The sequence below is a fragment of the Trachurus japonicus genome, chromosome 18, assembly GCF_045865225.1.
Source record: "Trachurus japonicus isolate A0001 chromosome 18, Traja_1.0".
Classification (NCBI taxonomy): Eukaryota; Metazoa; Chordata; class Actinopteri; order Carangiformes; family Carangidae; genus Trachurus; species Trachurus japonicus.
The window spans coordinates 18,181,169-18,320,694 of record NC_140924.1 but is presented as its reverse complement, the minus strand read 5'-3'; the positions used below and the strand labels follow the sequence as shown (position 1 = coordinate 18,320,694).

The 139,526-nt window shown below is 42.1% G+C and overlaps 10 protein-coding genes, 1 long non-coding RNA gene, 1 other non-coding gene and 1 pseudogene across 19 annotated transcripts in view; 7 read left to right on the top strand and 6 right to left on the bottom strand.

The window, feature by feature from the left end:
* LOC146969094 (uncharacterized) overlaps positions 1-23,858 on the top strand; it is a 25,563-nt gene extending 1,705 nt beyond the window's left edge. For 2 of the 4 annotated variants that reach the window (XR_015034218.1, XR_015034217.1), the window contains exons 2-3: positions 659-765; positions 23,720-23,858. This is a non-coding gene — a long non-coding RNA (uncharacterized LOC146969094). Of the gene's footprint in view, positions 1-646; positions 766-23,719 lie in introns of all 4 variants that reach the window. The other 2 variants (XR_015034219.1, XR_015034216.1) reach the window with 1 other exon arrangement.
* A 1,449-nt stretch (positions 23,859-25,307) lies between these two features.
* Positions 25,308-33,716, bottom strand: LOC146969093 (uncharacterized). Of its 2 annotated transcripts, none has more exons than XM_085759182.1 (3): positions 33,464-33,716; positions 32,247-33,116; positions 25,308-30,880 (listed from the first exon to the last, which is right to left on the bottom strand). In XM_085759182.1, exons 1-3 carry the CDS (start codon positions 33,519-33,521, stop codon positions 25,431-25,433), a joined length of 6,378 nt encoding a protein of 2,125 aa, XP_085615308.1. In that variant the 5' UTR covers positions 33,522-33,716; the 3' UTR covers positions 25,308-25,430. The 2 variants fall into 2 exon arrangements, with proteins under 2 accessions (XP_085615308.1, XP_085615307.1); XM_085759181.1 differs by having other exon boundaries at positions 32,247-33,068; positions 33,464-33,703.
* A 5,900-nt stretch (positions 33,717-39,616) lies between these two features.
* f13a1b (coagulation factor XIII, A1 polypeptide b) lies at positions 39,617-52,416 on the top strand. Its single transcript, XM_085759183.1, has 15 exons — positions 39,617-39,724; positions 42,845-43,074; positions 44,201-44,389; positions 44,484-44,732; positions 46,571-46,689; positions 47,407-47,514; positions 47,600-47,774; positions 47,884-48,022; positions 48,660-48,763; positions 49,027-49,115; positions 49,227-49,380; positions 50,293-50,568; positions 50,672-50,832; positions 51,010-51,146; positions 51,828-52,416. Exons 2-15 carry the CDS (start codon positions 42,888-42,890, stop codon positions 51,967-51,969), a joined length of 2,229 nt encoding a protein of 742 aa, XP_085615309.1. The 5' UTR covers positions 39,617-39,724; positions 42,845-42,887; the 3' UTR covers positions 51,970-52,416.
* Positions 52,417-53,391: 975 nt separating this feature from the next.
* Positions 53,392-62,128, bottom strand: LOC146969091 (protein mono-ADP-ribosyltransferase PARP14-like). Its single transcript, XM_085759180.1, has 14 exons — positions 61,891-62,128; positions 61,677-61,801; positions 59,989-61,488; positions 59,663-59,899; positions 59,290-59,514; positions 59,140-59,194; positions 58,275-58,421; positions 57,045-57,107; positions 56,784-56,960; positions 56,504-56,686; positions 55,794-56,420; positions 55,336-55,472; positions 54,434-54,611; positions 53,392-53,709 (listed from the first exon to the last, which is right to left on the bottom strand). The coding sequence occupies exons 1-14, from the start codon at positions 62,060-62,062 to the stop codon at positions 53,423-53,425; spliced, it is 4,113 nt and encodes a 1,370-aa protein (XP_085615306.1). The 5' UTR covers positions 62,063-62,128; the 3' UTR covers positions 53,392-53,422.
* Positions 62,129-64,296: 2,168 nt separating this feature from the next.
* Positions 64,297-71,311, bottom strand: LOC146969090 (protein mono-ADP-ribosyltransferase PARP14-like). The gene is made up of 14 exons (XM_085759167.1): positions 71,022-71,311; positions 70,819-70,925; positions 69,068-70,567; positions 68,742-68,978; positions 68,374-68,598; positions 68,207-68,261; positions 67,902-68,048; positions 66,807-66,869; positions 66,541-66,717; positions 66,253-66,435; positions 65,540-66,166; positions 65,167-65,303; positions 64,856-65,033; positions 64,297-64,652 (listed from the first exon to the last, which is right to left on the bottom strand). Exons 1-14 carry the CDS (start codon positions 71,191-71,193, stop codon positions 64,366-64,368), a joined length of 4,095 nt encoding a protein of 1,364 aa, XP_085615293.1. The 5' UTR covers positions 71,194-71,311; the 3' UTR covers positions 64,297-64,365.
* An 836-nt stretch (positions 71,312-72,147) lies between these two features.
* LOC146969089 (protein mono-ADP-ribosyltransferase PARP14-like) lies at positions 72,148-79,935 on the bottom strand (annotated as a pseudogene). Its single transcript, XR_015034215.1, has 14 exons — positions 79,764-79,935; positions 79,018-79,151; positions 77,879-78,897; positions 77,562-77,798; positions 76,255-76,479; positions 75,770-75,824; positions 75,354-75,500; positions 75,194-75,256; positions 74,917-75,093; positions 74,588-74,770; positions 73,881-74,489; positions 73,500-73,636; positions 73,216-73,393; positions 72,148-73,052 (listed from the first exon to the last, which is right to left on the bottom strand). The product of XR_015034215.1 is annotated as a protein mono-ADP-ribosyltransferase PARP14-like (transcript).
* Positions 79,936-83,695: 3,760 nt separating this feature from the next.
* Positions 83,696-85,438, top strand: LOC146969088 (interleukin-8-like). Its single transcript, XM_085759877.1, has 4 exons — positions 83,696-83,852; positions 84,023-84,140; positions 84,268-84,348; positions 84,908-85,438. The coding sequence occupies exons 1-4, from the start codon at positions 83,789-83,791 to the stop codon at positions 84,990-84,992; spliced, it is 348 nt and encodes a 115-aa protein (XP_085616003.1). The 5' UTR covers positions 83,696-83,788; the 3' UTR covers positions 84,993-85,438.
* Positions 85,439-88,566: 3,128 nt separating this feature from the next.
* Positions 88,567-93,845, top strand: cxcl19 (chemokine (C-X-C motif) ligand 19). The gene is made up of 3 exons (XM_085758959.1): positions 88,567-88,749; positions 89,414-89,549; positions 93,208-93,845. The coding sequence occupies exons 1-3, from the start codon at positions 88,698-88,700 to the stop codon at positions 93,335-93,337; spliced, it is 318 nt and encodes a 105-aa protein (XP_085615085.1). The 5' UTR covers positions 88,567-88,697; the 3' UTR covers positions 93,338-93,845.
* A 1,076-nt stretch (positions 93,846-94,921) lies between these two features.
* Positions 94,922-98,425, bottom strand: trmt10b (tRNA methyltransferase 10B). 2 transcript variants are annotated; one of them, XM_085760277.1, is made up of 9 exons: positions 98,408-98,425; positions 97,981-98,125; positions 97,510-97,618; positions 97,244-97,377; positions 96,991-97,143; positions 96,196-96,274; positions 95,737-95,804; positions 95,465-95,588; positions 94,922-95,283 (listed from the first exon to the last, which is right to left on the bottom strand). In XM_085760277.1, exons 2-9 carry the CDS (start codon positions 98,098-98,100, stop codon positions 95,147-95,149), a joined length of 924 nt encoding a protein of 307 aa, XP_085616403.1. In that variant the 5' UTR covers positions 98,101-98,125; positions 98,408-98,425; the 3' UTR covers positions 94,922-95,146. The 2 variants fall into 2 exon arrangements, with proteins under 2 accessions (XP_085616403.1, XP_085616402.1); XM_085760276.1 differs by lacking the exon at positions 98,408-98,425 and having other exon boundaries at positions 97,981-98,128.
* Positions 98,426-99,620: 1,195 nt separating this feature from the next.
* On the top strand, positions 99,621-99,837 carry LOC146969085 (small nucleolar RNA U3). The gene has a single exon (XR_015034349.1). It is a non-coding gene; the product is annotated as a small nucleolar RNA U3 (small nucleolar RNA).
* Positions 99,838-101,139: 1,302 nt separating this feature from the next.
* On the top strand, positions 101,140-125,266 carry intu (inturned planar cell polarity protein). Of its 2 annotated transcripts, none has more exons than XM_085760273.1 (17): positions 101,140-101,352; positions 103,426-104,027; positions 105,841-105,926; positions 110,046-110,264; positions 113,282-113,400; positions 114,408-114,497; positions 115,863-115,940; positions 116,134-116,317; positions 117,196-117,249; positions 117,522-117,584; positions 118,736-118,963; positions 119,067-119,159; positions 120,186-120,623; positions 121,391-121,485; positions 121,688-121,877; positions 123,006-123,148; positions 124,421-125,266. In XM_085760273.1, exons 1-17 carry the CDS (start codon positions 101,267-101,269, stop codon positions 124,530-124,532), a joined length of 2,880 nt encoding a protein of 959 aa, XP_085616399.1. In that variant the 5' UTR covers positions 101,140-101,266; the 3' UTR covers positions 124,533-125,266. The 2 variants fall into 2 exon arrangements, with proteins under 2 accessions (XP_085616399.1, XP_085616397.1); XM_085760271.1 differs by lacking the exon at positions 101,140-101,352 and adding an exon at positions 101,966-102,187.
* On the bottom strand, positions 125,241-128,715 carry ino80b (INO80 complex subunit B). The gene is made up of 5 exons (XM_085760275.1): positions 128,175-128,715; positions 127,358-127,550; positions 127,115-127,275; positions 126,835-127,007; positions 125,241-126,094 (listed from the first exon to the last, which is right to left on the bottom strand). Exons 1-5 carry the CDS (start codon positions 128,212-128,214, stop codon positions 125,630-125,632), a joined length of 1,032 nt encoding a protein of 343 aa, XP_085616401.1. The 5' UTR covers positions 128,215-128,715; the 3' UTR covers positions 125,241-125,629.
* aadat (aminoadipate aminotransferase) lies at positions 128,463-138,346 on the top strand. The gene is made up of 15 exons (XM_085760274.1): positions 128,463-128,836; positions 128,983-129,101; positions 129,525-129,596; positions 130,288-130,456; positions 130,703-130,835; positions 131,589-131,663; positions 131,855-132,064; positions 132,155-132,220; positions 132,918-133,000; positions 133,757-133,853; positions 134,795-134,856; positions 135,004-135,068; positions 136,103-136,209; positions 137,827-137,928; positions 138,070-138,346. The coding sequence occupies exons 3-15, from the start codon at positions 129,530-129,532 to the stop codon at positions 138,109-138,111; spliced, it is 1,278 nt and encodes a 425-aa protein (XP_085616400.1). The 5' UTR covers positions 128,463-128,836; positions 128,983-129,101; positions 129,525-129,529; the 3' UTR covers positions 138,112-138,346.
* The last annotated feature ends 1,180 nt before the right edge of the window (positions 138,347-139,526 follow it).

Below are 139,526 nucleotides of genomic sequence, written 5' to 3'. Positions count from 1 at the left end.
CGGGTCGGCCGCTGCACGTGAGGCCGATATGAAGTGGAGCAGTAATATTCTCTATATCCCTGAGGAATCAATGCGCTCAGCGAGGATCAGGCCTCTCTGTCCAGTCAGGGGTCAAGTGGTCAATAGCTGTGACCATAATGTAATTCACTGCATTTACTGTACATACTGAGTCATGGCAGAAATACTGTACTGAATATACGGAGCAGAGGTTTAAGTAAATTAGTGAGGGGGTTATAAATTAGGGAAATCAACTTTATCAGAGTTGTTCAGTTTCTATTTTTTACCACTCATCTTGAAGTCAAAACAAATCTTCCATTAATAGATTATTTTATGGTAAACTGTGACCCAATGAATTTAATCTTGCTTTCAACACAAGTGTACATCAATGCAATATTAATTCCCAACCCAAAATAATACCTTCAATTGATTCCTTCAGGGTTGCTTTATGAATAAAGAGGAAAAAGAAATATGAAATGTAACTTTTGCAACTTATTAAATTATCTTTTGATTTTTTTTTTTGATTTGATTTTGCAATTCTGGGTAGTTATCTTTTCTTGTTTATGTTATAGTTATTTACATGCATCTGTATTTTTTATTCTCTTCTTTAATTTGTGCTTACTTTTTTATTCTCTTCTTTTCTGCCCAGCGACTTGATCAGTGTCCAGTGGAAGGTCAAGGTCAGGTCACAGACTCCAACCGACCCCCCTCCCCTCCCCAAGCCTCTGCTGTTATCACAACATGGCCGTGCAGCGACACACAGAAAGGGTAAGCAAGTCAACTCTGTGTGTGTGTGCATATTAAAGCGTATACAGTGTTTGTGAGTGCGTAAGGGTTAATAGTAAAAGAACATCGTGCCCCCGCCGTGGCCTCGGTGACTTCTTTTGACCTCTGTCACATGTCACATGGAGGTTGTACGGAGCCTTCGGTGTAGAGCTCTTTCATGTTTGATTTTTCAGCACAAGTCCCTGGACAACGACCCTCGACACGACCTCTTTCTTCTGACAGCTGTGTGTGTGTGTGTGTTTGGTTGCCCGTGTACTGTCAAATGTAGTCTGTATGTGAGTGTGTACTCCTTAAAAGCTCTAAAATCTTAAAAGCTTTCTGACGTGTGACGGTCGTAGATTACGGCTGCTGTTTATATGAGGGGTTTTAACTCAGAGATGTGCACTCTGAATTTCTTTTTCTTTCACCGAAATGCGCATTACATTCAAAAAACTACAATGGAACGTGGTTTTGTGTGTGTGTGTGTGTATGCGCATCCAGTGTGCGTGCATGTATTAGGTACAGCACACCCAGTTGGTGCAGGGCAGATTAGCAACTGGCCGATCAGAGCTGTCTAAACCTGCTTAGGGCAAGGATGAAAATGAGATCATGTCCCAGCATCCTCCCGGCAGGCTCTCCCATTGGTCGATTACATCATCCAATCGCACCCCATCTGTTTTTAATTGGTGGTGCAATACAAGCTTCTGCTCGACTAGCTGCACCTGACCAATGGCTCTGAGGTTTGCAGGGAGGGATGGAGACGCAAAAGTATTATCATCCGTTTTATAACTTTATTTATAAAATCTAATCCTGTCATTGTTGTTACTATTATTAATTTGTTCCCCCTCTGGATAGTGCAGATGGACGGGAATCATGGAAGATATTAGGCACGATTACATCTAGGGGGCATAAAGCTGTTCTCTTTAACAGCTCTATAGAATTGAAATGGATCGTAATATATTGGCTTATTGTAAAATGAAGCTTAAAATGCTTAAAATATTAATGTTTTGGCATGAAACCTTTTTTTTAGAAGCAGGAATCTGTTGAAAAACAAGTTTTTATTATTAGATCTCTTGTTTATCAGTATGAAACAGTGAATTAGAGGAAGTAGAAGTAGAAAAGAAGTAAGAAAGGAATAAAAGTGAGTGAGATAAGACGGAGAAGAAGAAGATGAGGAGTGGAGACCAGAGCGAACTCACAGCCTCGATGTGCCTTTATATTTGATGAGCCACCTTACAAGGACCCTGTGCCCCTGGGGCTCCTGAGCTCAGCTTGTGTAAGTGCGCTGATGCCCTCACTTTACTTCCTCTCGCTCTCCTCTTTCTTCCTCTGCTGCTCTTCCCTCTTTCGCTTCTCAGTCTCTCTGCCTTTTACGCCATCCCTTAGCTCCTCCTATCCTTCTTCCTCTTCTCCTCCTCTCCTCCTCTCTTCTCCTCTCCTCTCCTCTCCTCTCCGTGCCTCATGCTCAGCCAGGCGGCAGTGCGCTAATGCACCATGGCACATTCTGCAGCTCCGAGTCACAATGCGACCAGGCTTTGCGCAGTGACCGCACGGCGACCTCCCTCAGCAGCGCTACCGCACAGGCGCTCTGCTGTAAGCGGGGCCGGTTCAGGGCGGAGGAGGATGGAGGTGATGGGTGGGTGGGTGGGGCATCTGAGGTGGCGGAGGTGGGGTGTGGCCGAGCAGAGCAGAGCAGAGCAAAGGGAGCGGTTCTGCCTCTGACAGGTGCAATCAGGTCAAATGACAGTGAGGTAGATGGATAGCGAGTGGAAAAAAAGGGGCTGAAGGAGTTTGAGATCGACATCTGGGCGACGTTTTTGTGCCACATGTGAGTGATCAAAGTGTCCAACCGGAGGAGGCATGAGCTCATGTGTGCTGCTGTAGCCCGTGGAGCCGTGCAACTTGACGGATGCTCCTGTGACCGGATTTACCTCCCGGTCATGTATGCGGTGTCGTATACGGCAGAGAGCAAATACATTGCACCTGTTGACAACAGCTGAGCCTCCGCCTGTAACCTTCACCCTCGGACAGTTAGGTTCTTTCAGCCGTCAATAAAGGTGTTACTCCTCCACACATGTGCCGAAGAGAAGGAGGAAGGAGGAGGTCGGTGTTCCTGTCGCTGCTGCAGGGGGTTCATTTCCTTCTCCCTTCCCCTGCTCCTTCATCCCCGAGGTCCCGCCTTCGCACCTTCCCACAAATCCCGAGCTTTTTCTCCACGACCCTCGGACACGTTCTCCACGATTCTCACAGCTGACCAGAGGGAAGGAAAGAGAGAGAGATGGGGGGTGAAAGGAGTGAGATAGTGAGAAAAGGAGCGGGCAGGCCGTGAAGGTCAATGTCACAACGGTGGAGAGATGAGGAGAAGGAAGTGAAATAGGAAAGGAGACGTGCATCATTCACTTCTGGATTTTTACGGAGTGAGTGAAGCTCAAACTAACTCATGACAGGCCCTGTCCCATCTGATTCATCTGTAGGTCGTGATTCTTCTCAAAACCTGAGGGCGATACTGTCCATCTGTCGGGTGTCTCCTCTCCTGAGCAGGTCCGCCATAGGCTGCACTCTGATAACATCAAGATCCACCCACTAATGTACAGAAGTCGTCAGAATAAAACAGATGCTTTGGATTCAAAGCGGCACAGTTACTCTGATCACAAGTGAAAGCTAGTTTATGTGCAAGTTACACGATGAACACTGATGAACACCCTGAGGGGAAGAAAGGACATTATTAACTTGTCAGTGAACATGATATCGTCCTAATCACAAAGGATTCATTTTATAAACGTGTCCAAACAACAAACTTATATTATTATGGTCATCAGAGAGATTTTTAATCAAGGTTATTCATATCAATGTCTTGTAACTCATCTATAAAGCATTAGTTAATGGTTTATTAACAGTCCTCTGCTGTTTAGCACAATGAACAGTTTAAGAATATGATAAAAACTGATGCACAACCAGACATTGCTGGTTTATATTGTGTCTTTTCAATGCGTTTGTCACTGTAGAGCTCATGTTACCCATAATGCAACTTGACTGGTGACAGTTAAGGCTATCTTTAAAAAGAAAAAAAAAGAAAAAATTTCTGGCAGTTAGGCAGGTTATGCTAATAGTGGCTAATGTAGCCTGGAGCGGAGGTCTGAAATGTTCATGTCTTTCTAGCCGAACGTGTCCAGATGACGTTGTCCATTTTCAAGCTCTTCTCAGTTTTTCTGAGCTTTATCATGAGCATCAAAGACCAGTGAACGCACCTTGTTGTGCACATTTACCAGACTTCTACTTTTCAAGTCCTGGGATGCAGTTTCCCAGTTTGTCCCTGAACCTCTCATTTGAAACCACTTATTGTTCTGTTATTTTTATAGATTTAGGGGCAGTATCCTTAAAAGGCAGACGAAAGCACAAACCAGCTACTGTGTTAAACTACTCTAAGGACTTTTTTGAGCATTTTTGGGCATCAGTGGGCAGTAGGAATCAAACGGAGGATGACGAGACCACAGTGAGCTTAAAGAAACTCTGTATTAGAACCATTTAAAGAACCTTTTTTATTTATTTATAGAAAACAGTTTGATCTTTGCAAACATTCAACAGACTCCGAGCACAGGCTGAATATTTCCTACTTTTTTTTTTCTTTTCCCTCCAAATGAACCTCCTGGACTTTGCCGTGACCTCGGACTTTACTGGTTCAGCTGCTGTGTGAACTCACACTCTGGTTGTGTGTAAAGCTGCAAAGATCAACTGATCTCAGCAGCAAGGTCGAAACTACATGCTCCCTTCACCCGCTCCCTTTCAGTCAGCAGATTACACTTTAACGCCGCCTTCGCACAGTTAACCTGCACATGAACACGAAGCTTTGCGAGATGAACCGAAAACGCCATCCATCCCCACCACCACCACCACCACCACCGGCACACGCATACCGCCACTTTGTCCTGTGTGTGCGAGCGCTTACATGTGCGTGCCGTTAAATATATGTCGTATGTACGCGTTGCATGTGTGTGCGATTGCTTCTTCTTACACGAACGTGCGCTGCCACTGACACCGTGACCCTTTCTAATATAGCGGCCCTCTCCTCTCGTATCCAGGTCACGGAGCATCGGCTCATCCTGGTTCATCAGCGGGGCAACGCTTGACAAAAGCCATTGTTGTCGTGACACGCATCCTGATTATATTCATAAAATCTAGTGTTGGTAGAGATAACACGACATAGAGATGCAAATGCCGCTGGGACAACGATACCACAACAGCTTCAGGACAGTCAGCCACTTTCTAATGTGTACACACTCTGCCCAGACAAACGATGTGATACAACAGGAAGTGAAAGGCACACACACACACATACATACACACACATACACATGCGAGCTCTCTCACAGGCCTGCACACAGTGTAAATGGTGTTTTTTGCCCCAGGTTTTTTATCTGTTCAATTAAAGTGCTTGTATTTTGCTCATTTCACGAAGCTGGAATTAGGCCAAAATAAACACAATGAGTGGAGACGAGGGTGGAGGGATATTTGCCTTTCAGACAGATGGATGGATAGGAAGCTGATCTGATGACCTACAACTAAAAAAAAAAAAGAAGAAAAAAACCCAACAATGCTCTGCAGCGACTTTGGCCTCCAGAGACGTACAGTACAGTGCAGCAGCCACAATCACCTAATTACCCCCTTAAATAATGCAGCAGCGTGGCAGCTACATGCAGAAACTTTGAAATCCATTTGGACCGACACGACTAAAAGGGTGTAGCCTCATACCCTGTGTACGACATGTTGATCTGTGTATTATTGATGCTGGATATACACAGTGTTTCATCAGGCTCAGCTGCAAAACCCAGAGGACTTAAAACTTTGTAATGCACTGGAAATCAGAAAGATGACTGCTGTAATTAATTAATATCTATTGTTTGAGCCCTGAGGACAGCTGAATATGTTTTATTATTATATTACTTTTCAATATGCATATACGTGGAATATGTCTTGATTGAGTATTGAAAGAAAATCACATCCGGTGTATTTCTAACATAAAAAACCAGGAGTTTATCAGTATATCATTGATGTCTGGTGAAGACTTCGAATGTTAACTTCTCCGGAAGAAATAAAACATCCTGACAGCGGGTTGTTTTGACATTATCAGGTTGATTATGAAAAGGGCTCATAAGTTCAAGAGGTTGCAGAGGAATCGGCCTTTCAGCAGATGTAAGAATCAGCAGCGTTGAGGTTAAGCTGCTGTTACAGGGTCAGGCCGCAGCGCAACAAGGACGCAAGTTCAGGCAAAGTTTATCCGCTAGAAAAAAGAAAAATCTCTGCTTTAAAAAAAAAAGAAAAAGCGACATCAAATCACCCAGCGAATGTGAAGAGACCACTTCTGTCTGGGTTATTATTCCTCAGGCTGAAGCTTAACATGAGTTCACAATATAAACAGATATCAGAGTTTGTCTAAACTGATAAAGTTGTGGACGAGTTTTCTGAGAAATACACTCAAAGCTGCACCGACTGACTGAATCCTGAGGGAAACATGTGGCTCTTCAGCTGCTAAATGTTTCGCTGTGTTAAATACACTTTCTGCTGACTTTCTCTGCTGTTTATGACGAGTTGGTGAAAGGCATGTTTTGTTTTTTGTTCTTCCTGCATCTTTAAGCAGTGAAGGTTCATACTAGAAACCAAAACAATGAGCTGAAAGACTCTAAAACAACTCTTAAACTGAAGAAAACTACAGAGTTGGATGATTATCTGTGGATTTATCACCATGAATGACGTATTTAACATGATTAAGAGTCATGTGACCCACGGTGTCTAACATTTTTATATTGATTAGAGCAGCTTTAAAGGGGAACTATCATGCAAGTCCAGTCACTTTTTCACCGTTTTGCTAACCTTCCTCCCACCCCCTCGGCCATGTGCATTTGTTTTCAACGAAGCTGTCAAGAAGGCAATCTGTGGAGCAATGGATAATGTTATATATCGTATACGTTTTACGATATCTGTGTAGACTTATTTGTCATAAACAAGAAATTACAGGTTACAGGGCATGTCTGATCTTACAATGTTGGTTTTCAGCCAAGAGACGCTACATGGAAGGCAGAGAGCCCAGTAACAAGTCATTTAACCATCACAATTACTCCAAAGCTGCTTATTAAATTTAAATTATTAATTTATTAAAGGTAAATCTTGCATAGATCCTCTTTAAGTTAAAGTAAAATTGCTGACTGGGACATAAAAGGACAAAAAGGACGTGATCAGATACTGTTACAGGAGCCGACTTCATATGTCACTTCCACCCTCGTGCATGCTATAGGTGTGTGTGTGTGTGTGTCTGTCAGCTCAGTGTGTGTGTGTGATTCTCACCTCCCCTGGCATCCCCCACAGTGCCAACACTAAGGTCTGCCACCCTTCCCGTCCAGCTCCTCTTTACTCGGGGTCACGGCGGTGGCGGCGGCGGCCCGGCGCAGAGAGGTGGATTTTGATGCCGTCTGGCATGTTTGGGCTCTTCCTGCATTTTCAGCCAAGTCTGCATGGATACACCCGCTGTGTTGGGTGTATTATGTGCTCTTACAGTTAATGCTTGTGTGTGTAAGTGTGTGAATGTTTGTGTCTGTTGTTATACGCCACACGTTTCTCTAACACGTCCACGCAGCTGCACGTTCCTCTGTAGTCACACATACATTGACATCAGTTGCAACATGTGGCGCGAGGCCATATGGCTGTGATACTGTCAGATGTGCTGTTGATCTATGTGGATTATATCATGCTCTGCCTTATATGATCTCGTTTAATCTCATTTGTAAATGTTTGGATGTGGAACATGTGCGCCTTCATGCGTTCACATCTGTCCGTCTTCATTGAGTGCGTAGGCCTCCTTCATGTGTTTTTGTTTGCGTTCAAACGCCCTCGGGGGGGAGGAGGAAGACGTGACCCGTAAACTAGGCCGTGAGCATGCTCAGTGGTTTCCCCCATCCTCCCTCCTCCCCCCTGCGTGTGCGTAGCTGGGTGAGGTATACCTCCCAGATGCTTGACCCGGGGTCGCCCTCGCAATTGCGATCAAAGTGTGAAAAGAAGCCTGGGCATGAGTTAAATCACACCCCACACCAGAGTCTGGCTCCTGTGGTTCACAGGTGTCCTCTCACCTCAGATGATGCTAATGTGCAGAGATCTGAGAGCGGATCCTCAGAGGGCTGTTTCCGTAAAAGCAAAGGACAAAGAGAGGGCGGCTGAAGGCGCCATTGTTGTCTTACTTCTCCTCCATCGTCTCAAACACCAGCAGTTCAGAGTTTTGAAAGCGGTGTTAAATCCCCCTGCAGACATGCAGAGGTGCAGTATGTACGGTGCAACATCTGTATGAACGTGTGGGAGAAACATATCACAACACGTACATGGAAATGACATCAGTGTGAATACGCACACATTACAAGGTCACAGTCAGAGTCATGGAGGATATTCACAGACTGATGTTGTTGTAGTTGATTTTACTGTTTGTTTTGGTAACCCTTTAATTTACAGGCCACTAATTACGTGACAATGGCAAGAAATAGCCAAGAAATAACAAGTAATTGCATCATAATGTCTAGAAATAGCCAAGAAATAACAAGTAATTGCATCATAATGTCTAAATAGCCTAGAAATAACTAGTAATTGCATCATAATGTCTAGAAATAACGGTCAGTTTCATAGTAATGTTGGGAAATAGCCAAGAAATAACGATTGATTGCGTAGAAGTAGCCTAGAAATATTGGTCAATTGCAAGGACTCAGTGGAGAAAAATTCTGGCCTTTCCCAAAAAATTCAAAGCATGAAAAGCATGTGCAATCTTTTGCCTAAATGAAAAAAAATTCTTGACATTATGACGTAATTAGCGGCCTGTAAATTAAAGGGTTACCTTAGTTTCCAGCTGATCATTTGTATTGACCTAAAAAGTGACTGGATGATATTTGGATGTTTTTGCAAGTACAAAAAATGTATTGTTGCAATTTTACACCCACACTTCTCAAGACTCCACCTCTTTAAGATTTTAATGTGTAGTCCATATTGTGCGCTGACCTGATTAGTTTCTTCTTGTTCAAAATGACCTGAGCGCCTCAAACGCAGCATCACTGACCTCCAGTGAGCTGTGTAGGACTCAGCAGAGCGAAGGGGGGGGTGTACTTAGTCATGTTGTGTTGTTGTTGAGCTGTTTTAGCATCATCTTGTTTGAGTGTAAACAAACGGATCGTCACTTTTTAAAGCTGAGCACAAACATTTGCTTTGAGGCAAGAGGAAAGAAAGTTAATACAGTTACAGAAGCAGCGTAAGAGGCCTGATCTTTCATGTTTTTCATTATATGGTCGGAGGAAAAAGGCGGGAAAACACTAAACTCAGGTGTTAAAGCTGTTTTTGTCCCTGAACTTTACTTTAAATTCCTTCAGATTTTCTATATTGAGTATTTTTACTGTTTTAAAGCTGGTTGTGTGTCAATAAGTTGCTGAGTTGAGCACATCTGGGTGATATGGCAGATGTTGCAGACCTTTGCCCTCCTGACTGTGTATGTATGTATGTGTGTGTGTGTGTGTGCGTGCTCCGCCCTTCAGCAGCAGCTGCTGAGGGGCTGCATGCTTTTATATCAGTGCGGTGATGCTCCGAGGCAGCGAGAGGACATGTCATGTCACCTCCCCCACACGGCCGACAACGCAGGCTTTTAAAAACCTCCATGGTCCTTCCCCTCGCCGCGTCCTCTCCGACATTACACCGCCAGGCTAAGAACCGAGCTCCCTGCTCCGCTTTGACCTAATGGGCTGTGAAGCAGCGAGGGGGAGGAGAGGCGCCGACACCTTTATCACCCCCCCCTTCTTTTCTTTTTTTCTTCCTCTGCATGTCCCTTTCACTGTTTTCAGTTTATTTCCACAAAAAAACGTTTATTCCTCTTTGGTGTGATTTAACTCTTCGCCTGTGGTATTTTTGGCACTGAACCCGCCAGACTAAAAACAGAACGAGTGCTGCAGAGCCACTGAAACCGAATCGTCCACGGCAGAGTGGATGCAAGCGTGGGTGGGTGGGTGAGGGGGAGAAAGGCTTAGAAATACCAGGATTTAAATTCAGAGTTGTTGCACAGCAGCGAGTGTGAAACCCAAAACACACTCACTGGAGTGGAGGTAAATGTTTGCAGCTCAGATATCCAGCTGTTTGCACACTTGGAAGTGCTCAGTCAAAATCAGACCGGGGTCAAGCTGGAAGGGAGGGAAGAGAGAGCAGCAGAGAGGAAAGGGATGGAAAAGAACAGATGGTGAAGAAAGAAAAATGGAAATATTATAAAGATAGGGGAATAAAAGAGAGAAAGAGACAGAGAGGGAATCTCTTGCACTTCCTCTTGAGTCAGGAGGCTGTAATAAAAGAAATCAATGACACCAAAACTTTATTTAGACTGTTAAATGGCTGACGTACAACACCAGCACCTCTCCAGGGTGCAGAATTTGTGTGGAAACTGTCATTGTGACCGTCATATGTATGTGTGTGTGTGTGTGTGTGTGTGTGTGTGTGTGTGTGTGTGTGTGTGTGTAACGTCAACGTATGACACTCATGACTCTGAAAGGAAACAGCAGGAACAAGAGGAGCCCAGGTGTGACACAGACCTCGATCCTGTCAAGAGCTTTTCTATTCTCTTTTTGTTTTCTTTTCTGTTTTGGAGCAGCCTTGCCCTCGGCTGGAGGCTGGTCGTGTATTTTTATTTATTTATTTATTTATTTATTTTCTGCGTAAGATTAACTGTGGAGTCGTGTTGGTTTTTGGCAGCTTTTCGAGTCCTATAATTTTCAATGTTGTGTTTGGGCGCAGAGTGGAGAACGGGTTTTACAAGATACACACCAGCAGCACATCTCAGCTCACACTTGATGTAATTCTGCAATATTCAAGGGCGTCATCTCATCTGCCTGGACGCTCAGCGAGCTTCATCTGAATTTAAAACCACATTAAACATCCTCAACCTGTCGTCGAAATCTATTTTAAATCAGTTAAGATGCAGATCTGTCAGTTTGCTACAGCTGTCATCTGACCTAGACCAGTCCAGGCCAGTCCAGTCCAGTGCGGGGCAGTGCACTGCTCTCTGCTGGACTGGCTGTCAGTCAGAAACAGCAGCTCAGAGTTGACAGCTGTACATCACTGTCATTGGGGGGTTGCAACTAGTTGACCTTGCACGACCAGCGTCCATAAATGAGTGTGTGTGTGTGTGTGTGTGTGTGTGTGCCAGAGCAGGAATGCAGCGAGGAGCCCTTTAGTGGCCTGAAAACCAAACCCCCTGCTCCCCTCTGTGCTTTCAGCTGGCTGGGCAGAGTGGCAAAAAGAAGATAGCATCATTAGAGCGACTCTGCTCAGCCAAAGACTTCAGGAAAGAGATCTCATGATGGACTGTAGTGGGGACGGAGACAGCTCCGGCCCTGGGGACGCTCTGCCCGCAGGACACGAAGCAGCAGCAGCAGCAGCATCAGCACCTCAGGAGCTGGTCCAGCTCGGTGGTCAGAGTTCGAGGACGGTGCCCCGGCCTAAGGAAGAGTAGGACCCTCCTCCCCACCCCCCCACTTCAACCTCAACATTGGCCGGTTCTGTTAAACATCTGCGAGCTGAAACGACCTGACAGCGCTTGATGCATTTGCTGCCTGGCACATAAGCGATCTGAAAAACGCAGAGCTATTTTTTGCTGATGTTAATTTGCTCCGTGTTAGGGCCCCAGTTCACAGCTCGGTCAGCCTTCCCTGATACTATATTCCCGTTTGTTGCAGTAAAGGTTCTCCCGTCACATCGCATTTAGGTCGAGATGCCTGTGAACTGTGAATGCACCGCGCGCTGGGACCCAGCCACGCTGAGGCTTCTGGGTCCTGGGCTCCGCCGCTTTCAGGGAAGATCCTCCTCCCCCCCACCCCACCTCATGTGGAGGGAGTTGTCAACAGTTTCTGTCTTTTCCCTATGTCTATAATCAGGACGGTGAATGATAGAGGCAAAATAATACATTTAAGTCATTTAAAAACATCTTTAACTTTAACCCTTTTCATGAAGCATCCATCGGTCAAATCCCTCTCGACTAAATAGGCTCTAAAACGCTCTGAATATTTCAGTAATTAATAAAATATTAACAAAGTGTAGCATGCGATGAAATATATGAATTGAAATTGAATTGAATTTTACAATTTAACAAGTACTTCTTTTAAATAATGGGATTAAGGTAAAAATTGTAAACATAAGACACTTTTAAATTGTAATTTTCTAAAAATTAAAGTTGTGTATGTATAAAAAAACACTGCAATTCTGACAAAACACATCTCTAAAAGTGTGATATTCAATAAATAATGAATAAAAAATAGATAGAATTGTTATAATAGCAGTATATAGTATACAATATACAATATACTAGTAAATAGTAGAGTAAATTTTACCTTATTTGCGCAGTAGTATCCAGTCAGTGTATGAGCAGCAGATGGCTTGTGTGTGTGTGTGTCCTCTAAGAAAAGGCTGCAGTGTGTCCTGTCTTTAAACCAATCCCTCCTCAGTGGGCAAGCTGATCCCTTCATTCTCCTTCTTGTTAACTCTGATTTCATGAATAATTCATCACGCAGTCAGAAGCACAAACGAGTACGCTTTAATTGCCGCCTTTTTTATTATCATCATCTTTATTATTGTTATTATTCCCAGCTTCAGCGCGTGTGATTAAAAAAAAGTGAAATTAAATTAATGTGATGGCAAAAAAAAAAGGAGAAGAAATTTTTCTAATAGTCCCACATTAACCCTCTTGTTAATTTGAAAACAGACTCGGGGAAATTAATTTCAGATGTGATCTCCGTTTGTTTCGCAAACAGCTAATTTAAGTATTAATTTGTGTAATAGCTCAATTTATTTGCCAGTGGAGATATGCTAATGTTTCTTTTCAAACTCGTCCACAGGAGAGGTGTTTGAACACAGGCTGAAATAATAATAATTATTATTATTATGACAATAGAACTCAAATATTAAACTAATTCTGATCAACTTATTGATTTTATGTCTAATTTTCTATTAAAGAAACAATATTTTTCTCGCAATAGTCACATCAGGGCCACAGCTGAGTGGTTATTAAATCCCCTCTATTGTACTTTTTCACATTTCATGACCATTGGATATTTCTTTAATTAAACAGTCATCCCAGTGGCTGCATTAGTGTGTGTGTATGTGTGTGTGTGTGTCTTTAAAACAGCCACGAGGTGAGTGTGTGCCTCACAGTGAAGCGGTTAAACGAAGGTTAATACGCGTTGAGGCAGAATACAAACATAATTAGGTCACATTAAGTTCATGACTGAGTAAATATTTTCCCTAAATGTTTTTTCCCCCCTTCTTTTTTTAAAATATTTTTTTTATTTCTCAGACGTCATCGGGGTGCGAGGTTTGAATGGAGGTCAAGGTTGTCGAAAACAAAAAACACACTTTGAAGTTCCATTTAAAATTGATGCAACATCTTCTCTCTCACCGCTTCGTGCTCAGGGCCCCTGGTTTACTACGTCCTTCTGCATGCACAGTTAAACAACTCGCTCACCAGTTGCATGAATCTCTTAGTGTTTTAACATCTGAACCCAGAGTTTCTTATTCTTCATTAATGCTGCCTCTTTGTTACAATACATAAATAACATACATGTGGACGATATCAGAAGCCAAACAAGCTTCAATTACATCATTATATGGTAGTATTGTGGAGGATAATACTGTATACTGTACAGTATTTTATGTAAAGTAGAATCACTTGTTTTGTTTAAAAGATTTGTATTTAACTCGGTAACTAATAAATCGCAAATACATGTTCATGATTTGGAGGCTAAACAGGTCCAGATGTGTTTGTTTACATTTTAGAGATTATTCTCAGGCACAAATCATTCAACATCCCATAATAGCAGTGGTCAGAACTCAACAGTATCCATGGATACAGCTGTATGAAGTATTTTCACAGTAAAAATGTGCAGGAGGAGGCGGTAAATGTTCAGATTTCACAACATTACAAAACTCTGTTCTTTTCTATTGCAGAGCAGTTTTAATGCACCGGCGGCTGTGATTTTATTCATAATAATAATAACAATAATAACAACAATAATAGTGATAATGAACACTTGCTCTTCTTGCGTCCCTTTCCATCTGTTCAGGCAGCAGCAGTGGCAGCAGCAGGCTGTTGCCATGACAACAGAAGCAGATGTTGAAGGGGCTTCTCCTGTGTGATGGGATGTGAACTATTGACCTCTGCCTTTAAAAAAAAAAAGAAAAAAAACGTAGAAGAAGAGAAACAGCAGTAATGGATATGGATTTATGAGTGTATGGGCTGCAGCTATATCGCCTCTAACGAAGCCTGGCACACCATATGCCACCGTGTGCATTTTTTATGACGCGGGCCGACTTACTCGCAGTGGTTGGGCAATTTGACTTGGCTCACGAGCTCTGGGGGATTTGCAGCAGCAGTGGCAGCACACACACACACACACACACACACACACATACACACTGTATATTGAAGCTATACGGTGCAAACTGTATGTATGTTTTGAGTGTAGTGACCGTTCAACAGTTGTCTGCATCTTTAACAAGCAACAGGTGAGAAACGACTCTCAGCCCACACAGGAACTGACCCGAGATCTGTTTGTGTGTATTGAATTAAACAGAGGACACTGCAGCTCTTGTGTAGTTTACATATGAATAAAATGTCCCAACCTGCTCAGTGTGACTCACACACACACACACACGGCTGAACCAGCTGCAGATCGGATTTGACAGACAGGGATGCATGTATGCATTAGTGGCTCCGGGCGCGACCTGAGTCACAGCGGCGCTACGCTCACCGCAAGGGCGCACTTGTGCATGCTCTCCATGGGCGACGACATGCAGGCTGCAGGCTCTGACGCTGTACGTACACACACACATACACACATACAGCTGCTCGAGCTGTGTGCGCACAGCAACTTCCTTTTTGTTGTGTCACTTGTGACGTTGTTTTTGTGGCTGACAAACACTTTTTTTTGTCGTTGTCATGTACCACTTGTACCCTTTGGTACCGAGCACTCACCTGTTGTGGTGTGGTGACTTAAACAATGACCTCAGGCTGCACTGTGGCTATAAACAGCTGATCAGCTATTTTTATGTTGTTTTTTTCTGACTTTGGCTCTTTGAGAAAGTCCTGGCAAAATTGAGACTGTTATTCTATAAATGACAAAACAGCACAAACAGCTCCTTCAAAGCAAAACAATACGCACAAAAGTAATAAAACACATGATTTCTCATCTAGAACCAACATTTTGAAATTAAAATAAAGTTGGTTTTTCATGGTCACTGCATCTTAAAGAGTATTTTTTTTTGTCTATATTTGCAGTGTTTTGTGAGGTCACTGTGACTTTGACCTTTTGACCTTTGACCAGCAAAATATAATCAGTTCACCTTTGAGTTCAAGTGAATGTTTAATCCAAATTTAAAGAAGTCCCCTCATGGTGTTATTGAGATATACAGTAATACACCATACATACACATAGTACACTATGATAAAATGAGCTCCAAAGTATTAAAACACATTATTTCTAATCGAGAACTAGAACTATAAATCTTTTTTTTTCATCGCTGCATCTAAAATAGTTGTTTTTGTGTCTCTGCTTTTTTGTGGCTGAACAAAATTCAGCTGAACTCTGAAAACGTTCTTCATTCAAAATGCTGATCTCATGTGGTTAGCGGTGGGATAACGGAGCGTGTACCCTGAGCGTGTCCTGTCCTGTCAGGCCGGCCCCCGCTCCGTCAGCTCTGACTGCAACGAGCGCACACGAGGAGACAAAACAACCATCGTCTCTGCTACTGAGCCAATTACATCCTCCCACCCGTCAGCCTGCGAGAGAAGCCTCAAAATACAGGACGGGCCACATGTGCCTTTCAATTTAAACTCTGTGGGTCAGGGATTTGTTTTTATTTCCTTTGAGCTCATGTCGGGGAGCAACATCTTGAAGCGAGGACCTGCGCCGCTGCAAAGATTAAAGCAGTAATCTGACATTACATGATCCTTTCATTAACCATGAGGTCGCTCCACTAGATGAGCTAAACATTACTTTTTTTTTTACCTTCCTGACCGTGGCCGTGACCCGGACACACACACACACCACAAACCAAACTCCACTGCATCTTTTCAAAAGTAGAAAACAGTCTTAAATCCTCGTTTGCCCATATTTGTGTAGGCCGCGTTAAGTCAGAGTTTCCGTTGGAATATTTGAATATCATTTACATTAAATCTCAGGGTGAAGAGAGTAATTGAAACATCCAAACAATATATGAATACTAAGCAGCTCATGAGTATTAAGGTCACTGATTTGCCTGCAGAACAGCTTCAGTCCTAATTGGAAAAGTGTAACGCACAAGTCATGAACTGTGTACAGTTAGATATTGTAGAAAAAAAAGCCTCCTGGTGTTTTGAGAAGTTAAAGTTACTTTCCATTAATAAAGTAAAAGTCTGGTGCAAATGAAAAGCGCCACAATCTTACAGCAGCAACAACGCACCTGAACGCATCCTTTACTTCTCTGCAGATACAACCGGTTCTCCATGTTTAGGAGAAATGTTAAACAGCTCATCATATCAGGTCTTGTTTCTGCATTGTTATCAAACAGTCTGCAGTGTTTTGGCCTCACGGTGGAGGTTGTGTGTGTCGGGTTGTTGGATGTTTGCGGTGTTGGATTCAGGTTCAGCTCAGTGCGATGAGACTCAGAGCTGCGGTTCAGTTCGTTCACCATCTGTGCCTGCCAACTTGTGATTGTTGAATAATGCAGTCGGTGTTTGCACTGGTCAAGCACAGCAGAACATCCTCAACTTATGAAGCCTTTTTTTTTTTTTAAAGTTTAGTCCAGCTGCGAAGATTTTTTTTAAGAAGTGAGGAGATTGGCCAGGTCATCAAGATTATTTCATGTTTTACAATAGATTCATTTTATTTTATACTCACATTGCCTCCAACACTCAGACTAGTTTCAGGTTAAATCCCTGTTTTTATGCAGAGTCAGAGTGGTATCTATTTGAACCATTTGTGTGAAACTGTTACAGCTAAAAAGTTGCTCTGTGACCTTTGACCACCAAAGAGTAAGCAGCTCATCTTTCAGGTCATTCATGCCAAAGTTAAAAGGTTTCTCTAGAAGGATTTTTGAAATAGTCGTGCTTTGTGACGTCACATTGTTCTTGAGTAGACACGGTCGCGCACATCCAGTTCAATAGGTGCTGGCCTCAAAAAATGTGGACAGGAAAAGCAAAAAGAGGAGACCGCACACATCAGCTCCCTTCTGTGTAGATTTTATTAGCACATCAATATTTATTATTGATGTGCTAATAAAATCTACACAGAAGGGAGCTGATGTGTGCGGTCTCCTCTTTTTGCTTTTCCTGTCACATTGTTCTTGACCTTTGACAGTCTGTGAACATTTGATCTAAATTTAAAGAAATTTCAAGTCTGTTTGGGAAAAATAGCATCTACGAAGCTTCTGTGTGACCTTAACCTTTGACTTTTTGAGCGCCAAACTCTCATCAAATGATCGTTCAGTCCAAGTGAAAGTTTGTGCCAAAGTTAAAGAAGCTCGATGTCGATGAGAATGGGACGTACAAACATATACACGTCTTGTACGTATCAACAGTACTGTACGTCTCTGGTGAGGAGCTCATAGGTCGTTGGTGCAGCAGTTTATTATGACCGATAGTTGCATCTTCCAGCAGCTGTAATAATTATAACAGCAGCAGAGGAACAGATCTGATGATGTAGTTTAAAGAGACACTATGTAATACCAGTTGCTTTTCCTCTCTTTTACTAACCCTCCTCCTGGCCATGTGCATTTGTTTACAATGAAGCCGGCGAGAACGTTATATATCATATATGATGCTACGACGTGCATATTTGTGTTTAATTAAGGTAAAAATGTAGCATAGTTACCACATCACATCAGGATGAGGTTGTGTTGGAGGGATCTGTCAACAAAATGGGAGATGTATGGGACAGAAGAGCAGCGTTCGTTTTCCAGCAGTTAGTGTCGTTTAAGTGAACAGCGTTATGATTATTGTAACAGACAAGAAACATCTTAATATTGTCCTAAACCTCTTACCACAGCAACCGCAGCAATAATAATAATCCGCTGTAGATACAACCTTTCAACTGGTACACACACACACACACACACACACTCATGTACACACAAAACGCACATTTGACCCTAAGCAGGAGAAAAACAGTTCCCCGGACCGACTTCATTATATATACACAATTAATCTTTCATCTCATCCTCACCTCCACCAGGAGCCGCGGCTCCCGCTCCCGCTCTCTGCCAGCACATCAAACTTTCATGGGGGTAATTGAGATAAAGCCGAAATGGAACAACTGCTCCTCCCGTACGATCCCGCAGGAAAGGTGAAGGAAACCGTTTTCAAGGTGTTACGAGGTGTCAGACGGCGCTCTGATGAGTGGTGTCAATGTGTTTTCAACTAGAATATTAACTAGTGTTTCCCAATAAGATATTCTACAGCGGCCTGAGGGAGCGCTTGGCGTGCATGTGTGTGCGTGTGTTTCCGTGTGTGTGTGTGTGTTTGCGTGTGTACCTCAGGATGTATGGAGCTAAGTCCATCCTGCAATAAATGAAGACACGTTGTACTGTGGACGTTTTATTTTCCAGAGAGATTAAGGAGTAAAGAGTTCAGATCAGGTCAGAAATTTGTTGTTGTTCCATCGCAGCAGTTGACATAAAACTGTGCGTGCGTGCGAGTGTGTGTGTGTGTGTGTGTGCATGTGTGTAATAAGTTTGTACGGCCATGTAATTCCCTGTTAGTCTGTCATACAAATCTTTTTCTCTTTTTTTCCCCTCCCCTCCCTCTCCTCTCAGTCTTATATAATGCAGCTCACATAAGGTGAACGGGTCGTCCAAGGATCTGCAAGGATTAGGCGTATGCGGCGTATAGAGCAGGGAAGAACAAGAAGAGGAAGAATACATGGACAAAACCGAGAGGCGTGATGCAAACACACCAAAATAAACATTGCCCGCGGGGCTCGCCTTCATGCATCTGTGCCTCCTCTCTGTATACATCCGTATGCATTGAGTAATGAGCGGAGTAAAGCGAGGACACGGTGCACAGAGGCCGCGTCCGCCACTAGAGGGAGCCCGTCCTCGGTGAACTTTTGACCTCCCGCCGCTGCTGGGCATTCAGACGATGGACACATCTGTTACTACTACGTGATCCAACATCGATTAATTAGACAAATCCCACGGCACGCGGTGACTCCTACGGACGTCCGCCTGGACGAGGGCACAATTAAAGGAGGAAAAAAAGGGAACGGAGCGCGTGAAGTGATGCAGATTGACAAACTATGAAACAGAGTAGAAAGAGAGAGAGGGGGAGAGGGGGAGGGCGTGGGAGGAGAAGGGCGAGAGGAGCTGACAGGAGTTGTAATAGATGTGAGCGAGTGATGCACTCAATGACTGTGCGGATTAAATACGCAGCAGCTCTCTGTCTCTCAGAGATCTGTACGTACATCTCACCCTCCGCTGCATCAGTGTTTTTCATCTTCCACCCCCTTTTTATTTTATCTTTTCTACCATGGATGGATGAGTGAGGGGTCTCGTGGGGCCAGAGAGAGCTCCTGGGCCTGAGCTTATTTTGTAAACATTTCTCGTTTTTAAAGTGGATTAAATGACCAAAAAATGACGCAAAACAAACTCATGATGCAAAATGTTTGCAAAGAAATCCAACCGACTCTTTTATACGATTAGTGTGTGGCCTTTTCTCCGTCCCTCATTCCTCCCCTCCCAGGCCCAAAGTCATGGCTTCGATTTTCCCTTTTATTTCCCTCTCGGTTACCCTCTTCCTCCTCCTCCTCCTCCTCCTCCTCCTCCTGCTCTCTTTTCCCTCAGCCTTTAGGCATCTGCCACCATGAGCTGATCAGAGGGGGCCCTCGCTCTGCGATCAGATAATGTTCGTCATCCGCTCTTCCCTGCGTCCTGACCTCCAGCTGAACTCGGTCCCTCGCAGCTCCGAGGACACGGAGACGGGGGAGAGGGAAGATGTCAAAGATGGTGGAGAAGAAGCAGCAGGTTTGACGCGTCCTTTGTTGGACCACAGTGGACAAGTGCAGACTTTAACTCGTCTTGTGCTCTTGGCGATGAAATACTAAAAAAAAAAAAAAGTGTATTGAAGCTAAACTCCACATAATGCAGAAGAGTTTCAAAAATGGGTCATCGAGGCTGGAGATGACGGTTCGGAGCGTCCACATCATGTTTAGGACGAGTCATCCGAGTCAAAGTGCAACTAAAAATATTTGTAGGACGTTCCAGATGAGTGGACCTGCCATTTTTCACATAGTAAAAAATACAATATTTTATTCATGCTGCAAGATTCACAGCGTGTAGTCTTTATTGTCAAGGCCCCGGCTCTGATATCTCACTGAATACATAAAATCTTTATGTATATATACTTTTTTTTTTTTTTTTTTTACAGCGAATAGAAGTTAGCAATCATATCTGGATGATGTGATGTCTTGATGCGTCTCTCTTCAATGGGACCTTGACAAAAGAGTGAATTACAGCCCTGAAAGATGAGTCTTTATGTGGAGGCATCACGACTCATTCTGTCGTACGAAAGAGGGAAAGCTAAACGCACAGAAAAGATCAAATACAATAAGCTAGAGAGTTAAAGGCGCTGTATGAAACGTTTTATATACAGGATGAATAAAAATGTAAATGTTTAAGATGTGTTAAAGGAAAATACGGGTTCAGCCTGAGGCGCATCCCCCCTGTCGCGTGACGATCCATCATCTATTGGGTCAAATATATGTTTAACGTAAATAAGACACGACTGCAGCAGCGACGGCATCGACCTGTAGCTTTTTTTTTGTAATTTTAGCAAAATGTTAGTTTGAGTATAGATTTCACTCTGCTCATTTAGCTTCTTCGCTGCGTGCCATGCTGGATATGAATACTGTGACTTTGATTTGCAACACGCTCAGACAGCTGCTCGCTCAGGACCCGATCGGCCAATCGTCTCAGCTGCCGCCAGCCTCTCGGCCAATAGGACGCCGCCGAGCCCCTCCGGGGGGACGCGTCTCATTAGCTAGATTCCAGGACCTGGCTCTGGCCCACTGGACGCACTCAGCCGGAAAGGATGCAGTCCAGAGGGGGATTCATCATCTACTGCATCGTCTCCTCTTCCTCTCCCTCCCACTCTCTCCCTTTATCCCTCCTCCTCCCTCTTCAGGAGACGACATAAAACACACAGATGCACCAAACTGCCACAATCTGGTATTAAATCCTGATCGAAATAAATCCTAATGTTTGTTTTCATTTCCTAATTTTACATATAAACAGTTTATGTTTTTTTTTTCATGTTTGTGTTTTCCAAGATCATAGCTCTTCTAGTTCCTGGAACATTTTTGCGACTCACCACAGTTATTTCAGCCACAGACCAAATAACTGTTTTTAAAGATTAAAGATAAAAATCATTTTTGTTTCTCCCTCCAAACACTACTCTGCGGATATTTGTCCTCAGAGTTGATGTGTATTTTTTTTTCACTTGAGCAACTATTTTTGGGTAGCGACTCCAGAGGGCATGCGTGGGGACCATGGGTGGTTTTACGTAACTGGTCGAAGTGAGCTATCCAGATTCTGAAAGGCTAATGTTATCTAAACGTAGCCCCCCGGGACGCTGTTGGAGGAGAGGAGGGGGGGTGTATTTGGGAACAGATCTCAAACTTCTTATGGTCCATCAGGTCCAATATGAATCCACGTCCTCGAGGGACCGTTGTTGACTGTGGTTGTCACGATCGTGGAGGAATGATGAGATTTTATTGACACCGGTGCTTTTTTATCAGTTCAGTGTGATTCTTTGCTGAGTCCCAGAACTATTCCTCAGTTTTTCAGTGTATTTGAGAAAAGTAGGCATCAATATAACTTAGCCTCATGATAACTGAGCATGTTTAACCTTGGTGGGGCCCAGTGTTGGACTGTACTCTGGGAATTGAGCCCATGTTGCGTAAAAAGATGTTCCAGGACATGTTGTTGTTGTTGTGCCACGCGTTGGATCGTGTCCTTTTGACGTCAGAGAAAAACAGAGAGTTCTTGATTAAAGGACTTGATAGGGTTAGAAACATCTGAGTCCAACGATATGGACACTTTGGATTCGACTCTTACCTGGAATTGGTTCTCGATCTACCTCCGTCAACACCTACGTGTCCTCAACACCAGCTGCTCCCTGATCAGTTACATCTCCAACGCCAGGAGATATAGTTTGCAAAGCCAGAACAATGTGCCAGTTTTGCTACTCTATGAGGTCGAGCTAATGACCTTCATTTCTCCTCATTTCTCTTGCCTTTAATTTGCATCTGGTGCTTTATTCATTAACAAGTCCTACTTTTCTTTCTGGAACCAAAACTCAAAACGGAAACAATCCACTCAAGAGGACTTAAAGAAATTTAATAAAGCTCCTATCAGCAGCAGATGGACGTAGCTGAAGGTTAAATTGACCACTGACTTGGAGCCAAAGCAGATTTTTTGCGTTACGGTGAATCGACCTCAAACGACACAACGATTAAAAATAATTGCGTATTTAACAAAATTGGGTTTTGTTATGTTTTTTTAAATACGATCTGTCAGGTATAGTCTCTGCACACAATGGCCATGCGTTTTATTTTGTAATGAAAATTTTCCACCAGCACCCAAATGCACAATCAGAACATGATTTATCATAAACTAGCGCCAGACTGCTGTGCTAATTATGGTGTGTCAGAAATAAACCTGGAGTATTAAAGCCACTTGAATATTAATGGGGGTGTTAAAGCGGAATCACATTTATTTCCTTCCTGGGTCAAGTACTGAAAAGAAAAAACATTGTTGGAAAGACCATTATTCAAATGAGAGTGCACAGTCCTTAATAAAAATCAGCCCAACCATTAACTTCTGTTTTAACACAGCCCAGTAATTTTGTTTCCAACATTTGTAGACATGATTGACTGTGATGTTCCTGTCTATTGTGGTGCATGTAAATGTGGCCCCATCCATATTTCCCAAAAAGCCTAATTCAGGACCTTAAAAGGCTTCAAATAAAGATAAATTAGGGTTACCATGTTGCCTTAATCTGAACTAATGCCAGCTAAAACCGAAATGAGTGCCCAAGAGTGGTTTTTATCATTCACTGTTTGCACCATTCATCGCGACAATGCTGCTATGGAGCAAGGACTTACCTGTGAACTCGCTGATATAGTGGTAAAATTGTGTTTCCTGAACGTCCTTGAATGAAGAGAAGAAAGTGTGGGATGGATTGTAGGATCATAGTTCACTGTTTCTTTTTTTAACACACGTTTTTACATGCCTGTACTTTTTAAATGCTCCTGTCTGAACCTTTTCTGACCGTGGTTTTAATGAACTTTAGGATCATCTCACTGAGGCTAAGGAAGGTGTCTCTGAAAAACAACTTCTTAAAATGTTGTGGACTTTTTATTTCAGATAAAAAAAGATATTTCAATACCTAATGCATCATCTTAAGAAGTACTTTGACATTTTTCTTAGATAAGGACACAAACAGCAGTCTGTGCATTAGCTAATTATGATGCTAAACCCACAAAACTCACTATGCTAAGCTAAGCTAGCCAGATCTAGCTGTCATTTTCATATTTACAGTACATGCATGAGAATTATATTGATCTTGTCATATTATTGTCAGCACGCAGCCAATATCTTTCTGCCTGCTGGTCCTCATCAATGCACCCACTTATCAATCCTAGCTTGTAATCAATAAATCAAGTGTTGAGATGCTATAAATGAGCTACGCACTGATGATAAATCAAAGGATTTAAACAGGAAAAAGGCCGATATGCTTATGACACATTATGCCTGAGTTTGTGTTGGATACCTGATATCTTTTAAACATTATGTCTATAATGTATGAAAATTATGTCTGCGTCAACTGCAATTTGACAACTTTTTGTTTTCTCCCTTTAATTTCTCCCCCCAGAGCGAGGCGCTTTTGAAAGAAGAGATGATCAAAGAAGCAGGGCTCCATCTTGACACAACACCCTCTCATCTCGCCTCTAAAGGCAGCTCACACTGAATGGACAGATTAAAAAAACATTGCTGCCATGTTAGATACAGACCAGCACTCACAGTCCATAATTATTAGGCTGATGATTGCACACGAGTGTTTTTGGATGTTGCATCTGGCTCCGCGGATGATGGAAGTTGTTGTATGTATCCACCCGCATTTTCCCGGCTGTCAGAAATTGCATTCTGAGAAAGCCGTACTCCTCTCATCAAGAGTCATAATTTACTTGTCAAAGCAGGAGTCCTCTCAGCATGCGGGAGGCTCCCTGGGGTTATAATTGCGAGATGGTTTGGTTCTCCTGAAATACCTCCAGTCAAGACGGAGCACGGGCCCTGCTAGTCAGGCTTTGTGTTGCTCTTCCTTTTAAAAGTAGCCATTTACGCAGAAAATTGTAAAACATGGTTAAAAAAATATGTTTGACTAGCTTCACTACACTTTTGCCATCAACTCCTTGTCATCAGTGACTTTCAACACTGATTGCGGTGGAGCGGCGGCCCGGCTCCACGCTGGCACAAGGTCCCCATCTGGTGGAGGAAGAGTGAACGTTGCGCTTTAAAAGAGGGAGCAGGTCAGTCGAGGTCTGTCTCAAAAAACATGTTGGGTTTACAGTTCATTCAGGAGGTTATACCACTGTTGGAGTGATGAATGATTAATGAGTGTTTACATGAATCATTCAGGGAGCAGGATGTTAAATTCAATACTCAGGAGTTAGAATATGAGGTAGTTGAACTTGTGTTTCTATGTTAAACTACTTTATCTGTCCTGCTGAATTTCAAAATAAAACGTTTGCTTAATTATATTTATTTGAGAGCTGTAGTTGCTGCTTACTTAACCTTAAAGATATAACATTAAAACAAGTGACTGGTTTTATTGTTGTGGCCCGTTTCCTGAACCAGAAGTAATTTTATTTAGTGTTTAATTTGTAGTTTCAGTTATGTTCCACAGCTTCATTGCTTCACTCAGTCACAACATTAAAACCAATCACGCGGAGAGTACATTCCTCATTTAATTAAACCATTTGCATTTGTTAGTTTTGGCTTGTGGTTTTGTGGCCTCAGTTGTCCCACCAAAAAGTGATTTCCCCCTTTTTAACTTCTCACATGGTTTTATTTTTAATAAATGTTAATTTAATGGGTAATATATCAACAAATAATCTAAAATTGTTCCGCAACTCTGCTGTTAGTGCGGCTCCGTCTATTTCCTGCAAACGCCCGAGAATATGTAATATGTTCTTTCTGTCACAAAAACAAAAACTGTGCAGGAAACTGACAAAAACAATAATCCCATACCAACACGGTCAAAAACTGGTGTGCTCTCTCGGCTTCATAGCTTCACTTAATTAACCAAAAAGAAAACTGCAGTCTTAAATAAGCACTCTTCAATAAACTATGAAATTGCTTATTATCTTAAAATCAAAATCAAATCAAATACCACAAAGTCTTATGCACTTTGTTAATGTGTAAATGGCTCTAACATCTGCTTTAAATTATTCAGCATTTATGTGGTGTGAATAATTTTGCGTGAAGAACAGCTCTGAGTTTTCTTCTTTAAATTTATTACAAAATATTCACAACAAACATGCACAAAACAACGTCAGAAAGAGTCTAATGTTTGGTTTTACAGCTCAGTTCCCCAAACCCACGATGTCCTCCATCTTTTCGATCAGTCCTTCGATCGCTCCGTTGGTTTTCTTGCTGCTCAGCACGTGATACCGGCCGCCGCACCGCTCCACCAGTCCCCCCAGTTCCCCGTTCCTCAGGATGTGCTGCTCGGCGCTCACCCCTAACGTTTCCCCCCACGTGAACAGCACCATGGCGCGCCGCCAAACGTCTTCCCCGATCAAGCCGACGTGCTCCTCCACGGCGCTCCGGTACTTCCGCGTGCAGGTGAGGAAGGCCGGCACGAGCAGCAGGACCACGTCGGGACCGGGGCGACACCAGGAGGCGCCGTCCAGGAGGCTTTTCCTCAGAGTCGTGTTCGTCGGGTCGGGGCCGTCTCGCCACCTCAGACCTAGAGGCTCGGCGACGGCGAGGGGTCTCCCGGCCGTTTGACCTCTCCAGGACCTGAAGGTGGACTCGTCGTTGACTTCAGACGCTTCTCCACCCAGGATGGAGACGCCGGCGGGGGAGCGGGACGACCAACACTCCCCCAACACCATCACCCTTAAATCTGCTTTGTTGTTTGAGCGTCCGTGACCTCGAGTGTTTGAAAACGACCTCAGCTCCTCGATGACCGGGTCGTCTCTGCCGTTTGCCCTTCCTGTCGTCCCTTCCTGTTGTCCGTCAGCCGCGTCGATCTCCTTTAGTGTTTCAAGGTGACAGTTGTTGCTCTTTGTGGCTGACGGAGCAGTTTTCCTCGTCTGATCCTCCCCGTTCTTTGTGTTTTCTGACGCTCTTCCTCTTCCCTCTTCCCCGCTCCCTCTGACCTCTTGGTACATCACGACATCATCATCGTCGTCGTCGTCGTCGTCCAGATCGAAATGAAACGCCTCGTTGACTCTGGTGTTGCCTTCGAACTCGTGTCGTCCGTTCTCCGAATCCTTTTCTCGCAGCTCCGCCTCCCGCGCTTCGAGGCTCTGCTCCCATTCGTTCAGCTTCTTCAGCGAGATCTTTAACTTCTTCTCCTTCTGGTGCAGCTCCTCCTTCAGCAGAGCCAGGTCTCGGCCCATCTCGTCCAGCTGCTGGGTCGTGGAGGCCACGTGCTCGTTCCGCATCTGCAGCTGCGACTTCCAGTTGAGCAGCTCCCGCTCTTCGGTTATCAAGTAGTGCTCTTTGTCCTTCAGCTCTTTGCCCTGGTCCTTCAGGCCTTTGACTTTCTTCTGAAGGTCTTGACCGTGAGAACTCAGCTCCTTCTGTTTTCCTTCCAGAGCTCGAAGCAAACTCTCCAGCTCCCGCTCCTTCTTCTCGATGCTCTGCGCTCTCATTTTCGCTTCCTGCTCGTACTGATGTGTCGCCTCTTGCTCTTTTTGTTGTATTTCCAGATTAGCTTCCAGTTTTTTAAGTTTCTCTTCTTTATTTTGAAGCTTCACCTCCTTTTCAACGAGTTCTACCTCTTTCGCATCCAATTCACATCCTCTTTCTTTCAGCTGTTCTTCGTTTCTACTTAGCTCCTCTTCCCGTCCGCCTACTTCCTTTTCTCTTTTCAAGAACTTCTCTTCGATCTCTTCATCCTCGTTTTGTTTCTCTCCCAGCTTTCTCTCAAAATCTCCTCTCAGCTCATTCATCTGCAGTTTCACCTCATCGTTGATCCTCTCTATCTCTTCTTTCAGTTTGTTATTTTCCTCTTTTAATCCTCTGACCTCCAGATCTCTCTCTTCATGGACACTTTGGATTTCAGACTCTTTGCTCTTCACCTGCTCCTCCGATCCACTGAGGTGTTTCCTAACTTCTTCCTCTCTCTCCTTCAGCTCATCGTATTTTATCTGGAGGTTCTCCATCTCCTTTCTCATCTTCTCGTTCTGCTCCTGCAGCTCCTCGACTCTCTTTCGGCTCTCCTCTTGTTTCTCTGAGACGTCCAGAACGTTTTGTTGCCTCTCCTCCTCCAAACATCTCAGAGCGTCCTCCTTCTCCTTGGCGATCGACTCGATGTCCTCCTCTCTTCTGGCGATCTCCTTCTCGTACTCCTGAATCATGTTCGTCATCTCCTTCTCCATCTTCTTGGTCAGATTCTTCAGCTCGGACTTTGTCTGCTCGATGGTCAGCGTCAGACGGACGATCTCTTTCTCGTTCTCTCTCTCTCTGCTCCTCAGCTGCTCCAGCTCCTCGTCTTTCTCCTGCAGCTTCTCCGTCATCTCCTCGTCTTTCCTCTTCTCCTCCTCCGCGTGACGTCTCTGTATCTCGGCGTTCCTTTCTTTCAGTTCTTCCATTTCTTTTGAGTAGTCCGCGCACGTCTTTTTCGCCTCGTCCACCTCTCCGTCTCTTTCTGCGAGGCGACGCCGGACTTGTGTCATCTCTTTGTTCTTCTCGTCGATGACTCCTATCAGCTTGTTCATCTCCTTCTCTCCCTTCTCGTCCTTCTTCCTCTGCTCCTCCCTCCATCTCGTCTCCCTGGAGTCGGCCTGCTGTTTGACGCTCTCCGTCTCGCTCTCCTTCTCCTTCACCTTTCTCTCCATTTCGTTCAGGAGCTGCTCCTTCATCTCCTGCATCTCTCTCTCTCTGTCCTGCAGTCGCTGCTCTGCCTCTTTCTTCTGGTTCAGTATAATTTCTCCTCTCTCTTCATCTTTCTTCTGCAGGATTTCTTCGATATCCTTCAAAAGGACGTTCAGTCTTTCTATCATTCGTTCTTTTTCCTCCAGTTTTTGCTCCATCTGTCTCTTGTGATTTAATTGATCTTTCTCTCTTTGTTTAAGTTGTTTCAGTTCTTCTTTCATCTCCTGTACTTCTCTCTCTTTTTCTTCCAGTCTTTGCTGCGTTTCTTTCTTGTCATTTAAGTTTTGTTGTAGTTTCTCTTTCATTTCTCTGACATTGAGCTCCATCTCGTCAAGTTTTCTTTCTTTTTCCTCCAGGCTTCGCTCTGTTTCTTTTTTGTAATTCACATGATCTCTTTCTTTCTCCTCCTCCTGTTGCAGAGTTTTCTCCAGTCCTTTGACTTTCTCTTTAACCTCCTCCACCTCCTTCTCCTTTTGTTCCATCATATTCTCCATCTCTTTCTTGTGTCTTTCTTTTTCCTTCTCACTTTCTTTAATTTTTTCTTCAATGTCATGAACGTGTTGTAGTTTTAACTCCTCTGTTAGTCGGTCTTGCTCTTGCGATTTTTCCAAAATGTATTTTTCATTGGCTTGCTGAATCATCTCTTTCTCTTTCTCGCTCTCCAGCACTTTTTCTTCCATCTGAGCAGAAAACTTTTGTTCCAACTCTCTTATCTCTCTTTGTCTTTCCTGCAATTGTTTCTCTGTGTCTTTTGCAAACTGCTCTTTCAGCTCCTCGGTCTGTCTTTTTCTTTCCTCCTCCAAGTCCATCAGTTTTTCCTGGTGCTCCTGTTGCACTCTTTCTAAATCTTCCTTGTTTTCTTTCACTTTTCGCTCCATCTCGTCCTGCTGTTCAGCGCTCCTTGCCTCCATCAGTTTCTCCATTTCATTGATTTTTCTCGTCATTTCCTGCTGATGTTGCAGCTTCAGAGCTTCAGTTTCTTTTTCTTTCTCCTGCATCTTTTGTGCGACGTCATTTTTGTGATTTTCATGAATCACTTCCTTGTCTTTTTCATTTTCTTGCATTTTTTCCTTCATTTGGGTGTGATACTTTTGTTCTAGCTCCACCATCTCTTTCTTTTTTGCTTGTTCATGTTCATCTTTTTCTTTTGCAAACTGCTCTTTCAGATCTTTAATCTCCCTCTGGTTTTCTTGGTGTAAGTCTTTTATTTCATTTTCATGCCGTCGTTTGATGCTTTCCGTATCGTGAGCTTTTTCTTTCAAATTCTGATCTATTTCCTCCCTGTGTTGAACTTTTGCTCTTGCCAGTATTTGTTCTACTTCACTGACTTTTCTGGCCATCTCCTCCTTCATGTCTTGTACTGCCTTTTCTTTCTCTTGGGTTTTTCTCTCCATCTCTTTCTCATGCTGTGTTTTCATATCCTCGGCCTTCCTTTCCATTTCTTTTTCATGTTGTTTTGCGTTATCAAGATTTCTCTGATTTTCCTCCGAGGCTTTCCTCCTCAGCTCTTCCTGCTCTTTATCTTTTTCCAGCAGTTTTATTTCCATCTCTTTTCTTAGATTTTCTTCCAGCTTTGTCATCTCTCTGTTACTTTCCTCTTCTTTCCTCTGCTGAACATCGTCATAGTGTCTTTTGGTCTCGTCCACTTCTGCTTTTAAAGAATCAACTCTCTCCATCCACTCTGCTCTTTCTCTCTCATGCAGCTTCACTGATTCCTCCAATTTCTCCACTTCTCTCCTCCACTCTTGTTTCTCTTCTTTAATGGCCTCCTCCCTCTGTTTCCTCGCGTGTTCATTTTCCACACCAGCTCGTTCAAGGTCGAGCAGCTTTAGCTGTTGCTCATCAATTCTCTCTTTCAGCTCCTCGATCTCTCTCTCCTTTAGCTCCAGTTTAAGCATCACCTCGTCCCTCTCTTGGTTGCTTTGCTCCAGTGCCATGCGCCTTCTCTCATTCTCTATTCCCAGATCCTGGATTTCTCTCTCTTTATCCTCTGTCAGGAATCGTATCCTCTCCTCCAAGTCACCATCGCTCTTCCTCTCGTCAAGGCTCCTTCTGTCCTCGTCGTCCTCCTCTTCCCTCTGAATGTCAGCTTTTCCAGGTGATTTCACCTTCTTCTTCCGATCAAAGAACCGCCTGCTCTTCTCTCTGTCTCTCATGATATTCAAGTCGGCCTCCAGGCGACGGATCTTATCCTCCATCTCCTTCTGCCGCTGGTCGAACTTTTCCTTCCTTTGTCGGCTCAGGTCTCTGACCTCCTGAACCAGAGAGCAGAAGGCCTCGCATCTGTTTGTAGTCGCCATCTTTTCCACTTTTTTCAGGAGCTCCGTCACCTCCGTGGATCCTCCTCCTCCTCCTCCTCTTCCTCCTCCTCCGTCGACGCTGCTGATGACGTGGTACCTCTTCCTGCATTTCTCCAGCAGCCACTGCAGGTCTCGGCCTCCGCCCTGGATGTGCTGCTCGATGTCCACGCCCTCTCGCAGCTGATCGCCGTGGGTGAAGAGCAGGATGGTGTGTCTCCATACGCCCTCACCCAGCAGCTCCAGATGTTCCCTCACGTGTCCGGCCCTCACCAGCGTGTCCACCCTCAGAGTCAGCAGCAGTGCGTGGGGCCCCGGCGGACACAGGGCCACGCTTCCCGCTATTTCCCTCTTCACCCTCTCAGGTGTAGCGCCCGCCACGCCCAGCTCCCAGCCCGGCGTGTCCACCACCGTCACCAGCCGCATGGACACCTCCGCCTGTTGACGGACGCACTCCTCGGTCACCGCTCCGCCTTGGAAGAGGCCGACCTTCCCGAGGATGGTGTTGGCGGCGGAGCTCTTCCCGGTTTCACGCTCGCCCAGGAGAACCAGCCTGACCTCGGGCAGACGTCTGGAGGCCTTGGAGAAAGACTGATGAGCGTCGAGCACCGAGCCCCGAGGATCGTCATCTGGCAGGGACAGAGGTACAGAGTTTCAATCATCTGTTTTGTATTTTTGCACAAAAGCATCATTACTACGTTCATGTCCAACTTCTGAAACATCTGGTCTTTCTTTTTGCTGTGCTAGAAAACACAACCACACAATGAATATTTGAGCCACAACGACAAGAAAACTGCTGACGTGTGTGTGTGTAATTCTGATATCACACTTGCTAACTGCACCACTGACTATATATTCAGCTGTTAAAAGGATAGTTCAACATATTGGCAAATTGGCCCATTGCCATAATCCCTATAGTCATAGCAGTAGGTTTGTTACCTTTAATTGTCGGTGCAAGCTATTTTTAGAACGGCTGGAGCAGAGCCGCAAGCTGCTCAGAGCTACGCTACGGAGGCTCATGGGATTTCTTGGTTTCCCTCATCAAACTCATCAAATACACAATCCAACAACTCCAAAACGCTCTGGTGGACAAGTTGTGACCTGCACATTCACCACGCTATGAGATAGTAACAGAACGTTACGAGACAGAGTTGTTTTAGAGGTAAATTCATGTAAAACCGCTGATGCGCGTTGCCTTCAGGGTCAGTTTTTCAACAAGCAGTCTCTGCATTTCCCTCTAAAACAACTCTGTCTCGTAACGTTCTGTTATTATCTCATAGCGTGGTGAATGTGCAGGTCACAACTTGTCCACCACAGCGTTTTGCATCATATGGAGCTGATGAATACAGGTCTTGTTATAAATCTGTTTGTAGCTCTGTTTTGGTCTCCACCATCTTCAGAGTACAGTAACAAACATATTTCTGGCTGCATATTGTTTTATTTATTTTAAATATAGCCATACAGAAAATATGAATATGTAAGGTTAAAGTAATTAAATTAAATGAGTTTAAATAAGCTCCATTTCATTCATATTTTCATAATATTATAACAATTTGGTAACACTTTACAATAAGGGTCCCTAAATTAACATTAGTTAATACATTATTAAGCATTAATTAACTGTTAACAAATATATTAACAATCATTATTATGTATTACTTAGGATTAGGAAACACATTAATTAATGTAGCCTATTAGTAAGCAGTTAATTAATGTTTACTACTCAAAGTTAGTTAATAAGTTTAAAAGTTGAATAATGTACACTACAGTAATTAGTTATCATTATGTATGCATTACTCAGCATTAATTAACATATTAGTTTATATATTAATGCTTAATAATGTACTAACTAATGTTAATTAAGGGACCCTTAAAGATGCTTTCTGAATATGTTTTGTAAAGTTGTATTCTGTGCCGTATTATGAAATGAAATGATTGCATGCACTTGAGAGGAGTGTTTAGTGTTTTCTAAATCAAACAGACTGATGAACTCACTTGTGAGAGTCTCCTTGATGGCTCCTCTCTGCATCTGCGCCTCCATCTGCCTCTGTTTCTTCCTCCTCTCCCTGGCCCTCCTCTTGGCGTCCGCCTCCAGACCCGACATGACGGAGCTGTCCATCTCCAAGTGGCTGTTCCCGCCTTTCTTGGCCGCCACCATCTGCTCCAGCTTCCTGATCAGCTCTTTCACCTGCGTCCTGTCGCCTTTGCGCTGGTTGTTCACCACGTGGTATCTGCTCCCGCACTTCTGGAGGAGTCTCTGGAGCGGCGGTCCGCTGGTGGCGATGCGTTGCTCCATGGTGGCGAGGCCCAGTTCGTCTCCCCTGGTGAACAGCAGCATGGTGTGGTCCCAGACCCCTCCCCCCAGCGGCTCCAGATGCTCCTCTATCTCCTGGATGTAGGCGTCGTTCACCGAGGCGCAGGACCGGACCACCAGGAGCACGGCGTGGGGGCCGGGGGGACACAGCGACACGCTCCGGGAAGTCTCTCTCCTCACCCAGTTGGGGGTGCTGTTGAGCGGGTAGTACCACTCCCACCCAGGGGTGTCCACCACCGTGACCTTCCTCGCCTCCACATCGGCCCGTCTCTTCACGCACTCCTCCGTGGGCTTCCCGCTCTCAAAGCCGCCCACTCCCCCGAGGATGGTGTTCCCCGCCGCGCTCTTCCCCGTCCCTTTCCGGCCCAGTAGGACCAGTCTGAGTTCTGGGAGAGCTGGTGGAACGCTGCTTGTACGAGGGGAAGGAGGAGAAGGAGAAGGAGAAGGAGAAGAAGGAGGAGGAAGGCGGCGTTGTGTGTCCATTGCAGCCTGCAGACTCTCATCTGTGAAGAAAGGGAGAAGTACTTCCTCAGTGCACCGCACCGGATAAGCTGAATGACACAAAACACAGAAGTGTGACAACAGTCAGTCGTTGAGTCGCTTAATTCAAACATAAATTTAAACTTTTTTATTGTTGTTTTAATTGATTTATGTTTAAACCTGCTACATCAGGGTTATAAGTTTCATAACAATAGTTCAATAGTTATTATATTCACATAAATACCTGAACATACAGTACAGTTAAATCACAATTTGCCGACAAAAACTACAAACTTGCATCATCCTCTGCTGCAGCCTTAAGTAAGCTGCGTCTTTACAAGCTTATTTCACATTTACAGAACTTAAATTAAAAAAAATTAAAAAAAGAAACAATGGAGGAGCTCAGCAACAGACTCACCTCCGTTGGCGGTGACGCTGCTGACCGGGCTGCCGCCGTTCTCATCTGTCGTGTCCATCGCCCTATCTGTCCACTTTTGTTCCTCTTGTCCTTCCTCTTCCTCTTTTTTGGTTCCTGCGTGCGACTTTTTCACAGGAAGAGTTTCGTCAGCCTCATTGTGACAGAGAACTGAAACACTCTGATAGTTATTCGATCCAAGATGACGAATGGCGCCGCTGCTGAAGCTGCAGACAGAAAGTGATATACAGGCTTCACCGTGGTCATGTGACCCACCTGTGGTTGTTTTTTTTTCCTTTTTCTAACGTACGCTCATTGAAGAACACAGGAAGTGAAGAGGAGGAACCTTGAAGCTTTAATGGCACACTTCAGTTTAACACACACACACACACTTGCAAAAACACATGCTAAAAACACACTAACGCAGGTGCATCCATGTTGCACACAGCTGCAAGGATTCATTCATTTATGCACATGACATGTTGTACATTCACAATACAAGTGTGTGCATGCAGACACACACACACACATGCAGGCTTCATGCTGAGAGCTGCAGAGCCTCTTACAGACACTGTCCTGTGGTAAATGTGTGGCAGATCTGTTTCCTTTCCTCTCAGGCAAACTCACACGCAGAGCAGACTCAGCCCTGTGGTGAACACTTCCTGTGCACTTTTGTCTTTTCTGCCTTTGCTCAATCGGACAACGTGATCAAACGGCAGGTAGACGCTGCTGCTCCCGCTGCTTTTTATACAAAGTGCACATCTATTACCTGCAGTATCTTTGATTGAAATCAGTATAGAAACTGAAATAACACAAATGCAAATGAATGAGGAAGAATCATCAGTCGTCATGTTTATCGGAGCGTCAAAGCACAAAGTGTATGTGTTTATTTATGCACTGTTACACTTCGTCATGGTTCTCAGAAACAGCCGCTGACTAAACAAACCCAAACCCCAAAATCACATGATCACATGATCACACCAACGACTAAAACCTACTTGTCAACTGTCAATCTGATTAGTTTATTATTATTTGAACATTGTAGATAAATACGTATATTATATAAATTATTTTTTAGTATTAAGTGCTTTTTTTCTCTCTAAGTTGTCTGATTTCTAGATAGATCTATTAACGTTATCTGATGTGAGTTTCAGATTTCCTTGATGCAAAATCTTAAATATGATACTGATACGGATATTACGATTTGTTAAACTATTTATTTATTTATTTTATTTAAAGGGACAGTGCAAGTTAATGGACATCACCATATACGATAATGTAAACATGCCAGATTGTAGCCATTGGCTAATTTCTAGCACACGTTCCCTGGGTAAAGTAGAGACACAAATAAAAACAGATAATAACATTCTTAAAACAAAGTGGTAAAGTGCGTACATGCCTCAAGTGCAATTGATAACAAAGTGCAATCAGTCTTAATAAAGTGCATGTAGCAGTACATTGTACCGTAAAGTGCAATAGTCTGGATAACAGTAAAGTGCAGTAGTCATTAAATAAACATGTTTCAATCAGTCAAATATACATTCAGTAATGTAATTCTAAAGTATACAGTTGTTCTATGCATTATTTACATGTATTACATCATTGCACAATCATTATCTCATTCATCTGATTTGTCTCAAATGTAAATTGTCTCTTTTATTCTCTCTGAGAATACTCCGACCCCTGATCGCCGCTGCTCTGGACAAGCATCAGCTGATGGAGATCATGGTATTCAATAGAAAGACCCAGAACAGCCACTAAAAGGACCTTGACCTTGGTGAGATTATTTTTTGCTAATTAAACAAGTTTCATTTCAAAACATGTTGACCTGTTTTAAAATGATTCAGTGCAGGAATCAGGTCCAATATTTTGTACTTTACTCCTTCGGCTCTGGTTTGTGGTGTCGGTGTCGTACAGGAAATACTAAATCAACACCAAAGAGAACAAAACAGAGCAGCTAATGATAGATGAAGCCTGTGGCCGTAACTCATCGCGATCGAAAATAGAGATACATGTGTTTCTCTAAACAGTCGTCGTATTGTGTGACGAGCCAGCGTCCTTTCATCGGGCCTGTGGTCGGAGCTGCTTGCTGTCACTGCCACACCTTGGCTGTGTGGCGTCCCTGGCTGCATACATGGTACAACACGTTCCCATGTGCAGCACCACGAAAACACATACACACACATTAGATCACGTCCTTTATGATTCATCCCTTCCCTCAGCACCAGTCAGGGTTAATAAAAACAAACCCTGTTTATGGAAAGGACTAAATCAGCTGCACTGATTTGGCGCCATTAACCCAAGCAGAGTTGTTTTGAGGCCTGTTAAGTGTTTGGTGAATATTACCATGATGGATGCCTTTTCACATGTATGAGGCTTTTTTTTTAAATGTCAAATGAATTACTTTTTATTGGACTGCCTCCAGCAGCAGCACTTCCCTCCAAATATGAGGCAGCCTGGCATTTAAAAGTCTCCATATCATGAATAAAAAACAGCCACACCCCCTCAAAATAAAAATAATAATCAGCCCTGAGGCTCACGCTGGTTCTCTTTAATGCAAAATGTACATCTGACTTTGCATTTGTTGATTATTTTGTCCTTGAAATTAATGGTTAATCAAGAGTATAAGAGCTAGTGGTGGAAATTGGAGCCATAGAAACCTACAATGAAGTGTGTGTGTGTTTTTAGATTGTTTCCACATGTGTTTCGGACTCAGAATCAATTCAGTGAATCAATGCTTGTGCACACACACCTCCCTGCTTCAGAGAGAGAGAAATGAAACAGTGTTTTATGTTCTGGTGCAGCACTGATGGAAACTCTTGGCGGGAGCCGCAGATGATTGAAGGAAATCTTTTGCACTGGCTCTTCAGCAGAGGGACTTTTTGTTATGGTGTTTGGACTCGTTTCTCGCTTTTCACTTCCCTGCAGCAACATGTCAGTGCCAATATGGAAAACTACATGCTAGAGTGGTTGTCGTAGCGTCATGGCTAATAGTAGGTGACGCATCCGCATTAGGAAAGGTAGAAGCTGTGGAGACTGACCTCCTTTAAAAAAAAAAAACAGGCCCATAACTTGATCCTGCAGAAGGTCACGATGACCAGTGACATTTTGTTGCCAAGTGACATCTAATGGTCATAGCAGTTATGACAGGAGCGGGAGACACAGTTGGTGTGTTTACAGTTGTAACCATGACAACCACGGTCCAACACGCCAGTCAGAGAGTTGTAGTAGCACTAGTAGTAGTAGTAGTGGAAGTAGTGTAGTAGTGATAGTGTAGAAGTGGAGTAGTAGTGTTGTAATAGTAGTGTAGTATGGTAGTGAAGTAGAAGTAGTGATAGTAGTGAAGTCGTAGTAGTAATAGTAATGATAGTAGTGTAGAAGTAGAGTAGTAGTAGTAGTAGTAGTAGTAGTAGTAGTAGTAGTAGTAAAAGTAGTGTAATGGTGATAGTTAAAGCAGAAGTAAGTGATCCGGTCGTTTTCGCTAATGCTGCGTTCCAGGCAGGCTTTTGAAATCGTAAATTACAGCTTCAAGTCACAACTTACGACTTTGTAGCGTTTCAGGCAACCCACTCGTGTTTTTCCGACCTGTTTTACCGGTGAAAGTCACTATAACGGCCACTCGTAACTTCCGACCGGTGAACTCGTACCAGATCGAACTGGTACCACTTCACGGTCGGAAAAATACGAGTTTCCTTGAACGCACCATAACAGTCCTCGTCCCTACATCGCCACATTCACGGCGTCCCTTGGCTGCACACACAGCCCTGCATGCCGTTCTCTCTCCTCATTGGATAAAAACTGTAGGATACGATAAATGTTTTCTCCTCGGCTCAGAGCAGAGCAGAGTGACTGACAGACCCGTGTTTCAGACCAAACACTCTATGTAAGTGATTGCTGTCGGAAAGATATAACTATTTAAGACTTATATTAACACAAATATATCACTTACTTCTGCTTTAAGTAGAAGTAATAGTAGAGTAGAAGTGGAGTAGTAGTAATAGAAATAGTGTAGTAGTGATGGTAGTGAAGTAGAAGTAGTGATAGTAGTGAAATAGTATTAATAGTAGTATAGTAGTAGCGATAGTAGTGAAGTAATAGTAGTGTTGTAGTAGTAGTAGTAGTATAGTAGTAGTGAAGTAATAGTAGTGATAGTAGCATCGAAGTAGAAGTGCAGCAGTGATAGTAGTGTAGCAGTAGAGTAGTGTTATAGTAGTGATTAGAGTGTAGTGATAGTGGCAGTAGTAGTAGTAGTAGTAGTGTAGCAGTGCAGTAGTGTTATAATTGTGATAGTAGTGTAGTGATAATAGTAGTGGAGGTGTAGTAGTGTTATGGTAGTGATAATAGTAGTAGTAGTGATAGAAGTGTAGTCATGATAGTAGTAGTAGTGTAGCAGTGCAGTAGTGTTATGGTAGTGATAGGAGTGTAGTGATAGTGGCAATAGTGATAGAAGTGTAGAAGTGGAGTAGTGATAGTAACTAGTAGTAGTAGTAGTAGTAGTAGTAGTAGTAGTAGTGTAGCAGTGCAGTAGTGTTATAGTAGTGATGGTACTGTAGTACTAGTATCAGTAATAGTAAAGTGGTAGAAGTGTGTATAGTTGTGTAACTCAGACCCTGATCGTCCTCTGAACCGGTTCATGAGCCTCAATCAAACGTCTCTCCAGCCTTCAGCCTTCAGCCTTCAGTCCGTCACGGTGGACGAGGAGGAGGACGACAGTGATTTGTGACACCGTGACCTCATGGTGCTGGTGGTGGTGGATGACTAAATACTTCTGTGTGTGTTGCTCTGGAGTGGAGTTGTTAAATCTGGAGGACTTGTTGCACAATTGGTTATTTATTAAGAACAAAAAAAAAAACCCAAAACCACAACCAGAACCCACTGGTGCAGCACCGGGAGTGTCCCCGGCTCGCCATGGAGACAATAACACAAACCAATAAAAAAAAAAAACTTAAAATTAAAACACTGGTAAACCATCAGAAGTGAGCACACCACATACACACATCACGCACCTGTGGCCATAGAGACGGGATGAAATCGCTACAAAGAGCGCAGATATGAATAACATAGATCAACAATACTAGAAACAAACACTGGACTGAAATAGAGATCAGTCAGCGCCGCGCCGGTGAGCAAAAACCATGTTGTTACAAAACTGGGCAGAAGATCAACATGAATCACTTGTGATACTAAATTAATACATGATATGCGCTTGTTGCACAAGATGGCAGACAAGTTTTCTTTTCAGCTTCGCAGCCAAGAATAAACTTCCAGTGGCGACTTCAGACGTCTGGTCGGACTTAGAATAATAATGGTTTTAACTAGAATAGCGATTCAGTGAGGCTGTACTTAAACACACGGGTGTTAATTTGCTAACATGGTGATGTTTATCAGTTATGAACCTGACGGCCGGCCGCCTCACCAGGGCCTTTGTCTGTCTGTTGAGAGCCCCCTCCCCACCCACCTCACCCATCCCCCCACCTCCTCCACCCTGTGTGGGTTTCCTCCTGCTTCTCCAGCTTCCTCCCACCGTCCAAACACAGGCAGCAGCAGCAGCAGCAGCACAGGTTAAATCTGAATGAACTGTATGTCAGCTCTGTGGCAGACTGGCAGCTGGTACATGCTGTACCCAGACTCTCAACCAGCCCCCCCCCTTCCCCCAAACCCCCCAAACTCACCCCTAATTACACTCAATGACATACAGTAAGCAGAAAAGCTGATGAATACATGTATAGATCATCTAAGATCAACATTTCATGACCGTTCATCCATCAATAGTGATACTCTGTGAAACAAAACAAAGATGCAAGAAAAGAATATGAGTAAGATGTAAGATAGTTATTTCGTGTGCGTGCGTGTGTGTGTGCGTGCGTGTGTTTGTGTGTGTCATCTTGAATGAGACTCGATCAGTCTGTGACTTTATCTGTCTGAGCCTCGTCCAGCTGTGGTTTGTGCAGAGATGGTAGATTCCACATCCTGCTCCCAACTTGGACTGACCAGCTACACCCACGACAACACTGTTTCCCCGCAGAGCACACACACATGCACACACATGCATACACACAAACACACACACATGCACGCACACACACATGCACACACACACAGATCTTCCTTGCCCCTGTAGGATATATAAACAGAGGCAGAGGAGACTCCCAGCCGGTGAAGCAGCAGCAGACTGACTCCAACCAGCAGCAGCAGCAGCTTCTCTCTCCACCTGCGTCTGAGCTGCGTCCACTCGGCACCGAGACAGACTCGAAGACTGAATTCGTAAGTACCAGCTCTGCTTTGGTGCAAAACTTTTATTGCACCAAGGTTTCTTAATGGTTTGATTCTTTTGTTTTGTTTATACCTTCCAGATGTGAAGATGCAAATTAATTTGCTGACACATCTGAGAGTCACTTAAAAAGTTTTGCAGTGTTTGAAACTTTTTGCAGCAGCAAAAGAAACTCACTTACAAAACACTATGTACATGGCTGCATGAGTCATAACAAAGTGTTTCTGAACTATTAGTAATAATAGTGTTTATAGTAACAGTGGAGCTAATCAACAGTTTGCTTCTAGTCTTGTTCAGCATACATGCAGCATCAAAACATATTGCAGAATTTATATTTGATTTATATCTTTTTTGTCTTTGAAAGTATGTTTTATGATACTGTATATTTTTATCACATCAAAATGTGAAAATGTTGAGTTCTGCTTCTAAACATGTTTGACAACAGTTTTTTTTATGAATTGTTGTTAAAACATGAACCATACTGCAGTATAATCATAGAAATTGAATAGACTTTTGATGTACTTTACTTGAGTTTTTCCAATTTGTGTGACTCAATAACCTACTCCAGTACAGTAAATATTTTATAGAAAAATGTCATTTTTATTCCATTTTATTAACTATACAGTTACAGGTTGTAAGAACTTACAACAGCATCAGTAACAACAATGCAGAATATTACCACTGGGCTCTAGTGTCAATAATGATACTTTTCAGTATTATGCAAATAATAATTTTGTATTTTTTTACTAAACCTTCCTCATCTTTTCCAGTGCAAAAAAAAAAATCGAGTTTAGTGTATTTAGGGCTGATGGGTTAGGAAAAGAAAAAAAAATTGAGGATAGCATCATTCAAAACTATATGATCAGACTTATTATAGCTGTTAATAATAGTGGGTTGTAGCCATAGTAGAGAAGTGTGCCAGGGATTCATCAGTATCTAATCCAATAGTAATGGAAGTGGAAATCGAGATGTTTCCACTCATGAGTCCATAAAAGTGAAAACAATGAAGCAAAATGACCAAAACTGAACGAACCCTCCACTGTGTGAATGAATCAAACTGTTAGATCCAAGTTTATGGTGCTAACACCTCGATGTAAACAAAGACCCTCAGTGTACTCGCTGTGACTCATTAAACCCACGACACACCAAACACAACATACAGTAAATGACATCAACCCCTCAGGGGGCCCACATGGGGTCTACCACCTAAAACCTGCTCCCAGGGGGCCGAGCTGCAGGTCGGAGGGGCCTGAAGCCATGATGATTATGTAAGAGTGAGGTAAGACTGATTTAACCGTTAAACACACAGCATCTGTTTTCATTAGATGCAAACAGGGGGGGCACAGTATGGAGTTGGTGCATTTGTGGTACAACACCTGGCAGAGGAAAAGCCTCACGGTTGCATAATGTGGGAGTGGGCAGGGGTCTGCATGAGTCATGACTTCACACAGTGGATGGTCTGTTTTCACCTGGACCGGCGGTGGCAGAGATGGACATGGACAAACAATAGTATATACTTAGTTTAAAAGTATGCAAATGTATTTAAACTCAATCTAAAGTTGTATTATTATGTTATATCTTAGGTTTTTATGCAAAAAACATAAAGCTTTTCATTTGTTTTGTTGCTTGATACTTTAAACTACAATTGTTATTAGATTATCATATATTTTACATGTAAAAACAAACACCAACTACTTAAAATACTGCAGAGGTACTAGAGGTACTAAATAAATATGATAAAACATTAGTGAGATGGAAGCAGGAAGTAGCTAAAAATGGAAATACTCAAGTACTTCAAACCTGTTTTAAATAGTACACATGTATGACTTTTTATATATGTTTATAAGTAGAGCATGTGCTGACACTTTACTGTGGTTAACAGCTATAAAAACAACTACTAATATCTCTCTGAAACAGTCGCTCTTCTTCCTCTACATGAACAAACCACTGTTGAAACTTTGTGTTTTTGGTTTCACAGTTTTTTTTTTCTGTTTATCATAATTTATCATGTTGACGTGACATCACACCTTTGAAAACTCCCATGACTGGGACGGACTCTTATTTGTCTCTTCTACATAACTTTGTCTTTTTATAGACATGATTGACGCACTGTGTTGAAGCGGATGTTCCTCTCTGCGCGACCACAAACACACAAGACAATATTTGCAAAGTGAAAATAAGCGGCTCAACACTAAGAGCAGAGCCAACGTCTTACCGGACAGGGCGTTACAATATATCACACACACACACCCTCCTCCTACAGACCAACACACAAACACTCACTGAATCCACATGTGATATAGAAATGTTCTTTGTATTTAATAATACATGCAGAAAGTTACGTCATTCATGAACTTCTGTATTTTATTTGCTACTTGAACACCTCCCGCTCTCTCTCTCTCACACACACACACACACACACACACACACACACACTGGCACGTTTCCTGTTCACACAGATGTAAGGCAGATGAGTGAAAAATGTGAGAAGAGGTTGTTCGCCATGCAGGAATGAGTAGAGCATGATGGGAATTCAGGCTTTCAAAGCTGCAGAAGCTCTTAAAGGGGACATATAATGGAAATATTACTTTTTTTATATATTTAGGTGTTTTTCTTGTCTTCCGGCCCCTAAAATGTGAGAATTGGCAAAAAAAAATCTGTAATTTTCAGGCTTCCTAAATTGAACTCCATGTAGTTTTACGAGCTGCTCCCTCGGTTGTCTGACAATGATGTCATTAGTTTTTGAATTTGCATAATCCCAGCCCTACCTGGGACCAGTAGAAGGGGTGGGGCGAGGGCAGTGGTTCATTTGCATTTAAAGGGACAGGCTCTGAAACCAGCTGTTCTGAACAGGGCTGTTTTGAAAGGATGAAAAGAGCTGTGATGTTTGATCCTTGGGGTATTTTGACCGGAATATGTCACAGATGTCTTTAAGACACCTGGGAACTATTTTAGATTGTGGAAAAGGGGCATAATATGTCTCCTTTAAAGCTTTTAAAAATGTTTGACCGCTCTAAAATCGAAATACAATAATGAAAAGCAATGGAGACACAGCAAGAGCAAACGCAGCAAATACAAGTGAGAAAACTTTGTCCTTCTCTCTCCTCCTCCAGTCCTGCCCAGGATCATCCAGACTGAGCTACCACCACCACCACCATGTCTGACCAAGATGTCGTCCCGACTCCCTCTGCTCCCCCTCCTCCGCCCTCTGGACCCCGTCCCAAGGTGACGAACCGCGGCCGCTCCACAGATCCCTTGGCCACCTCCAACTCCGACTTCATGGACATCCCCGAGCGCGAGTACCACGTTGCCCCGGGCCCCAGAGGGTATCCACCTATGACTGGTGAGAGAGCAGAGTGGAGAGGACGGTGTCACTGTGATTAACCCAGACAAGACGTCACAGTGCGTCTTGGTTGGAGAAGATAAACTCCTTTTCCCATCAGTGATGCTGTTTCCAGTCGACGCTGTTTAATGACTGACACATGAACCACGTCCAAATTGGATAAATTCACTTCCTGCAGGTTGTGGTTAAACCGCAGCTTCCAGCCTTCCACACACACAGATATACAGATGTGACAGGAACGTAATATCTGGAAATTATTGTGAATAAGCACATTATTAGCCAATAACAGCCCTAGGATTTTGAAGATTTTGTTTGTGGCCCACCAAACAGTGTAAAAGTGCAAACACCAAATCACACACACCTACCTACAACTGAATAAACAGACACACATGCATATGGGATAGGCAAATGAAATAACCTCAAATCTCTTTGGGTTTATTGCTATTGCTAGTAATTGGAGTTGGTGCGCATAACACATTATGGGCTACAGAAAAGTATAGCCTATTTGAATTAAAGAGGAACTATGCTACATTTTTACCTCATTTAAAAAACTTTGTAGTAATTGTGATGGTTAATTAAATGACTTGTTACAGGGAGAATGGAGGCTCTCTGCCTTCCACCTAGCGTCTTTTGGCCAAAAACCAACCTTGTAAGATCAGAGCCTCCGACCCGGTGTCCCAGCTCTTGTCTTGGCGGCACCGCCACACAAACGCACCCCGTAACCCGCAATCTTTTGTTTATTATAAATAAGACTTCACAAATATACACATCGTAATGTTATCAAGCACTCCATTGATTGGTTTCTCACTGGCTTCATTGAAAACATGGCCGGGAGGAGGGTTAGCAAAGCAGCAGAAAAGTGACTGGACTTGCATAGTTCCCCTTTAAATTTTGTAAAGAAAACAGTGTGGAACATGTTTATGTTAAATGAATTAAACTGAACTGCAGTTGGGACCTTTATGACCATGTGGATCTCCCAAGTGGTTGTGGCCCTAAACAAAGTTTTAGAGTGTTTATGCCAGCAGATGAATACCTGATTGTTTCTCTCTCTGCGGTCCCAAATCCATCCCAAAGTGTTTGAGACGTCGCGCTCTCCTTGTCTCCTTGTCGCTCTCTGTCCGTTCAGGGATGCTTGACATCGTCGACGTGGACATGATGCGGAGGCCCACCGAGAGCAACAAGATGCAGCACCACACCATGTACTACAACTCGGACAATCTCATCGTCCGCCGAGGTCAAGAGTTCGAGGTCAAGATCACCTTCAACCGCCCCTACAACCCGGCTCAAGACAAGATCGCCCTGGAGTTTATCATCGGTGAGTCGTTGTCGACGGTCGTTTTCATCCTGCAGGAAACACTTCAGACTTCAGACTTGAATCCGTCGTTCTGAGTGTGTTTTCCCTCCACCAGGCTCCAGCCCTCAGTACAGCAAGGGCACCTACATCCCCGTCTTCCCCACCGCCGAGCGTCAGACCTCCTGGGCCGGTCGCATCACCAACACATCGGGCAACGAGGTCACCATGGGCGTCACTCCCAGGGCAGATTGCATCGTGGGGAAGTACCACATGTACGTCGCCGTGTCAACAATGTATGGCATCCGCAGGACCGTTAAGGACCGGAGCCGGGACCTCTACATCCTCTTCAACCCCTGGGCTCGAGGTCAGTTTAGGACTCTTTCTCTGTCTCATTATTCACTTAAACATCGATGTGACCAGTGGTGGACAGTAACGGAGTAAATTTACTTGAGTACTGTACTTAGGTACATATCCAGAGGATTTGTACTTTACTTGAGTATTAGATTTCATTGGTACTTATTACTCTTACTTGAATACATTTCCAAGACAAATATTTTTACTTTTACTCGAGGTAATTTCTAGGAAGGCTGAAAAGTACTTGTTACTTTCAGGTCTGCTCTTTTTTTTTTTCTAAAATACTATTGGACACAAGATGTGTTTGTCAAAGAAGGAAACCCTGACCCTAACCCCTAAAAGTTTCAAAGAGTTCATTCTCAGAAACAAGAGTTAAAAGCTCCTTAAATTCATTTAGAAAAAATTATAGTAATTCATTGATGTGAAAAATAAGAAATTTACTCTTACTCTTTCTTTTACTTAAGCAGAAGTAAGTGATATATTTGTGTTAATATAAGTCTTAAATAGTTATATCTTCCGACAGCAATCACTTACATAGAGTGTTTGGACCGAAACACGGGTCTGTCAGTCACTCTGCTCTGCTCTGAGCCGAGGAGAAAACATTTATCGTATCCTACAGTTTTTATCCAATGAGGAGAGAGAACGGCATGCAGGGCTGTGTGTGCAGCCAAGGGACGCCGTGAATGTGGCGACGTAGGGACGAGGACTGTTATGGTGCGTTCAAGGAAACTCGTATTTTTCCGACCGTGAAGTGGTACCAGTTCGATCTGGTACGACTTCACCGGTCGGAAGTTACGAGTGGCCGTTATAGTGACTTTCACAGGTAAAACAGGTCGGAAAAACACGAGTGGGTTGCCTGGAACGCTACAAAGTCGTAAGTTGTGATTTGAAGCTGTAATTTACGATTTCAAAAGCCTGCCTGGAACGCAGCATTAGCGAAAACGACCGGACCACTTACTTCTGCTTTAAAGTAAATTTAAAGGGATAGTTCAACATTTTGGCAAATTGGCCCATTGCCATAATCGCTATAGTCATAGCAGTAGGTTCATTACCTTTAATTGTAGGTGTAAGCTATTTTCAGTACGGCGGAGCCAGCAGCTGGCTGCTCAGAGCTATGCTATGGAGGCTAACGGAATTTCTTGGTTTCCCTCATTAAACTCATCAAATTCAACATCCCAAAACTCCACAGCGCTTTTGTAGACAAGTTGTGACCTGCACAACCACCACACTATGAGATAATGACGGAACGATACGAAACGGAGCCGTTTTCGAGGTAAATTCATACAAAACCGCTGATGCGTGTTGCGTTCAGGGACAGTTTTTCAGCAAGCAGTCTCCGTATTTACCCTGTATTTACCTCGAAAACGGCTCCGTTTCGGATCGTTCCGTCATTATCTCATAGCGTGGTGGTTGTGCAGGTCACAACTTGTCTACAAAAGCGCTGTGGAGTTTTGGGATGTTGAATTTGATGAGTTTAATGAGGGAAACCAAGAAATTCCCTTAGCCTCCATAGCGTAGCTCTGAGCAGCCTGCTGCTGCGCTCCGCCGTACTGAAAATAGCTTACACCTACAATTAAAGGTAATGAACCTACTGCTATGACTATAGCGATTATGGCAATGGGCCAATTTGCCAAAATGTTGAACTATCCCTTTAAAAGCATGTACTAAGTACCTTTAAAAGCAAGTACTTTTTTACTCTTACTCGAGTAACATGTCGACTGAGCTACTTTTACTTGTAACGGAGTAAGTTTTGACCAGTAGTATTTGTACTCTTACTCAAGTACTGGGGTCGAGTACTCTGTCCATCTCTGGATGTGACTCTTTGTTTTATTTATTTTTCTTTCTCAGATGACGCCGTGTTTCTGGACGATGAGGCCGAGAGGGAGGAGTGTGTGATGACGGAGGTGGGGATCATCTACCACGGCTCCTTTGACGACGTCTCTGAGAGAAACTGGAACTATGGACAGGTAGGAGGAGGAGAAATAACACCATAAAGGACTTTAAGACTTACTCAATTGCAATTACTTCAATTTCCCTCTATATCTGAAACAATATTTGATTCCCTTCAGTTCACAATACAACCTTAGGCATACTGGTCAACTTTTCTTTTTTACCCCTAGAATCAATAAAGAATCTGGTCAACGTGCATTCAAATACAAAGCCCCTGCTGACTGGAATAATCTCCCTGGTTCAATTAGGTCCATATCCTCTTTACATCTTTTTAAATCAGCATTGTTTACCTACCTTCAAACACCCTGCTCCTGTCTGTGATGTAAGGTCCCTCTGACATGAAGTGTAACTAATCAAATAAATTACTGTATTTATTTTTATCTCATTTATTTATTTTTATTTTTATTTTTACTGGTGTGTTGTATGGGGGGAGTCAGGATCGATAGAGCATTGTAGTGTGTGAGTGTGTGTGAATGGGCGTCTGTGTCTTTATATTGTATCATGTGTCTGTTCTTTTTTTGTTTGTTTGTTTGTTCGTTGTTTTTATTTTTTTTGTCTGTTCGTTTGTTCTGCTTACTTTCTTTGTATGTTACAATGTACTATGTATGTTTGTATTTCCGTTGATAACATGGACCCCCTCGAAAATGAGATGGCACATCTTAAGGGGCTATCCTGTAAAATAAAGTCAAAGTCAAACATTCATCATTCATCATCATTGTTTTTTATTTTCCTAGTTTAACTACGGAGTCCTGGACGCCTGTCTGTACATCATGGACCGGGCTGAGATGCCCATCACCAACCGAGGAGACCCCATCAAGATAACCAGAAAGGCCTCTGCTATTGTGAGATGATGTTTGATCCTTTAAAACGTCATATACAGACAGGTTATTATTAGAGAAATAAAATCTAACACCTGCTCTCACTCAGCTGAACTCCCGTGATGACGAGGGCGTGCTGGTTGGGAACTGGACTGGCGACTACACCTACGGAGTGGCGCCCACTTCCTGGACCGGCAGCACAGACATCCTGCTCACCTTCGCCAGCAGCAAGATGTCCGTCTGCTACGCTCAGTGCTGGGTCTACGCCGCCGTCTTCAACTCCTGTGAGATCTCGAAGGAACCCAGATAGAAAAGAAGAATAGATTTAATCTGCTCTTATTACTGTGGGTTTGATCTTTCCACTCCTTCATTCTCTGTCTTTCTGTGTCCCAGTCCTGCGCTGCCTGGGTATCCCGTCCCGTGTCGTCACCAACTTCTACTCTGCTCATGACAACAACGGGAACCTGAAGACTGACATCATCCTGGACGAAGGTGGCAGGATTGACCGCAACCGCACCAAGGACTCCATCTGGTAGCAATTTAAATCTGACGTTTTTGAGCTACTGAACTTCACTCTGGTTTGTTTTAAACAAAGAGGATGACTCCAGATACTTTAGGTGACCCCTTGACCTTTTACAACTGAGGAATAACAAAATATGAAGTTGTCTATGGATATTCTCATTCGTCCAGGTCATAGTTATCTCTGGGCAACAAATTGAATTGAGGGCAATTGGACTTGTATTTGTCCAAGGGGCTTCATCAGTTTGCAACCTATCGGTCTGACTAGTCAGACAAGTAAGGACTAGTCTTCCTAGACAAATGCAAGTTCAGTTGCCTTTGATTCAATTTATTGCCCAGAAGAAATCTAAAGTTAACCTTTCCATTTTGAAAACTTCTCTCTCGTGGCTCCACAGACGGAAATCTCAAGATCTCATGACCATTCAGGCCTCTTTTGAGAAACATTGGTTTTCATGACCCCTCCTCCTGTCATCCTCTTACAGCAGCACCAGTCTCATGACAAACATGTTCAATCCCAATAATAAGGATCACATCCACAATACAGGCTGCTGCCAGGCTGTGGTGCATGGAAGAAATACCAATAACAAACAGGTTTAGATAATGATAATGTTGATGATGATGTGTGGTAAATAAATATCTGTCATTGTCAGGAACTATCACTGCTGGAATGAGTGCTACATGACCAGACCAGACCTGCCAACTGGCTTTGGAGGCTGGCAAGTTGTGGATGCAACACCGCAGGAGACCAGCGATGGTATGATAATATGAAGCTGGCAAATATTATATGATATTTTTAACAGGTTTTGGTTGATTAAAAGTCATATTAATTGCCATTATTATTATTATTATTAATGATTTAGGGCTGAATCGGAGTGACAAAGTAAATTAATGTGGAGTAATTTTCTCTATAAAAACTGTATAGGTTCAGTATAACAAATGGATCATTGTTTTCAGTGTTTTTAGAAAATACAGTGATGGCACATCAATAATTAATCTCTTCTTCCATTATCCATCAAGGCATGTACAGATGTGGCCCTGCATCTGTCCAGGCCATCAAACACGGGCAGATATGCTTCCCCTTCGATGCCGCCTTTGTGTTTGCTGAGGTGAATCTTAAATTTGTTTTTGTTAAGAAGCTTCACACTTCTCACTATACCTGTGGGTGGGTTTCTTTGCCCTTTCAAAGGCTCACTCTCTCTCCCTCTCTCTACCAACAGGTCAACAGTGATGTGGTGTTTTATTCCCGGATGAAAGACGGGTCCATGAAGCCGGTCAAAGTGAACCAGACTCACGTAGGCCGCATGATTCTGACCAAAACCCCAGGAGACATGACGCGCCGCGACATCACTGATCAGTACAAGTTTCCTGAAGGTAACAACAACAAGAGAAAAAAACATGCACAGTTCAAGGCTTCATATCTGGTAGATTATTTCACTGAAACCGATCCTGAATCTGTTTGTCTTTTTCATGCTGTATAAAAACAGTTAATTTGGGATGATGGTGGCTGAGTGTTGGCACAGTCGGCTCTGCTCTGGCTCTGCAGCACCAGCCACATGCCCTCACGAGGGTGCCAGCTCAGGCGGCGTGTTTGGGGAGTGGACATAGGCCCTTTTGGTCTGGGGATCGGCTCCAGCTGGCATCACGAGGACCCGAATAGTTGGCTCAGTTCTCGGGCTGAATTTACTGTCACTTTGGTATGAATTTGGCAGCAAATATTCGGATAACTGTTAGCCAAAGTTATTTCTTATTATCCCCAAATAAAACAGATGCAGATGATCAGGAAGGTCAAACATTCTGCGATATAACCAAAAACAAATGTTAATATTTTTCTTCTTTTTTTACGACAGATAGATAGATAGATAGATAGATAGATAGATAGATAGATAGATAGATAGATAGATAGATAGATAGATAGATAGATAGATAGATAGATAGATAGATAGATAGATAGATAGATAGATGTGCTCATAAACTTCTGTATGTAGAATATGCAGGTTTTTTGTTCTGGCAAAATTTTTAAAATGAGTGAACGGAAAATGTTAATTTAAGAAGGGTAAGTAATAAATAAGCCGATGCTTCAGCCTACACCTTTTCGGTCAAAGTGCATTGAATTGCTTGTTGTGTTTTTGTTTTGTTTTGTTTTTGTTTTTGTTATGTTTTGTTTTGTATCTATACTTTTATATTTGCCAATTGTAGTATTTGTTTTTACAAAGACCGAAATAAACACACTAAACTACACTGTTGTGCAGATTAGTTCATTTTATTTCCAATCACCCAATCCAGGCAGCACAGAGGAGCGGACCGTCCTGGAGAAAGCCGAGGAGTACGGCTGCAAACGAGACAAGTCCGAGCTTCCGGTGTCTGACGTGGACGTGGTCCTGCCCGCCCTGGAGGTCCGGGTCGGAGACGACTTCGAGCTGGCCGTGGAGTTCGTCAACAAGAGCGACCAGAAGCGCACGGTGACCGCCTACATCAGCGGGAACGTGGTGTATTACACCGGAGTCACCAGCTCTGAGTTCCTGTTTGAGACTCCAGCTGTGAAGATCGGCCCCAACAGAAGTAAAACCTTTCACAAATATACATCGTTTCAGATCTAGACTTTAAAAGAAACACCTGATTAAAGAGAGGAAGAACTGCAGTGTTGTGTTTTTCTGTTCTGCAGGTGTGAAAGAGTTGGTCTCGGTGAAGTCGACGAAATACATGGACGAGCTGGTGGAACAGGCCAACCTTCACTTCATCGTCACCGGGAAGGTGAAGGAGACCGGCCAGATCGTCTCCGCCATGAAAGTCATCGCCCTGCACAGTCCTGAGCTCCTCGTCGAGGTCTGAGATAACGTTTTCTCCCAACACGGATCAATCCATTTGATTTTTTGACATCAGATTGGTGGTTCATCACTTAGAAAACAACTTACTTCTACTTCTTTGTGATTCAAAAGTGTGCTATATAGATGTAGTTGGTTGAATTTGTGTGATGTAGCCTACTTCCTGTGTGTACTTCAGGTGTCCGGCGGGAGCAGAGTCCACGAAGAGATGATGGTGAGCGTGCAGTTTACAAACCCCTTCACCTTCAGCCTGGAGGGAGTCTACATTCGTCTGGAAGGAGCTGCCATGATGACGCCCAAGTACAAATACTACAGGTGAGCTTAGCACAGAGGAATGTGTGTGTATCTGTGTGTGTGTGTTTGGGTGTCAAACTATGGGACCCTTGTCATAACTGACACACACCTGAAGTGAAAATCACTCGTTTTTAGTTTGAAAGCCCAATTTTTCATCACATCGCCGGATTCATTCATCTGTTCACCTCCGTGTGTAGGTTGCGCGGCACAAACGTCTCCTGATGGGCTGTAGACATTTTTGCCAAATTTGCATCATAAAGGAAATCCATCCAACTCCTGTTTTGATATTCAAATTACACAAAGAAAACTCTAAAACTGTGTTTTTTTGATGTAGGATGTGGAGCAGGTGCTTTTTATTCATAACCACATTATGTTCCATTTTATTCCCTGAAAAGCACCAGAGAAGAAAAGAGTGTTATAAAGGTGCTATTCACTTATACATGGCTCATGTATCACTCATGGTCATTTAATGAATGAATTCCATTTTTTATTATAACTACAAAAGTTGTTCTGTTACATTGGTACTAAATCCTATTTCAATTATAGCTCATTTGTTCTTATATGGATTAATATATGAAGCAACTGTGAGGTTTATTTTTTATTTATTTATTTATCTTTTTTCAGTATTAAGGCCTGTGTTTTTGACTGTGACTGCCGTGACTGTGACCTTTCGGTAACCAACTCCAGCTGTTCTGGTTTCAGTCTGATCCCAGCAGGCTCCTCTCTGACCTGGACCGAGTTTTTCACCCCGCAGAGGCCCGGCCCCACCAGGATGATCGCTACTCTGGACTGTGCTGCCCTCAGGCAGGTGTCCGGCCAGGCAACTTTCACCATCAAGCCCTGAGGATCGTCGGAGGATCACTACAGGATCACTACAGGATCACACATATCCCTCATCATTTAACTCAGTTACACTTCGGCAAAAATATATAACCCATGTAACCGTAGATTTACAACAGGTATAGCTTCAGTACTTATTATAACAGTGGTTTTAGTTTTAAAATACTCTGCATTATTAGTCATAAGAACAGCATGTGCATTAGGATCTATTCTTCTTGAAGCACCAGGGGTTAATCAAATCAATTTTATAACCTATTAAACGAAGGAAACCTATGGTTTTTAAGTTTAGAAGAAGACAAAACACATCTACATACAATGTTGTCTCGTATTGGATTTTATTTGGAAATCTTTTTGATCAAAAATATCAAAATACACCAATGTCCCAAAATTCAAGTTGCAGTTGCCTGTTACAGATTTTCAGCCACTAGGGGGCAGAATTACTCCAACATAAGTCCAACAGACACAGAGCAATATTATCACTGGAGTTATTTTGTTTTCTTGATTGATATTATCCCAGTTACCTTACCTTACAATTAACGTTAAAAATATCTGTCTCTCTAGCTGATAGGTTTTTGATAATGAAGTGGGTTTAAAAAGCTTCTGCAAACACGAGAAACAGGTTTGATTGGGTTATTGACAAAACTAAAAGGTTGTTGTAAAGTCAAAACAATGAGCCAAAAGACACAAGAAAACCTCAGAGCTGGGTGATGTATTAGTGAACAAAATAATGGTTAATGCAGCTTTAACTTTCCCACTTCAGTTTTTAATCTATCCCCACTATTCAATAAAATTCAAATATCAACACGTCTACCGGTAACTTTTCTACCTTTTCATATAAAGCTATGAAGTCAGCTGCTTCTCTTCTTTTCTGTACAAGAACAAGTGCAAATTTCAATCAAATAAAAATAAATTTGTGACACGTTCTTCCTTTAACTCCAAACGTCTTTGGGTCATTGTTGATACCTGGATGTTGTGTTCACATTTCTACTTCATCAGGCACTTATTTCACCCTCTACAACTTGGCACAATAAATGATTCAACATTGTACGGTATTGAACCTTCACCTTGGCAGTGAGTTTAATTAACAACAGTGGTAATCTGTGTTTGGCCACGTTTTTGGTGTTAATAGGAGCTTGCTTGGCGAGGCCTTGAATGTAACTGCCAGTCATTGATATGTAAAGGTTTCACACTCCAGCTTAAATGCTTGGATTCGTATATGTGCTTTCAACACAGTCACAGAACAATTAGCTTTAACAATGAGGTAATAATACATTACGACAGACCAAATATTTACACATATATTAAAGCAGAAGTAAGTGATATATTTGTGTTAATATAAGTCTTAAATAGTTATATCTTCCGTGCTTTAATATGTGGACCCGTACCTTTTCTTTCATTTATCCTCAATATTTAGATCTTTGATGACTTAGCTAAAAACAAATGTAACTTTCCATCGGTCACTTGAAGGTGATGAGGTAGTCTGGGTACGCCTGGTTATCATGGAAAACAACATACATGCTGGGTTTGTTTATATTATCCACCAGGCTGTCGTAGCGGTCATGTGGCTGCTGGTCGTTGAGAGGTGGCGGCACCTTCATGTCACTTTGACCCTGAGTGTAGAGGCCAGTCAGGACTCGAGCCACGAACATCAACTGCGTGCCGTCGGCAGCTGGTCTGGAGTAGGTGACCTGGGCTGAGTAGTTGGCATTGACAGCAAAGTAGGTCCCATGTCCATAGGCCGTTGCTGGTAATAAAAGAGAACAGGGAGTTATCAAGAAGTACCCAATGGATGATTGATCTTAGAAACTCTAAAGTTGACAAACCAGGGCCCAGTTGTTCAAAAGGTGCAATCTGGATCAAGATTATCCAGATTTTGAAATCCCATTGTTTTGCCATCCATGATCATGAAATCCATTTTAGGTTTACTCCAGGAAAACTGGACTAAATCAGTCTGATCAAGATACAAACTTTTCAAGATGATGAATGTCTTTTAAACAGCCAGACCTGATCTGACCCACAAGTAAATACTGTATATGTACATTACTCGAATATATCGTGAATATTTTCCAATTTGTTTTACATTAAAATATCCAGGATTTGGGGAATGATCAACAGTTAACTGAATTTATTTAATTGCTGATTAAAAATCAGGTGCAAGGATCAGAATAATCCTGATGTTTTTGGATCAAAGTTTTTCTGATCCTACTAAAACGTTTTGGTGAAACCAAGACTGGATTACGTGATCTAATCCAATCTCAGAATCAATTTTTGGTTTTGAACGACACATTTTCAAGATTTGATCCAATCCGTGATCCAAAATCCAATCAGATTACTTTTGAACAACTGGGCCCAGATGATCAATCTCCAACAGCAGCAATGACAGTAAGCAGCCTGTAGATGTCACTGTGGCATTATTTTTGGGCCAGGCCCTACTCTTCTGAACCAAGTGGGTACAAAAGGATCATTACCATTTTGACCAGCAAAGCTCCTGTTGAACCCAGTCTTCATGATGGAGTCACAGTTGTCCTCGGTCGTCCCGTGGTACAGAAACTTTTCGCCCACGCTGTTATTTGTGTTCTTGTCAGAAATCTGCTTCTTCCGCACCTCGTAGCCCCGACGCAGGTGAACGTTCTGCAGACGCTCGATCTGATCAACAGAAAGCATAAAGTCAAGATAATAGTGCACTCAAGGCAAGATTTACTATAGTTATACACGGCAGTCTTGCCAAGTAAAATATATAAGTGTTGAAAAAATGTAGTGTGACCTTGTGCATTTTCTGTCCATGGACAATGAAAGGGATACTTCACCCAAAATCGATAATTCACCAATTTTCTACTCACTGTTATGCCAACGAAGGGTTTGGAGAACTGAGTTATCAAAACGCGTTTGGAGTTCCAGGGGGCGGCGGATAGAGCTCACTTTTGAATCGTCCAAAACACACACTATGAAACATCCAAATACCTCCATACTGCTCGTCCGTACTGACCCAAGTGTCCTGAAGCTGCAACATGAAGAAGTTGTTCGGAAAAATTAAATTTGATCTCTGGCTTTAGCCTTGTTGTAGTAGTAGCTCCCAGTGGCTCTGTTGATGTTTGTGCGCAAGCGATTGTGCATTTGTGCACAGATTTGCTGCTAGATGTTCGTTTGTCATTGTAAACCATTGGATGTATGATTTAAACACAGAAGAACAGATGCCATTATATGAAAATCCGTTGCCAGCCGGACCCCCCCGGAACTCCAAAAGCGTTTTGATGACTCCGAAAGTTCTCCAAAACCTTCCTTGGTATGACAGTGCATAGAAAATTGGTGAATTAACGATTTTGGGTGAAGTATCCCTTTAAATCTATTTCCTTCAAGGAAAGCCACCGACCTTTGTTACAGTCTTGCTGACGGTTCGTCTGAACGGCTCTTTAACTGCCCGGTACTCTGGAGAGGACGGCTGCAGGGTAACCACCTTCATATTCTCCCCATGAGCCATGTCGTCCCAGTACAGAGGGAGAGTGAAGTCTGAGAATAGAAAAATACAAGATGTTGTTTTTCATTTGGTAAGTAAGATCTGAAAGCATACATGTAAAAAAGAAACTGCAATAACTCATTTACTGTGAGCATTTTCCTTCATATTTCAAAATAATTTATCTCAGTTAGAGCAGAGAATATTTTTTACTCTGAAACTCAGATATAAACCAACATGGATGACCCTGAAAGTCCAGGAAAAAAAACATTTAATGACAATTGAGGAAATTCAATTTTCAACTTAAGTTTGGGGTGAGTTTGTCCATTCAAAATATGCAGTTCTGATTATTTGACACAAAGTCATTTTCATCTCACCTGGCAGATTCTGAAGTCTTTTTAACTGCGCCACCTGTCTACTTCCTTGTCTTGTGGCCATCATCTTCTGCAAATCCACAATCCACCGAATGCTCTGTGCATCCATTATCCCTCTTCCTATATCCTTCTTTTCCAGGTTGTAATTGGCTGTTTTAGGAAGTCGTTCCCAGTTGCCGTTAGGTCCAAGGATGCACCAAGCTACACGGGCGTAAACATCGTCCTCCTCTCTGAGTCTCACCTGTTGCACTAGGATACCGACTTGTGACCTATTAATAATCTGCATCACCTCATTGACCCCGTCTTTCAACCCGCTCACTTTTAAGCTGTTCAGGCTGGACTGGTCTGTTTGAATATGCAGACCCTTGGTCTCCACCAGCTGCAGTAGATCCTTCATGTCATCCTCTGTGAGGCCTTCCAGCTGCTCCTTTGGGAGGATTTGTGCGGCACTTTGAGTCTCATACAGACCCTTCAGCATTGTCTTGGCATCACTCACTTCCTGTTTGGTGACACCCAGGAGCAGGAAGGTGGAGGTCTGATTCATGCAGGTGGTTTGAAGGTTGCTAAGGTCTGCACTCAGAGACGTTGGTGACTCTTCTTGGTATACATGAGACAATTGAGGCAGAGGCACTGCAAGGTAGGACAAAGCAATACAATGAGCGAAAAGAGGAAAGAAGAAGTAAGAGAAAAGATGTTTGTTTGAAAATTCTGACCTGCGTTGATTGAAGGAGTGGGGTACTGCTGCATCGCCTCCTCTTTGAACACCAAGAAAACGTTGATCTTTATCAAGACGAGACGGATGTCAGTGAGACAGTAGAAGGGAGTGGACGATGTGGCAGCTTTGACCCCTCTTATGATGGCACCAGCCACAACACCATGGTCCAGTCCACCAGATCCTGCAGGTTGAATTTATCACTGGGTAGGATTAGACAATTAAAAATTGAAAAGGAATTGGACAGTTAAACGGATTGAATTAACCAATGCATTATTTACCAGCACAGATTGCAGGAATCGCCACGGATTTGTATCCAGAGGATTCACAAAGTTGAATGATGCGAGACACCACTTGCTCAATGATGCCTTCATCTCTTTCTCCACACACGTGCAAAATGGCTTTACAAGGGAATGATCCCCCTTGGGTTTTGAACACTTCTCCACTCTGTACTTTTGCTATACACAACAAAACAGGCGCAAAATATGTAAGAAGCTGTTAAATGTGGGTTGATTGAAAATTTCTAATAGATCCTTTCTCACCTGTTTTCAGCTGAGCCTCCACTCCTTGTCCAGCTACAGTTAAGATATCTTTGCACACGCCATCTGCAGAGTAAAGACAAGCATTTGCAGTCAGTAGCGTATGCATCCAAGGGGGTGGATCTACACATGCTTCACAGGAAGCCATATCAGGGTCAGGCAGCTTGCTCTGACTCTGGCTGCAGTAGATAGTTGATCCAGTCATTTTCACTAAAAATAGCTAACTGTGATTTTTCCCCGTAGCCTAGGCCTATGTAGCTATTACTTTAACTATTTGCATAATGTTAGGCTACTATAATATTACTTTTATAGAAATGTGCATGATTAAAATTATTTATGATTTTAAGTATGCCACAACATAACTGCATGCATTTCCGATGTTCACAACAAACCAAACCGTTCGAAAATCGGACAAAAACTGGGCGAGTTTTTATAGCAACCAGTCATTATAGCAAAACATTCACCATAGGCCTAATGCTCTGAGGGAGAGTTGCCTGACTCATCTAGTCTTCTAATATCTATGCGCATGCATCGTGAGACCAAACTACTCAGCTGAGCTCAGCGCAAATGCCAATATACTAGCATACGGTAAGATGTTGATTAAGAATATACAATATTCAGCATCTTAATTTAGCTTTTAAGCATGCTAACATCAGCCATTTAGCACTTAAACAAGGATCAGACCAACACAGGGGAACAACAGTCATGCTAACATCAGCTAGCACTAAATGCAAACCACCACCAGACAAAACAAGAGCATCTACAGCCATGCTAACATGAGACTGCACTCAGGCTAAATGATGCTCACTAAGACAAATATTACTGTGGATGTCATGTTCACCATTTTCACCATCTTAGCATCATGCTAACAACAGCTAATTAGAACACAAAGCAAAGCTGAGGCTATGGTGTCATTAGCCTAAGGTTTGGACCTGATGAAAAGGTTAATTATAACTTCATTATGTTGTATCAAATTTCTCGGTTAAAAAATTGTGCCAACAAAGAGATATTTTGTTGTACTATTTGTGGTAGCAGCCCTAGCCTACTAAAATAAGTCTGGGATTTATTAAGATTCAACCTAAAGGGGGGGCACAAATACCCATGTGGAATGTTATGGTATCTGATGTTCATTGAGATATTTCTGTCTGGACCATCAGCCATGTTTCATGCAGAGTAAGAACTAGAGTTACATCAGTCTGCGAATGAGGCTTCATCATGGTTCCGCCCACCCACCATCATGAAAATCGACGAAGTCGGTCGTGTTCACAATGGCATCTGTAGTCTCATTGGTGATGTCACCAAACACCAACTGTAGTTTAATCCCGGGTCCCACCGTCATTGTGATGTCATCAAGGTCAGTGGTGAGGGAACTGAAGATTACTAAAGGGTAGAAATATTTGACATTAAATTCAATATCACTGCTAATCTACATTCATTTTAGCAGCAAATGTAAGATGTTTAATCAGCAATTAAATTATTTTCTGTGTTGTAACAGTTAATCAAAGTCATCTGAGTAAATTAGAGCAAAACAGGGTCCATGGCAACTCACAGGCCTTGTTCAGGGCATAAAGCTGCAATGTTCACAGGTTGCCTAAACGAGGCCCTGTCAGGCATGGGTGTAGCCAGTCAAAACTCTGTGCCACACTACAGGCACCACTTATTTAGCAAGATACATTCTCAACTCAACTCAACTTTTTTTATAGAGAACTTTAAAAACAGCCACAGCTGGAACAAAGTGCTGTACATAATTAAAAACACAAGACATAAAACAATATAAAAACAGTAAAACAATAACAACGTTAAACAATAAAACACTAAAACAAAAACAGAGTCTCATAAGTAGACATCTGTACTCTCAGGCCAGTAGGTAAATAAATAAATTTGCCTACTAGCATTCTATTATTTGCCTACTGGCCTGAGAGTACAGATGTCTACTTACCTGTATAAATGCATCTTGCTAAGGAAGTGGTCTTGGACCCTGTTTTGTTCTAGTTTTATCACAATCCCGATCAAAGAGCACCTTCCTGGATACTATCACTGCAACCCACATGAGCACTATCTGCTGTTTTTTGTTCATCCCGGTACATGTCTAGTTTACCTTGGCCTCCGTGGCTCATATTTGAACTGAGCTGTCTGTAGACATCATGGAAGCACTGTAAATAAAACACAGATATTAAATGCTTCTGCATCAGTAAAGCAAGCTTCTTACAAAACCAGATTCAACAGTTGTACCAGTGTTGATAGTCACCTCCTCAGAGTCAGGATAGCCAGGTTTAACGACAACATGAATTGTCTTCAGAGAACCAGTATATGCCAATAGTCCAAAGTGTCGAATACTCTCAGCTAGAAGTTCAATGGCTTCTTTCAACGGGTACTTAAACTTAAGTCCAGGTCCAATAACTGTAAATGCAACTGAAGTCACACCCTGCTGTACACAGAGGTCCAAGCACTTCTTCAACCCATCTTTGAGCGCCTAGGAAACAAGGTAAAGTCACTTTTCCATTGCCTGTTTGACTGTATTCTCAATTTCTGTTGCTGTAATCCCTGATCTACTACATATGAACACATCTAAGGTAATTCAAAGCGTCTATTTTTTTTATTCACTAGGTGTTTTACTGTACCTGCACACTCTGCCCTCTGGGTCCATCCCAAGGCAAGCACTCAATGAAGAAGAGCTTGGAGCATCCAAGAGATGGAGGCCCAATGACCTGCAGAACATCTCCAGGTGTGACGGTAGTATTTGTTGCTGCTGAATTGAAATTTAACTTCAGTATGTTGCCTGCTTTAGACAACAGGCCTACACCAATATTGGTAGAATTCAGCTGTTTGTTGACCATGGGAGCAACCAACACATTCACCTGTGGAAATAATTGTGAAATGTTATGATTATGTGTGTTGCAGTGCTTCTTTATTTAAGATTTGAGTGGAATAGTGGAAGTTTTCTTACCTGCTCATCCTCTAAACTGCCAACCTTGATCTTCAAGCTTGTTTTGTTGACTGCAATACTCCCAACAGGCTGGCTGTGCGTTCTGGGTATGACACGTAGGCCAGGGTTCCTCATGCTGATACTTGGTGATCTTCCTGTTGAAGACGCATCTTGTAGTTCCCTGATAAGGACGTGGCAGGAGCTCTCTACCAGATCCTTGTTGACTTTACCCTCTCTCTGGAAGTACTGCTGAGCCCCTGCTCCGTCTAGAACTAGTTTCTCTACCGTCAAGCTTTCTAGAGTTGACGTTAAGGCCTGTTTGGCTTCCTGGACATGACAACGTGGACCAGACAGGAGCACACAAGGACGAGGGAAGTTTGAGGGTTTCAATGTCACTTTTGTCTGCTTCATCCCAATCAGACCCAAGACTTGATCAAAACAGTCAACCAGTTCAGGATGTGGTAGGTTCATTGCTTCTTGTATCTCAGCATGGTTCATCTGGTAGTCATTCAGGACATCTTTCAGCTTGTTCACATTTTCAGTGTAGCCGACCATCCGTACTTTGGTCTCTGAGGATCCACTGATTCCTGGGATGAAGCGGACATCCACTTTAGGCTCTCGACAGTTGGCCTCGCTCTTGGCTTTGTTGAGGACTTCCTTCACTCGGTCCAGATCTGCAGTGCTCTGCAGCTTCACGGTGTCCACACTCAAGTCTCTCTCCACTGCTGCCCAAGCCTCGTCCAGGGCACCAGAGGACAAACTGGACAGAACCAGCTCAAAGACCACTTCTAGTGCAACAGGATTTCTGAGGCTCTGCTGGAAGCGAGTCTCATACTTGGCGATGGCCCCGCTTGATTTAATGAAGTTGATTAATTCTGTTGGGAGCTTGACTATCTTCTCTTTTATGTTTTTCACCATTTCGTCGAGTTTGGTCGCTGCTGACTGTACCCCATCATCAGGCCCCTCCATGATGATCACGTTATTGCCGATGAGGAATTTGACTTCTGGGTAGTGTGTCCGCATTTCTTGATTGAACTCCTCTTCTATCAGTTTGATCTGCTTCGTCATGATCGACAGTTCCTTCCGGGATGTCACACTCTTTTCCAGGATTGCAATCTTTGCCTTCACAGCCTTAGTTTCTCCCACAACCACAGAGTAACCAATCTCTGAGTACACTTTGATATCATCAGTCTCAAAGGATCGGTCTTGCTGAAGCATTTTGATTTGTTTAGGTTCAAGCACATGGTAGGAGAGGTAGTCCTCAGTGAGGTTGATGAAGACCCGATCTACCTGCATCTCCCAGTCCTCTGCAGCACTAAAAGCTCCTCCTTGTCCCTTCTCAATGTCCCCTTGAACCACTGCTTCCTCTTCATCAAAATTTAATTCAAGTGTGCAGCCAATCCAAGAGAGCTGTTTCTGCAGTAGTTTATATGCTTTAATGTTGTCTCTTAGGTAATACAGGAGGTAAATATCCATCTTGAAGATTTTCTCAAGGGTTTTTCTGTTTGTTTTTGTAAATGTCTAAAAAAAACAAAAAAACAAACACAATCATGTGATTGTGTCACAACAGTCATAATGTTTGGGTTTATGTAAAAAATTATCAGATGTTGACACATCTTACAAAACTATCAGAAGTCATTTGGCTGAGATATTTGTGCTAAAACTGTGAAGGCGATTGTCAACATTTCTATAGCATGATATTAGCTCACCTGTGTCTGATCGGTCTGATCATGCTGTGGCTGATCAGGTGAGCTGGTACGACTGACTGTCAGCTGAAGCTCTCCACTAGGAAGGGAGATTGTGTGAAACTTCCTTTGCAAAACTCTTTCCTGCTCTGTAATAAACAGCCACGTACAAAGTACAAAGTCAAACAAAAGACGACATGAAGTGTATTTGACATAGAACTATAAAGTTATTCCTTACCATCTTTTTCTTCAAAGCAGATTTTATAAATGTTGCCTCCAGTTTTTTCTATTATTCCACATTCACCTCCCCCTGAGTCTCGTTTTTTCTGAAAGTATCTCCTGACCTTTTCCAGCTCTCTGACAGTCAGATCTCTCGCCTCAAAGAACAGTGGGTGCTGATATTCGTCCATTTTCCAGAAAAATCTGAACCTGACTTGGTAGCAGTGTATGACTTCTGACACCCTTCTTAGTGAACTGTGTGTCTGAAGTGCTTTCACTTTTACCTACTGTAACTGCTCTCTCCTCTCAGAAAATACACACCCACTGACCTGAATAGCACCTGGCATTTCCCTTTTTCTCTTGTTGTGTTGATACTTTGACCCGTGATACCAAAATTATGATGATAATAACACTGATCATGGTTTTACCACAGGTTTTACCACACATGTGGATAATTATTCTACCAGTAATAATGCGAACACCTATCAGAATTCGGACATCAACTTCGCTGTTTGTGATTCAACCTTTCACCACCAACTAACCCCTGGCTTCTTGTTGCATTCCCTCATCAACCCACTAGATGCGCGTGGGAGGGGGTAACGGAGACTGACTTGCGTCGGCCCGTGCCATGCCCCGTTCTCCCGCTACATCCTACGCTGGCGACGGCCAGCTAGGGGGAGGACGAGAGTCTTTTCTGACTTCACCTAACCCTAACCCTAATAACCCAATCAGATTTTAGGTGTAGCCTTTCTGTTTTCTTGCACCACATTCTGACTGTACACTCTGTGCGCTCTTTTTGTAATATGATGTGAAGCCATTTCTCAAATAACTCCTGAAATACAGTCACTTGGTGAACTATAACTGACTGCTCCCATGTCACCCTTAGTGAATTAATAGATTCATAATGGGTGTGTACCAGACACTATCTCCTGGTACTCATCTGAGTAGCTCATTAAAAAAGTTATGTGCTTCCCTGTGCACGTATGTTGTAGCTTACAAGACAAACAGAAAAACAATTTCAGTTGGACTTTGAACATGCTTTTGCAACTTCCCTTACAGACACTTGAAGGTGATGAAGTAGTCTGGGTACGCTTGGTCATCGTGGAAAACGATATACATGCTGTGATTGTCTGTCCTATCCAAAACACATCAAGGTTGTCTCATATTTATTTATTTTATTTTGCCCATTTGGAAATGTCTGTATTTTAAAATTGCAGTAATAAGTAAGTAACATTTATTTGTATAGCACTTCTCACAGACAGAACTCATAAAGTGCTTTACAGGGTTAAAATACAGAATAATAGGCAAAGCAAGGCAATTTTATCTGAATGGCCCAGTTTTACAAACAGTTTGTCTCAAAGGGCTTTACATAGCATCATAACAACATCCTCTTCCCTTAGACCCTTCACATCAACTGAGGAAAAACTAATAGAAATCAAATAGATTTTCAGCCACTAGGAGGCAGAATTACAAAAAAAAATCCTCTTAAAAGTCCTGTGAACACAGAGCAACATAATCACTGAATTTATTTTGTTTTCTTGATTGATACAACTGTTACAACTAACTCTGGTTCTTTAGTACACACTCTGCTGGTTGGCCTAATGAAGGCAGCCTGAGGTGGGTTTGATTGGGTTATTGAGAAAGAACTAAACAGTTGATGTAGAGTCAAAACAACGAGCTGGAAGACACAAGAATAAAACTAACCACTTTTTAATCTACCCCCACCATTCACTTACAGTTTGAATAAAATATCAACATGTCTAACTCTTCTACCTTTTTCATTTCAAGCTATTAAGTCAGTTGCTTCTCTTCTTTTCTGTACAAGAACAAGTGCAAAAATCAAACAAATAAAAGAAAGCTGTGACACTTTGTTCCTTAACTCTGACGTCTGTGGGTCATTGCTGATACCCGGATGTTATGTTTACATTTCTACTTCATCAGGCACTTATTTCAACCTCTACAACTTGGCACAATAAATGATTCAACATTTTATGGTATTGAACATTGGCAGTGACAGTAACTTCACAAACGGGCCATATAACAGTGGTAATCTGTGTTTGGCCTCGTAGTTTTGGTGTTAATAGGAGCTTGCTTGTCGAGGCCTTGAATGTAACTGCCAGTCATTGATATGTAAGGGTTTCACACTCCATCTTAAATGCTTAGATTCGTATATGTGCTTTCAACAGTCACAGAATCATCCATCAAAACTGATCACTGAATAATTGAAAAAAGGGAGCCATTAGCTTTTACAATGTGGTAATAATACATTATGACAGACCAATTATTTACATGTACATATGTGGGCCAGTCCTCAATGCAGGCGTCCCCGGTTCGAATCCTGCGTCAGGCAGAGCTTTCCTGCATGTCATTCCCCCTCTCTCTGCCATGTGCTATCAAATAAGGCAAAAAAGCCAAAAAAAAATACTCCCACTCTCCACACAGCTATAAACACATACCTGAGAACAGCAATGAACGTACATTAACTTTCCATCGGTCACTTGAAGGTGATGAGGTAGTCTGGGTACGCCTGGTTATCATGGAAAACAACATACATGCTCGGTTTGTCTATTTTATCCACCACGCTGTCGTAGCGGTCATGTGGCTGCTGGTCGCTGAGAGGTGGCGGCACCTTCATGCCACTTTGACCCTGAGTGTAGAGGCCAGTCAGGACTCGAGCCACGAACATCAACTGCGTGCCGTCGGCAGCTGGTCTGGAGTAGGTGACCTGGGCTGAGTAGTTGGCATTGACAGCAAAGTAGGTCCCATGTCCATAGACAGTTGCTGAGAATAAGAGAGAACAGGGAGTTATCAAGAAGTACCCAATAGATGATCAATAGATAGATTTAAGAAAATGCTAAGTGTTACGGTTAGGGTTAGGAGTCAACCCAGGTGATCAATCTCCAACAGCAGCAATGACAGTAAGCAGCCTGTAGATGTCACTGTGGCATTATTTTTGGCCAGGCCCTACTCTAAAGGATCATTACCATTTTGACCAGCAAAGCTCCTGTTGAACCCAGTCTTCATGATGGAGTCACAGTTGTCCTCGGTCGTCCCGTGGTACAGAAACTTTTCACCTGCGCCGTTATTTGTGTTCTTGTCAGAAATCTGCTTCTTCCACACCTCGTAGCCCCGACGCAGGTGAATGTTCTGCAGACGCTGGATCTGATCAATAGAAAGCATAAAGTCAAGATAATAGTGTGCTCGAGGTAAAATATATGAGTGTTTAAAAAATGCACCATGTACGTTTTGTGTCCACTGACAATTATATCTATTTCTTTCAAGGAAAGCCACCAACCTTTGTTACAGTCTTGCCGACGGTTCGTTTGAACGCCTCCTTAACTGCCCGGTACTCTGGAGAGGACGGCTGCAGGGTAACCACCTTCATATTCTCCCCGTGAGCCATGTCGTCCCAGTACAGAGGGAGAGTGAAGTCTGAGAATAGAAAAATACAAGATGTTGTTTTTCATTTGCTTAAAGTAAGGTCTGAAAAAAATAAATAAAAAGAAACTGCAATATTAATAATTTACTGGGAGCATTTTTCTTCGTATTTGAAAATTCAATTTGCAACTTAAGGTTGGGTTGAGTTTGTCCATTCAAAATATGCAGTCCTGATTATTTTTAGTGTAAGTTACAGACATCACTTTGATACAAATTCATTTTCATCTCACCTGGCAGATTCTGAAGTCTTTTTAACTGCGCCACCTGTCTACTTCCTTGTCTTGTGGCCACCATGTTCTGCAAATCCACAATCCACCGAATGCTCTGTGCATCCATTATCCCTCTTCCTATATCCTTATTTTCCAGGTTGTGATTGGCTGTTTTGGGAAGTCGTTCCCAGTTGCTGTTAGGTCCAAGGATGCACCAAGCTACACGGGCGTAAACATCGTCCTCCTCTCTGAGTCTCACTTGTTGCCTGAGGCTGCCGACTTGTGACCTATTAATAATCTGCATCACCTCATTGACCCCGTCTTTCAACCCGCTCACTTTTAAGCTGTTCAGGCTGGACTGGTCTGTTTGAATATGCAGACCCTTGGTCTCCACCAGCTGCATTAGATCCTTCATGTCATCCTCTGTGAGGCCTTCCAGCTGCTCCTTTGGGAGGATTTGTGTGGCACACTGAGTCTCATACAGACCCTTCAGCTTTGTCTTGGCATCACTCACTTCCTGTTTGGTGACACCCAGGAGCAGGAAGGTGGAGGTCTGATTCGTGCAGGTGGTTTGAAGGTTGCTAAGGTCTACACTCAGAGACCTTGGTGACTCTTCTTGGTATACATGAGGCAACAGAGGCATTGGCACTGCAAGGTAGGACAAATCAAAACAATGAGTGAAAAGAGGAAAGAAGAAGTAAGAGAAAAGATGTTTGCTTGAAAATTCTTGTCACCTGTGTTGATTGAAGGAGTGGGGTACTGCTGCATCGCCTCCTCTTTGAATGCCAAGAAAACATTGATCTTTATCAAGACGAGACGGATGTCAGTGAGACAGTAGAAGGGAGTGGACGATGTGGCAGCTTTGACCCCTCTTATGATGGCACCGGCCACGACACCAGGGTCCAGCCCACCAGCTCCTGCACACAGAGGATGAATTTATCACTGGCAGAATAAAACTGACACTCAATTGAAAAGGAATTTGACAATTAAACATTGAACTGATTGAATTATGCTATATTTACCAGCACAGATTGCAGGAATCGCCACGGATTTGTATCCGGAGGATTCACAAAGTTGAATGATGCGAGACACCACTTGCTCAGTGATGCCTTCATCTCTTTCTCCACACACGTGCAAAAGGGCTTTACAAGGGAATGATCCTGCCTGGGTTTTGAACACTTCTCCTTTCTGTACTTTTGCTACATACAACAGGCACAAGATAAGTAACAATAAAGAAGCTGTTAAATGTGGGTTGATTGAAAATTTCACAACACAGATCTTTTCTCACCTGTTTTCAGCTGAGCCTCCACTCCTTGTCCAGCTACGGTTAAGATATCTTTGCACACACCATCTGCAGAGTAAAGACAAGTATAAGCATTTGCAGCCATGAAGGGAGCGTACCTATGTTCCCCGGGTCCTATGTTCCCCAGGTTAGGACCCTCTTTTTGAAAAGGAGTCCGTTTTTCCCAAAAAGGGTCCTATGTTCCCGGGTCGCAATACATACTGAGGAATATAGGACCCTTTTTGGGAAAAACGGGGAACCCTTTTTCAAAAAAAAGAGTCCTATGTTCCCCACTGTTGCCGGTGGGGTGGGGGCTCTCTCTACTTATCTGGCCTGTCTAGCCTCTACCTGGTCTTTTTTCTAAACTTAACCAACTCCTTTCTTCATTGCCTAAACCCAACCAATGGGACAATTACACTTCTCACTCAAAGTCACAACTCAACTTCTCACTCACAATAGGCAAAAATCTGCAAAGTCACAGCTCCACTTCCAGGTATGGGACCAAAAATTGCATGTCTCCTGGGTCCTTTGGGGAAAAGCGGGGAACATAGGACCCTTTTTCTAAAATAAGGTTCTATGTTCCCCGGTCCGGACACAGCGGGGAACATAGGACCCTTTTTCTAAAAAAGTGGGGAACATAGGACCCGGGGAACATAGGGATGACCCCGTTTAGCATTAGCACGCTAAGAACACAGTAACTAACAGAAAGCAAAGCTGAGGCTAACAATGGTTTTATTATTTTCATATGTAAGGTCAAAAATCTAACTAAATAGGCTATTGGACAAATTAGGGTTTTGACCTGATGATATCATTGTATGAAAAGGTTTTTTTTTTAAATTCAACTTGAGGTTGTAGCCTATCAAATTTCTTGGTTAAAAAAATGTGCCAACCCAACAAATATTGACCAATTGGTGGTACTGAAAGAAGTCTGGGATTTATAAAGATTCATCCTGAGGGGCACCACGAATAGCTACCTGTATGGAATTTTATGGTATCTCATGTTCATTGAGGTATTTCTGTCTGGACCTGACATCAGTAATAACTTAGAGTTACAGCACATCAGCCTGCGCATGAGGCTTCATCGTGGTTCCTCCCACCCACCGTTCTGAAAATTGACAAAGTCGGTCGTGTTCACAATGGCGTCTGTAGTCTCGTTGGTGATGTCACCAAACACCAACTGTAGTTTAATCCCGGTTCCCACCGTCATTGTGATGTCATCAAGGTCAGTGGTGAGGGAACGGAAGATTACTAAAGGGTAGAAATATTTCACATTTAATTTAATACCACAGATTGCTAATCTACATTAATTTTAGCAGCAAAAATAATACACGTCTTTATCAGCAATTCAATTATTTTCTGTGTTTGTAACAGTTAATTAAGGTCATCTGAGTAAATGTCTAGTTTACCTTGGCCTCCGTGGTTCATATTTGAACTGAGCTGTCTGTAGACATCATGGAAGCACTGTAAAAAAACAAACAAAAAAAAAAAAACACACATATTAAATGCTTCTGCATCAGTAAAGCAAGCTTCTTACAAAAGCAGATTCAACAGTTGTCACAGTGTCAATAGTCACCTCCTCAGAGTCGGGATAGCCAGGTTTAACGACAACATGAATTGTCTTCAGAGAACCAGTGGATGCTGATAGTCCAAAGTGGCGAATGCTCTCAGCTAGAAGTTCAATGGCTTCTTTCAGCGGGTATTTAAACTTAAGTCCAGGTCCAATAACTGTAAATGCAACTGAAGTCACACCCTGCTGTACACAGAGGTCCAAGCACTTCTTCAACCCATCATTGAGCGCCTAAGAAACAAAAGGTAAAGTCACTTTTCCATTGCCTGTATTCACAATTGCTGTTGCTGTAATTCCTGATCTACTACATATTAACACACCAAAGGCCATTCAAAGGGTCTATTTTTTTTTATCCACTGGGTGTTTTACTGTACCTGCACACTCTGGCCTCTGGGTCCATCCCAAGGCAAGCACTCAATGAAGAAGAGCTTGGAGCAGCCAAGAGATGGAGGCCCAGTGACCTGCAGAACATCTCCAGGTGTGACGGTAGTATTTGTTGCTGCTGAATTGAAATTTATCTTCAGTATGTTCCCTGCTTTAGACAACAGGCCTACACCAATATTGGTAGAATTCAGCTGTTTGTTGACCATGGGAGCAACCAACACATTCACCTGTGGAAATAAATGTGAAATGTTATGATTATGTGTGTTGCAGTGCTTCTTTATTTAAGATCTGAGTGGAATAGTGGAAGTTTTCTTACCTGCTCATCCTCTAAACTGCCAACCTTGATCTTCAAGCTTGTTTTGTTGACTGCAATACTCCCAACAGGCTGGCTGTGCGTTCTGGGTATGACACGTAGGCCAGGGTTCCTCATGCTGATACTTGGTGATCTTCCTGTTGAAGACGCATCTTGTAGTTCCCTGATAAGGACGTGGCAGGAGCTCTCTACCAGATCCTTGTTGACTTTACCCTCTTTCTGGAAGTATTGTTGAGCCCCTGCTCCGTCTAGAACTAGTTTCTCTACCGTCAGGCTGGCTAGAGTTGACGTTAAGGCCTGTTTAGCTTCCTGGACATGACAACGTGGACCAGACACAAGCACAGATGGACGAGGGGAGTTTGAGGGTTTTAATGTCACTTTTGTCTGCTTCATCCCAATCAGACCCAAGACTTGATCAAAACAGTCAACCAGTTCAGGATGCGGTAGGTTCACTGCTTCTTGTACCTCAACATGGTTCATCTGGTAGTCATTCAGGACATCTTTCAGCTTGTTCACATTTTCAGTGTAGCCGACCATCTGTACTTTGGTCTCTGAGGATCCACCGATTCCTGGGAAGAAGCGGACATCCACTTTAAACTCTCGACAGTTGGCCTCGCTCTCGGCTTTGTTGAGGACTTCCTTCACTCTGTCCAGATCTGCAGTGCTCTGCAGCTTCACGGTGTCCACACTCAAGTCTCTCTGCACTGCTGCCCAAGCCTCGTCCAGGGCACCAGAGGACAAACTGGACAGAACCAGCTCAAAGACCACTTCTAGTGCAACAGGATTTCTGAGGCTCTGCTGGAAGCGAGTCTCATACTTGGCGATGGCCCTGCTTGATTTCATGAAGTTGACTAATTGTAATGGGAGCTTGACTCTCTTCTCCTTTATGTTTTTCACCAGTTCGTCGAGTTTGGTCGCTGCTGACTGTACCCCATTATCAGGCCCCTCCATGATGATCGTGTTATTGCTGATGAGGAATTTGACTTCTGGGTAGTGTGCTCGCATTTCTTGATTGAACTCCTCTTCTATCAGTTTGAACTGCTTCGTCATTATCGACAGTTCCTTCCGGGACGGCACGCACTTTTCCAGGATTGCAATCTTCGCCTTCACAGCCTTAGTTTCTCCCACAACCACAGAGTAACCAATCTCTGAGTACACTTTGATATCATCCGTCTCAAAGGAGCGGTCTTGCTGAAGCATTTTGATTTGTTTAGGCTCAAGCACATGGTAGGAGAGGTAGTCCTCGGTGAGATTGATGAAGACCCGGTCTACGTGCATCTCCCAGTCCTCTGCAGCACTAAAAGCTCCTCCTTGTCCCTTCTCAATGTCCCCCTGAACCACTGCTTCTTCTTCATCAAAATTTAATTTGAGTGTGCATCCAATTGAAGAGAGCTGTTTCTGCAGTAGTTTATTTACTTTACTATTGTCTCTTAGGTAGTACAGGAGGTAAATGTCCATCTTGAAAATTTTCTCAAGGGTTTTTGTGTTTGTTTTTGTAGATGTCTAAAAAAAACAATGTCGAACACAACCATGAGTTTACATCAATAAATCTGATTAAAATTAAAGCTGTAAAGTATAAGCCATTGTAATGTCACAACAGTCACAATGTTTGGGTTAAGGTAAAAAAAATTATCAGATGTTGACGCAGCGTAGAAATCCCCACAAACCAGTCTGACCAGATCATTTGGCCGGGATGTTTGTTCCAGAACTGTGAAGGTAACATCCAACGTTTCTATAGCATGATATAAGCTCACCTGTGTCGATGGCTGATCTGGGGAGCTGGTACGACTGACTGTCAGCTGAAGCTCTCCACTAGGAAGGGAGATTGTGTGAAACTTCCTCTGCAGAACCCTTTCCTGCTCTGTAATAAACAGCCACGTACAAAGTACAAAGTCAAACAAAAGACGACATGAAGTGTTATTTGACATAGAACTATAAACACAAAGTTATACCTTACCATCTTTTTCTTTGAAGCAGATTTTATAAATGTTGCCTCCAGTTTTTTCTATTATTCCACATTCACCTCCCCCTGAGTCTCGTTTTTTCTGAAAGTGTCTTCTGGCCTTTTCCAGCTCTCTGACAGTCAGATCTCTCGCCTCAAAGAACAGTGGATACTGATATTCGTCCATTTTCCAGGCAAATCTGAACTTGACTTTGTAGCAGGCTGTGCAACTTCTGTCTGAAACTCTTCTTAGTGAACCGTGTGTCTGAAGTGCCTTTGCTTTCACTTTCACTTACTGTAAATGCTCCTTCCTCTCAGCAAATACACACCCACTGACCTGAATACTTATGGGCATTTCCTTGTTTCTCCTTTGTACTGATACTGTTTTTGCTGATACTCTGACCAGTGATACCAAAATTTAATAATGATAATGACACTGATCGTGGTTTTACCCCAGGTTTTTACCACACATGTGGATAATTATTCTACCAGTAAAAAAGCATCAAACACCTATCAGGTTTCAAACATTTGATCCACTAACCTGTTTGTGATTCAACCTTCACCTCAACCAACACTAACCCATTAATAAATATAAACAAAACACAATCACATGTGAAGTTCTTGTGTAAACCTGGCTTCCTGTTGCATTCCCTCATCGACCCACTAGATGTCATACTTAGACAACCTCAGACCTAACCCTAACCCTAACAACCCAATCAGATTTTCGATGTGTAGTCTTTCTGTTTTCTTGTATCACATTTTACTCTGTGCTGTTTAGTAATATGATGTGAATCAATTTCTCACACAACTTCTGAAATACAGTCACTTGATGAACTATTATTGCCCCGATGTCACCGTAATGAATAAATAACAAGCTTTAGTCACTAACTAAGTTTCGTTACTAAGTATCATGGATCATTGTCTTTCCCGTCATTGTTTTCACTGGATTAATAGTTGGCAGCTGGCAGGCCTGGACCACTGTTTGCAGAACTTGCAATAACAATAATTGGAATCATTTCTGATAAAACACCCAAATGCAAGGCCCAGGACACTTGAACTTTCTTGCTGTTTCATTGATAAAACATCTAGATATGTCTTCAGTAAACATGGAAATGTAGTATTAAGGCAACATGGACTAATTAATATTTTATCAATGGTTTTTATTATTCCAAACATAAGGAAATAAAAATTCACAAAATATGCTGTATTAACTTGACAATATAACTAACACAAAAGGGAATAAATATATAGTACGTGATCAGAACCTTTGGTAACACAGCAAGTCAACAAACAGGAGGCAAGGACAATTTGCCATTTTAAATAATCTATCATTTAATCCAAAAGGGGGAAAAAAGAGATTCAAAGTGTCAAATGTGCAAATGAAAGCTGTTGAAGTAACAGTGATGTGAGTGAGTTTTTTTATGTATATGATCTTGTTCCTACTCACTTGGTTTTTACAAACTTTGGCCTTCTGAACAAAGAGTTAAACATGTCAACATAATAGGCATGTAAACAATTTCTGATTAAAAGGAAAAAAAGCATATTATTTTTAAAATCTGAGAGAATTTATCCATCATTTTCATATAGCAAACGGTAACAATCAAGTGGACGGAAACTGAGCAGCAATTTCAGAATTTGTTTTTTCTCCACAAAGCAGAACACACAACAAGTGATTTACAAGATGTTGTAGTTTACAAGACAAACAGAAGAACAATTTGAGTCGGACTTTGAACATACACTTTTGCAACTTCCCTTACAGACACTTGAAGGTGATGAGGTAGTCTGGGTACGCTTGGTCATCGTGGAAAACAACATACATGCTGGGCTTGTCTGTTCTATCCACCACGCTGTCGTAGCGGTCATTTGGCTGCCGGTAGTTGAGAGGCGGCGGCACCACCATGTCACAGTGGCCCTGAGCGAAGCTGCCAGTCAGTACTCGAGCTACAAACACCATCTGAGAACCATCATCAGCTGGTATGGAGTAGTGTTGCTTGGCTGAGTAGCTGCCCTTTACAGCAAAGTAGGTCCCTTGTCCATATGACGTTCCTTGGAGTAAGAGAACAAAGAATTAAAGTCTGCTAACAGGGATAACGTTTTGGAAACATATCAGATATTTGAAATTTAGTGTTCAACTTTCAAAATCATGCAATTTAATTTTCTGTTACAAATTGAACACTTGGAAAAAAAAGCAAACAAAAATATTCATTACCATTTTGTCCCGCAAAGCTCCTGTTGAAACCAGTTTTGATGATTGAGTCGCAGTTGTCCTGAGATGTCCCGTGGTACAGGATCTTTTCACCTGCTCCTTTCTGTCCATTCTTATCAGAAATGTGCTTCTTGTACACTTCGTAGGCCCGACGCAAGTGGATGTTCTGCAAACGCTCAATCTAACAGAAAAAGACCACAAAGGTTGAGCTGCCAGAAACCGATGGGATTTTTACAGTATTCAAGCCTGAGAGGTGCTTTTGAATTCAAATGGTGAAAGCCACCCACCTTCTCTATAGTCATGGTGACGGTTCGTCTGAAGGCCTTTTCCACTGTCTGGTACTCCGCAGATAAAGGATTCAGTGCAACCACCTTCAAATTTTCTACCTCGGTCATGGTGTCCCAGTACAGGGGGAGAGTTAGCTCTGAAAGTCAGTTAGACAAGTTAATAGGCAGGAAACTCTCAGATGTTTATGTGTAGATGTCTTTCCAAAAGATCTTATTTAGTGAAATAAGATCAATTTGTGAAATCTCAGAAACAAACAATGTGATCTTTCAAGTGCCAATTCAAAAAAATTTGGTCTTCATGAAAAAAAATCAACATTAAAAATGTATAATAACAACACACTACATGGATCTGACTGAACTTGTCAAGAACCATATCTTCACCTGGTGGATTTTCAAGTCGTTTCAGATTTGTCGTCTGTCCAGTCACTTCTCTTGTGGCCTCCATCTTCTGTGGATCAACTTTCCACAGGTTGCTCTTTGCGTCCACTATCACTCTCAGTGTATCACAGTTTTCCAGGTAGTGATTGGCTCTCTTTGGTAGCCTTTCCCACTCTCCACTTTCCCCCAGGATGCACCAAGCCACATGGCCGTACAAATGTTCCTCCTCCTTGGCTCTTACTTCTTTTCTCAGCAAACTAATGGTGTGAACGATCTGTATCACTTGGTTGACTCCATCTTTCAGCCCACTCACCGTTAAGCTTCCCAGGCCGGACTGGTCCTTCTGCATGTTCAGACCCAGGACCTCCACCAGCTGGCTTATATTGTTCATGTCCTCCTCGGTGAGGTCTTGAAGGTCTTCCCCTGAGAAAGCTGCAGTCGAGCACTGAGCCTGATACAGATTATTTACTCTTGTCATGGCATCTTCAACATTGTTTTTGTCAAGACCCAAGAACATAAAGGCCGACTTCTGCTGCTGACTGTTGGGGGTGGTGGGGAGGCAGCTTTGATCTGCATCAACAGACACCTGGGTCTGAGCTGCTGACAACGATACTGCAAAATGGATGAAAACACAATAATCAGTGACAGTACAGACAGAACAGCTTTACTGATATCAGAGTAGGACTTTGATCGTTCAGACTTCCTCTTACCAGTATTGATAACATCTGAGGGAAACATTTGTGTTGCTTGGTGTTTAAATGCTGAGAAAACTTTGATCTTAACCAGCACAAGGCGAATGATGGTGAGAGAGCACAGAGAAGTAGATGATGTGGCAGTTTTGACTCCTTGGAGGATGGCACGTGCTACGACTCCAGGGTCCAACCCACCGCCACCTGCACAAAGCAAGAGTTACGTCTTTACAACTAGGGTGTATCTAGTTCTCTCTTTTCTGTTTGTTCTGTCCATCTTCCTTGATACTTTGTGACGTCATACTGAAATAGGTTTCTTTTGTGTTTAGATTGTCTTGTGTAATATTTACCCGCACATATAGCAGGAATAGCCACGGATTTGTATCCTGAGGATTCACAGAGGTCAATGATGCGACACACCAGTCCCTCCACAACGCTTGCATTGTTTTTCCCGTACACGTGCAAAATGGCTTTACAAGGAAATGATCCAGGCTCGGTCTTAAAAACCTCCCCGCTGTTCACATTTGCTACACACAAGACAACAAAGACAAGAGATTTAAGATGTAAGAAGATGTTGAGCAGATTTTTAGGGGTGTGGGGTTGGGGCTAGTTTTTCTCACGTCTTACCAGTTCTTAGGAGTGCCTCCAGCTGGGTTCCTGCCTTAGTTATGATGTCTTTGCACACACCATCTGTGGAATAATCACAGCAGCTACATTAAAAAAAAAAAAAAAACCTCTTGCTGAGTGGGACGCCTCGCAGCCACTTCACCCAAAAGTCCACACCCACCTCTCTGAAAGTCAACAAAGTTGGTTGTGTTCACCACAGCGTCTGTAGTCTCGCTGCTAATGTCACCAAACACCAGCTGTAGTTTAACCCCACCTCCCACAGTTATGGTGACTTCATCAAGGTCGCTGGTGAGGGATCTGAAGTTTACTGAGAGGGAGAAAACATGTTTCAAATTTGATACTTATCCTAATCGATGTGGATAGTACTACAATAGTGGAAAGTAGGTAGTCTAAACTCCAGAACTGTAATACAGATCAAATTTGAGATATTTTAGATAGGCTACTGCTATTTACTTTATACCTCAATAAGAATTTCAAATTAACACAAACTTCACATTAACACTTCACCTACAATAGTCTAACAATACAGTGATGGTGTATAGCTATAATTAACAACTAATTATCTGTCTGGTTTACCTTGGTCTCCACGATTCATACTGACACTGAGGTGTCTGTAGACATCCCGGTAGCACTGCAAACACAAATTTCTTCTCGTGAACACTGGCTTCTACTTACACATGTGAATCAAATCATGCTCAAATGAAAAAAACAAACAAAAAACAAACTACTAATTAGCCTATACTATGATTTGATGATCTGAAAAAATTTATCACATAATCTATTATACTTCATATCATCCAAACATAGTGTGAACAAGAATTAGAGAAAGATAGTTTTGATAGCAGTCTTCTTTCTGTGGTGCAGTAGCTGAACAGAGCAGTTGTATAATCCTGCCTCCATCTGATGGAGACACAACTGACCACAGACTTCACCTCCACTGCTGCACCGAGCTACAGCGGTTTTACTCTTCAGAAAGTAAAAAAAAAGAAAAAAAAATCATGCTCAGATGCATCCTACAAACACATTACAATTAGCCTGCAAGAAGATGAGTTTTAATCCACCTGCTCAGAGTCGCGTTCACCAGGTTTAATGACGACATGGATGGTGGAGAGAGAACTTGATGATGTGGATGAACCAAACTGGCGAAGGCTGTCAGTCAGCACCTGGATGGCCTCGCGTAGCGGGTACTTTAGAAGAAGTCCAGGTCCAATAACAGGGAAGGCCACTGACCTGAAGCCCTGTTGTACGCAGAGATCCAGACACCTCTTCAGCCCCTTGCGAAGAGCCTACAAAATAAAAGTTTGACATTTTATCAAAGAAATTTAATACACAGTTAAACATAAAAACAAACCATGGAACTGTGATAAAAGTTAAGAAAATATAAGTGCTGTCAAAGTTAACGCGTTAATTTTGGAGATTAACTTTAAACATTTAACACGTTAAAAAAAAATTACGCCGTTTTGTTTACTTCCGGTGGTGGCTGACCCGTACGTTACGTGTGCAGGCAAAGCATGTACCGGCTGTAGCGCTGTTATTCTTCACTTTATTCGGTTTTAATATTTTTTCATGCGAGTAAGTAACCATTTAGATCATAGATATAGTTTCTATTTAGATGACCAATATGCGGTTATTTATCCACACGATGATGAAGTTTGCTCCGACGACGTCCTCGGAGCAGCGACGCTCCACCAGCTGCGACCGCAGCGGAGCGTCACTAGGCAACAGCCCGGTCTGCTTACACCGGTCGGCCGGGTAGACACAGCGCCGTCCCCGCCCGGGGTAAGACCATAGAAGACAGAGAGCCGATTAACTTAACCGCAGGTCTTTAAAGGTTCACCGCCGGCTGGTTTAAGTCTTTTTAGATTAGTTATTGAATTTGTTTAGTTGTTGATTAGTTGTTTGAATGAAAAGTGAAGCTTTATTGTGTGAATTGGACAGAAGAGCAGCGCTGCCTTGGAGATGTACACAAATCACCACCTACAGATCAATACCTAAATAAAACAATGAACCGATCGGTCATAGCTATTCAATTTAATCTCAAGTCGTAAGAGGACAAATGCAGTTTATTCGTTGATAAATTAATTGCGATTAATTACAGAAAATTGTGAGATTAATTAGTTAATTTTTTTTAATCTATTGACAGCCCTAGAAGTTATTAAACCTCCTACTTTCACTGGAGTCCCTATTCTAAGTTCCTCTTTACTTTCATGGTGGCAGTTAAGCTAACCACATGCTCCCAGCTAACTAGCATACTCACCTAGCTTTTAGCTAGCATGGTAAAAACCTAACTTCTGTTGACCAAGAGAAACCACTTCTTTACCTTTTATTAAAAACCTATTTATGAATCATCTAGGTATTTCTACTTCACCTGCACGCTCTCTCCTCTGATTCCATCCCAAGGTAAACACTCAATGAAGAATAGTTTGGAGCAGCTCAAGGACCGAGACGCATCAATCTGCAGCACATCTCCAGCCGTGAAGGTATGTTTTGCTGTCATCAGAGCAAAGTTGACCATTATCCTGCTCCCAGCTTTTTTCAGTAGATGTTTGCCAATTTTAGTAGAAGCCAGCTGCTTATTGAGCATGGGGATCACCAACACATCCACCTGTAGAAGTTAGGTATAAGGACTTGAGAAAGCTGTTCACTGATTTATTGTAGAAGAGAAAATAAAATAAATTGTCTAACCTCCTCATCTTCTAATCTGCCGGGCTTGATCTTCAGGCTTGTTTTGTTGACCGCAATGCTGACCACAGTCTTGCTGTGCCACCTAGCAATGGGAAGTCTTGGCGTGTCATCAGTGCTGCTGATGCTTGGTGGTTTGGTTTTCGCTCCTGCTGAAGACACATCTTGTATTTCCCTGATAAGCACTTGACAGGACGTCTCTACCAGATACTTGCAGAGTTTACCCTTTCCCTGGAAGTACTGCTGAGCCCCTGCTCCGTTTAGAACTAGTTTCTCTACCGTCAGGCTGGCTAGAGTTGACGCTAAGGCCTGTTTGGCTTCCTGGACATGACAACGTGGACCAGACAGGAGCACACAAGGACACGGAGAGTGTGAGGGTTTTAATGTCACTTTTGTCTGCTTCATCCCAATCAGACCCAAGACTTGATCAAAACAGTCAAACAGTTCAGGATGCGGTAGGTTCACTGCTTCTTGTACCTCAACATGGTTCATCTGGTAGTCATTCAGGACATCTTTCAGCTTGTTCACATTTTCAGTGTAGCCCACCATACTTTGGTCTCTGAGGATCCACTGATTCCTGGGATGAAGCGGACATCCACTTTAAACTCTCGACAGTTTGCCTCGCCCTTGGCTTTGTTGAGAACTTCCTTCACTCGGTCCAGATCTGCAGTGCTCTGCAGCTTCACGGTGTCCACACTCAAGTCTCTCTGCACTGCTGCCCAAGCCTCATTCAGATCATCAGAGGACAAACTGGACAGAACCAGGTCTGAGCCCACTTCCAGGGAAACAGGATTTCTGAGGGTCTGCCTGAAGCGAGTGTTGTACTTGGAGATGGCCCCGCTGGATATTATGAAGGTAATTAAGTCCGTAGGGATCTTAACTCTCTTATCTTTTATGTTTTTCATCAATACATCATTTTCTGTAGTACCTGACTGCACGTCTCTGTCAAGTTCCTCTAAAATTATGGTATATATATTTCCTTGTTGGATCTCAACTCCTGGGCAGTCTGTCTGGAAATGAGGCTAAGGTAAAAAAAGAAAAAAAAAGAAAATTTAAATCTAATCAGGATGCACCTTTTCTAAATTTTTATAAGTGTCAGCATAGTTTCTGGAATATACTGTAGTATTACACTGTCATCTTACCTGTGACTGACTAGTGGATGTCTGGTCAGTGGGTTTATAGTTGTGGAGAAAAGTGGTTTGGGTCATGGTCAGATGTAACTCCCGATAAGGAAGAGAGATGGTGTGAAATTTCTTCTGCAAAACTCTCTCCTGATCTGCAGAAAAGAAAATCACTCAAACAAAGGACTACATTTAAACTTCCCTTGAGTTCACAAAATACCAGAATAATTGCATCACCCCTAGGCCACTTGATAGAAATGCATGAATCGCACACGTCAAGGCCCCTCAAGCCTTGGACTGCGAACTGGGAAGCTGCCCTACTTAGGAAATACTTATTCCTACCATGCAGTAAAGAAACTATTTCTTTGTCAGTGTTTGGGAAGCACACCAATTATCAACGATACCAGAATCAAGTGATACAATGGAAAGAGAAAGCGAAACTATTTCAACCTCACCAGTGACTCACACTGGCTGGTGCACATGCCATCCTAAAATTACATTTTCAGGCTTTCTGTTTAAGTTGTTTCTATTCCCATCAGCTCCAGCTATATGTTGTATTCACTGCTAATTAGCATTTCTAGATAGCATTGATTCACTCATGATAAACTAGTAGTGGTGGTGAACGTAGTAAACAACCCTATACCTTCTCGTATAAAGAGTTGTCATCACTACGTCATTGTGAGCATGCCCAGGCTGGCATCTTAGTTTGAAGCACTGCTGTGCCTGAGGCAGCCCAACTCCTGTTTACACAAGTGAAAACTGCTTACCTTCTTTTTCCTTGAAACTGATTTTATAGACGTTGCCTCCAGCGTGTTCAATCATCCCACATTCACCTCCACCTGAGGCTCGTTTTCGTTGAAAGTGTCTTCTGATTTTCTTCTTCTCGGGGTCTGTCAGATGTTTCGCTTCAAATAACAGAGGATGCTGATATTCATCCATCACTGGTGAACTTACAGGAGAGCCTTTAGCACAATACAGCAGTTCCCTGTCTGTCACCAGCCAGGCTTAAAATAAATCATTGATGTCATTTTACATTTGTGAATCCCCAAACTTACCAAGGTCAATTAGTTTGGACACGCCCTAAGACACAAGAGTTCTGGCTTTCAATACGTTTCCTTGTTTGTCTGACCGTGCAGGTAAGGCTACTATAATGTTGGCACAGGAACAAGGTCAGGTTGCCATTTAAAATGTTTGCATGATATCCAAATTCACTACGTCTGTGGTGTTATAAGAGGACACTGACAGATCTGGCAGAACAGCATTGACTAACACTGACATCCCACTGCATTGACCTACAGAACCAGTAGATGTCATCCTAAGACTAGATACTCTACTGATGAGTCACTTTTATGATGGTGTTTGTTGTTGTTGTGGTTGTTTTTACAGCTTGTGGGAACTGGTTAATCTCACAATCAATTGTTAACCAAAGTTTATGTGGACATTTGTATGTTTCCTTTGACAGATTTATGGTTTATTAACCATGGATGAGCTGTAAAAAAGAATAGTGCTACGCAACTTGGTTTGACAGGGATGGGTGGGATTAGTGTGGGCTCTTTGTTTAGACTCCTAGAGCATGTGCTGTGACCGCAATAGCAACTGCAGGAGCATTTAGGGCGGCTCAGAAACAGTTCAGTCATGAGAAACATCTTCTGGTTCTCTGGTATTGTGCAGGAATTTCCCTAGAAATATAAATGTTGTTATTAACAAGTCATTTTTGAGTATACTGCCAAACATTACAGGTGGCTTCAAATGTTTTAAGATTGATGAAATGAGAAACATATTGAGCTGAAGAGCCAGTCCAAATGAAAAGCTATGATGACACCTAGAACTTCTGGTTTTTAACACCTGTTTATAAAGTTATAGCCCACAATAATCCACCATGGGGGAGGTGAGGGGCTTGGGTTAATGTGAGGAAATAGAGTTAGGAAATGAAAAAAGGTAGGGTTAGGGATAGACCTTTGTTCCCCTTTGGTACCAAACACAAGACACTGTGGCATGGTTCACATAGACTGCACAAAACAACACATGTCCTGCATAATACAACAAAGCATTTAGTTTTATTGCCTTTGTTTTATTCATATTGAACAAGATAGTGTAACAAATGTGTTTTAAATAACAGTCACACAATCTCACATCTGTTTTTCGTCCACTGTGATTCAACGGGGCCAAGTCTAACCCCATAAAAGTGCAGCAGACTGATATTGGCAACTATAACCTTGTGTCCATGCTTCAGCTTGAAGGTGGCGCTGGTAATGGCGACACGCAGCAGCAGCAGCAGCAGCAGTGGTGCGGTTTGCTGCTTGCTGCAAAACAAATTGCCCCCAGGGGATAATAAAGATATCTAGATATCTTATATACTGTATATATAGATATAATAGAGATCTTTGACTTTGACTTTGACTCCATGATACTGCTGTGGTTCCTAATTCAAATACGGGACCGTACCTATGTTTCCCGGGTCCTATGTTCCCTCTTTTTGAAAAAGGGTCCTATGTTCCCCGGTATTCCCAAAAAGGGTCCTATGTTCCCCGGTATTCCCAAAAAGGGTCCTATGTGCCCCGGTCGCAATACATACTGGGGATCCCCCAGTATGTATTGCATATCCCCACTGTTGCCGGGGAACATAGGACGTAGAAGTGTCCTATGTTCCCCGCTGTTGCTGGTCGATGGGCTCTCTCTACTTATCTGGCCTGTCTAGCCTCTACCTGGTCTTTTTACTAAACTTAACCAACTCCTTTCTTCATTGCCTAAACCCAACCAATGGGACAATTACACTTCTCACTCAAAGTCACAACTCAACTTCTCACTCAAAAATAGGCAAAAAACTGCAAAGTCACAACTCCACTTCCAGGTATGGGTACAAAAATTGCATGTTCCCCAGGTCTTTTGGGGGAAAAGCGGGGAACATAGGATCCTTTTTCTAAAAAAGGGTTCTATGTTAAGTAAGCTAAATCTGGTACAAGGCATCTCTTCTCATTTCAAGACTAATGTTATTTTGTACATTGTCCCTGATACAAATAAACGTATTAAACTTAAACTAAACTTAAAAGCGGGGAACATGTTGTCCTATGTCCTATGTTCCCCAGTCCCATATAACGCGGGAAACATAGGATCCGGGGAACATAGGACCTGGGGAACATAGGGATGATCCCTTCAAATACTAGCCTTTAGATAATTAGGTCGGGCTAACTTACCTTATCAAGGGTGGGGTAAGGTTAAAAAAAAAGTTATGTCTAAACAAATCATTTAATATGAGACATAATTCATCTCAAATGTTTGTTTTGTGGTTAAACTCAGAGTGGAAGAGTTAGATTAGCTACTGTCACTTACTGCAAGAGGATCCCTTGAAAAAACGTAGTGGCTAACAACATTTATTAATGCGCTGATCAATCTTCTTGTCACCGGTTTGTTGGTGCTATCGTAGAGCAATTATTGAGGTTGTTGCTGCTGTTCTCCTAGTCAATCACAATTATGACGAATGTCTGGGTTGTGCGCCAAGTCTCCATGTAGCCTATTGCACAACTAAATCTAAACATGGACAAGCATCAGTTCTAACTAATAATGCAACAAGTGATATGACTGAAGTATTGCGTGTCTCCTGATGTCTGTGCTGAATTGCAACATTCACACACACACACAAACACAGACATCTTTAACTTGAACTCATTGAATCTGTTGACTCCCATTTACCCCTTCATACTACTGCAATGACTCAGTCATTATCTGTCTTGGGAAAGCTTGGATAGTGGATATGCAGGTAGCTAGCCAAATATGTCTGACGCAATATGACGGTCCTCTTGATCTGGTTCCCATCGAAATCTAAAATCTTAAGTGCCAGACTGAACAATTCCACTGTGTCATGTACGTAAGGGAGAACCATGTAAGACAATTGCATCTCATTAACAAGACAATTTAAAACATAGAATTTGTATAGAAAAGTATCATAAAATAGATGTTAAATGTGTGAATCTGAGCTTTCTGTCGCTTTTTTCCTCATTGGGTAGTTTACCGTATTATGTTGTCATAAGTAGAACAAATAAATCAGACATAAAGGGCAAAAACTGCATGGGAAATTATTTCTATTAATTTAAGTGAACTCAATATTTACTTACTGGCTTTTTTTAATGGAGGCCGTCAGTGGTGTCTCATGGTTTTTAAATCATTAACATATGTAGTGTAAATACCTCTGTTGTCAAAGAGGCTCCCCTATGTATTACATATACAAAAGTGTGAATAATGCAGCTTTTTAACAAGGACAAGGAACCAAACACCACAGCTGTAAACAATATGATTAGGCCTACCATAATGGAAACATGATGAGCCAGGTTCACACGTGCTACACGTCACAAATAAGCAGTGGGCAATAGTACCAAGGAAAATCGTTTTGGAACGAAAAAAAACTTCAGAGCCAGTGCCAGTTTTTGGGACAGCTCTTTCCACCTGCAGAGGTGGGAATGTTGGTGATTCATACTCTGGATGCCTTGAAGTCATAAAACTGATATATCAGCTAGATGTAGTGGTATCTGTCTCAACACGATAAGCTCATTCACAAACGCGAAGGGCTGTCCTTTAGGGGAAGTGAAACCCGGTTCAGGATTCCAAGGAAAGTGAGTTGTATTGTTGTTGAATGTTGCAACAGGGGGAAGTTTTTTTTTTTTACAAATTTCTAAGGAATGGATTCGCCTCGCTGTGAGTGGATAAAAAGGAGGTGCAGAGAGCTTGAGGAGGAGAGAGAAGCTACAGCACCACTACTACTCACATCATCCTGATTGCTGCAGTAGACAAGATAAAGATGAACGCTTCACTCCACTGCATCGTTCTCCTGGGCTGTGTGGTCACATGCTTTTGCTTAACACGTAAGTGTATTAATTAATTGGCTTGTGGAAAGCTCTTATTTATTTATTTATTTATTTTGTGGCTGTTTTTCTCTATTTATGACTTGAAATAAGCATGCAAGTCCATATGTCCATATTGTAGCTGGTACATATGTCTTTTATAGTGTTGCCTTTCTTTCTTTCTTTTACAGCTATTAAGCGCTGCAAGTGTATAAGTGTAACCCAGGGATTGCCCCCCAAACTCACCAAACTCATCAAAAATGTTGAGGTGTTGGATCCTCGTCCATATTGCAAAAACCAAGAAGTCATGTAAGTACCAACAGTGTTATAAAAAATGAAAAATAGACCACATCTGTATTTTTGTCTGATTTGTCAGTACTTGCTAAATGTTGATTTTCGAGTGACAGTAATGTGCAATATTCTCTCTCTCCTGCAGTGTCAAACTGAAAAACGACACTATCACCTGTCTAGACCCCAAGTCAAGATTCACTCAGGATGTCCTGAAAGCACTCGAAAGGTAAGTCAACTACTTTTTCAGATGATGCACTGTTGTCATTTCTGCGCACACAAGGGCTTAAAATATAAAATAAAAACAAACTGCTTAGGAAGAAAGTTACATTTCTATATTCCTCCAACTGCATGAGTAGAAGCAGGAAAATAAAAGATGTTTCTAAAAAGCATATTTTGATCTGCACCTAATCAAACACTTATTTTTTATTTATTTTTTGCTATGATATAGAGTGAGAGCAGTGGTTAGAAATCTGGAGGCTCCTCTATGATATTGATAAGAAATATTGTTAATTTAAAAATCAAAATTCGTCAAGTGAACGACCAAAAAAGTTAGAAATCACTGCCCAGTTGCATCACATCACTATTGAACTGGAGTCAAAATATTTTGAAAATACCAAATCAGCAACAATTTGCCAATCCAGTCTTTTTTTCGTTGGAGAAAAGTTATCATTCTAAAGTAAATCATATTGAGCAGAACTGACATGACATTTGGTCAGTAAATGTTTCAGATTTTTTAAATTAAAGTTGATGGTTGACCATGTCTTTTTTTTTTTTTTAATTTGCAGGCAAAAAGCAGCACAAGCAAAGAAGAAAGAGACCTCTGTCGTGGAAAGCACCACACCCATAGTATCAACTACAGTAGTGGTGTAACAGTGCATCAATGCATCAATGCACTAATGCATTGCATCTGTTCCAGAGAGAGAGCACCACACTATTGTGAGAGCCGAGGACTGGTGCACTTCTTGCTTCAGACAAACATTGAATGCTCCAGCAGCAGTTTGTGAAGTGAGAGATGTGTCCTTACCCAGGGACAGGGTTGAGGTTTCAGTATGATGGGATGTGAAGTCTTCCTTCAGCCTGCACTCTTTATATCTAGTATTTCTATGTAAATATTGCATGTAAGTCGAGCCCATAGTCAATGTGTAGGGTTTCTGTACATTTTGTATAAAAGCACCATAGAGATTATTGGAAAGATTCAGGAGATTATTTTTATACCAAATGTGAATTCATTTACATACTGTATATCACACTGTCGATGTATAATGTTTTTTTAAGACTGAAGTCATAATCTACTAAACCACTCCCTTGCCATGTGACACTGTTGATGAAGAACTGCCGAAATGCAATAAATCTGGTTGTTATTCAAAAAAAAAAAGGGTGATAACTTCTCATTTATATATTCTGAACAAATAAGGAGTTCTCAGTTCAGTGCAGTCAGGGAAGTGGGTTTCTGTCCTCGCTCTCCTCTAGGTGGCTGTATTGTTCAATCAATCATCTGTATATGTCTTACGCTGTTATTACTGTTGGATCCACTCTGACTTATTAACATTATGGTTTAAGAGGTTTAGGAGAATTTCTTGACGTCACAGTCGAGGATAAAACAGTGGAGAGAGGCAGAAACTTCTTAGCTTTTTTAGCCTGAACCTTGACCTTAATGATAATGTCAGCGTGATCACTTCATGTCAACATGATGAGGTTTAGCAGGCATAATATTTGCCCTGTTTATCGTCAGCTTGTCAAAAGCCTAACTTTTTGGTGATTAGCACCAAACACAGAGTGCAGGAGGTGGATATTCAGCCGGTCAAAATGATGGAAAGATAAATATTTTGATACCACATAATGAGACTTCAGGATCGTCCAAGTGGTTTCATCTGTTCACCACTCGTCTATAATATTTACTGAAAACCCATCAATGAAAAGTCCTGGTCATGGTGACGGACAGGAGAGCTGGACTGACCGACACTTCCATACATTGTCTCTATTTCAGGGTAGTTACTTTCTCTTTTACAGAAACATCCTCATCACAATCACACACTTGTTCCTCAACATAAAGTAAAATAAACTAAAACTGACACAGAGACTTTTTTTTTTCCTGTTTTATTATTGCTCTGTTCTCATCATGATCCAGCTATTGTCAAATAAACACAACCTGGAAAAAGCTCTCCAGATGTCAGCTGGCCACAGGTACTATTTGTTATTACTTCATTTCTTAATCAGCCCACAGTGAACAACACCTACCGTACCATATGGTGGTTATCAAAACTCCCAATAAATATCCCCTTGTTTTTCAAAAGATGAACATTTTGCAAAGTCATACTCTAACACATCTTTTCATTTCTTACTGTCATGTGGACTTGTGGCTTTGCATGATGTCCCACTTTTATTCCACATTCATGACACAGACGTCTGAAGACACATGCTGTCAATCATAAGGGAGCAATATTTCTCAAGTCAAACTAGGAAGCACTGTGTCATTCAAAAAGATGATGTGAGACTTTCCCTCTGATGAAATCAATATTGATGATTATTAACTGATTTGAAGGAAATTCAGTTAAATATATACATATATTAGCCTAATGTGTGTGTGTATAATGAACATCCATGGTATCTAATGGTATTTAATCATGGTTTCTAAATTAAATCCATTCTTTCAAAAAGACAAAAAAGGTTAAACACTGCAATTTTTTGAGCAACTGCTGGATGTTAAAAGAAAACATGGCACGTGGACAGAAAAAAATGTTTTTCATTTCCTCATTTTTACATAGAGTATTTCAAACTAACATTTTGCCTTCAAAACACCTCCAAACAAAGTACATTTTGTAAGCACATTTTATATATTTTATAGAGTGTTTATAGCTAATGTTAGCATTAGCCTAGCCTGATGCATCAGCCGCTTATTTCATTACATTTCATATAGCATCTGAACACGAGCCATAGGGATTCGTTTGCTTCCGGGAGGCGGTTGCTTACATTTGCTTCAACTAATCGCTGCTGCTTGGTGGTCACGTGTGCTATACACCGGTTAAGCTCATAGGTTAATCTTGAGCGCTTGAGTTCAACGTCATCGCCTTCACTTACCCGTCTGTTCGCTGATTGGTCCGTCCGCTCTGGCGGACGAAGCAAACCGAAACGCATTGCTAGTGTCCTGACTACATGTTTGAGGCAAATTAAATTTGTCGGAACCAGTAGGCGGCGCTAGCCTGGCTAGCATTAGCCAGCAGCATACTGAGGAAAATCAACCTTCATTTCATATCCGGCAAACACTGTGGGTTTATTGTGGACACTATCCAATGTTGGGCCCATAGTTGACTTTTGATTGGCCACATAGGCCCACTGTGCATTAGCCATGCAGGGCTTATAGCAGGTTTAATCTTTTGCTATCCCATGAGGGTTTTTTTCTGTGGGCAACCCAGTGTGGTCTTGCCCGCAGAATATGCCCCATTCTTCTTACCCTTCTTACCCACACTGTGCAAGTTGGGGCCCCACCTTGGACCCACACTGTGGAGCCAACATTTTACACCAGTAATGGGCCCCAGAGGGCTACATCACCAGCTACTACTTACTAACATTAGGCAAGGCAAGTTTGTTTGTATAGCCCATTTTTACACGCAGTTTGTCTCAAGGGGCTTTACATAGCTTCTGTTGTGGAAATTTTTAGGCCTGCCTGTGGAGAGTCAAAAAACAAGACCAATGAAACTGTTCTTTCACTGTGGGGAGGTGTAGAGAAGGGATCTCTATAGAGAGGTTATCTCTATAAAGGAGGGACACAACACAGACCCACACGGCAGTCTATAGGTCTAGTCTAGAGGTGATTTAGAGACTCAGGAAAGTTTACGGCCCAAAAAAATGAAACGATAGACTGAAAGACGCTGAAATGCTCCGAGCTTGGGTGATCATTCTCATGCAAGCTACAAAATATCGACTAATTTAGCTTTAATAGGCCCCAAATCACCACAAACGTAAAGCAGATATAGCCTAAATAATGAGAATAAAGAAAGCTGTGTAAGAGTGTCAGAGCAGGGTCAGAGTAAACCCCCCAGGGATAAAACCTTCCACCGTCAACAACAACATTGTGTCACTGAATCATATGCACTGTGGTCGCTGGAAAAACAAAACTATCTGATGATCAGTTCCTGTTCTTCAGTGAGGGGGCAATCATAATTCAGTGGTGCTGCAGACTAGAGTTATATCAAACAGATGAGCGGTGAAGCTGTTGGCCCACCGTCCAGACAGACACACTCTGTCTGTGTGGTTTATTTCTTTGGCCACTGACCACGAGCATGTCTCCCCTTAACCTCAGTGGGGCCTCTGGTCTGTCCCTGAACTCACCGTCCCATGACTATCTTCTGCTGCACACGTGAACGGCAAAGTGAAACCAAACACACACACTCACACACACATACATGGGTGGGTTTTTTTTTTTTGCTCAAAACTCCCACAGCTAAGTTGTTGAGGGGCACATGATCACCATGTGTATATGTGTATAAATACTAATGGTGTGGATGAGTTTAAGCAGTCAAATAGGCTGTACAACATCTGTCTGTCTACAAGGACGTAAGCAGCTGCCTTAACAAGATGAAGATCTGCGTGGTGTTCATGTTCCTGGGCCTCTTTGTTGTCATCAACGGTAAGAGCTACACAGCTACACAGTTGATGGTTTCTGTGCTTGGAGTGAATATTTGAAGGGAGATACCTAAAGATATTGGGAAACAGAGGCTCTGTAAGATACACTGTTGTAACATCTGCATAATTTCATACTCCCTTTTCTATTTGTATTTGTTTTTTTTTGTAAATGTTTTATTAATGTTAGCTAATTGGATAGTATGAAAAATGGGTCCACTGAGACGAACAAAAAAGTTGTTGTGCAACAAACTGAGAAGTGGTTAAATCAGCAAATCTCAGCACAAGTCATTGTTTCACAGTGAATTAAGTAAGAAAAGAGCATGAGTGCTTAACTCACAGTGAACAGGAACTTGAACTTCTAGAAAATGGGGAAGTGCTTGTGCTTGTGCTTGTTTTTCAGCATTTATTCATGAATTAGCAGCCGCGTGACATTAGATTTAACCTCACCACATTAAAGCAAGTTCTAAGGAAAATTGGCTGCAATAACATTGCATTTATAGTTGGAAGGTGAACTGAATACTGCACTGGGTTTTGTAAAGTTAATCACAAAGTAAATCACTGCTAGAGAGGTGAAAGAAAACACAAGAACAACTCAGAAACACTCAAAACATGCTCATGTTCTGGTCATGTACTGTATGTATTTCTGACTGAATGTCTGTTGGCGACAGGTATGCCACCGATCAGCAGGGACTACAACACACACTGTCGGTGCCTTCAGGTGGAGTCGAGGATCATCCCTCCGGACAGCCTGAGGAGCATCAAGCTCATCCCCGAGGGGCCTCACTGCCAGGACACAGAAGTGATGTGAGTAAAGTCTTTGTGCAATTGCAAAATACTTAATAGCATTTCAAAGATAACACCTGTGCCAAATCTGAGGAGGCCCCCTCAAGGCCTTGCTGAGATATCATGGGAGTGGGAGTGGGAGAGCCTGCAACAAACACAAATGCCTCCCCCCCGACTGCTGTCAGCACAGAGAAATAACAAAAGGGACAAAAACTTAAAAAACTTAAAGGGATAGTTCACCCAAAATTCAAATTTCACTCATTATCTACTCACACTCATGTCGACCAAGGGCTGGGAGAAGTTTCAGAGTCCTCCGTGCCTTCTCTGAGTTACGGGGGGGGGGGGGGGGGTCCGCGCAGCAGTATTTGTCCATATAAAGGGTTGTGAATGGTGCTCACTTTTCTTCGTCCAAAAAGACACACCAAAAAACATCCATACTGCTCGTCTGTAATGTCCCTCTTGTATTTAAGCCCCGACATGAGAAATTGTTCCACCGGTCAGTGCAAATCTCACGACACAGGCAAAGCAGTGAACCGAGACACTGGGAGCTTCCGCTACAAACAAGCTTAAAATATAGACTTATTTAATTTTTTTCGGAACAATTTCTCATGTCGGGGCTTCAATACAAGAGGGACATTACAGACGAGCAGTATGGAGGTATTTGGATGTTTTTTGGTGTGTCTTTTTGGATGAAGAAAAGTGAGCCCCATTCACAACCATTATATGGACAAATACTGCTGCGCGGACCCTCACGTAACTCAGAGAAGGCACGGATGACTCTGAAAATTCTCCAGGCCCTTAGTCGACATGAGGGTGAGTAGATAATGAGTGAAATTTGAATTTTGGGTGAACTATCCCTTTAAGTTATACTTGGTTATTTGTCTAGGAAGACGTTTCACCTCTCATCCAAGAGGCTTCATCAGTTCATGATCGCATCTGACCAGGCTGAGACAGGTGATGAAGCCTCTTGGATGAGAGGTGAAACGTCTTCCTAGACAAATATAACCAAGTCCAGTTGCGTTCGATTTAAAGCAGAAGTAAGTGATATATTTGTGTTAATATAAGTCTTAAATAGTTATATCTTCCGACAGCAATCACTTACATAGAGTGTTTGGTCTGAAACACGGGTCTGTCAGTCACTCTGCTCTGCTCTGAGCCGAGGAGAAAACATTTATCGTATCCTACAGTTTTTATCCAATGAGGAGAGAGAACGGCATGCAGGGCTGTGTGTGCAGCCAAGAGACGCCGTGAATGTGGCGACGTAGGGACGAGGACTGTTATGGTGCGTTCAAGGAAACTCGTATTTTTCCGACCGTGAAGTGGTACCAGTTCGATCTGGTACGAGTTCACGGGTCGGAAGTTACGAGTGGCCGTTATAGTGACTTTCACCGGTAAAACAGGTCGGAAAAACACGAGTGGGTTGCCTGGAACGCTACAAAGTCGTAAGTTGTGACTTGAAGCTGTAATTTACGATTTCAAAAGCCTGCCTGGAACGCAGCATTAGCGAAAACGACCGGACCACTTACTTCTGCTTTAAATTTCCTTAAAATAACTGAGGGATAGCCTACAAAAACAATTCATAACTGGTGGTGGTCTGCGGCTGACACATAGAGCTCTTCGTTAATAGCATAGCAAAAAATGAGAATGACACTATCTCACTATCACAACCCTTGTTTTTGCAACTGAAAGTGCCAATAAAAACAATAACACCCACTAAATTCATCCAAGTCCCTACAGTGAATGAACAATAGGTTCAATTGTGGTTGAGGAGCAAAGTTTGAGTGGAAAATATGCTACGATAGAAGCAAACAAGGCTGAGCGAGCAGTAAATGACACTGACGTGTTCTTCCCTGGTATCATGCAGATCTCCAGCTCTGTAAACATTGTTAACTTCTACTTACAGTAAATTGATCTTTTACAATGAAAGTGTCAGGAGGATTTATAGTTACATCAGCTTTGGTCCAGGTTTTCTATCTCAGCTTTTGGATCCTGGCCTTGTTGTGATAAAAGCTGTGTTAAAGAGCTCATCGATCAGCCAGGAAGTGATCTAGGGCCGAGGCCTACACCATAAACAACAGTCATGTAAAAAAAGTTATCTTGAACTTTTATTAATCAAACGTGGTCATATTTCTTACTGGGAACCTGTCTCTGTATTTTATCAACCCTCTAAAACCCCTGGTGGTAGCAAAGACAGTTACAGTATCTTTGGTGACAAACGCTGGTTGTCATGGTTACATTAGGCTATCTTACAGTAACAAGTGCATACCTTCCTTGGTCGCTCGTGCTTAGTTAAAAAAAAATGTATCTATAAAATTCAAAACTATAGGTTTTAGCGACCTTGCATAAACATATCAATCTGATTTTAAAATGCAATAAATTCAGATCATTCAAACCTTCTTCTGCATCTGGAGAGAGGTAGATGACAGAAGCTGCAGGGAAAAGATCCAGGCAGCTTTCCTCTGTTATTTCCATCTGAAACCAGCAATGGAAAAAGGATGAAATTTCCAAACTATTCCGGAGTGAAACTCACTTGCTCTTGAAAATACCTTAGAAAATAAAGTGTCATTAGTGGCCAAGCAGCCTAATTTGCCAGGACCCTGTTGTTTTCACAAATTCTTCCGAAATCCTAAATTCTACTTCCTATCCATGAAAAATCGCCAAACTTTGCACAAATAAATTTTAAAACTTTGAAAATTCCTAACAAATCAACTGAATGTGCTACAGTTTTGTAGCCCCAATACTTGAGAAACTTTTGTACAATGATGTCAAGTGCAAATTATGAAGTCCATAAAAAAACGCTGGTTGTCATGGTTACATTAGGCTATCTTAACAAGTGCATACCTTCCTTGGTCGCTCGTGCTTAGTTAGGTTAGGTTTAGTTTAGTTTAGTTAGTTAAGTTAAAGCTGAACTTGGTTACGTTTAGAAAAAGATCAAAATTTAGGTTCAAAATAGTATTTCCTTGAAATAGGCTACTATTATACTAAATATAATAACTGTCCGGCAAATGTTTTCTAGTAGCGAAATGCAGCTCATTTTTTACAATTGCCTCTTTAATTGTTACACAGCACATAACAGCATAAAGAATGTGGAGAAATAAACATTTTGTGTTTTTAAAGGGGCAATCAAAAGCAATAACCTCGGGGTAGTTATGGATCTTTTTTTTTCTTTCTTTTAAAAAAAAATCTCTATAGGCTTATTAACTGTAAAACTGGCTCAGATTTCAAGGGGAACTACAGCCATGCTTTTTATCAGGCTATTTTTCATTGATATAGTAGTAGTAGTAGTAGTTTATTTGTACCCGTAGGGAAATTGAGTTGCAGCAGATCACACTCTTGACATTTCATCTAAAAAAAACAACACAGATAAAAACAGCACAGTACAACTTTCACACATAGATTGACACTCATCATTAACACTCATCATCAGTGAGTCACACTTCACACATCCCGTGTCGGGCAGACCTTTCCTGCATGTCATTCCCCCTCTCTCTGCCTCCCCCTTTCCTGTCTATCTCACTATGTGCTATCAAATAAAGGCAAAAACGCCAAATAAATAAATAAAATAAAATAAAAATGTGAACAACCTTGAAAAAAACTGTTGTTAGTGGGGGAGAATTCTTGATCTTGGTGTTTTTCTCATAATCCTGGCTGTGGATAACAAATGTATCTCTTCAATCAGTGCTGGACTGGCGAGCGGGGAGAAGGTGTGCCTGAACCCACGGGCTTCCTGGGTGAAGAAACTGGTCCACTTCGTTCTTGAGAAACAGCTACATCAGCAGGGAGGACCACTTCCCAAGAATCGGTCTTAATGTCAAGGTCATGGTCAAGGTTTCTTTATTGGTACCAGACGGTTAGAGTAACACATAACATTTCATCTGCTTGTGTATCTTTAGTTTATTTTCTTTATTTTTCCAGTATTTTTTCCTTGGCTGAAATGTCGAAAGCGTGTCATTAACATCTCAGTGGAGAGTAAGCAACCAGCTGTGATCTAACAGCATTGGGAGCCAAAGTGTGCATAATGTGTTTTTCATTAATGAAGTGTGACCTGAAATGTCCCATAAATAAGTTTGATGTGTGTGTCTTTTAAAGACATGATGCTGTATGTAGCATTGATTTGTAATGTAATTTCTTTGTAATCCTCCACCTGATGAAGCTTCATGAATAGCACCAAATGATAACTGACTTGACATATAAGTCAATCAGAGGAGTCTCAATTTTTCCTCACTTTTGTTGTTACTAAAGCTCCAGAGAGAAGCCTGAACGAGGAGATGTACTATAAACTTGTTATTGATCAACACTTCTAATAAATATCCCTATTTGAATAGAGCCTAAGCTTCAATTTCATTGTCCCCATAAACTTGTCTTGCAGACAGGTAAAACACAGACCACACAGTCATGAAGGGTAAATGAGGCGTTTAATTCCCCAGAGCCCTGTTTGACACGTTGACACAAGTACGACATCGTCATTAGTTTATGCACCTGAGGTTGTAAAAATAAAAATACAGACTCTGCAGACTTGCAAGTGCTATTTAGCATCTCCGGATCACTGCAACAGTGCAAGACGATCCTGTCACTGCAGGGGTGTAGATTTTATCTTGTTGCTTCATCACACTTTGATGAGTTGTTTTTAGGTTGATTCACCCTGATTAAAAAAGGTCATAAGACGCAATGATCAGTATCTAATTAAGGAAATGTTGCAACTCACAACTCCCATGAGATATACAGTAAAATAATACTAACTGGAGGAGTTTCCTGTGGGAATAATCCCTCTCCCTAAATCATCATCATCATGTAGATTGTGGTAGACTGGGGGTGTCTGGAATAGATCATCTTCCTCCCTTCATCCTTCAGTAAGATTAACAAGAATAAAAAATCTACTTCCCTTCCACTTGACAAGCCCAGATACTCCGCTGGCATTATTTCTTTTGAGATCCAGATATTTTGTGCAAAAGCAAATCAATCAAGTCACGTGAAGTATAACAGAACCACATTTAAAAATCACAATTCAGCACATGCATACATAAGATTAGGAAATAGCTCCTTTGCAGAAAAATAACAGTGGTGCGAGTTTTCCTCTGGCTCGGAAGGATTACATAACTCATTTTCTCAGGCCCAGCCAAACTTCTCAAGTAGCTAATGACTCTTTCTGTAGGAAGTCCTTTTACCAGCACTTGTGGTAAAGTAAAACACAGGTCATCACTTCATATCCTCTTTAGGAAATCCACTGGAAATCCAACCCCACCCCTGAGTCAGCTCTGAGCGTGAAAAAGGAGAAACGCACTAGGACGGAGGCCGACTCTGACCGGCATGGTGACAGGATATCACCGGCATAATGTGCAAATGAAAACCAATAACACAAATTTGTATCTGTATCTAAACCACCACTTCATTTAACTATCTAAAGAAGTAGTTTTTCTGTTTTGTTCCTGAAGTCAGATGGGCACCAACATAAGGCATTAGCTGGTGTCAGTGTAAAACTCACTTGTCAACAACAGTTTGCTGTCTTTTCTGAACCAGGCGCTAATCACAGTGTGTCAGCTCTTCACAGGTAAATACCACATAAACGTAGCTGTCTTCTCTCACTGTCCACATGAGCTACTGAAATGAAAACAACTCCATTAATCCAAAGTCTGTGTTGCAGGAAGCGGCGAGGAATCATCTGGTGCAACAACATAACCCTTCCCCAGAGGGAACCAGGCCTGCAGGGCTTGTGTCCAGCTGCCCGTGTCACAGAAAGTCAACAAGATGTCGAACACTGTGGACGAAGAGAGAGCGACACTTCATTAGTAAGAACAAAATGAGGTTAGAAAAACAGTTTGTCTCAAAGGGCTTTACACAGCATCATAACAACATCCTCTGCCCTTAGACCCGCACGTCGACTGAGGAAAAACTCCCATGAAAACCCTTAACAGGCAAAAAACGGGATTGTTGCTCACCTTGATTTACTGCCAGGATCTTTGAGTGGAAATTCTTGGCGTTTATTTTCTTCACCATGTACTCGTCTATGGGCAGCCTCGCGGTGCGGACGCTCAGTTCTCCGGCCCGTGAGTAGCTCAGCTTCTGCACAGGACACACATGGACATAATCAAAACAGCAAGACCTGATGTTTAGATAACTGCAGGGAAGAGCTCACATTAACAGCAAACACCACTGGGCATATTGAACAAGTGGATTATATTTGCTGTGTTATTATTTATATATACAACACCTTCTGGATGCTTTCATCCACAAGGCCACCGAGGACGTACACTGTGTCAGAGTCCACTGTTTCTAAAGCTGAAATAAAAGAGGAGATCAAATAGATGACAGCACTTAATATGCAAATATTAAGGGTTATTAAACAATACATAGATTTTCTCCTTTGCTTCGGCTGCATGAGAATGACAATCTTAAAAAATAACACTTAAATAAATGTGCCTTCTTTATAATTATTATCATTTGTTTATTTTCCTTTATAGTGGTACTAACGGTTGTAATTCAATTCAATTTTTTGACACATTATTGTGAGTGCGTGACACCCTCTGCTGGTCAAAAGATATATCTCAACTAAAAAAAAAATGAATCTATAAAATTCAAAACTACTGAAGGTTTTAGCGACCGTGCATAAACAATCAAACATCAACAATCAATCTGATTTTAAAATGCAATAAATTCAGATCATTCAAACCTTCTTCTGCATCTGGAGAGAGGTAGATGACAGAAGCTGCAGGGAAAAGATCCAGGCAGCTTTCCTCTGTTATTTCCATCTGAAACCAGCAATGGAAAAAGGATGAAATTTCCAAACTATTCCAGAGTGAAACTCACTTGCTCTTGAAAATACCTTAGAAAATAAAGTGTCATTAGTGGCCAAGCAGCCTAAGTTGCCAGGACCCTGTTGTTTTCACAAATTCTTCCGAAATCCTAAATCCTACTTCCTATCCATGAAAAATCGCCAAACTTTGCAGAAATACATTTTAAAACTTTGAAAATTCCTAACAAATCAACTGAATGTGCTACAGTTTTGTAGCCCCAATACTTTAGAAGCTTTTGTACAATGATATCAAGTGCAAATTATGAAGTCCATCACTGTAAAAAATTATTAAACCTTTCTTCTACCACAATTTTTGCTCAATTGACACTAAATTTGCTAAACTGCATCTTCAGAACATCCTCCACAAAAATGTCACCCGGGTTTTTAATATTTTAAAAAATTAGCCTACAGTGCATGAAAACATTTGACTGTAAACAGTACTGTAAACATATACTAGCCAATTCTTGCTAAATACATTTTTTATCTTCCTAATATTGATAATATTTTGGAGTCGTGGTTGATGAAGTTTGGCAAATATCAGAATATTTATAATATGTAATATCAGAATTTTTGTTTGTTTCCTTATTTAAAATATAAGTAACCAAAAACAACATATACAATACACTGAATTTATTTCAAAGGTGTTCTCAACAGGAACAGTTATTTTTTCACCATGTAGTTGAGGAAGCCGTCGTTCATCCGTATGCACTCTCTGTACAGACGACTGTCCTCTCTCAGGTTTGTCAGGAACAGGTGGAACGGTCGAGCTGCCTTCTTGTTCGACCCGTACAGTCTCCTCAACTGACCAGCCAGGCGGCTTACCTCCTGAAACATAAAAAAAGAGGTGGGTAAACAAAGTGACACGTAAATAATTGAAGTGTGCAACTGCTGCACTATTAAGTGAAACAAAACCATGAATTTCTACCTTGTCGGACATGCAGTCGGTCATACTCAGGTCAACACAGAGTTTGGGGCCTGTGGACTGAGCCTCGGCTAAACGCTCTTTGGTGATCGCCTTCATGACTCGTTTGGTAAACGGAGGACTTTCTGCACTGGCGCCTGCGTGACAAAGAGCACAGGGGAGACAGATGCTGGGATTATAAAACAAAAAAAGGCAACGAAATGTAACTTTCAACTTCAGCCTTCCTGAAAAACAAAATTATGGTTTATTTCTTTTTGCTGGTTCTTTACCTGACTCCTGCTCGCGGTTCAGCTTCCTCCTCTGCTTCTCCTCTTTCCTCTTGCTCTTCTTTGCAGCAAGCTGCCTCTCCCAGTTGCGCTGCTTCCTCAGCACATTCCTCTTTTTATCAAACAGGAAAACATTAGAAGTGCAGAAAAACTTTGTTATGACTGAGCATTTTCAGCAAAACTACAAAATGGGAGAGTGGATTACAAGACATCAGTGCAAACGTAAGGAAAATAGATCTGCAGATGTTTGTTGATTTCTGATCTTGACACATAAGCTTTTAAAATACTTTGTGTCACATTACTTCAACTACACAAACAATGCACTTTAGGTGTTGATGTGCTGTCTTGCCTTTTACATGTTTTGCTGGTTTATATAGCCTTTCTCCTTATAATCATGGCATGCAAAGTTATGCAAAGTTACCTGTTTTTAAAGAGTCCTTATTTAATGTGAAAGCTTATAGCAAACACACTTACTGAACACAGCGCATCTTCTCTGCCAGGTTTGTTGTCCACCACATCAGTCTCTACATCTATGTGAAGAAGATCCATCACCTCTGAAACTCCATTCATCTGCATGTCACACACTTCTGCCATTTTAGCCTGGTGCTCTCATCTGAATCTACTGACATTGAATGAATGAATTAATGAATAAGTAAAGAGAAAAAAAAACACACGTTAGTATTCACATATCGTATTAAAGAAATTAGTATAGGTTTCAGTCAACAGAAGACAAGACAAACTGTCTCTGTGTGTGTGTCTATGTGAGGCCAAAACTGATACTATTATCACTATCGGAAAGTTAACTGTTGTCAACATCGTAGACACTTCTGTAATCCTCTGAATAGTTAAATGGAAGAGGAATGAACTTCTTATTTTAAGACAGAAGCAGAGAAACACTCACATGTCGAGCAGCTGCTTCCAGGTTGAGCGCTTGCGAGCGTCGCGTGCGTATGACGTCAGAGTAAACAAAGGGGCGGGGTGGGAGAAAAATGAAGGGAAATTAATATAATAATAGGAAAAGTATCTGTTAATAAAGGAAATGATCTGCCCATACCGACATAAATTACCTGTTTGGTATTTTTCATGTTTAGTTTGTTTATTTATAATCACCATTGGTGTAATAGACTTTTTTTCTGGTTGTTTTCCAGAAGAGGGCGATGTAAGACCGATACGAACCAGTGAGGGTGAATCAAAAAATAAAAAATAAATTAACTTTTAACTTTTAACTCCCACTAGCTTAAACAAAGTCCCAAGGTAAAACAAATATGATAGTTACACCACAACCGGTTCAAACTGGGAATGTGCCATTTTCTATCGTCTTTTCCTACCAAAAAGTAGATGCCTGCCGCTGAATACATCTTTTATCTTGTTACTAAGGTGCATCGGCGTAGGTGTGAACATTATTTGTTGTTTTATAACCTAAAAATCATTTGTCTTATTGCTTGCCGGTATTAAACGTATTAAATATGTGTAGGAACTATCGCGCAGCCGCGTTTCTGGTCGGGAGCAAATACATTGACGCACACGTCTCTACACGTTGCTAGGTAGCTTTTCTTAACGTTAAAATGTGATTTCTCGTCTCCTTTTCGATGACATTGTCTCTACCCTGCTACATTTTACATTATGTGACACTTGTAATCAGCATATAGATGTGTTGTAAAGAGTTTGTAACGTTTAGATGATAAAAATCTGAGTTACATGTCGGTTGTTGTTAGCATTTGAAGCTAACCACGCCGCCCATGTGACCGCAGCAGCCAATGAGAGGCAGCGGGGGATTGTCGGTATGTTAGAAAAAGACAATTTATACATTATTTACACTTAATATATTGTCGTTAAATCACATATAGTGTGTAGATTTGTGTCTGGTATTGTGGGTATAACCATGTGTAAAAACATTTTTAAAAGGCCAAAATGTTTGTTATTAACAGTTTTCAAATGTTCTTAAACGTGTTGATCAATACTTATTGATTTATCTGTATAGTTATCGATATGTGCCTTATTTGCGATTATTTTTTTCATCTAATACTTAGCATCACGAGTCATGCGGTTCCAGCACCATGACTGTGATGTCCATGAGCTTCATACTAGTAGGTGGGACTTATGTTGTAGAAGTTAAGACTATACTTTCAGGGATCATTTCTATAGTTTCTGGCTTGAGAAATGTGTTTCTAAAGTGTTTGGTCTCGCTAACCACGATGATGAGTTGGTGATATTCCTCCTTGAGCGCGAAGCGGGCGAAGAGTTATGATTTATTTCATGTGCTCTTCGCTTTTGATGACCGTTCACTGTTTTCTCCGAGGACAATGAGGGGAGGAGTATGATCAGAGTGGTAGTGCATACATGTGAAAAACTAACATGGTACAATAATGATACTTAACTAACTAATATCGCAGTTTAAGTTCTGTGTGAGTTATTATACTAGGTACCGAGGATAAAGAATAATAGAGATGCAGAACTACAACAGTTTCCACAATTAATTGTCTGTATTCTGTATATATACATTTTATATAGTATATGTGTAATTCTTATTTTATTTTTAACTTTTACTCTCTTTTTAAATTCCTTGTGCTGTAAACTGGCCTTTACTGCTCTTGGCAATAACACATTTCTGATTCTGAGATGCAATCCTCACCTTACATATAGTATGTAGCTGTCATAATAAAGTTCATCTCAGCTGTTTATTTATGTTTATTAATTGGTTGTTGTTGTTGTAGATGTTTCATGAATAATTTGCTTTGTAATTCATACCTCATGTGATACAGTTTATAATTATTATTCCTATTTTTTTAATGACTATAATTAGAAGTAGTAGTCATAATGTTGTTATATTGTTGTTGTGTTGGATCAGTTGTTTGCTTTACACTGAGCTGTTTGCTTTATCATTGTCTACCTGCCTCATCCAAGTGCCTTTATTAATTATGTAAATTTAAAGGAAGCTGCCAAGTGTGCAATTATTGCTGATGGTTTCTTTTATTAACATAGGGTAGTTTGCCTATATGTCAGATTTGGTGTTTGATAGCTACCTTGGGAATTTTTAGGTTTAGTTGCTTGCATATTATGATTTAGTACAAAAGAAAATTGCCCAATATAGCTCTAATTACCTTTTACAACGTGTCATGCATGTAGTCAGAATCGACCAATAACAATTACATAATAGTCCTAATATACAGTGTCCTGCGTTGATTGAGTATGGTTTTGCCAATGATACACGTGGTGCAGCAGCATTATTTCCTCTGGCTTAATGTTTTTTTGTTTTTTATGAAAGTACAAAGTGGGCTTGTCTGCTGAGTTTCTTGTTGGTAGTCCAGAGTAGGCGGGGTTTTACTCCACCTGCCAAAAAAACCACTGGGACAAATTCTGCTCTGCTGGCCTGGAGAAACACTCAGATCTTGACAAAAACCAAAAACCAAAGGAGAAAAAAAGAAAAGGGGGGAAAAAAACCTACACACACCAGTGTCTTTTTCTTCTCCCTTTTGAATATTGTTGAACCATTCACTTCTCTGTGTCACTGATTGACGTGAGAAGCTGGATGAGGATTTGCTCTGCAGCCTGCATGCTGCTGCTGCTGCTGCTGCTGCTGTGTGGTCAGGAGAGGAATTAATCTGCATCTCGTCGGAGGCTCAGTCAGGAGGTCAAACCGTTTTCGGACTTTTTTCTTGCAGACTTTCTGGAGTTTCATTATGCAGCAGCTGCAAAAACCGGACACGTCAAGTTAACGCAGCAGCAGCAGCACTCATCCCGGCGAAAACATGAAACGCAAATGATGTTTAACATTTCTATAGATGGAAGTTCATTCTCTCAAAACTTGGAGGACTTCGACTCCATCCGCAGTGTTCTCCTCTACAGGTCAGTAAAGACTAAAATAGCCTATAAGTATTGCTTTTTCTTTTTGTTTGTTTGCTTGTTTCTTTTCTTTTTTTAAACAAAGCTAAAGTTGCCTTACTTTTGTTTGACCAGAGGCACTTTGCCAGAGGTTTGCTGAATACCGGAGGGGATTTAAAAACCTCGTGCAAGCCTGCAGGGAGGTGGGAATAGGGGGAAACAATGCTAAAATATCAATAAATAAAAGTGCATTTACAGTGGCACTTAGAAATTCGACATATCCGGATAATTGGCTGTTTTTGCATCAATTTGCATTTCTCTTCGATGGCTTTCATTGTTGTAGAAAGAAAGTGGGCTGTGGTTGTGTGTTTCTCATGCATTTATTTATTTATTTTATTTTATTATTTATTTTAGGCTTAGATGGGTTTTAATTAGTTGAAAAAAAGCTGCCTGTTGTTAATGTTTACATATAATTTGAGCAGGCTCAAGTGCTGCTGCATTATTTAATGGCAACAGATCTTCAGTTGATAAAGATCCTCCTGCTCCAGCGTTCTCTCAAAGCTTCTGCGTTGTCAGGGGCAACTGCGCCGTCAGCCAATCAGATGACGCGCCGGTGCGTCACGTGATGGCCGGCCGCGAAGAGGAAGAAGGCTCGCTGACGCTAACAACATGGCGAGAGAGTATCACCGTTTGTTTGGCTAAAAAAGAAATTAAATACTTTTCCTCCCCAAATGGCCTCCGCTGCTTCTTCTCGCCACGAAAGAGCTCTTTATGTCGGTCAGACGGAGGCGGAGGAGACCGAGCAGGACGGCGGGAGCGACCGTGAATCATCGAGTTGCAGCAGCTCCGACTACTCCGAGTAAAACTTCACTTTATTTGCGTTTTTTTTGCCAGTAAAATAACGTGTTAGAGGTTTCAGGATGGTTTTTAAGAGCAAGTGAGATAGAATAGTGAGATAGAATAGTCCAGATGTGTCAGTCTGTGAATGTTTTTCCATTTCATTTGTTTTCATTTAATCGTTTATTTGTAAAGGGGGACTCTGCATAAAAATACAACATAATTTGTTGTCAATACGTCAGATTTAGCTCTGGAGGAACTATAATTTCCACCTGTAGTCCCACCATTGTCCAGAAATAAGACAAAACAAAACAAATATCAAGCATAATATAAATACATTACATCACAGCATCATTGAAGGGAACAGAAAGTGGTTTAATAGGGCATTTATCAGACAGTAACTATTTATAATGTGGGGCTGGTCAAGATGTGGAGGGAAAAACAACCTTTTTGTAAGTTTGAGAGTGGGTCTTAAGCAGAATTAGACTTTTTCTTGTACTTTTCTAATTGGAAGTGAAGTTTGGCGTCGTGGTGAGGCGCTGGTTTGACTTATGGTCAGACTGGAAACAACCAAACCATCTGTTTGCTCTTCAGGAAAACAACATGGAGTCCTACGAAGCTGCTAAAGAAGAGATGACACTACAAGCTGCTTCAAATTGCAGGTGTCTAGTGTAGCTGTAGATGATTTATATAAGATAAAAATAGGTTTGTTTGTAGCCTATATGTCCTTGTAAAATGAGGCTTTTCATAGCTTTGCAGAGGGTTTTCAGTTTGGGTGGTCAGGCTTCATAAATAATTGTATGTTTCCTGTCATCCTCCGTCAAATCCAAGGATATGATGTCAAAGCTGCCAGCCACAGCAGGTTTAAAATAAGAGAAACCAAAAGAAAATATCAACCATTCACTCCCACCCTTTGGTTAAGTACGTGATTATGGTTTGTATATATTGGAGCTTTTAGTTCAACTATTTTGTTTTTACATACAAAAAATAGCAGAAGTAACTGTAAAAACAAAAACAAACATGTAATACCTCCTCTTCCCATCAGTCTGGAAACATGTTCTCCACATATGTAGGGGATATTTCATATCTCTATGAGCAGAAATTGATAATATGGATGTAATTGCAGGCATAAGTGACATTTTTTTGTATATTGCACCCATCGAAAGCAGCCAAGTAAAGAATATTTTGGGATTAGGATGAACAACATGTAGGTTATAGGTATGTAGGGTTTTGATCAACGCTCTGTTTGTCTTCTCTCAGTGACTTGGAACCAGAGTGGCTCGACGACATCCAGAAGAACGGCGAGCTTTTCTACCTGGAGCTGAGCGAGGGCGAGGAGGAGGCCGCGCTTGCCCAGGTGAACTCCAACCAAGGCGTCTCCACCAATCATGTCCGCTTCAGCGAGAAGGAAGCCGAGATCATCACGGAGCAGAACAAGAAGCAGCGGTGCGGTTCACGGACGAAAGGCGAGCCCGCTCTCAAGAAGCTCGCCAGGATCCTGAGGAGAAAACGCCGGCCTTCTCAGCGCAGAGGAGGAGGAGGAGGGAAGGATAAAGACAGCTCGACGTCATCGCCGCCAGCGTCCATCCTGAAGAACCAGCCGAGCCAAAAGCAGGGGGTGACTGTTCAGCAGCAGCAGCTGAAGGAAGTGTGCGTCTACCTCAACCCTAAACGCCTCGGAGGTTCATCAACGCCGCTCTCGGACAGCGGCGGCCTGTTGGAGGCTCTGCTGGGGGTGGTGCATCGTCCCTCATGGAGCAGAGGACATGCAGACCCTGCAGCTGTCAGACGGGAAGAAAGACTGACTGTTCATGGATTAATACCCAACAGCCCAGCCATCAAGTGTGGCCAAATCCTAATTGGTAAGACCATTAATCCGATAGTAAGACGGCCGTTTACTTTCCCAGGAAACAACAACACATTAGGAAGATTACAAGGAGCAAAGACGTGGAATCAACCCTCCTGGTTCAGGGGAGCTTCAGAGCTATGAGGCCTGTTAAAAAGTTCTGACTAGACACTGACGTGTTATGAATTGAGGAGCTTAAGCTTAAAATGGAAATTTCATTTGGATAAAAATAGTATCTGTGGCCGATCTTTCTCAGAGGTTACTCTCTCTCCATTCTCAAAAAGAGCTTACTACCCTCGAGGCCGGGAAAATGCAGCTACGCAGCAGATACGATTTCAATAACAGTCACGAACCAGCACTGACTCATTCATTTCCATACCGCACAAAAACACTGCCAAAGCATGGGTTGCAATTATTACTACACAGTAACACACAGATATTCTTTAGAGAAGGAGAAACCCAAAGCCTAAACAATGAGTGTAACACAAAACATCTAATCAAGTCAGCTGTGACAATGCAAACAAAGTAGATGAGGTGAAGGTAACTAGAGATTTGTGTTATTCTGGAGGGAAAATACTGGAAGGAACCGGGCTACATCTGGGACTGAGGCCTTTTCTTTATTCTGCATCATGTCTATATAATAGCCGAGCTCTTCCAGTGTGTTGAATCCATAGTAACAACTACAAAGTAATACAGATCATTATCATGGTTTCAGCTTTCAGCCGTGTTGTAAAACCGCACGGTTCATGTTTAATAGCTACTTCTCGAGGCCAACTCTGAACATCTATATTCAGTATTTGTAAAAAACCTTTAGAGAGAGTCTTAAAGAGCTGGTTCGGCCGTTTTAGAAACGGTAATCTGCCCCGTTTGAAAGCGGGGCATCTCTGAAGCGATTTTCCTCTATCTGGGCTAATCATTGGGCAGTTTTTTACTAGCCGACAGAGGAATGCCAGTTGTGCCTCGCCACAAACGACTACCCACATGAGTTACTGTTTAGAGAAGCTTTTATGCAGCGCAGCTACATACTTAAACAATTAGAGTGGTTAAATACCTGAAATAGCTCTGTTGCTCAGATATTAGTGTGCCTCCCTGCACACAAGCAGGTGAAGCTCTTTACAGGTCATTTACAGCGTTTACAGGTCAACACAGGCCGGTGCATGGGTCAAAAGCTCATACACCTTATATAGAAATAGTGATCTTTAAGTCAAGTGAATATTACTCACTCTAAGTATTTAATTCCCCAAAAGCCTAACCTGGGTCAGACCTTAGATCAGTCAATATCGACCGTGTCGTCTTTGCAAAATAACCTTTTTTGCAGACAGACATGAAGACACACTTCTTTTACTTTGCAAATTTTCCTTTTTCAAGTTTTTCCTCAAGCAGTCTCTGCATTTACCTCTAAAACAACTCTGTCTGGTAACGTTCTGTTATTATCTCATAGCGCGGTGAATGTGCAGGTCACAACTTGTCCACCAGAGCGTTTTGGAGTTGTTGGATTGTGTATTTGATGAGTTTGATGAGGGAAACCAAGAAATCCCATGAGCCTCCATAGCGTAGCTCTGAGCAGCTCGCAGCTCTGCTCTGCCATTCTAAAAATAGCTTGCACCGACAATTAAAGGTAACAAATTCCTAGAACTATAGGGATTATGGCAATGGGCCAATTTGCCAAAATGTTGAACTATCCTTTTAAGATTTGTGCCCAAATGAGTCTTATGTGTGACTGAGCCGGTTCAACAAACTAAAAGCAGTTTAATCTGTTAGTATTTAGTATTTACTACTAGATTCAGGTCTGCTGCCTGCGGTTAAATGTTTCCTGTCTGTGTCTCTAGGTGATGTGCTCGTAGCAGTGGACGACGTGGACGTGTCCTCAGAAAACATCGAGAGGGTTCTGTCCTGCATCCCAGGACCAACACAGGTTAGCAAAAAAAAAAGAAAAGCAAACAGTTTTGTAGTTTTCTGCCGTGCAATAAATCAAGTTGTTCATATCTGCAGCTACTCTATTGAATTAGCCTCTAAATCTGTAAAGAGGCTTCAATATCCTTCAAAAGCTCAACACAAACAGCCGACTGCGGCAGTAAATATAGCTGTTGAATCACTTTGAAACACGCTGGTTCTTCTAAGATGCAAAAATGCATAAAGAAAGCAGAAGTCTGCGCCGCTTAACATCAGAAAACCCTCAATTACTGAGAAATTATCCTTTGATCGGCAGCTTTAAAAAAAAAAATCCATAGTCTCTAAGCCTCAGTTGTGCGTTTGCACTCAACAGCAGACCATCAAAAAGTAGGAATTTGCAAATGACAGGCCGTGATGGGCGCGCAGCGAGCGGATAGACGGGCCTGTGGTGCGACTCTTTTTTCGGTGCCACAGGAAGCTGCTGTGGGATTGAAAGCTCAGCTGATTAGAAGATGTAGTCAGAGACAAAATTATATCGTAGAAGAGGGGGAAAAAAAAAAGAGTGAGGGAGATTTTTTGGAAAAATACAAGGTTCCTCAGGCTCCGCGATGACTTTCAGAAAAAACCTGAAATGGAGTTGTATTGCTGACAGAATGATTGTTGTGTGTGTGTGTTGGAGTGTGGTTTTTCTGTGCGCCAGCCCTCCCAGATGGACCCTAGACAGTACTTATTATAGTTGGAGGAGCAAATATTAGTATTAAAGTCAGTCCACTGTGCCCTTTATTAACCCTGGACGATCTGCAGTTCCTCTTTAATGTGTGTGTTAATGTGTGTGTGTCTGTGTGTGTCCATCCATGAGCGAGCGCTAAATGACTGACATCAACAGACTGGAATTTCAGTGAGCGCACACTCCAGTCTAACCACATCCTTATTATTTATGATGAGAGAAAGTGCTGCAGTTAGCCGACTCAGCCTCTTTATCCAATTATTTCCCAAATTTAGATTTCGCCCCGTTTGAAAGTCATCTCCACTCTCACTCCACGTCTGAGTTTATTTTCCTCACTTCAAGTCTAATCAAAGCTTCATCCTCCTGCCTTCTTTGTGGAAAAACCCTAAAGAGCAAAATAAAGAGAGAGGAGGTGTGTGGGAGGTTTTCCTGCAGGTGAGAGTCACCGATTTAAAGGTACAGCACGCGGCGCTCCACCACCGCTCCGCTCTTCTTTTAATAATAATAATATCCTCCCAAAATGGGTAAAATGGCAGCGAGCCCAGATGCAGGCGCCTACTGGAGCGGCGTGTGGCCTGCGGTTTCTGCCGACAGGCCGTGGAGACTCCTGGGAGTGATCGTTGGATTAGAAAAATACAGTTTCAACATTTTTTTTAACCAGGGAATATGATCTTTTCTTTTTTTTTTGAGGTCGGCACCATATGGTCTAGCATGGAGAATAACAGAGACCTCACTGTTTTGGAAGTCTGCAAGTGAAACTAACTGGTTTTCTTAGGTTGGTTAACAAACAGAAGAACACTTATGTGTGGAAAACTATGAAAGAAACCATATTTGTGTTTTGCAAATATCACCGAGGCAGTTAAAACAAGGTCTCTGGTGGTTTAAGGTCAAATCCCAGAGGAACCTCCACTTTCCTGTCTGACTTGCAGCGTTTCTACCAATAAATGCCTCAGAGAGACAAAACTCCTCAGACTTTCTGTGCCGAGTTAAAACAAAACAAAAAAATTACAATAATCAAATAATGGGAAAAAATGTGGGCAAAAAAACCCCTCACATTAACTCTAACACGTTAATTGAACCAGGAAGGAGCCACGATGAGGTGATGGCTTTGTCTTTGGTGTTTTGCTTGTTTCCATGGTTAAACAAACAGGAGAAAACGATCAATAGTTTTGATAAAGCAACTGTGCAGAACAAACACGTCAACAATGTACAGTTTTTCTCAATTGCTAAGACACATTTCTTGAAACCTTCCCTCCTTTTCTCTAAACTGTAACCCAACACAACACACAAAACAAAACCCAATTTTCAGACTACATTCACAAAACTGCTGACTCTTCCTGCAAAACCAAACTATTCAAACCGTGCTCAAAACCAAACATTGTTGTCAGTCAGTCAAAATGAAAAACACCACTGAACAGTCATTACACACAACATAGAAAAAAGGAAAACACAATGATCAGATCATAAAGCTGTAGAAATAATCTTTACTTTCACAATAGGAAAATGCATTTTGCAAAACAAAACAAAATTCCGAATCCTGTTTACCACAAAATATAAATGGGAATCACATTACAACTTCAAAAGGGCTGGGTCAGGCCACAGGACTACATACTCTAACCTACTTCGCCTCTCTGATTGTTTCTAACCATAGTAAAACTTCAACAACCAGGGATCCCTGAACCGGCTTATACTGGTTTCTTCACATCATTAGCCACAAGTGTGATCAATTTTGAGTTGCTGTGTTTAAGTTTAGACACCTGTGCTTTGATCGAGTTTCACTTTTGCTGCCTGTGCTTACCATTATGCAACACAAGAGCATCACAGTGCAAAATGTGTGTTAGTGGGTGAGAATAGGTTTGCAAGTTGTGTCTAACTAGATGAAAAGTGCTTAAGATTCTGCCATAGGGCGACCAATTCAATAAATGGGTTCAGGGCACTGAGCATTTGGTTCAGACAATATAGTGTTTAGTGTTTCAGCAATTGAGAAAAACTGTAAATGAAGCTTCGACACCTTGAACTTTGATTTATTTGATGAGTATTTGTGCTCGACCTTCGTCACAGATGATAGACACTCAGGCTGTATAAATATAAAATAAATCCACCATAAATCTATTGTGATCTATACATAAAAAATGATCATCTATCTAGTATGATTTATAAGATGATATATTGCCGTTAAACCGTTCCATATGGCACTAAGTCGACCATCTTTCACTTTGCTTTAAAATCTCAATAAAACCAAAGTTGGAAAAAAAGCAGATTTTTCTCAAAGTAACTGATATGAAGGCAGGTAGAGATTTATTCATGTGGGAACTGTAACCACTTTTCCCTGAGCAGAGATTTCAGAGTGGCTCTGCTGACCTTTAGGATCTTCCTCACTTCTGACTTCTGGTTTTAATTTACTGGAGTTAACCTCGGCTCAGCTCCGCTCCGCTCACAGCCTCCGACTTAACCGTGTGTGAACCTCTGGCTTGCACACAGAGCGACACACATTTACTCCTTATACACATCTGTAAGTTCATCTCAGCCATCCAGGAGATACAAAGTCTGTAGGAAGTTAAATCTGGGGTTATATTTTAAATTTAAAAAGGTGATTTAGACTCAACTTTCTCCTGATTCATGACGTGCAGTGTCTTGAAGTGTGAGGTCAACAACACGCAGCCTATAACGGAGCTGCACCGCCGAGCTGCTGCAGCCTGCTGCTCGTCCCAGCATGCATCAGCCTCCTGCCTGCCCGTGTTTCCATGTGCGTGCATGTTGGGTTTCCATGCAGCTCTGTTTCTGTTTCCACTTGCGACTTGCTGTGAATGACAATGTAAAATAAAACAGTGGGGTATGGAAAGTTAAAAAAAACACAAAAATACTGCACGAATGAGAGAGGATAGGCCGTCTGTTGTGTTGCCACTCGTTCTTTCTTTCTTTCTTTGGGCTTGCAGAGGTCTGGTTTTAATTTAGTCAAACACACACACACTCACACACGGAGCGGTCCCTGCTATTTGTTATGCTGCGGTTAGGTCTGGATGTCGGTGTCACTTTCTCTCCGACAATCGCCGTCCTGCTTTTCAGTGTTTCTTTCTTTTTTTTTGTCTTTTCCCCTCAGTGAATCTGTAACGACCGGAGCTTTTCCTCCGTCTCGAAGCATGGCACACACACATGCACACACCCCAGACTGATGAGCTGTGTTAAAATCCCTCGCCAAGTATAATCATGTGGAGCCATAGCGACTGAATGAATGAATGAATGAAAGCTCTGGTGGGCAGCAGGCTGATGCAACGATATTACTGTGTGACAGAGAAAAAGCTCCTTTCCATCTTTTCCTCGCTCTCCTTCTTTCTGATCTCTTTTCCGATCCATTACTGGATTTTAAAAACCACTTTTCCATCTTTTCTCTCTGCACCTCGTCACATCTTCCAGGTGAGGTTGACCTTGGAGACCTCGGTGGCTCCGGCGGACAGCAGCAACGCCGGCGACACCTCATCAGCCCGTAGGACGAAGGCGTCGCCGCCGGTGAGCCAGCTGGTGCGTCTCCTGTGGGGCGAGGACACGGCGGAGCTCCAGATGTCCATAGGACACATCCCACACGTGGTCATGTACCTGTCGCTGAAACTGGACTCAGCGTCGCCACAGGAGGAGGTGAGAGGGATTTTTGACAACAAAATGTGTGAATTTAATTCCATTTTAAAGGGATAGTTCAACATTTTTGGAAAATTCGCCATATCACCATAATCCCTATAGTCATAGAAGTAGGTTCATGCCCTTTAATTATCGGTGCATGTTGTTTTGAGATCAGCGGGGCAGAGACGTGAGCTGCTCAGTGAACACAACGGAGGTGAACGGTACAGGTCCCCTGTCCCTCATCAAACTCATCAAATACACAATCCAACAACTCCAAAACGCTCTGGTGGACAAGTTGTGACCTGCACATTCACCACACTATGAAATAATCATGTATAATTATGTAGCATTACACATGAAACAAATACTCAGACTTGCGCTTCTGGAAAGTAGTTCCGGCTGCTTTTGCCTCGAAAACAACTCCATCTCGTAATGCTACATGATTATTTCATAGCGTGGTGAATGTGCAGGTCACAACTTGTCCACCAGAGCGTTTTGGAGTTGTTGGATTGTGTATTTGATGAGTTTGATGAGGGACAGGGGACCTGTACCGTTCACCTCCGTTGTGTTCACTGAGCAGCTCACGTCTCTGCCCCGCCAATCTCAAAACAACATGCACCAACAATTAAAGGTAATGAACCTACTGCTATGACTGTAGGGATTATGGCAATAGGAGAATTTGCCAAAATGTTGAACCATCCCTTTAACAGGGACTCAAGTCTAGGAACTAGTAAGTCAGTGTTTGTAAGTGTTTGTTTAAGATGGTCAACCAAGAAGAAATGATCTAGTGCCTCCTCCACTCAGGCCGAGTTCACTGTGGATGTGCATCTCGACAAAAACGCAACCTTGAAATCTCTCCAGTGACTAATATTACGACTTTATAGTAAATCTTGACCTCAGAGGAGCTGAGCTGCAAAACAAGACAGTGTAACTCCACCTCCTCAGCTCCTGCACCATGGGGAAACACTGCAACCAAACCAGAGATGTTTTGTAGAGCAGGAGCTTCATTAAGATCCTTAAAGTTAAAGTTCCTGTCGAGGTACTAAAAAAGGTTCCCGTAGCTTTAAATTAAAGGCTATTATTAGCATGAGCAGAGGAAAGATCTGCTGTGACAATCTGGATAAACAGAGCTAAAATATTTCCTACAAACTCAACATCAACAGAAAAAGACAGAATATAAAAGCTGTTGTTGATGCTGAGTCTCATTTTGTTCAGTTCCCTTGTAAATTAAACTGGTTTAGAGGAATTTTATTATGACTTTATGGTCAAAACGCTGCCACGACTCTTGAGCGAGCGCCTCCGCCGAAGCTCCGACAGACTCGTTTCATTATTATCCACTTTCTTACAAATCCTATCCTGATACTCGAGTGTGGAGAAACGACCTCGGTGGCGTCGGAGATCCCACGTGGAGGAGTGAGTGGAGATCTGCCTCTGGATTTCTCCGATGTGAGTCAGACGCTCTGAGAAAAACTACTGCTCTGGACGCCGTCCAACGCCCGCCGCCGGTGCTGCTGCTGCTGCTGCTGCTGCTGCTGCTGACAGGAAACAGAGAGGACGGGAGGAGAGACGAGAGAAAGTGGAGGAGCAGGACACACAACTCCTGTCAATAAACGATGCATCATTTTAACGCTGTGAACTTAAATCTCTCTCGGGTGAATCCACACATTTCTCCCCCCTCTCTCTCTTTCTGGCCGGAGTGCAGCAGTCTATAAACAAAATAACATATTTCCTTCTTTTAAAATTGGATCCATACGAGAAGCGGTGTTTTTAAGGTGGCACACAGCTTGCCTCCCTTGTAGTAAAACCTTAATCCTGAAGTGTGTGATATTTTTTTTGCCCCTGAGCAGCGAAACCGCACTCATTTGCTGACCGACACCTTCCGTGCTGTAATCACATCTTCCCTGCGGACGAGTGTTGGCGGGTTTATGTTTTCTTTGTGGCTCTGCAAGCCAGATTTCTTTTTCTTTTTGCATGTGACCAGTGCAGATACTGAGTACGTACGGGTTGTCTGGAGCCACATCAGCCGGTGGTTGATGTTTCTAAATGACAGTGCCGTTGCTCGAACCCACTAAACTCCTGACTTTGATTTTTTAGCCCTTTGATTGCAGAGTAGCAGAAAGCGGAGAGGTTGTGTGGTGGTATTTTTGAGTTTCAGCTGTGTGATGATTTGATTTTTTTCTTTTTTTTCCTTTTTTCTTGGCCTCCATGTAGAGACGAGATGTAACTGAAGGGTTTTTACTATGTTGCATTCACAGACTTTGAGCACAGTCTCTCTGTGCCTGGTTTTGACCCTGGGGTGAGTTTCCTCCATAGCCGGATGCCTGCGTCTTTGTTCTGGTTGCCATGGCTGTAAGCGGCTTTTCTTTCAAGGTTTTTTTTTATTTTTATCCCACTCTCCCGCTCCGTCCTCTGACCCTTTCAGCTCTTTACCCACCGTTTATCCTCCAAAGCTGCGTGAGCGTGCAGCGAGGAATACTAATATCACAACAGTACACTATTTTCCATAGATTCTCAGATTGAAGAGATAAGCGTTCATATTACACATCAAGGCATCGAGGCACAGACGTAATCCAGACTGGTTTCCCGGAGCACAGACGCGCAGTTTCCCGGAGCCCGAGTTGAATTCCTGTAATTTCCTGGATCTGCTTTTTCTTTTCTAACTGTGGAAAGACAAACATCTGACTAACATCCATCTTCAAAGTGACATTTCTTTGAGTGAAGGCGAAAACTGACGCCAAACATTGTTGAAGTGACACGACAAACACCGAGCGGTTTCATCCACTTCATTCTTCTGCGCTGGCCACATCTCGGAGCAGACGTAAATTTTCATCCAGCGGCAGATATTTCACATTTTTTACGTGACATTTTCTGTTGATTGGCTAACCAGAGGTTTTCTCTCCTCAGCTGCGTCTATAATTTTCGTGGCAAAAAAGCAGCACTTAAAAACCAGATATTCTAAATTATACTGTCTGTGTGTGTGTGTCTGTGTGTGTCTGTCTGTGTGTGTCTGTGTGTGTGTGTGTGTGTGTGTGCAGGAGGAGATCTTGTACCAGTACCCTGTGTCTGAAGCGTCCACTCAGCTGAAAGGAGTCAGAGGGATCTTCCTCACTCTGTGCGACATGCTGGAGAATGTCACAGGAGGGCGGATCATCAGGTACGGCGAGCGGCGAGGACCAAACATAGTGATTATGCAACTTTTATTTGTCTTTTTTTGGGTGTTAACTGTCACACGTCACTATAATAAACACTTCATGGTCACTAATGTGTGTAGGTGGAAAAATGAGTAAAGATGCATCAGGTGTTCAGCTTTAAATTTGTTCTTGATGAGGTCAAAGTGTTGATGTTGGCGTCTGGATGGCGACTCGCAGTTATTCTCAGTATTTATTGGGAATGCACACACAGTTAATCACAATGTAATCAAAATCGCATTATGTACAAGTGCAGTATCTACATTTTATTGACAATGATGACAATGTTGTGCATTGTTAGCACCGTAAGTGTTAACAATAACAATGATATGCTATAAGATGCCCTGATCAATATCCATTCATACATTGCAATATGATGTTTGTTTTGTTTGTTTGCTTTGCATATCATGCAGCTATACTTGATTTTTTTCCTCAAATAATCTTTATTTTTGTCGAAAAAGTTGTAAAATCTCAAATTATAGAAGCAAAAGTTCTTTTTTTGCTTTAATTTATATCAAAGAGTTAATTGATAAAGTTAAATAAAAGTTTGGGGAAATTCTTTAACTCAGAATCCTGTTGATCGTCCAATCACTTCATGATTTCTAACAACTTTTACTTTAATTGAATTGAATTTTTTGTTATTTAACACACTGTTGATACATTTTCTTGAACTTCTTGACAGCTGTGGTCGTTTAATGACGTGAATGTTCGTGTATTCAGTGTAGTTTTCTCTAGCAATTCATTTATCATCTGGAAAAAACATAATCTTTATAATTCAAAAGCCTTGTGATAATAATAATAATAATAATAATAAGTTTTCCGTTGTTTTTAATACACAAGTGAGTGGGGAGAAGGTTTGGACATCAGGGCGTTGTCTTGTTCCTCCTGTGTTTTCTGTTCGGCCACTTGTTCTTCATCGTTTAGCGTCGAGTCGCTCGTCCTCTCTCATCTCTACTCTCCTGCTTCTCCTCAGCTCATCGCTCCTGCTCGGGAAACATCTGGTCCATGTGGGATACTGGAAGGAAAGCAACAACCTGCTGGTCATCGGCCTCCCAGCTGAGAGGTAGAGGCAGACGTCACCACAAACACACACACACACGCGTCATATTATTGATTACTGCAACGTGAGACTGAGCCTGTGCCCGAGGAATGGACAACAAAAGAGATCAGAAACAGACACGGAGCTAAAAAATCTCTGCGATGATAATGTTGTATTAATTTCTCAGAGCGTGACGCGAGCTTGAGAAATTAAATATTTTTAAAGAAGTGGAACATTTAAGAGCACAATCTGTGAAAACAATTGGAAAGCACCGTCAGGTTTTCAGTTTTTTTTTTCTCAGTTTCTACTTGCACATGTGCTGCTTTTTGTCCTTTTTTGCTGGCAGGAATAAAAAACCTCTTTAAGCAGCATGGGCTTGTAAAAAACGGGCTCTTGAGATGAGTCATAAGCCACCTTCTCATTTTTAACAACCAGGTCAGCCCGATCAATCATCTTCACGGTCGAGAAGAAGCCGCAGTCACGCCTGAAGCTCCGTGAATCGATTCTTGAAGAACACCCACGTGTAGAAATGAAAAAAACAAAACAAAAGACAATCATTCCCTTAGCAAAAAGTAGTATACTTGAAGTTCATTTTATTAAGTATACTTGAAGTTCATAGTATAAGTATAGCAAGTATACTACGGACCATGTACTTGTAGCATACTAGAAAGTATACTAATTTAATACTTCTTTGGACTAAATTGGAACATTTTAAGTTTATAAAAGTACACTTTCAAGTATACAACAAGTACATTCATCTATGGTGTACTAAGTATATACCTACTTCTAGTCCACATTTTAGTTTATTGAAGTATACTTTATAGGTCATTTTAAGTTTACAAAAGTACACTTCCAAGTATACTGCCTCAGTTTTAGTATAAAATGAGTATACTTGTATACTACTTCTCTTGAATTTCCCACTCTTTCCTCTCTCTCTCTTTCGCTCTCTCCATATCCCACATCCTTACTTTGTCTTTTTATGAGTTCAATTAATTAATTTTTTGTATATTATCTCTATTGTCTTTATTTGTTACCGAATCACTTTGCACTTTATCTCCTTATTTTTTTCTCATTTCTGTTCATTTCTGCTCATATAACATTGATTATGTACAGTATGCACTTTATCTCTTTTTTTCTATGTTTATTTGTTAGCCATTGAAATTTGTCTTGTTGTAATTTGTTATAGGGGTGGAACCTATGTACAAGCCAACCGGCTTCGTTCCCTCCTTGCACCATTGAAATTTGTGTGCTAAATAAATAAACTAAACTAAACTAAACTAAATAAACTACTTTTTCCTAAGGGTTTTAGAGTTTGATAAGCTTCAGATCTGCAGAAGCTGAAGTTCATCCTTGTCTGTGTTTGACTTTTATTTTCCCATTTCCCTGCAGGGTCCCTCTGCTGTATCTGCAGACGGTGGTCGGCGACGTGGTGCGGACACTAAAAGTGATGTACGGCTCTTTGGACAGGTTTGTCACTCTCTGCTTTCCTGTGTTCCTGCCTCAAGCTGCTTCCTCTTTTGTCATTTTAAAAGCCTTAATGCATAAAAATATAAAGTGAAATGAATAAAAAGTGTGTGTGTTATAAACCAAAATGACCATAAAAGTCGATTTCCAGCTGGATTTTTTTATATGAAGGGTTTGTCCGGCGTCTCCTCCGCAGGGCGTTCTGCAAGGCCGACCACGCTCCCAGGTTGGACCACTTCTTCTGCCTGTTCTTCCAGCAGCTCATCCAGCCGTCACGACTGAGAGACGCCTCCTCGGCGCCGCCCACCGACGTCTCAGGGACTCTTTTCCTCGACGGGCTGCCGGCGGTCCGCTGGCTCACGCTGCCTCCAGAAATCAAGGTGGGTGGGTGTCTGTGTGTGTGTGTGTGTGTGTGTGTGTGTGTGTGTGTGTGTGTGTGTGTGTGTGTGTGTGTGTGTGTGTGTGTGTGTGTGTGTGTGTGTGTGTGTGTGTGTGTGTGTGTGTGTGTGTGTGTGTGTGTGTGTGTGTGTGTGTGTGCAAAGAGTGAATGAATGGTGTGAACTTGTAGGCTGCAGCGCCCTCTAGTGTCAGTCAGTAAAATAACACCTGATTTAATACAGACACCAGCTGGATTGAAACAAGATCAAACTTTACTCATCAAATCAAATCAAATCAAACTTTATTTCTATAGCACTTTTCATACAAAAAACTCATCAAACCCCCCACCTCTACTCACACAATCAGTGCTTATGATACATGATGACAAACTAAGTACTGAGCAAATGCTATCTTGAATTTAAAAATGTGGAAAAACACAGTAGATAGATTTAAAATATTATTAAAACAATAAAAACAAATAAGACTCAGTAAATAAATAGATAATACAGGACCAAACGATAACTCTACAAAATAAGCTAAGATAAAATAACCTAAAGAAAGTAGTAAAAGTAAGTAAATAAGATAATAAAACCTGAAACTCAAATAGGAGTTTTATGAACATAATGGATCAATAAAGGAGCAAAGACAATCAATAATGAAGCAGAAATTGGGCCTAAAACACAAAAGATTAGCCTGTTAAAAACAAACCTCTAGTTTTTTAATTACACATCCATAATAAAGACTATATCTCTGCTGCAAGGTCTATTTGTGTACAAATGTATAAATGTATATATGTAAATATGAAGTTGGCACACAGCCTAAAAAGAAATAACTTTTGTAAACATGTGTTGTCTTTCTATCTGATTGTCTCTGTCCACAGATGGAGGTGGACACTGTTCTCTCTGATTTTGAGTCGTCAGATTTTGGTGAAATGGTGAGACTCACTTTTATTGTCTGAAGTGCGTCTAAGTGACATTAACTTTAGACGCCATCTGTCTTCCAGCTTTGTCTAGAGAGAGAGAGAGGAGAGAGGAGAAGGGTTGTGTATTTTTAATGAGAAGCTAATGGGTCCTGTCTTGTCCTTCTGAACGTCCAGCAGCAGCAGCAGCATTAACTAACAGACCATAAGGGGATTATTGATGCTGGAGACGAGACGCTGTTATCGCTTCAAGATCATCTTGTATTTTTATCTCTGTGTCTTTACAGTCAGAGGATTTTTTCGGCCTGAGGCGTCTGTATGTTATTCTTGGCTCCTGTTTGTTCTACAAGGTGGGTGTTGCACACTGTCGCAGTCAAAACAAACACACACACACACAATTCAGTACCAGCAGCCTTATCATATCTACACCCGCTCCCCCCTCTGACGGTTTCCCACCGATTAGACACCATGGAAGACCCAGGTCACGGCGACTGTTTGCAAACGACGACCTTTCACACACTCGAGATAAGACGACGAGTTTGTCCTCTGACTCAGCGACACATCATCCACTGAATCACTCTGTTAAAATATTAACCAGGTGGAAAAGGGAGAAGGACAGCGAGCAGCCGACTGTTGCAATCAGTTCAAGCGCATCTTCTCTTCTCAGTGTCCCAAGAGAAGATGCGCTTGAACTGAACTGACTTTTACACGCAACCCCGAAGAGTGGGAAATATTTTTAACATTTAGAATTTTTTAAGGGAATAAATAAATGTGTGTTTTCTAGGAAAGTTAAGAAGTATAACCATGTAGAGGGGGACATTTTGGATCTGTAGCAAAGGCTGTTTGCTCTATATAGATAATAATTCAATTCATAATAATAATAATTGAGCATCTTAAGTAATCCACGTAAGTAATCTTTATTTCTGTAGCACTTTTTGATCACAAAGTGCTTTACAATAAAGTGCAAAGTGGCACAATAGGGCAAATCAAATAACACATAAATACAACACATTAAAAATATAAAAACAAACCAATGAAATAACATCTCCAAGGCATCCAATCAACTACAAGATTGTCTAAACAACAACAAGCACTGGCATAGAATTAATAAAAGCTTCTTTACCACATAAGTCAAACTACATAGTGATGCTCTCTCAACTCAACTCAACTCAACTCAACTCAACTCAACTCAACTCAACTCAACTCAACTCAACTCAACTCAACTCAACTCAACTCAACTTTATTTATAAAGCACTTTAAAAACAGCCACAGCTGGAATAAAGTAAGAAAATAATAATAGAACGTAAGACATAAAACATAAAAACAATAACAATGTTAAAACAATAAAAACAATACAACACTCAAACGAGACCAGAGTCTAATTCTGGATTGAAAGCCAAGGAATAAAAATTGAAGTTCAGTTCACAAGACAAAGAAGAGAAAGTGTCTTTTTTTGACTCACTATATTTTTTGTTCTGTATTTTTCTCCGCCTCCTCCCAGTCCTACCTGATCGCCAACCACCTGCCCAAAGAGGACCTGCTGGACGTGTGTCTGTACTGCCAGCACTACTGCCTGCTGCCGCTGGCGTCCGAGCAGCGCGTGGGTCAGCTGGTCATCTGGAGGGAGGTGTTTCCTCAGCAGAGAGCTCACGGCGGCGGCGGCAGCGGGGGCAGTGCACCGGGCTACAGCCAACCACCGGGACGACACTTCCTCCTCATCGTGGGGCTGGTGAGGAGACGGATCACCGACTGTTGTTGTTGTTTCTGAGCAATATGGAGGGTTTATGTCCTTCATTCATTCATCTCTCTGTCCCCCTCTCTCTCCGCCTCAGAGACACTTCATGCAGTGTGTGCTGTTGGAAGCAGGTGGCTGTGCTTCACCAGCGCTGGGCTCCCCGGGACCCGACTGTGTTTACGTGGATCAGGTTGGATCAGCTGTTACGACTGTTACAGATTTAACTCATTAAAGTGTCATGATGCAAAATGTTGAACACCACTGGTCAAAGTTTCTGTTAATGTGAACAGTTCAGCAAGTGGAGGATGAAATGATCTCCAAGAGGAATCAAGTTACAGATGACACACTCCCTTTACATTTTAAACTATATATATTTTTCATCTTTTGCATTTTCAAAATGACAGAAAAGGAAATGGGCCCTCAGCAAAGGTTTTAGTTCAGTTAAGTTTTATTTATTTGCACCATAAAAATGAAGGACAATTACAAAAACAGAGATGAAACAAGAATAGTAAGTGTGGGAGAGGTTAAAAACCCTGTATGGGCTTATACAAAATACCTCCCCGAACAATACGCAAAGATTCAAAAACAATTCAACAGCAACAACAACAAAAAAAGAAAGCAATACAAGTGCCTTATTATAACAAAAACAGTCCAAATAAAAGTATGTATAAGTGTAAAATGATTGTGTATGAGTGGGTGAGTATGTATAGATTAGTATCATCTAACTAGACTAGGAAAGGAAACTATTGGGAGTCTTGATACATCAGATGATATATCTTTCAGTCTGGACTTGAAATTAATCAATAAGGATGAAGATATTTCTGGCCACCCTGCATAGTTCATACCTAGTAGCCCCGCCCCTTTGGAAACTACTCTATCACAGCATATTAATAGTAAATATCTTGTCTGATACCTTGGTTAAAGTTATCTGAGAGCTCAAGTCTCCTGGGTTTCCTATTCTTTTGCAGGCTGCTGCTTTTATTGTTTCCCTTTCTTACTCTAAACTTGTAGAAAACAAAAATAACACACTGATATTGTTTAAAATATTGTAGTAGAGTGTTTCATATTTAACTTTATGCCTTTTGGAGATCATTTCATATTCCGTTTGTCTTTAACTGTTCGCATTAACAGACTTTTTGACCATGGCCCAAACGTTTGCATGTGAAGCTCCTGCTCATGCATTAAACGACTGAACTCTCTGCCTCTCCGACCGCAGGTGAAGGCGACGCTGCTGCAGCTGGAGGTGTTGGAGGCCGGTATCGAGGAGCGTCTCAACGCTCCGCCCGCTCCCTGCCTCTCCTGCGCCGACTGGTTCCTCCCCGCCGCCACGGCCCGCGACCGCCTGGACAGTCTCGCCTCCTCCTCGCCCGTTCTCAGCAAACTCGCCGGCGCCGTCAAGGGCTCCAACGCGCCGGGGTCCGCCAGGGGCCGCAGCCTGTTCGGGGAGCGGTCCCGCAGGTCGAGCCCCCAGAGGAGTCTGTCGGACAGCGGGAGCGAGGGACAGATGGACGCCGGCTCGGGGTCCAGCTCGTCGGCGGCTCCAGGCTTCAGCCCGCACTCCACGCCGGACTCGGCAAGGAAGTTGGGGGGGCGACGGGATTCACTGGGCTCCGGAGGGTCCGATGGAAGTGGAGGCAGCGGAGGCCTCTTCAAGGTGAAGCGGCGCTCAGATCACATAGAATTTCATGATATATTTAAAGGGATAGTTCAACATTTTGGCAAATTGGCCCATTGCCATAATCCCTATAGTCATAGCAGTAGGTTTGTTACCTTTATTTGTCGGTGCAAGCTGTTTTTAGAACGGCGGAGCAGAGCCGTGAGCTGCTCAGAGCTACGCTACGGAGGCTCATGGGATTTCTTGGTTTCCTCATCAAACTCAACAAATACACAATCCAACAACTCCAAAACGCTCTGGTGGACAAGTTGTGACCTGCACATTCACCACGCTATGAGATAATAACAGAACGTTACGAGACAGAGTTGTTTTTGAGGCAAATTCATGCAAAACCGCTGATGTGCGTTCCTGTCGAGGGCAGTTTTTCAGCAAGCAGTCTCTGTATTTAACTCCGTCTTGTTACTGCTATCACAATAGGGATTATGGCAATGGGCCAATTTGCCAAAATGTTGAACTATCCCTTTAAGATCAAGAAACAAGTAATTCAGCTTCTGTAAAATCCACAAAAGTTCAAATCAAATGGAATAATTTAAATATTTCTCACTGTAAAACAGGAATTTTAAAATATTTTCATGGTATGTTATAAACTCTAAATGACAGGAGGAGTTGGAGGTGAATTTAATACCATCTAATGACAGATTTTAATCCAAATCTATAAGTAAAGTGAATATTATTGTACTTGTGATATTGTTATATAATGTATTACATTGTTCTGTTTTACTCTTGTTGTGTTGCTTTGGCATCAGATTCCCAGGATGAAGCACCCCAACCCGTTCTACCTGGGGACGCTGAAGAAGACTCTGACAGAGAGGGAGACGGAGGAGATGTACAACACCATGAAGTAAGATAGATAGATACGTAGATACCTTTATTACAGACTCAGGTCCATTATAAAAATAAATACAAGAAAAAATACAAAGACACAGACAATAGAATAAGAAAACAATACAACAACTTAGTTTAAAACACATACAGGCAGTTTTTCAGAAGTGATGGTGGGGGGAAAGAAAATCCTTCATTCATTCTTGGTGTATGTCCGTCAGACTGACCTCGGGGGCGGAGAACACCTTGTTCCACTACGTCCTGATGGAGAGCGTCCAGGGCATCTTCATCGCTCCCACTCACAGAGAAGTGGCTCAGCTCAGCGGCTCCATCCACCCACAGCTCATCCGCAACTTCCACCACTGCTGCCTCTCCATCCGCGCCGCCTTCCAGCAGAGCCTGCCGCACAGGGTGACGCACAACACACACACACACACACACACACACACCTCAGACAATAGTAGTTGTAGTTTATTCGATCTTGTGCACAAATTGTTACAGTCAGGCATTAATCAACAATCAATTAACATTCAATAATGGGTAACGCTTTAATTTACAGGACGCTAATTACATGATAATGTCTAGAACAGTGGTTCTCAAACTTTTTACACCTAGTACCACCCCAGAAAATACTTGCCTCTCCAAGTACCACCAAGGTCGGAGCGGTGCCTGGACTCCTTTGCTGATAATGATGTCGGCATTTTCGGCAGGTTTTTGCTTGTATTTATACAGTCTCTATTCTATGGTATCATCACAACATCCTGCAAATGCATTTTTGGCCATTTTCGGCCTAAAATATGCGGTTGCCCAATTTTTGGTGCATCTGAAATTTATTTTATTTTATTTATGTTTAATTCAGTGAGTCTTTTGCGTACCACCTAGAGGGAGCCCGCGTACCACAGTTTGAGAATCACTGAGAAATAGCCAAGAAATAACGGTCAATTTCATAGTAATGTCATGTTTTTCGTACAGGTAAAAGATTACCACCAAGTCGTTGCAATTGTCAAATACAATCAATTATTTCTGGGCTATTTCTACGCAATCAATCGTTATTTCTTGGCTAAATTTCTCAACACTACTATGAAGTTGACCATTATTTCTGGGCTATTTCTAGACATTACGATGCAATTACATGTTATTTCTTGGCCATTTCTTGACATTAACTCGTAATAAGCGGTCTGTAAATTAAAGGGTTACCAAATAATGCATTCTTTAATTCATAAATGTTACATAGATCGAAAAAGTTGTAGGCTGAAGCTGTTCAGCTTATAAGCACCTACCTTTTAATTCTTCATTTCAGTTAAACCTTTGGAGCTCTTTGTGGTTTCAGTGTAACAACAAATAGCAGAAATCTTCGAATCAAATAAATAAACAGAATTAAAGTAGTTGCAGTCAAATCCCAAATGATCGATCCTGTTTATAGCTTTCTGTCAAAATATGTTTTATTTCTTTTTAACTATCACAAAGAGTCAAAAAGAAGAAGATGCAGCCAATGGGTCAAATGAAGTCAGTGTGATTTTTTATTTTCCCTTCCTGCAGGGTCGTCGGGCGGCAGAGAGGCCTCAGGGCGGCGGTTGGGGTCTGGGGCCCGTGAAGGAGCACGGGGTCTTGTTCCAGTGTAAACCGGAGAACTGGACCGACCAGAGGAAGCCGGCGCCCACCATGACTTACTGGGTCATAGGGTACGTAACGTTCGGCTGTTTTTAGGCTCCGGAGAGACGGGAGGAATCAGAGCAGACATGTTGCGTCACCGTGGGTGAAATTGTCCTTATAAGGACGTCGTCGACCATCGTAGATAAAGAGCCGGACGGAGTCGACTGAGATCCTAACAACACACAGCCACCGTGTCTGCACCACGTTTATTTTTAACTCCCAGTGAAGAGTATCAGCTGCTCTGTTCATCACCTCAATCTGCTGTTTTAGGAGTGAAATGAATCAGCAGCAGCTCACACAGCTTGTCTATTGTTCTGTTGAACGCTTCATACTACAGGGTTTCCGCAGGGTCTTGAAAAGTATTAAAAGGTGATAAATCCATTTTGGGAAAATTTAAATTAATTAAAAAGTATTAAAAAGTCTTTTCACGACTTTATAAAGTCTTAAATTTTGAAGGTATTTTTTCTGAATTAGCTGTCCAAGAGTTTGAGTCCTAAAAAACATTGTAAAAGTGTGTGAATTTCTTCATTTTATTAAAAAACAAAGATGAACCTGTACATAAAAAAAAGAAAAGAATTAAGATCGTTGTTTTTGTTTTTCGAGAGTAGCCTAGCCTATTTTGAATTCTGTTGTATCATAGTGGTCTATAGTCTTTATCACAAACTAAAACTGTTGAGTTAAAAGTGTCACTGATGTAAATGGTTACACCTTGAAGTGGCGGTGAGGTGTTGAAAAATATTGAGAAGGTCTTGAAAAAGTCTTAAAAAGGTATTAGAATTAACTTCAAGATTCCTGTATATACCCTGTACTATAACTTATGCATTTTCTTCTCCTTTTGTCATCATACACTTTATTTTATCCACATAAGCGCCCTGTAAATCTGTTAAAAAAGGTGCCGTATAAATAAAGTTTATTATTATTATTATTATAACGAGGGGCACAGGAGGGTGAGAGAGGGTTGGTTATTGGCTCAAAATGAGGTGTCGGTACACGTTGTTATAAAATAAACAGTTGGTATGCTAACAAAAAAAAACTAAACTTAATGTTTGAGTGTGTTTATGAAGGTTATGATCTCCCATGATGCAATGCACAAAGGAGAGAGGAGCGGCTCATAGTTGGAGAAAAAAAATCATATCATAAAAATCGTAATTTGTCAATCAGTGGCACAGATTTCATTTCCTGTTCAGAGTAAAAATGTTATAAAAATGAAATGGATGTAAACTGTGTGTGGCCTTGTTGTGTAATTATTGTGCAATCATCTAAAACTATTTCCTCTTTATCCTCTTGTGCGACTTTTTCAGGCGGATGCTGCTGGAGCCCGTCCCTCAGGAGTTCTACGTGTGTTTTCACGACTCGGTGGCGGAGGTTCCCGTGGAGATGGCCTTCAGACTCTCCTTCGGCCTCGCCCTGTGACTCATCATCATCATCATCATCATCATCATATCTCTTTCTCAGATCAGCGAACGAGGGGGATTCACTGACTGAACTCTTAAAAAGCACCGGTTGTATTCTCAGGAAATAAAAAAGAAAAGGAACGCCTCAGACCGCGGTGCTGCTGGAGAAAAGCCCCTGAGAGAGAGAGAACATGAGGGAACTTCACGCTGGTTTCTGTGGAGGAGAGTAAAACGAGTCCGTGCAGGGTCTGACTGCGTTTTCCACAGGTGATTCTCTGCAGATAACGGCGGAGCGTGACCACGGCCTCTCAGCAGCGATAAGCAAACAGCTGAGGCCTCGAGTTCAAACCAGGACGTTATCATCATCATCATCATCATCATCATCATCATCGTCATCGTGTGCCTTGTTGTTCAACCAGGCAACATGTTCCACAACAGACGCAGCTCCGGGCTCAACACAGATGTGTTTGCGTCTCAATCGGCGTTTACCTCAGACCGTCCAGTGAGCGGACGCTGTGACAGTTTGCTGCCATAAAGTTTACAAAGCCAGACCAATAAAAATGCTGCTGCTGCTGCGCACATCTGCATCTACAGCTGTATTGATATTTTCACAAGTTGTTTCATATGCAGTGTTGGGGAGGAGGTACGTTTATTAATTTAAGTATGTTTGTATAGTTTTGTATGGAAATGGACGCATTTGTTACCAAAATGAACAATGTTTGAGATTAAAAAAAGACATTTTTTTATTCTTCAGTCTGTCAAACTTTATCTGTCTGTGATAGACGAAGCCTCGTCAAAGTGTTTCAGCATAATTTTCACATTATTAACAAAATGATAAGTTCACACCAGTGGAAACAACAACAACCCTCGCTACTTTGTCAACACCTGTACAAAAATACGGGTTTTGCGTCGTCGTCTTCAACAAATCATAAATATTGAATATTGTCTGTACACAGGTCATAATTGAGTTGTGTAATAGGAAAGTGATTGTGGTTATTACAGCACCGCAAAAAAAACGAGATAAATAGCAAATCCAGTTCTGAAAAAGGTTTAAACTTGATGTGTAAAGTTCAAATTCTACTTCCCACACACGTAGACAAGAGCGTCCATGTAACGTCAGGCTGCGCTCTGAACAAGCAGCAGGTTCCTCTTGTAACACTCGAGGCTGCACAGAGGAACTCCCGTCTTGGAACAGGCGTATTTCTTCAGGTTGGTGCAGCCGCCGACGCCGCAGCTCGCCGGGGCCGCAGGCGGAGGACGGGGAGGAGCCGGGTCCGGAGCGGAGACACCCGCGGGGAAGGAGATGGCGAGGCCGCGGGCGGAGTCACTGTACCGGACCATGGGGCACTGGTTCAGCCGGGCCTTCTTCTCCTTCATGCTCTTGATCTTGGCCTTGCTGGTCTTCGTCAGCCGCTCTATCGTCTGGTTCTTGTTCTCCTCCGCTTTCTTGGCGGCCTGCAGGCGTCTCTTCCGGGCACGTTCTTCCCGTTTCTGCATCATCTCCACGGTCATCTCCTTCTCCTTGTAGCCCATGGGCAGCTCCAGGAGCGGCTGGCTCTGCTGCTTGTGTAACAGCGCTTTCTGAACAACAGAAAAGAAACAAAGAAAACTCACTCAGGGATGAAGGTTAAAGGGTTAGTTCAACATTTTGGCAAATTCACCATAATCCCTATAGTCATCGGTGGATGATGTTTTGAGATAATCATGTAACATTACGAGACAGAGTTGTTTTCGAGGCAGATGCAGCCGGAACTACAGTCCAGTACACAGCAGTCATTTTACTCATGTGTCAGAACAACAACAGTCTCAGTACAGATCAGTGGCCGCTGCAATCTACCAGTTGTTATTTCACTGATACTGAAAACATTTGATTTTATCTTAAAGTATTTTTCCAAAAACAGGTCTTGAAAAAGTCTTATATTCAGGTCGACTTATATTTGGGTCAATACGGTAGTTCAGAGTATTTGCTTCGTGTGTTGTAATGTTACATAATATTACATGAAAATCTCATAGTGTGGTGAATGTGCAGGTCACAACTAGTCCACGAGAGCGTTTTGGAGTTGTTGATTGTGTATTTGATGAGTTTGATGAAGGACAGGGGACCTGTACCATTCACCTCCATTGTGTTCACTGAGCAGCTCACGTCTCTGCCCCGCTGATCTCAAAACAACATGCACCGATAATTAAAAGGTAATGAACCTACTGCTATGACTGTAGGGATTATGGCAATAGGAGAATTTGCCAGAATGTTGAACTGCCCCTTTAAAGCGATTTTTGACCAACAGGTGACTGAAGTACTCGTCTCTGTTTCTCTGCCTCACCTGTCTGGCTGTGAGCAGAGACTCGTCGATCTCTTTCTTCAGCTCTCCGTTGTCGTCGAGCTCGCCCTTCTCCAGAGCGTCCAGCCACCTCTCCTCCTCGTCCACAGGTGCACACAACATGGAGTCTGAGTCCATGTCCGGCATAGGCGACGTGGCGAGGTTGCTGTCTTCATCTGAAACAAGAAAAACAAGACAGAAAAGAAGGAAAAAAGATGGTTTAGACTAAGATAAAACAGAAAACTGTGACATAATGGAAGAAAATAAATTTGACTCGGTTTACCCAGCCAGGCCCGATATTGCTCCAAAGGGACAGAGGGCTCATCATCGTCCTCCTCATCATCATCCTCGTCGTCGTCGTCATCATCATCAACATCGTTATGAATGATCATCAATGGAGAAGGAGGACGGGCCACACCAGGATGCACCGTGAAGGTAGGAACACTAGTGGAGACAACAGAGACACAGACAGTTTATAATAATGGTGTTGTGGTTAAACCAGGGCACCTTCAAGGTCACAGCTCACCTCTTGGTGCCCAGCGTCTGTCCTCCCAGTTTGATCTTGAGTCGGAGTTGAGGAGGAGGCCGAGGAATCATGACGGGCACGGGCATGGGCTCGGGCTCCGGGGCCTCGGCGAAGCTGTGGTGCTTCCTCTTGTGCTTCTTGTGTTTTTTGTGTTTCCGCTTGTGAACGCTGTGCAGGCTCGAGCTGCTCTCGCCTGCAGAGGAGGACAAGAAGGAAAACATGGTTGAAACTGTTGAAAATGTGTCTCATTTTTTAAGGATGATCTTAACTTGACATTTCCAGTCAGTTCTATAGTTTATTGACAATGTATCATGTATGGGTATTTATTATAAACTAAAATTGATGCAGCTCTGCCATCATAGAGGATAATGATTAGGTCTGGTTGAAAAAGCTTGACAGGGATGTTGATACAACAATGATCAGTTCCCCCCATCTTTAGTCTTATGTTTTGTTTTCTAGTCATATACATTAAAACGTACTGTGTACAGTCAATGCAATGAAAAGTAGTCTGCCGGACACCTCTTCAACCCTCATCAAAATACAAAACAAAACAATAAATAGTCATTTAAATAGTAACATAGTAACAACACTACACGCCTTCACTTGAAAAGTTTACCACCTTATCTATAAACAGTGTCACAGCTCTTGTCAATCAGATGTATTTGTCTTTCTAATATCTATATAATGTCTATAACAATAAATTGAGATTTAACATTAAACATTACACATTACATTATGTGTAAGGAGTAGCTGATAACACGACCATGGTTCTCAAAATGTAGCTACAGTTCAGTGAGAATATTTTTTGCATACTCACCGAGGAACCTGGGGTGAATCATGTCTTTTCTTTTCCCCATTGAAACGACGACAGGGATGTAAACACTGAGGACTGAGCAGCAGGTCTGCAGCTCTACATTTACAGCCCTGATCTAAATGTTATGTCGAAAACTAACCTGACAAGTCTGAACTGAAACACAAACACACTTGTGTCCTTTTCTAGTTCAATGCAACACGAATGTAGACGCAAACAGCTGCAGTTGCACTTGACTGAATACACGTAAAACTTGTTTTCCTCCTCGAGCTGTAATTGGTGTTATTTATTTCCTATTTTTTATTTAAATTGTAGAAAGCTAACTAGAAGAAGTCGCAGGGTTTTAAATGTATACTATTCAGCCGAGGTATCGCTCTCGTTTGCCTGCGTAAAGTCATTGCTCACAGCTAACGTTACCGCCGTTGTAAAATAACAACCTAACGCAAATCTTTCTAAACTGTAAGTAATTATGAAAAGTTACATAAGTTTGCCACACGCAGTTAGCACAACTCGGCTAAGCTAAGCTAGGCTAACAACACGGAAGTTCATCTCCTTCTTCAACTTCCGGTCATTCCCTCGGCCGTTGACGCACGACGTCGCCATCTCGTGGAGAAAAATAAAACCAGAACAAACCGGCGGCGAGAGTTGCACCAGACTTCTTATAACCGGTGAGTCCATCGTTATTTTTTCGTTTATTGTTAATTTAAGTAGCTTTAAGATATCAAGTCATTCAGAAAATATATAGATGTATAAAAACCGTTAGATAACTCGTTTCGTAAAGCAGTTAGCTGCTAATGTTTGTTTTGGTTCATAGTTTTTGGGAAATGTAGTTCTCTGGCCGGGAACCGCAGCAGACTGACTACACGTCGCCGTAAATCAAGGAATACATTGACCAGAAGCCCCCGGGGCGGCGGTGGCATCGAGATACGCAAGGTCAGTTTGCTCAGCTGAACGTGGTCAAGTCAATACCGTAACTATCAACTTATAGACGGTTTAATTTACAGTCACGGTGACGTGACGTCCAGACGAGTGTGAACCCCGTTACTGTCTGTTCACTGTTGTGTTACATTAGTGTAACTTAATGTTACTACACTTGTTTGATTTACAGTTACAGTAGTAGCCTACTTTTTTGTTGTGCAAGACAAACTAGCATGGCGAAATCAATCCCACTTCTCTGTTATTGTGCATTTAGACACACGTGGCTCATGTTTTCTATTACAAAGTGTAAAATAAAAGATACATACAGAAGCTCCACATTGTGGCCCAGCAACAGGTTGAGACTGAATAAACCAATGGATAAAGTAAGATTGTTAATGTGAAGGGGAACTCATGTTTCTGATTTTATCATTTGTGCAGGAATCATGAATTACGCTCGGTTTCTGACCGCTGTCAGTGCAGCCAGGAAACCCTCCCCCATCAGGATGCTGAGTAAGTTATAACTGCTTCATAAAACAACCGAATGTACTCACACCCCTGCTTTAATAATAATGAGTAGAGTTGTACAAGACGCAGACAAAGCTGTGGTGAACAGGCTGAGCTGCTGTCAGGGTACAGTATGTACAGCTACCTGGCCTCAGGCTTTAACCCAGAGCCTGGTGGAGCCAGTCAGTCAGTTATTAACAGGAAATGAGTTGCAAATGAGATGCAAAAGTACAAAATATTCAGTAGTTTCAGCCCCTCGGTTCATTCAATTCTCTTCATTTCTTTTATTCATGCAACGGTTAAGTTTTTTCATTCATTTTCATAATTGCAATATAGGGAGTGGAGCTTAATATTTCATAGACAAACCAAAAGAAATCAGAGACGGTGCTGCAACCACTGTCCTGGAATTTGGATGAAATGGGGAAAATACATTCCTGGACACAATCAGATTGTCTCTGTCATTGTGGCCAAAATGCCTAGTGATTACTTTTATTCCACAATGATTTATTTTCCTTATCAAAAATGTCTTAAAATCTCATTCAGGCCCTAAAGGCTTTTTTTCTGCAGTGAGTAGTTCATTCATAAATCTTTTCCTCCATCTTCCTAACATCCTGATGTATAAACTCGCATCGTAGTATTTCAGCTGATATCTCAGTGTCAGTAAACCTTCGTCTTCTCCCTCTCTACTTCGATGAAGCTGAGCTGCAGCAGCGGTCGCCTCCGTCTCTTATCTCTCTGGCCGGAGGAGCTCCGAACCCCAACACCTTCCCCTTCCAGTCGGCGTCCATCACGGTGAAGAACGGACAAACGGTCACCTTTGACGAAACTGCAATGAAGAGGGCTCTGCAGTACTCGGCCTCCAACGGGTGAGGGGTCAGGGTCAGGACGCTCTGTTCTGTGGCGTCACTCACTTCTTTATTAGAGTTTCGACATAGTGAAGCTTCACCGACAGATTGTTTTTACCACTTCTGTACAGAGAAGTGCAAGTAGAAAGATCATCCATATTTTCTTTTACGCATGTGCATGTGTCTTTAAAATGTGCATCTTATCTGAACTTGGAGCTACAGATCATGATACACCTGCACCTCGCTCATTGTCCGTCTCCTTCGTAGAATCCCCGAGCTGCTGACGTGGATGAAGAACCTGCAGAAGAACCTGCACAACCCACCGACGGCCGGCTACGCCCCGGAGAAGGGCCAGATGGACATGTGTGTGACGACGGGGAGTCAGGAGGGGCTGTGCAAGGTACTGACCCCTCCAGCTGCAGGACTGCTGTTTGTTTACACTCTCACTGTTGAGAGAGGAGTGGATGTAAAAACAGCCCAGAACACATATTTAGCCACATTGTATCACCTCAGTGGTTAATGACTTTATCTAATTTAATCATAAATGCTTATATATATTCTTTTTTTTCTTTTTTTTGTCATTTAAGCTTTTATTGGCAGCCAGAGAGTCAAATATGACACAGGCCTGATAAGACAACATCAAGTTATTTGTGGTTACAAAGAAAATTTTCGGTTCATAAGTAAAAATGAGAGGGGAAAAGAAAAGAAAACTAAACTAAACTAACAAACGCGTACAAAAAACAAGAAATTATGTGGTACATATACAAAAAATACATGAATTTAGTGGGGAAGAAAGAGGCGAAGAGAGAGAGAGAGAAAAAAAGAAAAGAAAAAGTGAGGGTGTACAGAGATCGTATTATCTCAATAGTTCAGTGGGAGGAGGGATACATTATGTAAACAGGATCTTTGGGTCTGGAAAGAAGGTAACCTGCTTATCATGTTAATTATTTCTCTCCATAAGAACTGTTCCTCATTACGCATTTCCAACTCCCTCCATGGAAACTGTGTCTAGGAAAGTGTGAAGCCATCTTCCTATTTCCAGCGTGGTCATGTTCTTCTCACTAACTGTAACAGAAGAAGTCGTTTTGATTCTTGTAGTTTTGATTCCCGTCATGTTTTCCCTCTCCTGTCTTCGCTGCTCTGTTGGTGTCAGGTGTTTGAGATGCTGGTGAACCCTGGAGACAACGTGCTGCTGGATGCTCCCACGTATTCAGGCACGCTGGCTGCAGTGAGTGGAGCTTCATGTCTGAATTCTCTGAGTTTTATCTATTTCATTTCATTCCATCTCTTTTTGATATCGTTTTTATGTAAATAAATAAATAAAATGTATTATTATTTTATTTATAGCTGCACAAACACACATATACACACACTGAGCCTGCTGTGACCTTCGTAACCCCGCTCCTTCTTGCTCTGTAGCTTCAGCCGCTCGGTTGCAACCTGATCAACGTTCCCAGCGATCAGCACGGCATGATACCTGCGGCCCTGAAGGACGTCCTCTCTCGCTGGGACCCCGCCGAGGTCCACAAGCCCGGCAGCACGGCCCCCAGAGTCCTCTACACCATCCCCAACGGGGGGAACCCCACCGGTGCCTCCATGACCGCTCAGAGGAAGAGGGAGGTGTACGAGGTCAGAGACGACGACGACTGTGTCCTGTACTTTATGAATCTCTTCTAATCAGAGCTGAAGTCCGTTAACCACTTCCTGTCTTTCTCACAGCTGGCCCAAATGTACGACATGCTCATCATCGAGGACGACCCGTACTACTTCCTGCAGTTTGACAAGGTACAAAAAGATCAGACTTGCCTTCCACTTAAAGGAGAATTCCGGTCATTTTCTAAGTAACGCTCTACAGCTCTAGGTCCCCGAGTGCGACCATAGGAAAAAAATCTGAGAAAAATATGTGCAGCCTGGACCTAGCTCTCCTCCTGCTAGCTGCGCTACACTGCAGCGAAGTAATGGGGGCAGTTCTTCTAACCGCGACTTTGGCCTCTATATAATGCTCAAAATATCACTACAAATGCTTTGCAACATCCACCAGTTGCTTACCTGTTACTTGTGCATAACTCTGTTAATATGAGAGAGCAGTGTTAACATGTGTTTTTATCACGTACCTCTGTTTACTCTAGCTTCCTGGGTGGACCTTACTAGTCGACTGTCGAGCTCAGGACTGTTTCCATATCAACAAAGACAAAAACGCGAGGAAAACATGGATTTAGGAGGAAAAAAATGATTTTGGATGGGGAAAAGAGCAGTTACATTCATATTGATGCCTTTTTTCCCATCCAGAATCATATTAACAGAGGGGGACCTAGAGCTGTAGAGCGTTACTTAGAAAATGACCGGAATTCTCCTTTAATATCACATTTATATAAAATGTTACAATAGTAGATTTGCCTCCTTTGCTGCTGTAGCTTCATCAGTATGAATGGAGGCCGTGGTCGAGTGTGTGTGAGTCATGTTGTGTTTCTGTGCTCGGCAGCCGTGGGCTCCCACCTTCCTCTCCATGGACGTGGACGGGAGGATCATCAGGACAGACTCCTTCTCTAAGATCCTGTCCTCAGGGTGAGCGTCTGAATCTCTGTCTGTTTATCCAAGTGTGTGTGTCTGTGTGTATCTGTGTGTGTGTGTGTGTGTGTATGTGTGTGTGTGTGGGGGTGGGTGGTTTTTCGTTCATACCAGTGCGTGTGGGGCTTTGCTGTTACTGTTTTATGATTTTATTGACTGTGCTGCAGAGTTTCTCTCTGCAACAAGTCAGGACCTGACATGTGAGCAGGGTGTGTTATTTTCACCACCAATCGCTCGTTCGATTCCCCACTGCTCATATGTGATGGGTGTTCGTGCCGAGAGTTTCTATTAGGAAAGAAGGAAATCTTTGATGTGAAATGTGATTCAGCTTGTTTGATAGATTTTTTAGTCCATGTTACATTTTTGTCCAAAGTTAACACAATAATAACACATTCTCATTCTCATTCACATTATTGTTGAGCAAATGTTCAACATTTTTGGAAAATTGGCCCATTGCCATAATCCCTGTAGTCATAGCAGTAGGTTTTTTTATAAATATAAATTTTTATAAGATTTAAGTCTAAAAAATCATTCAAATGTTAAATGAGAAGAGAAAAATAATTAGAATCTGTGATAAAGAATTTAATATGAACAAATTTAAAGCCTCATAAAAGGAGAAGTTTCATTGACAGGAGTCATTTCAGTTTCAAGGTTGTGGTTAGATGGTACATTAATATCACTCATGACTCTGTGGGAGGTGTTTTATGTGTCACTGCACTAACTACATCTTTGACTTTGTTGTTGTTGTTCCAGGCTGAGGATAGGTTTCGTGACCGGTCCCAAACCTCTGGTGGACCGAGTGGTGCTGCACATCCAGGCCTCCACCATGCACACCAGCACCTTCACACAGGTGAACGCAGCCTTCACTTCCCTCCACCACATCCTGCTCATTTTCACATTTTCCTTATCAGCAAATCAACATTGACCTCATTCAGCCTACTTGGAAACCACTTCCTGCTTTCAGCTGGCATCTAAATGGGCTGAAGGAAACGATAATGTTGACACTTCCTGTGCAGGGTGGATCAGTAATGAACGCAAGAGTGTGTGAGCAGAGTCATCACACGCTTGTGTCGTGTGTTTGCGCCACATTCACACCAACACAGCAGCAGCAGCGGTGGTGTGACACAGCAGCTGAAACCAAATCGAGTTGAGAAGGACCAAGTGTTGTTGTTGTGTTGTTGTGTTGTGTGTCTGCATCAGCAGCAGCTGCAGCGGAGGCTTTAATAAGAAAGAGGAGGATTAATTAGAGTCTGATTCAGTCCTCGCCTCGGCCTCCTCTTCTAATCTGGACTGAAATCTTGGCAGAAGCTCAGAAGTGCTGGTGCACATCCAAGGGAGGAAGCTGTGTCATCATGCTCCGACTGCACAGTTGGACCAGATATAATAAGAACTGTACTAGAGCTGCAACGATTAATCGATTAATTGAACAATAATCGATTACTAAATTAATCGAATAATCGGTTTGAGTAGTTTTTTAGGGGGGAAATTTCAGCTAATTTCAGCTTCTATATGACAAGAAACTGAGTCTCTCTTTGGTTTTTGGACAAAACAAGACATTTGAGGACGTCATCTTGTGGTTTGGGAAACATTGATGGACATTTTTCAACATTTTTTAACATTTTATTGACCAAACAACTAATCGATTAATCGTTTCAATAATCGACAGATAAATCGATAATGAAAATAATCATTAGTTGCAGCTCTATGTAACACTGAAATAACAACACAGACATAAGGAGTCATGACTCATGCTTGCTCATAGATCCTCTTGACCTCTCTGCTTCCTCTCAGCTCATGGTGTCTCAGCTGCTGCACAGCTGGGGCCAGGACGGTTTCCTCCAGCACATAGACAGGTACGTCACTTCAGCAGGAGCTCTGCACCGCAGGTCGGACTGGTGAACAGTGAGCTCATGTATTATAAACTTCAGCTACAGCTGAATAATGCAGCCGCTCCTGCAGAGAAGCATGACACAGGTATTTTGTTTCGTCTCCTCTCACAGGGTGATTGAGTTTTACAGGAAGCAGCGTGACGCCATGATCGGCTCTGCAGACAAGTGGCTCAAAGGTTTGTGGAAAAACAAAACATTATTACATTAGTAAAGTTAAATATGTTCTGGTTTAAAGCACCAGCAGCACTGTAGACGAGTGTTTTCACGTTGTGTTTGTATTCATGGTGCAACAAACACACCTGCACCTACCAAGTGTAACAGAGTGACCAGGTAGACGAGCGAGAGGAGGGAGAGCTGGTTCACATGATTTAAACAAAACAGGTTGAGACTATTCACAATATTTGCATTTTCTTCCTCATGAAACATTTGTAAGGTAAACAGGATTTCAGGTGCTGAAGAACGACTGATTTTTAAACACAAGAACCTGATTTATTTGCCTAATGATCAAGGCAGCTGGAGGGGAGACGTACAGATGTTACAGATGTTGACACAACTGGTCAGATGTAGGAGTTATAAATCATTTAACAAAGTCCTGTCATGTGGCTGAAAGCTCCAGTAAACTAGATAAGAGGAGCTTCTGATAACAGCTTCATTTTCAGTCTTTAATTCTTAATGACTCATTACAGTGCTGTTCGGTGTGATGCATTCAATGCCTCAAACTGATGCACAGACAACCCACCATTACCATACCGACCCAGAAATACAGAAAAAAATCAAATCAGATGTATAAATTCAATTAATTAATAAATATATATAAATACAGCAACAAATCCTCAATATGTGTAAATAAATAAAACACATCCAAAAAAAATCTTGCTAAAAGGATGTGGGATTAATTTGGTGGAGATTGGTGGAGTTTTCTTGGAGCCACCCTGAGTGGTCAGTTGGTGAACTGCATGTTAAATGACTTGCAGACACATTCGGGCGATTTGTGACATAAACCAACACATTTGAGAACAATTAAGAGGAGAGTTTGTTCAGAGAAGAGTTGGTTAAAGGGGGAGAAGCTGCAGCAGAAACTAATTTACTGCAGCAACGCAAATAAAAATCTTAGCGCTGGCTGAGTCAGAGAGCACACACCCAGGCTTTTCTTGTTCTCCTACTTTGCGTGTGTGTGCGTGCATGCATGTATGTGTGTGTGTGTGTGCAGATGTAGCAGAGTGGCACAGCCCTTCAGCCGGCATGTTCCTGTGGATGAAACTAAAGGGCATCGCTGATACACAGCAGCTGATTATGGAGAAGGCGTTGGAGAAAGAGGTCAGAACACACACACACACAAAACACACACAGGGGCAAAACCCTTCACATACACTCTGTCCACTTCAGGTTAAACACATACCGGTACCTGCGTCTCTCTAATATGCAAATAACATTTACCCAAAATGCATCTGGTTGCTCTTGCTTCGCCCTGTGTGTGAGCACACACACACACACACACACAGGGGCGAGGCAGGTTTTTGTATGTGAACAGAGAGAAGGATGGTGCATGTGAAGCAGCCATTGTGTGCACAGTGAGTGGGTTTAGCAGCCGAGTGTTTCCCCTCCTACACACACACACACAAACACACACTGATACACACACACATACACACTGAGCGTCTGTAAATCCCTGCTAGTGAATAGCTGATTAGCCGTATAAAAACAAGAGTGGGTACAATCAGGTCTGTGCACAGTCGGCTCCTCTCCTCAGGACACAGAACAAAGAGAAGAGTTTCTCCACTTGATCCTCACTGAGGACCAAACAAAGAGGATCCTGTTTGTGTTTCATCCTTCTCAGGGCTCAAAGTTGCTGTGTGTCTGAAAGACCCTAAAGGAATAGATTTTGAAAATACTCCTAATCACTTTTTTTAAAGGGATACCCAAAATTGATAATTCACCGTCATCATGCCAAGGAAGGGTTTCGAGAATTTTCAGAGTCATTAAAACGCTTTAGGAGTTCCAGGGGGTCCGGCTGGCAACGGATTTTTATATAATGGCGGTAGATAGAGTTCACTTTTGAATCGTCCAAAACACACACTATGAAACATCCAAATACCTCCATACTGCTCGTCCGTACTGACCCAAGTGTCCTGAAGCTGCAAGATGTTCGTTTGTCGTTGTAAACCATTGGATGTGTGATGTAAACACGGAAGCTACGACTACAACAAGGCTAAAAACAGAGATCAAATACATTTTTTCCAAACAACTTTTTCATGTGGCGGCTTCAGGACACTTGGGTCAGTACAGACAGGTAGTATGGAGGTATTTGGATGTTTCATAGTGTGTGTTTTGGACGATTCAAAAGTGAGCTCTATCCGCCGCCATTATATGAATATCCGTTGCCAGCCGGACCCCCTGGAACTCCAAAAGCGTTTTGATGACTCTGAAAGTTCTCCGAACCCTTCCTTGGCATGACGGTGAGTAGAAAATTGGTGAATTATTGATTTAAGGTACATGAGGAATATAACGTCTGTTGTTTTTAATATGAAGCTACAGCCAGTTAGATTAGCTTAGCATAAAGAATAGAAACAGCGAGACCGACTGAGATACAACAACCAACCAACAACAACATGTTTCAGGCTCACTAAGTGAACTTCATTTGTTTAATCTGTGCAAAAGAAGAGAGTTGTTTTGTGTTGTTGTCCTGTCTGACTTTACTTTAGCACAAGACTCACTCCACTTAGTGTTCACATAACAGCCTCTTGTGAAGACAAAGAGCCGCTCTGTTCTCACAACCTGAGCTACATGAAAAGATCAGTTGTGGAAAAACTGGAGTAAAAAAAAAAGAAAAGGGAGAAAAGTAATGAAAATATCAAGTAACACAAGCCTTGTGTGTGTGTATCTGTGTCTCTGTGTGTGTGTCTGTGTCTGTGTCTGTGTGTGTGTGTGTTCAAGGTGCTGCTGGTTCCCGGAGGCGTCTTCATGATCAACAGTAGTGACCCGTGTCCTTACGTCAGAGCGGCCTTTTCTCTCTCCACACCAGAACAGATCGACGAGGTAGACACATGTTAACTCACAGACACACATGCACCTGTAAACACACACACATTCACACACACACACACACACACACACACACACACACACACACACACACACACTCCACAAACTGACTTCAGTCTCCCTTTCTCCCAACAGGCCTTCAAAAGACTCTCCGCTCTCATCAGAGAAGCTTTGTGATGACAGGTTTATTTTTTCTAATTTATTGCATTAGATATATTTTAATAGTTTGTTTTGTTTCCTCTGACTGTATGAAAAAAATCATTGTCAATAATTGTTTTTGCTGCTTGTCCATTCAACATGGTGCTGATCACTGAAAACCCTTTGGAGCAATAAATAACGTATCCATCATTACACTACACAGTGATGTTGACTTGAACTTTTTCAATGTACAAAAATAAATAGTAGATTATCACTGATCTGTATTGTGTCATTTCTTTACATTTGCATGGGTTTTATAGTTGCAGGACACAGGTTGTAGGTCAAACAGGAAAATACATTTACACAACACACAGTTTTACCCTTTAGACGTCAATATCAGGTGTCATGTTGGCTCCATGAGACAAACGAGAGCAAGTTCGTACACGGTGCTGTGAGGTTTTATAGGCTTGTTTTTGGAAAGGTGTGATTTCACAGATGACTGACAATCCAACATAATCTTTTTGCTGTGGTGTTGCAACATTTGAAGTATCCATAACAAGTTAACTGTGAGACTGAAACAAGAGTCGTCACCTTACAAATAAAGCTGCACCTTTAGTTTCTCATTTTAGAAGTAGATAAAACATAAAAGCTATTGTGGATAGTCCAAAAAATAACCAGCAATGTGGTCTAAGTCTGTAGAGTTGTCCTCGTTTTGTGCAGGTACGGCTTAGAGAATCAAAATGCCACATTACCATTAAACCCCTCTCTACAGTTAGTGCTTTAATCTGCTAAATTATGCTAAAAAGCTGTTTTAATTTGGAGGTTTTCCCTAAAACGAAATCTCCCTCAAGACCTAGGCTGCTGTTAATTGGAGCACAAAAAGGAATTTAGCCGCTAGTCGAGGTCACAGAGGATTAACAAGTCGACGTGGTGGTCTCTTTTACAACCTACAAGTTCAAAACCAACGGCGACAGTCTTACTTATGATTTAAACATTAAGCTGGCGTCCTCTTTTTTTTTCCTGCTGACCTTTGGAAAATCTGAGTTTGCATGGTTAGCAGTCATGCAGCAGGACTCGCTGACAACAACAGAAGCCCGTCTGTTTCCTTCTCCTTTGTACAGACTTTCTTCTCCAACACTGTGTTACACACAAGACGGGTTAATGCAAGTCAAACCAGCATCAGACTCGTTATTTAATTGCCACTTCTCCTCGTCCTGTATGTGGCAAACTGTGAACAGTGCGTCTGAGCTCTGAAGTGTTTGTGTGTGCAATATAAACACTCATCTGTAAAGGGTAAGAAATTCAGAGGAGCAGCTTTTACAGCACTTACTCACACCCCTATATTTATATTTCTGCTGTAGTCGTAAATAAAGTCTTCAGGTAATGGCTGCAATACCAGCTACACAAAAGTATTGGATTTGGATTGAACTGTTGGATTCAAAATATCTCTTGCA

Coding starts and splice junctions, on each gene's coding strand:
- LOC146969093 (XM_085759182.1), bottom strand. CDS start 33,521: ATGGACACGACAGATGAGAACGGCGGCAGCCCGGTCAGCAGCGTCACC. Junction 33,117..33,463: donor CAGCGTCACCGCCAACGGAG/GTGAGTCTGTTG, acceptor TGTGTCATTCAG/CTTATCCGGTGCGGTGCACT. Junction 30,881..32,246: donor CATCAAGGAGACTCTCACAA/GTGAGTTCATCA, acceptor TGTCCCTGCCAG/ATGACGATCCTCGGGGCTCG.
- f13a1b (XM_085759183.1), top strand. CDS start 42,888: ATGTCTGACCAAGATGTCGTCCCGACTCCCTCTGCTCCCCCTCCTCCG. Junction 47,775..47,883: donor CGCCGCCGTCTTCAACTCCT/GTGAGATCTCGA, acceptor TCTGTGTCCCAG/TCCTGCGCTGCCTGGGTATC. Junction 48,023..48,659: donor CGCACCAAGGACTCCATCTG/GTAGCAATTTAA, acceptor TGTCATTGTCAG/GAACTATCACTGCTGGAATG.
- LOC146969091 (XM_085759180.1), bottom strand. CDS start 62,062: ATGGACGAATATCAGCACCCACTGTTCTTTGAGGCGAGAGATCTGACT. Junction 56,961..57,044: donor GGAGGCTCAGCTGAAAACAG/GTGAGAAAGGAT, acceptor TGTTGTGTATAG/CAAAAGTACAGAGTGGAGAA. Junction 53,710..54,433: donor GAGCTTTGCTGGTCAAAATG/GTAATGATCCTT, acceptor TTTTATTACCAG/CAACGGCCTATGGACATGGG.
- LOC146969090 (XM_085759167.1), bottom strand. CDS start 71,193: ATGGACGAATATCAGTATCCACTGTTCTTTGAGGCGAGAGATCTGACT. Junction 68,979..69,067: donor GCAGTTTAGAGGATGAGCAG/GTAAGAAAACTT, acceptor TTATTTCCACAG/GTGAATGTGTTGGTTGCTCC. Junction 68,599..68,741: donor CCAGAGGCCAGAGTGTGCAG/GTACAGTAAAAC, acceptor TTTGTTTCTTAG/GCGCTCAATGATGGGTTGAA.
- LOC146969088 (XM_085759877.1), top strand. CDS start 83,789: ATGAACGCTTCACTCCACTGCATCGTTCTCCTGGGCTGTGTGGTCACA. Junction 83,853..84,022: donor CACATGCTTTTGCTTAACAC/GTAAGTGTATTA, acceptor TTTCTTTTACAG/CTATTAAGCGCTGCAAGTGT. Junction 84,349..84,907: donor GTCCTGAAAGCACTCGAAAG/GTAAGTCAACTA, acceptor TTTAATTTGCAG/GCAAAAAGCAGCACAAGCAA.
- cxcl19 (XM_085758959.1), top strand. CDS start 88,698: ATGAAGATCTGCGTGGTGTTCATGTTCCTGGGCCTCTTTGTTGTCATC. Junction 88,750..89,413: donor CCTCTTTGTTGTCATCAACG/GTAAGAGCTACA, acceptor TGTTGGCGACAG/GTATGCCACCGATCAGCAGG. Junction 89,550..93,207: donor TGCCAGGACACAGAAGTGAT/GTGAGTAAAGTC, acceptor CTCTTCAATCAG/TGCTGGACTGGCGAGCGGGG.
- trmt10b (XM_085760277.1), bottom strand. CDS start 98,100: ATGGCAGAAGTGTGTGACATGCAGATGAATGGAGTTTCAGAGGTGATG. Junction 97,619..97,980: donor GAGAAGATGCGCTGTGTTCA/GTAAGTGTGTTT, acceptor TTTGATAAAAAG/AGGAATGTGCTGAGGAAGCA. Junction 95,589..95,736: donor TGGATGAAAGCATCCAGAAG/GTGTTGTATATA, acceptor TGTCCTGTGCAG/AAGCTGAGCTACTCACGGGC.
- intu (XM_085760271.1), top strand. CDS start 102,060: ATGGCCTCCGCTGCTTCTTCTCGCCACGAAAGAGCTCTTTATGTCGGT. Junction 102,188..103,425: donor AGCAGCTCCGACTACTCCGA/GTAAAACTTCAC, acceptor GTCTTCTCTCAG/TGACTTGGAACCAGAGTGGC. Junction 115,941..116,133: donor ATGTACGGCTCTTTGGACAG/GTTTGTCACTCT, acceptor TCTCCTCCGCAG/GGCGTTCTGCAAGGCCGACC.
- ino80b (XM_085760275.1), bottom strand. CDS start 128,214: ATGGGGAAAAGAAAAGACATGATTCACCCCAGGTTCCTCG. Junction 127,276..127,357: donor CAGACGCTGGGCACCAAGAG/GTGAGCTGTGAC, acceptor TGTCTCCACTAG/TGTTCCTACCTTCACGGTGC. Junction 126,095..126,834: donor CTCTGCTCACAGCCAGACAG/GTGAGGCAGAGA, acceptor TCTGTTGTTCAG/AAAGCGCTGTTACACAAGCA.
- aadat (XM_085760274.1), top strand. CDS start 129,530: ATGAATTACGCTCGGTTTCTGACCGCTGTCAGTGCAGCCAGGAAACCC. Junction 130,457..130,702: donor CAGTACTCGGCCTCCAACGG/GTGAGGGGTCAG, acceptor TCTCCTTCGTAG/AATCCCCGAGCTGCTGACGT. Junction 133,854..134,794: donor ACACCAGCACCTTCACACAG/GTGAACGCAGCC, acceptor GCTTCCTCTCAG/CTCATGGTGTCTCAGCTGCT.